The 106,926-nt window shown below is 44.0% G+C and overlaps 4 protein-coding genes across 6 annotated transcripts; 3 read left to right on the top strand and 1 right to left on the bottom strand.

The window, feature by feature from the left end:
- Positions 1 to 25,301: 25,301 nt before the first annotated feature.
- On the top strand, positions 25,302 to 36,910 carry LOC311134926 (sulfide:quinone oxidoreductase, mitochondrial-like). The gene is made up of 10 exons (XM_084168692.1): positions 25,302 to 25,397; positions 29,353 to 29,595; positions 31,159 to 31,329; positions 31,636 to 31,689; positions 33,774 to 33,974; positions 34,262 to 34,471; positions 34,850 to 35,033; positions 35,543 to 35,610; positions 35,740 to 35,918; positions 36,180 to 36,910. The coding sequence occupies exons 2-10, from the start codon at positions 29,371 to 29,373 to the stop codon at positions 36,235 to 36,237; spliced, it is 1,350 nt and encodes a 449-aa protein (XP_084024818.1). The 5' UTR covers positions 25,302 to 25,397; positions 29,353 to 29,370; the 3' UTR covers positions 36,238 to 36,910.
- Positions 36,911 to 40,270: 3,360 nt separating this feature from the next.
- On the top strand, positions 40,271 to 57,931 carry LOC311135163 (CTD small phosphatase-like protein 2-A). Of its 2 annotated transcripts, none has more exons than XM_084169071.1 (13): positions 40,271 to 40,468; positions 43,656 to 43,875; positions 44,926 to 45,055; positions 46,881 to 47,027; positions 47,539 to 47,730; positions 47,966 to 48,059; positions 48,310 to 48,421; positions 48,666 to 48,752; positions 49,680 to 49,742; positions 50,312 to 50,391; positions 50,601 to 50,727; positions 52,457 to 52,552; positions 56,205 to 57,931. In XM_084169071.1, exons 1-13 carry the CDS (start codon positions 40,359 to 40,361, stop codon positions 56,268 to 56,270), a joined length of 1,524 nt encoding a protein of 507 aa, XP_084025197.1. In that variant the 5' UTR covers positions 40,271 to 40,358; the 3' UTR covers positions 56,271 to 57,931. The 2 variants fall into 2 exon arrangements, with proteins under 2 accessions (XP_084025197.1, XP_084025198.1); XM_084169072.1 differs by having other exon boundaries at positions 40,276 to 40,468; positions 43,637 to 43,875.
- Positions 57,932 to 61,561: 3,630 nt separating this feature from the next.
- LOC311135454 (eukaryotic translation initiation factor 3 subunit J-A-like) lies at positions 61,562 to 71,634 on the top strand. Its single transcript, XM_084169417.1, has 8 exons — positions 61,562 to 61,614; positions 61,730 to 61,827; positions 67,133 to 67,187; positions 67,287 to 67,381; positions 67,705 to 67,816; positions 69,399 to 69,560; positions 69,684 to 69,757; positions 70,007 to 71,634. Exons 1-8 carry the CDS (start codon positions 61,572 to 61,574, stop codon positions 70,139 to 70,141), a joined length of 774 nt encoding a protein of 257 aa, XP_084025543.1. The 5' UTR covers positions 61,562 to 61,571; the 3' UTR covers positions 70,142 to 71,634.
- Positions 71,635 to 77,722: 6,088 nt separating this feature from the next.
- LOC311134654 (protein mono-ADP-ribosyltransferase PARP16-like) lies at positions 77,723 to 87,324 on the bottom strand. Of its 2 annotated transcripts, none has more exons than XM_084168399.1 (7): positions 87,199 to 87,324; positions 86,322 to 86,521; positions 85,825 to 85,962; positions 85,167 to 85,373; positions 84,747 to 84,918; positions 84,442 to 84,586; positions 77,723 to 80,213 (listed from the first exon to the last, which is right to left on the bottom strand). In XM_084168399.1, the coding sequence occupies exons 2-7, from the start codon at positions 86,511 to 86,513 to the stop codon at positions 80,177 to 80,179; spliced, it is 891 nt and encodes a 296-aa protein (XP_084024525.1). In that variant the 5' UTR covers positions 86,514 to 86,521; positions 87,199 to 87,324; the 3' UTR covers positions 77,723 to 80,176. The 2 variants fall into 2 exon arrangements, with proteins under 2 accessions (XP_084024525.1, XP_084024524.1); XM_084168398.1 differs by lacking the exon at positions 77,723 to 80,213 and adding an exon at positions 80,593 to 83,090.
- Positions 87,325 to 106,926: the final 19,602 nt, after the last annotated feature.

The following is a 106,926-nucleotide window of genomic DNA, read 5'->3' on the forward strand; positions in this document are numbered from 1 at the left end:
GACCAGTTGGTGGACATTTCCATCCGTCTAGACACCCTGCTGGCTACCCGCGGACGTCCCGAGTGGGGGTCGTCCATTCCACCCTCCAGCACCTCCGAGCCGATTCCCATGGAGCTCGGGGGTGCTGGCGCTAGAGAGAGGAGGAGAGGGAACCCAAGGGGGGCCATCCCCTGCACCACCTGTGGTCGTGGAGGACACACCGCGGCCAGGTGCTGGGGAGGGTCTCCTGGGAGAGGTGACAACAGGCCACGCACTGGGGAGTCATTTCAGGTGAGTAGGCGCCCCACTTACCCAGAGCTTTCTGTTGGTCACATGAGTATTCCTGTGAGGTTTCCACAGGTGGCACCTCATTCCCAGCATAAGGCGCTAGTAGATTCAGGCGCAGCTGGGAACTTTATTGATCGGGCATTTTGTTGTAGGTTAGGAATTCCCCTTCGGCCGGTAGAAGCTCCATTTCCTGTCCACGCATTAGACAGCCGGCCGTTGGGGTCGGGCCTGATCAAGGAGGTCACAGCACCACTGACGATGACGACGCAGGGGGGTCATGAGGAGATCATTCAGTTTTATCTGATTGACTCTCCTGTGTACCCCGTGGTGTTGGGCCTTCCCTGGTTAAGCACCCATGATCCTACCATAGCGTGGCAACAGAGGGCTCTTATGGAGTGGTCTGCCCAGTGTGTAGGGAGATGTCTAGGTGTTTCCGTAGGGGTGACCTCGGTAGAGAGTCCGAACCAAGTGCCCGCACTGCGCATTCCCCCTGAGTATGAGGATTTAGCACTCGTGTTCAGCAAATCGAGGGCTACACGGCTACCTCCTCATAGACAGGGGGACTGTGCGATAAATCTCCAAACAGGAGCGGCTCTTCCACGGAGTCGTGTGTATCCCCTGTCTCAAGAGGAAACAGCGGCTATGGAGACTTACATAGCCGAGTCCTTGGCACAGGGATACATACGGTCCTCCACTTCCCCGGTCTCCTCGAGTTTCTTCTTTGTGAAGAAGAAGGACGGGGGATTGCGCCCGTGTATTGATTACCGTAGTCTCAATCAGATCACAGTGAAATACAGTTACCCACTTCCACTGATTGCGACGATGACGGAATCATTACGCGGAGCGCGGTTCTTCACAAGGTTGGATCTCAGGAGCGCGTACAATCTGGTGCGCATTAGGGAGGGGGATGAATGGAAAACAGCATTTAGCACCACCTCGGGTCATTACGAGTATCTCGTCATGCCATACGGGTTAATGAATGCTCCTTCAGTCTTCCAATCCTTTGTTGACGAGATTTTCCAGGACATGCATGGGCAGGGTGTAGTAGTTTACATCGACGACATCCTAGTGTATTCTTCTACACGAGCCGAGCATGTAGCCCAGGTGCGCCGAGTGTTGAGAAGACTGTTGGAGCATGACTTGTATGTCAAGGCAGAGAAATGCCTGTTCTTCCAGGAGTCCGTCTCCTTTTTGGGTTATCGGTTGTCCGCGTCTGGTGTGGAGATAGAGGTAGACCGGGTATCGGCCGTGCGTAATTGGCAAACTCCAACCACTGTAAAAGAGGTGCAGCAGTTCTTGGGTTTTGCTAATTACTACCAGAGGTTTATTCGGGGTTTTGGACAGGTTGCAGCTCCCATTACGTCCCTGCTAAAGGGGGGTCCGGTTCGTTTGCAGTGGTCGGCTGAGGCGGACAGGGCATTTGTCAAACTAAAGAACCTGTTCACCTCGGCTCCTGTGCTGGCGCATCCGGATCCCTCTTTACCATTCCAAGTAGAGGTAGACGCGTCCGAGACCGGTATTGGGGCAGTTCTGTCACAACGGTCCGGCACGCCACCTAAACTCCGCCCCTGTGCGTTCTACTCCAACAAGCTCAGCTCGGCGGAGCGCAACTATGACGTTGGGGACAGGGAGCTGTTAGCCGTAGTCCAGGCCCTAAAGGTGTGGAGGCATTGGCTTGAGGGGGCTCAACACCCTTTCCTCATTCTGACTGATCACCGTAACCTGGAGTACATCCGGGCAGCTAGGAGATTGAACCCTCGTCAGGCTAGGTGGAACATGTTCCTAACCCGGTTTGTTTTTAAGATCACATACATCCCAGGGTCCCAGAACGGTAAGGCAGACGCCCTGTCCCGGCGGTATGACACAGAGGAGAGGTCCAACGAGCCTACTTTCATATTGCCAGAGTCTTGTTTGGTGGCTCCGGTGGTATGGGAGGTCGATGCGGAAATCGAGCGGGCACTGCGTACCGACCCTACTCCCCCCGAGTGTCCTGTGGGGCGGACGTACGTTCCACTCGAGATTCGTGATCGTCTTATTTATTGGGCTCATACATCACCCTCCTCTGGACATCCAGGTATTGGCCGGACCGTGCACTGTCTTAGCATGAAATACTGGTGGCCAACGTTAGCTAGGGATGTGAGGGTTTATGTCTCCTCCTGCTCGGTGTGTGCCCAGTGTAAGGCGCCTAGACATTTGCCCAGGGGTAAGCTACATCCCCTGCCCGTTCCACAACGACCATGGTCCCACCTATCGGTGGATTTCGTAACCGACCTACCCCCCCTCCCAGGGGAATAACACCATTTTGGTCGTTGTGGATCGGTTTTCCAAGGCCTGTCGTCTCCTTCCCATGCCGGGTCTCCCTACTGCCCTACAAACCGCTGAGGCCCTATTTACCCATGTGTTCCGGCACTATGGGGTCCCCAAGGATATAGTGTCTGACCGAGGTCCCCAGTTCACCTCCAGAGTTTGGGGGGCGTTCATGGAACGGTTGGGGGTCTCGGTAAGCCTTACCTCGGGGTACCACCCAGAGAGCAATGGGCAGGTGGAACGTGTCAACCAGGATGTGGGTAGGTTTTTGAGGTCCTATTGCCGGGACCGGCCGGAGGAGTGGTCTAGGTTCATCCCCTGGGCAGAGATGGCCCAGAACTCTCTCCGCCACTCCTCCACCAATTTAACACCTTTCCAGTGTGTTTTAGGTTATCAGCCGGTCCTGGCACCATGGCACGAGAGCCAGATCGAGGCCCCTGCGGTGGACGAGTGGATTCGGCGCTCGGAGGAGACGTGGGACGCTGCCCATGTCCATCTGCAGCGTGCCATCCGTCAACAAAAGGCGAGCGCCGATCGCCACCGCAGTGAGGGACCGGTGTACGCACCGGGAGATCGAGTCTGGCTCTCGACTCGAAACCTGCCCCTCCGCCTGCCCTGCCGGAAGCTGGGTCGGCGGTTTGTGGGGCCCTTCAAAGTCCTGAGAAGATTGAACGAGGTGTGTTACAGGTTACAACTGCCTATAGAGTATAAAAATATTAACCCCTCGTTCCATGTGTCTCTTCTCAGGCCGGTGGTAGCTGGCCCACTCCAAGAAGATGAGATAGGAGAGACCCCTCCGCCCCCTTTGGACATCGAGGGGGCCCCGGCGTACAGGGTCCGGACCATCTTGGACTCGAGGCGCCGGATGAGTGGTCTCCAGTATCTCGTGGAGTGGGAGGGGTACGGTCCGGAGGAACGGTGCTGGGTGCCCAGGAGGGACATACTCGATCCATCCCTCCTGACTGAGTTTCACCGTGGGCATCCCACGCGCCCGGGTCCGCGTCCTCCTGGCCATCCCCGAGGCCGGGGTCGGCGCACGGCTGGAGCCGCGCGTCAAGGGGGGGGTACTGTCACGGTTTCGGCCGAGGCTGCTCCTCCTCCTGGTTCGGGCAGGCTTCGGCGTTCGCCGTCCCCGGAGTACTAGCTGCCACCGCTCTATGTTTCGTTATTTGATTGCTTTTGTCTGTCTGTTACACCTGTGTCCATTTGTGTGTTGATTACGTGTCTTATAAGTTCCTTGTTTTGCACTAGAATGATTGTGTGTTGTTATGACTGCCACTGTGTCGGAGCTACGTGTTTGCACCCTGTTTGTTTTGTGTTTAGTGTTTACGCGTGTGCGTACTTTTCCCTCGCCTCTTGGTATATTTCGAGGGGTTTTTCTCTTATTCATTAGACTATTAAAGTCTGTTGGACTTCACGTCTGTGTCCTGCGCCTGACTCCTCCACCACATCCACATCGGTTCAAGTGACAGAACAACACACCACCATGGAGTCAGCAGGAACGGCAGCGGCACCCGAATCCCTGGAAGACCGGATCAACTACCAGGACACCATGATCCGGCAACTCGGGGCCGCCATGGACGAGGTGTCCAACACTCTGCGCCGATTGGTGAATCGGTATTTTGCTAATGGGGTTGTCACGGTTTCGGCCGAGGCTGCTACGTGTTTGCACCCTGTTTGTTTTGTGTTTAGTGTTTACGCGTGTGCGTACTTTTCCCTCGCCTCTTGGTATATTTCGAGGTCGGGGTTTTTCTCTTATTCATTAGACTATTAAAGTCTGTTGGACTTCACGTCTGTGTCCTGCGCCTGACTCCTCCACCACATCCACATCGGTTCAAGTGACAGGGGTATTGATGAGGAACATTTTTTATTTAATAAAAAAGATTAAAAGTGAAGGGGTCTGAATACTTTCCGAATGCACTGTATGTAGATGCTCAAATACTGACTGTCTCCTGTTTCTCAAAGACTGAGGCTACATCCCAAATGGCACCCTATTCCTTTTATAGTGCACTACTTTAGACTAGAGCCCTATGGGTACTGGTCAAAAGTAGTGCACTAAATAGGGCACCATTTTGGATGCAACCTGATTAAATATATGAAGCTGTTTCTCATTTGGAGCTTCATCTCTTTTCTACACAAGACACAACGGAACTAAACCGCCTCCCAATGTCTCTCAGGTATCAGTGTCACTAGTCTATCCATAAAGGTCTAAGGCACTGCATCGCAGTGCTAGCTGTGCCACTAGAGATCCTGGTTCGAATCCAGGCTCTGTCGTAGCCGGCCGCGACCGGGAGACCCATGGGGCAGCGCACAATTGGCCCAGCATCGTCCAGGGTAGGGGAGGGAATGCCCGGCAGGGATGTAGCTCAGTTGGTAGAGCATGGCATTTGCAACGCCAGGGTTGTGGGTTTGATTCCCACAGGGGGCCAGTATGAAAAATTCAAAAAATTATGTATGCACTCACTAACTATAAGTCGCTCTGCATAAGAGCGTCTGCTAAATGACTAAAATGTGAAAATATTTCCTGTATGATAACTTCAATGAAATCCTATTCAGGGAGATTGGTCCTTTGCGATAACTGTATTTTCTAACACAATAAAGAGGTCTAAAAAAATAAAGACTAACAGAAACATGCAGGTGTTCTTACCGATGTAAATATCTCTGTTAGAACATGATGCCAAGGGTTTTCCTGGAAAACATGGAGCAAAAGACCTCGTTACATCCTGTATGGTCCTGGTCCTGGTCCACCCCACGTAAAGCTTACCTCTTTATATTCCTGTATCTCCTTTCCTCAATTGAAATACAGTGACCAATCAATCACCAATCACAGATGAATTACCAAAAAATCTTCTCAATAAGTGACAGAGAACAGAATTAATACTGAGGACAATGTGTCTTGTGAGTAACTACTGTGTCATGCTGAAATCTAAACACAGTAAATAACAGATATAGGATCTTAATTTGATCCGTATTGTCGCGGCAAAATAATTCTGCAGCAACAGGATTTTAACGTTTAGTCCATAATGTTGCTTGATCAGTGGTTAGGCTATTAACTGGCCAAAATTAGACTACATGAAAAGTGCAATACTGTTAATATAACCGTGTGTTAGTGCGGGTTTTCAGTGAATTTATGTAAATCATGAAGCTCATCTGCATTTCCAGGAAAATTCTCAGCAACAAACGAGTGATCAAATTAAGATCCTACATCTGTATAGGAGGAGGCAATACTGTATTGTTATAGAATATTACTGGGTATTCAATCGGTGTTGTGAAGAAAAAAATAAATACAGAGAATTGGACATTCTTGTTATAAATAATAACACAGGCAGCAAAAAGGGGTTGGTAAATCATGTATTGTGTGATACTGAGAAAGACCTGGGCATTGTTAGTATACTGCTCACCAGGCAGTTTCCTTCAGAGCTGCTCACGGAAACCTAATAGGCTTTCTTCGGCACAGTATACAGTTCTCTGCTGGGAATACTGCTAAGACAAAGGGCTTGGTCTGCTGGTAAACCAGGTAAAACAGGTAAACACACCGCTGGCTCTTATGTAGCATTACCTCGTTGTGTTCCTCTCTCAGGGATGAACCCACAGAATTAGAACTGTTCATTGAGTAATTTAATAGGACGTCTGTGTCTGACAAATCACCCCCCCATGATATTATACTGTGATGTAGCCTACTGAAGGAAAAACAGTAATGGAAAAAGTTGTAATTTATATATTTTTCCAAAATTGAAACAACAACTGATCAATAACTTATGAACATACTTTAACCATATTCATTGTGTATCACTTCCAAAACGAATACCATGGAGACCCGACCAAGGTGGGTGAAATGGGCAAAAGGTGGGATAGCTTCTTTGAGGATTCCATTTTGCGGATGCTTTTTGAACTTGTTCACCGGTGTAGGCTACAGTCAGTAACTCACTGTGCAAATCGTTATTACAGTAGGCCTACATTCGAGACTTGTATAGTGATTTGTAACGTTGACTGAGTGATCGTAACATCAGCGATACATTCAGGCATTCCTAACCGTGCATATTTACGCACATGCCATGGCAGCTATGAAGGATTTCAACCTGACCATGATCGATACCGTTATTCACTAATCATGAATACAATTGTCTTTACTCACCGACTGCATCGTCCATTCAGCTGGAGACAGTGTAATCATCGGTAAGGCGAAGGAGGAAAATGTAGGCTCGTCTGCATCTCTGGACAATCTGTGCGCTTCTCTCGCTCTCTCTCTCTCCGCTTCTCTCGCTCTCTATCGGCTTCTCTCGCTCTCTCTCTCTCTCTCTCTCTCTCTCTCTCTCTCTCTCTCTCTCTCTCTCTCTCTCTCTCTCTCTCTCTCCGCTTCTCTCGCTCTCGCTCTCTCTCTCTTCGCTTCTCTCGCTCTCTCTCTCTCCGCTTCTCTCGCTCTCTCTCGGCTTTTCTCTCTCTCTCTCTCTCTCTCTCTCTCTCTCTCTCTCTCTCTCTCTCTCTCTCTCTCTCTCTCGCTCTCTCTTTCTACCATTCTCTCTCTCTCTCTGTCTGTCTCCCTCTCTCTCTCTCTGTCTGTCTGTCTGTCTGTCTCTCTCTCTCTCTCTCTCTCTCTCTCTCTCTCTCTCTCTCTCTCTCTCTCTCTCTCTCTCTCTCTCTCTCTCTCTCTCTCTCTCTCTCTCACTCTCTCTATTGTCTGTCTGTCTCCCTCTCTCTCTCTCTCACTCTCTCTCTCTGTCTGTCTCCCTCTCTGTCTCCCTCTCTCTCTCGCTATCTCACTCTACTCAGTGTCGCACGCAATCCTTATGGTATGAAGCAGAACCAATGATCGACTAACGGATTGTCTTTCTCAAATGTGAGAACTTCTCTTACAAACAATAACTAACATAATAACAGTAATGTATTTAGTAGAGTAATAGATTAAATAGAATAGAGTCAAATAAAATGGAGCAGCAGATAAAACAAATCTTATTGTAGTCTGATGTGCAGTCCCCCATAAAACACACACACACACACACACACAGAACCAACGGTTGTCTTGACAATTTTGACATCATGTGGGCATCAAAGGTACTACAGTATGGTCACAGGTCAATGGAACCTTTTGAGAGTTTAGTTGAAGTGAAATTAGCTGGAACTTTAGACATTTCTGACATCCCAAATGGTTATGATTTCCTTTATTTAAAAAAAGAGGTGTGACAATCATGTAAGCATTTTACAATGTAGTAACACAGCAGGTTGGTTGTATTTGTAAAGCCCCTTTTCATCAACAGTTGTCATCGCAGAGTGCTTTACAGTAAAAAAATATATAATTGGCAGTGTTTTGAATGCAGTCTTGAAAAAGTGCAAGTGAATTACTGATTTCATCCCAAGATGCACGATTTTCCTGTTTTCCTGGTCCACCCTCACAACCCCCCTGTATAGTCCTGGTCCACCCTCACAACCCCCTGTATAGTCCTGGTCCACCTCACAACCCCCTGTATAGTCCTGGTCCACCTCACAACCCCCTGTATGGTTCTGGTCCACCCCACAACCCCCTGTATAGTCCTGGTCCACCCCACAACCCCCTGTATAGTTCTGGTCCACCCCACAACCCCCTGTATAGTCCTGGTCCACCCCACAACCCCCTGTATGGTTCTGGTCCACCCCACAACCCCCTGTATAGTCCTGGTCCACCCCACAATCCCCTGTATAGTCCTGTTCCACCCTCACAACCCCCCTGTATAGTCCTGGTCCACCCTCACAACCCCCTGTATAGTCCTGATCCACCCTCACAACCCCCCTGTATAGTCCTGGTCCACCCCACAACCCCCTGTATGGTTCTGGTCCACCCCACAACCCCCTGTATAGTCCTGGTCCACCCTCACAACCCCCTGTATAGTCCTGGTCCACCCCACAACCCCCTGTATGGTTCTGGTCCACCCCACAACCCCCTGTATAGTCCTGATCCACCCTCACAACCCCCCTGTATAGTCCTGGTCCACCCCACAACCCCCTGTATGGTTCTGGTCCACCCCACAACCCCCTGTATAGTCCTGGTCCACCCTCACAACCCCCTGTATAGTCCTGGTCCACCCCACAACCCCCTGGTCCACCCTCACAACCCCCCTGTATAGTCCTGGTCCACCCTCACAACCCCCTGTATAGTCCTGATCCACCCTCACAACCCCCCTGTATAGTCCTGGTCCACCCCACAACCCCCTGTATGGTTCTGGTCCACCCCACAACCCCCTGTATGGTTCTGGTCCACCCCACAACACCCTGTATAGTCCTGTTCCACCCCACAACCCCCTGTATAGTCCTGGTCCACCCCACAACCCCCTGTATGGTTCTGGTCCACCCCACAACCCCCTGTATGGTCCTGGTCCACCCCACAACCCCCTGTATGGTTCTGGTCCACCCCACAACCCCCTGTATAGTCCTGGTCCACCTCACAACCCCCTGTATAGTCCTGGTCCACCCCACAACCCCCTGTATGGTCCTGGTCCACCCCACAACCCCCTGTATGGTCCTGGTCCACCCCACAACCCCCTGTATGGTTCTGGTCCACCCCACAACCCCCTGTATAGTCCTGGTCCACCTCACAACCCCCTGTATAGTCCTGGTCCACCCCACAACCCCCTGTATAGTCCTGGTCCACCCCACAACCCCCTGTATGGTCCTGGTCCACCCCACAACCCCCTGTATGGTTCTGGTCCACCCCACAACCCCCTGTATAGTCCTGGTCCACCCCACAACCCCCTGTATAGTCCTGGTCCACCCCACAACCCCCTGCTGTGGGATTATTTAAGATACTATTTGAAGAGGTAGAGTTTCAGATGTTTTTGGAAGATGGGCCAGGACTCTGCTGTCCTAACTTCAGAGGGAAGCTGGTTCCACCATTGGGGTGCCAGGACAGAGAAGAGCTTGGACTGGGCTGAGCGGGGGCTTCCCTCCTGTAGGGGTCGGAGGGCCAAGAGACCAGAGGTGACAGAACAGAGTGCTCGGGTTGGGGTGTAGGGTTTGAGCATAGCCTGAAGGTAGGGAGTGGCAGTTCCTCTTGCTGCTCCGTAGGCAAGCACAGAGCAGAAAGCTTAGCTCCAACTTGAAAAACCTCAGGCAAAAAGTCTGTCAACTTAAAATGATGCATTTGCTCATGTTGTCTCATATGTTCATTCAACTAGAAAGTTTTAACTAAAAAAGGCTGTGCAACTGGTTACACACACAGTGCTTTCAACATACAATGTTTTCAACTTACATATTTGACACACGTTAACACCCATGATTACATTGTGCATGTTCTTTTATACAGTCATTATTATTTCTCACCTGGGATTTGAACTAACAACCTCTTGGTCCACAGTATACCGATCTTCCTGCCACACCACCATGTCTGTGTCAATGACTTCAAAGTAAATCTCAGCTCTGTTAAAAGTACACTCAAGAAAAACTATTTTATTTATCATAGTGATTAAGGAGTTACATTAAAACAGAGTAATATGCCAACATTAGACAAAAACATCTTGTGAAGGCCTAATTACATATGACGAACTATGGTTGGCGATTGATTATTTTCAGATGGGGGAAACCCCTGGTCTCAATGGCATTCCAATTTTCATGAACTACTGAAAGGTCCATTACTATCATGTTTTAATGACTCATATATAAATGACAAACTGTCGGACACACAAAAAGAGGGACTGATCTCTCTCCTACTGAGGCAGGAGCCGGGGGGGGGGGGCAATACAAAGACCCATTCTCTTTATTGGAGGCCCTCAACCTTCAATGTTGTGACACAAAACAAAAATATTGGCTAAATGTATTGCTCGTAGAATAAAAAAGGTCCTACCAGACATTATTCATCACGATCAGACGGGATTCTTAAAAGGAAGATATATATTGGAGACAACATTCGACAACTACTAGAAATAATGGAAAACTATGAGAATGCAGAGAAACCAGGTATAATCTTTATAGCAGATTTTGAGAAAGCATTTGATACAGTAAGTCTCTAGAATCTGTTGCCTGGATTATTTAAACTTTGGAGAATCTCTCATAAAATGGGTGAAAGACATTACGTTATGTAAAATAATAAATAACGGTTACTTCTCTGAGAACTTTGAATTGTCAAGTGATGTAAAACAGGGTTGCCCTCTGTCACCATACCTATTTATTATGGCCATTGAATTGTTACCTATAAAAATATGTTCTAATGATAACATTAAGGGGCTAAAAATGTATGGATTAGAGACAAAAGTATCGATGTACGACAATGATTCCAGTTCTCTCTTGACTCCTCAATCTTCAACCTTGAACGGCCTAATTGAGGACCTGGATAATTTCTCCAGTTTCTCTGGACTAAAACACAACTATGAGAAGTGTACTATATTACTGATAGGGTCTCTAAAAGAAACAAACTTTAAATTGACATTTGGTCTCCAAATTAAACATCCATTTACAGGAAGATTACCCTGATTCATTCTCTAGTGATATCGCAGTTTACGTATTTATTAATTGCCCTACTGACTCCAGGAGAATCCTTTTTCAAATAATGTGAGAAATAAACATTTCACTTTATTTGGAATGGCAAACCGGACAAAGTTAAACAAGCATATTTACATAATGAACATGAGTTTGGAGGGTCAAAACTATTACATATTAAGGCCTTAAACCTCTCTCTTAAAGCCTCCATTGTACCGAAATTGTATCTAAATCCAAATTGGTTTTCTAGCAAGCTACTAAGTAAGGCCCATCCTATGTTTAAGAGTGGGCTCTTTGCCTTTTTACAGATTAAAACCTTCATTCTTGGTGGATTGACAATGGATCCCTGTTTAAAGTATTCTCCTTTTTAAATGAAGTCATACAGAGTTGGCTACAATATTACAGCAAATAATATGGCCAAACTCCAATATACTGATAGAGAAAAACATTATTTTTTTGGGAAATAAATGTACAAGAAGGGTATAATATTTATGAAGGACATTGTGTAGTGTCTGAAGGTCTATTGATTTTGCTGATGTTTGCAAATGGTGTAATAGATGAACTTTACTCTGCTTTGCTGAAGCATTTGGAAAAGCATTGCTACATAGGCTTCTTGGAATAGAGGACATTTGGAGATACAGTGGGGGAAAAAAGTATTTAGTCAGCCACCAATTGTGCAAGTTCTCCCACTTAAAAAGATGAGAGAGGCCTGTAATTTTCATCATAGGTACACGTCAACTATGACAGACAAAATGAGAAATAAAAATCCAGAAAATCTCATTGTAGGATTTTCTATGAATTTATTTGCAAATGATGGTGGAAAATAAGTATTTGGTCAATAACAAAAGTTTCTCAATACTTTGTTATATACCCTTTGTTGGCAAGGACACAGGTCAAACGTTTTGACGGGGAGAAACAACATATTAACAGATTGGGCCGTTGTTCTCCAGATATCTGCAGATGTCTGTAAATTGATACTGTGATCTTTGATGCAATAAACCTTTGTAATCAAAGTACAGTGTAAGCGGGCTTCTTATCATCACAGCATAATTAGCAACATATTTTGAGACACCACAATTGTAAACAAGAACGGTAACATTATGTCACACAAGCAACTAACAACAGTGTATGGAGGTGTATGCTCAATACAATGTATTTATTATTTTTGTAAGATTGTATTTATTTTATTTACAAAAAAAAATCCACATACAAACGACAACATACAGACGCACACAAACATCCACAACATCACCCCTGCCCAGACCCACCTGCTCACACCCCCATCTCCAGCACCTGTATCACTCCCCGCCACATGGCATCAAACTGCACCATTTTGTTTCTCTCCATCGACCCACGAACTTTCAACATTTAGATAATAAAGCATTTGAACTTTCCATTGTGTTAACGATTTCCAGTTTTTAAGAATACGTTTTTTCCAAGATGATAGATGAGAAAAGTATGGTCCAACCCATCGGGTATCTCTGCATCCTCATATGCCATGTCTTGAAATAAAATGCAGACAGACGGCTTACATTTACATTTTAGTCATTTAGCAGACGCTCTTATCCAGAGCGACTTACAGGAGCAATTAGGGTTAAGTGCCTTGCTTAAGGGCACATCGACAGATTTTTCACCTAGTCGGCTGGGGGATTAGAACCAGCGACCTTTCGGTTACTGGCACAACGCTCTTACCCACTAAACTACCTGCCGCCCGGCTTAAAAGTAGAGTTTACATTGTAATACTTCTGACAGCCAACCTTTGGACTTTATATCAATCCCAGAAGAAGGATTATTGAGTCATTATTCGTTTTACACTTTAAGACATGACGTTGTGCTGTAGAATTTGTGAATGTTGATTCTTGTATAATAAATGATATACATTAGTTTATACTGGATTAAGTGTACATTTTCGTTAACTGTATTTTGTTAGTTATGTTTCAACACTCCTCCATCTTGTGCCAACCTCAGTTCTTTTTAAGTCTTGGTTCCAATAGTTGATATTTTTCTGAGAGATTGTCAGTTGGATCGTCTTTCTGCAAGGTTTTGTATATTTTACCTATCATATGAATAATTTTTTTTCTGACTCAAATAGGGTACCCTCAAGATCAGTCTGATGGCCAAAATATTTCAAATCGAAATTTCTTGATATGTCACTTTTAAGTTGCATGTATTTGAAAATATCTACATTGGTCAGTACAAAATTGCTTTTTAATTCTGTCATGGAAATGCATTTATTTCCTGTTACCAAGTCATTTACGGTTTCTATGCCTTTAGGTTTCCATGGGGACCAATTTATTGGTGAATTCTGAAAAGCTATTTTTAGATTGTTCCATAAGGTTGTGTTTTTAGGGAGTGATATTGGTTCTTGTATAATACATTTCATTTTCTTGCATATTGTTATAGTGTTCTTAACTATGAAGTTGTTAATGTTCTTAGCTTTATCCTTAGAAAATAGACACATAAAAAGACTCTGGGGATGAGCATGCACATCTTCAATATGTACCCGTTGTTCTTCTTTAGTGCTTTTGCAGTGCCTTCAGCAAGTATTCAAGCATTCACCCCTTGACTTATTCCACATTTTGTTGTGTTACAGCCTGAATTCAAAATGGATTAAATATTTTAAAAAATCTCACCCATCTACACTTAACACCCAATAACAACAAAGTGAAAACATATTTTTAGAAATTTAATCAAATGTATTGAAAATTCAATACAGAAATATCTAATTGACATAATGATTCACACCCCTTAATCAATACTTTGTAGAAGCACCTTTAGCAGCGATTACAGCTTTATATAATATTATTGCACACAGAGTGAGTCCATGCAATGTATTATGTGACTTGTTAAGCAAAGTTCTACTCCTGAACTTATTTAGGCTTGCCATAGCAAAGGGGTTGAATACTTATTGCCTCAAGACATTTCAGGTTTTCATTTTTAATTATATTGTAAAAATTGCGGAAAAACACAATTCCACTTTGACATTCAATTTAATTGATTTTAAATTCATTGATATGTAACAAGTCTGGTAAGACTTTTGCCATTTTATTGCTATGAGCTTTGTTATTTCGTCACAATTTATTAAATTTATGGGTCTGTAATCAGCAGGGGACTCTCCAGCTTTTCCTGGTTTTAATATAACAGAAATAACTGTTTAATACATGGAACTAGGAAATTGAGTGATGTGTGTTGTCATGTGTGTAAATAGGGGCGATACTTTGTCCCAAAATGTTAAATAGAATTCTATGGAATCTCTGTTTTTAGTTGGTGTCGTCAGGGGTCGGTCTCATCTCCAGGGACTGACAGGTAGGAAACTAAAGAACCCATAGAACACCTGAATATTAAAGACCTTCACTACTTCCTCCTGGCACTCACTGTATGCTACCTGTGAGACTTCTCCTTTACCACCAGGGTCCGCATCACCGTCCTCTGTAAGAGGCTGGTTGAAATGGTGGTCCTTAGGAAAAATGCCAGGGGGGGGGGGGTGAATACTTTCGCAAGCCACTTCACAGTCCCCGCTGTTCCATAAGGTGTATTTTTATCTGTTTTTTTAAATCTGATTTTACTGCTTGCATCAGTTACCTGATGTGGAATAGAGTTCCATGTAGTCATGGCTCTATGTAGTGCTGTGCGCCTCCCATAGTCTGTTCTGGATTTGGGGATTGTGAAGAGACCTCTGGTGGCATGTCTTGTGGGGTATGCATGGGTGTCCGTGCTGTGTGCTAGTAGTTTAAACAGATTGATCGGTGCATTCAGCATGTCAATACTTCTTACAAAAACACGTAGTGATGAAGTCAATCTCTCCTCTACTTTGAGCCATGAGAGATTGACATGCATATTATTAATGTTAGATGCGCTCTGTTCATTCTCCATATTCTGTCGCTAAGTGTATTTTCTGTTGGTGTAATTAAGCATGTTACCGGAGAATTTTTCAGAGCATTTTTGGAAATAAAAATGTACTAAATTCTTGAATAGCTTTTCTTACTTTGAGAAAAAAAGGAGTAGTCTTTTGTAGTTGGGAATAGTAATCTCCAAGTGTCCTGTAAATTATTTGTAGAGATGAAAATGTTCAGCCTCTTTGGAGTTTCAAAAAAATTGGAAGAGACAATTACTTAAAGAAGAAATTAAAGAAATCCTCTGTCTGCCACTCATTAAAAAACATAACTGGCTTAAATGATTAGTATAAATTGAAAAATGTATCAGTTTCACTTAAAGTCAAAAGGTTTGACAGCAATACCATATAAAGTTCAAGTCAGTTGGGAACAGGTTGTTGATGTCCCAATACCTTGGCATCGGGTCTATAAACTGACATATAAAACAACAATTGACACATCAATCCGTTCATTTCAATTTAAGATATTATATAACATACTTGCTACAAAAAGAATGCTCAATATATGGAGCATTGAACAGTCAGCCTTGTGCAGACTCTGCAACGAGGAAACAGAATCAATAGAACATATTTTCTGGCAACTGTCCATCGGTGGCTCGCTTTTGGAGTCAGGTCCAGGAATGTTATGTCATAATGTCAGGGTTCAGGTCGATCTGCAAACTGTTTTGTTAGGGGATCTGAAAAACTACGATCAGTCAATGGGAGATATCATTATACTCTTGGGTAAAGTATTACTTTTTAGAGCAATATCAGTAGAAGTGTTACAAACGCGGAGGTTCAGGACCCTCGTAAGACATCACAGTAGAATGGAGGGATGTATTGGAAAAGGAAATAGCAAAATGGTATTATACTGGGAAAGATGGGTTAATCTGTGGACATGGGAGGGTTGGAGTTCAGATCAGAATGAATGGTGGATCGGTCGCTGTGTGTGAAAATCCAGCACTTAAAGAGGAAATTAGGAATATATGTATAATTATTTAACTACAGGTACTGTAGATGTGAGCAAAATTAGGATTAGAAATGATGCAAACAATTACATTGATAGAACCCACAATTTATCTGCAATATTAAAGACACACTCTCTGCTTTTTGTGTCTTGATGTGCCTTTTCAACGTTGTCTGATGTGTTGACACACCATCAACACAGATACTGAGACGGTTGCAGCAGACCCTGAGGCCTGCGTCTGCTCCTTTTCTTAACTTGAAGAGGAAGAGGAAGAGGAAGACACATGGCAGTTCCAGCTCTGATCCTCCCACTCAATCCATCCAGACATGGACATGTTCTGCTGTCACACGGTCCAGGATTCCTTACTGAGATCTGACAGCCGCTTCACGAACTACAGAGGGATTCTCAACTGGATCATTATCCTTCTGATCCTGACCCATGCTCACCTGTTCCTGGATAACGTTATACAACATGGCTTCTTAATTGACTTGAGGAAAGTCTTGGAGCACCTTATGGAGGACAATTATAACCAGACATCTGTTAACCTGTTACTGGCTGCCAATATGTTTGCTATTGCTGCTCTGCAACTTGAGAGGTGTCTGGATAAGGGAACACTGTCCCCCAGCGCAGGGCACTGTTTATACCTGGGATTACTAAACACTGTTTACACCTGGGATTACTAAACACTGTTTACACCTGGGATTACTAAACACTGTTTACACCTGGGATTACTAAACACTGTTTACACCTGGGATTACTAAACACTGTTTACACCTGGGATTACTAAACACTGTTTACACCTGGGATTACTAAACACTGTTTACACCTGGGATTACTAAACACTTTTTACAGCTGTCGCCATTCTACATATATGTATTTTTTTGTTTGTTTTTTTGTCATTTAGCAGACGCTCTTATCCAGAGCGACTTACAGGAGCAATTAGGGTTAAGTGCCTTGCTTAAGGGCACATCGACAGATTTTTCACCTAGTCAGCTCGGGGATTAGAACCAGCGACCTTTCGGTTACTGGCACAACGCTGGACCTACACTGTTCTTGGGCTCAAGCTTTATTCTTACCAAGAAACCAACAGTTGGTGTCGTCAGGGGTCGGTCTCATCTCCAGGGACTGACAGGTACGAAACTAAAGAACCCATAGAACACCTGAATATTAAAGACCTTCACTACTTCCTCCTGGCACTCACTGTATGCTACCTGTGAGACTTCTCCTTTACCACCAGGGTCCGCATCACCGTCCTCTGTAAGAGGCTGGTTAAAATGGTGGTCCTTAGGAAAAATGCCAGGGGGGGGGGTGAATACTTTCGCAAGCCACTTCACAGTCCCCGCAGTTCCATAAAGTGTATTTTTATCTGTTTTTTTAAAATCTGATTTTACTGCTTGCATCAGTTACCTGATGTGGAATAGAGTTCCATGTAGTCATGGCTCTGTGTAGTGCTGTGCGCCTCCCATAGTCTGTTCTGGACTTGGGGATTATGAAGAGAACTCTGGTGGCATGTCTTGTGGGGTATGCATGGGTGTCCGAGCTGTGTGCTAGTAGTTTAAACAGATTGCTCGGTGCATTCAGCATGTCAATACTTCTTACAAAAACACGTAGTGATGAAGTCAATCTCTCCTCTACTTTGAGCCATGAGAGATTGACATGCATATTATTAATGTTAGCTCTCCGTGTACATTTAAGGGCCAGCCGTGCAGCCCTCTTATGAGACAATTGTAATATTCTTAAATCCCTCTTTGTGGCACCTGACCACACGACTGAACAGTAGTCCAGGTGCGATAAAACTAGGGCCTGTAGGACCTGCCTTGTTGATAGTGCTGTTAAGAAGGTAGAGCAGCGCTTTATTATAGACATACTTCTCCCCATTTTAGCCACTGTTGTATCAATATGTTTTGACCATGACAGTTTACAATCCAGGGTTACTCCAAGCAGATTAGTTTCCTCAACTTGTTCAATCTCCACATTATTTATTACAGGATTTAGTTGAGGTTTAGGGTTTAGTGAATGATTTGTCCCAAATACAATGGTGTTAGTTTTTTAAATACAGTATTTAGGACCAACTTATTTCTTGCAGTAATTTCACTCGCTGTAGTAGTCATCCACATACATAGTAAAGATTGAAAAAGTAAGGGGCCTACACAGCTGCCCTGGGGAATTCCTGATTCTACCTGGATTATGTTGGAGAGACTTCCATTAAATAACACCCTCTGTGTTCTGTTAGACAGGTAACTCTTTATCCACAATATAGCAGGGGGTGTAAAGCCATAACGCATACGTTTTTCCAGCAGCAGACTATGATCGATAATGTCAAAAGCCGCACTGAAGTCTAACAAAACAGCCCCCACAATCTTTTTATCATCAGTTTCTCTCAGCCAATCATCAGTCATTTGTGCCGTGCATGTTGAATGTCCTTTCCTATAAGCGTGCTGAAAGTCTGTTGTCAATTTGTTTACTGTGAAATAGCATTTTATCTGGTCAAACACAATTATTTCCAAAAGTTTATTAAGTGTTGGTTATCAGGCTGATTGGTCGGCTATTTGAGCCAGTAAAGGGGGCTTTACTATTCTTGGGTAGCGGAATGACTCCTGCTTCCCTCCAGGCCTGAGGGCACACACTTTTTTGTAGGCTTCGTTTGAAAATATTGCAAATAGGAGTGGAAATATCGTCCGCTATTATCCTCAGTAATTTTCCATCCAAGTTGTCAGACCCAGGTGGCTTGTCATTGTTGATAGACAACAATACTTTTTTCACCTCTTCCACACTCACTTTTCAGAATTCAAAATTACAATGCTTCTCTTTCATAATTTGGTCAGATATACTTGGATGTGTAGTGTCCGCGTCTGTTGCTGGCATGTCATGCCTAAATCTGCTAATCTTGCAGATGAATAAAAAATATAAAAGTAGTTGGCAATATCAGTGGGTTTTGTGATGAATGAGCAATCTGATTGAATGAATGGTGGAGCTGAGTTTGCTTTCTTGCCCAAAATTTCATTGAAGGCGCACCAAAGCTTTTACCTTTCCCTACGGCCATGCAGACCGTGGAGGCTTTCTTCTCTCACGTCTTCCGGCACTACGGGATCCCGGAGGACATCGTGTCTGACCGTGGTCCTCAGTTCACCTCCCGTGTCTGGTAGGCCTTCATGGAATGACTAGGGGTCACGGTCAGCCTCACCTCCGGGTACCGTCCCCAATCAAATGGGCAGGTGGAAAGGGTAAATCAGGATCTGGGAAGCTACCTTCGTAGTTACTGTCAGGACTGGCCGAGGGAGTGGGCTGCGTTTCTGCCTTGGGCAGAATACGCACAAAAATCCCTCCGTCACTCCTCCACTAACCTCACACACTTTCAGTGTATTCTAGGCTATCAGCCGGCCCTGGCAACCTGGCACCGGAGTCAGATCGAGGCTCCTGCGGTGGACGATTGGTTCCGGCGCGCCGAAGAGGTATGGAACACAGCGCACACCCGTCTCCAACACGTCGTCCTCCGGCAGAAGGCGCAGGCCGATCGCCACCGCAGTGTGGCCCCGGTCTTTCACCCCGGTGACAGGGTCTGGCTTTCTACGAAGGACCTGCCCCTCCTCCTGCCCTGCCGGAAGCTGAGCCTGCGGTTTGTGGGGCCGTTCAAAGTCCTGAGGAGAATCAATGAGGTGACATACAGATTACAGCTCCACGTCAATTACCATATCTCACCCTCATTTCATGTATCTCTCCTCAGGCCGGTGGCAGCTGGTCCCTTGGCTAGTGCTGGACCCCACGACGCACCTCCCCCTCCCTTGGATGTCGAGGGAGCCCCGGCCTACTCCGTCCACAGCCTGTTGGACTTAAGGCGTTGTGGGGGGTCTCTCCAGTACCTGGTCGACTGGGAGGGGTACGGTCCCGAAGAGCGGCGCTGGGTTCCGGCGCGGGAACGTCCTCGACCGTTCTCTCATTCAGGATTTCCACAGGCGTCGTCCTGACCGACCCGCACTGCGTCTCCGGGGTCTAGATGCTGCCGAACCTGCTGCTGGCAAAACGCCCTTCACTCATCAACCCCGGACTTGTCTCGTCATCATAACACACACCTGGTTTCAATCCCCACCCTATCACTGTATATATAATCCCTCTGTCATTTGTCTTTGTCGGTCATTGTATATATTGCTTGTTTTCCTGAGAGGAATCTCTCCTACTATTTCCTGAGTACTTTATATTTTGCACTGTGTGTTTCGTCCCGCTTTAAGCTATGGTGCTTTAATAAATTCAGTAGTTCTAAACCTGAGACTGCCTCCTGCCTGTCCTCTCTACACTTGTGACGGAGGAAATGTACTTTTAAATAAACATGCATTGTTATCTTTCAAAATTAAAATAAATTATGAGAGAAGTCAGATTAACTGATAATTGACACAAATGTGGCAGCGTAGCAGGAAAATCGGAATGCCATGATCCAAGAGGTTGTGCGTTCTAATCCCAGGTGAGGACATGTTGAATAATAATGAGTGTTGAAAACATTGTATGTTAAAAGCACTGTGTGTGTGTGTAACCAGTTGCACAGCCTTTTTTTGTTAAGAATTTCTAGTTGAATGAACATGTGAGACAACTTGAGTAAACACGTCATTTTAAGTCGACAGAATTTTTGCACACGTCTTAAATTGTAGCTAAGTTTGCGACAACTAAAAATGTTCAGTTCAGGTAACACTTTGACCAAAAAGTCGAGTAAACCAAAAAAAAGGCTGTGGAACCCAGTTACTTAGTAATAATTAGTTGAAAAAACTAGATTTTTTTTTTTTACATTGTGTATGACTCACTGTCTTATCTTTCTTCAATATTTGTGTAGTAATCGTTCTGTCCAGAACAGAAGACTGGGCGGCTGAAAATTGTAAAAAAAAAAGTGAAGTACTGTAGCTATGTTTTCATCTATGTGCAGATGTTTTGTGTATGTCTATATGTGTTTACCAGGGGCGGTTCCAGTTTAAATTGTGCTTTGTTGTGGCAGCAAAAAGATCTGTCTTAATAATATGTTTTGGGTGAAAAAATAAGATAACAATATCTACCAAATGTATTTAATTGACGGTTAATAAAGTAGTTTAAACCCTTTATAAAGATGAAGTGTTACTTATAATAATACATCTGTGCTCACCTAGCCTGGGTCCCAATTGGTTTCTGCCATCTAGCCAACTCCTTGTCACTCATTGTCACACCCTGTTTGGCATGACAATTCCATAAGGAGTTGGCAAGAGAGCAGAAACAGACCGGCATTCAGGCTAATGCTCATCGCTCACCCATTGGCAAGAGAGCAGAAACAGACTGGCATTCAGGCTAATGCTCATCGCTCACCCACAGCAGCAGTTCTAGCAGTGGGCCCCTAAACCTTATTCTAAACTTAGCCCAATTCTCCTAACCTTCTACGTAAATTATCCTAACCTTTGTCGTTAGTTCTCCTAACCTTCTATGTAAATTATCCTAACCTTTGTCGTTAGTTCTCCTAACCTTCTACGTAAATTATCCTAAACTTTGTCGTTATTTCTCCTAAACTTCTACGTAAATTATTCTAACCTTTGTTGTTAGTTCTCCTAACCTTCTACGTAAATTATCCTAACCTTTGTCGTTAGTTCTCCTAACCACCAACGTAAATTATCCTTTGTTGTTATGATGCAACAAGCAACCTGGTCTCAGAGAAAGACGTATAATACTATACATCCTACAAGACGTAGGATAACTTACATCGTCCAATTCGTATGATATTGTATGACCGCTATTCCATTCATGTAACGTAACATATCATACTAAATGGAGTGTCACAGATTTATATGAATTGCCCTGACACCACGTTTGATGGCCACCTTCTCCTTGCGGGGATGACAGTAGGCTGCATGCACCACCGCCGTGGCCCCACGAAGGTAACGTTTGGGAACAACCAGTGGACCATGTTCAGCAGGACCTGGGAAGGGGGAAATACACACAGGCAGGTGCACACACACACACACACACACACACATAACAAAGGAAATATATATATAGAGAGAGAGAGAGAGAGAGAGAGAGAGAGAGAGGGAGAGAGAGAGAGAGAGAGAGAGAGAGAGAGAGAGAGAGAGAGAGAGAGAGAGAGAGAGAGAGAGAGAGAGAGAGAGAGAAGAGAGAGAGAGAGAGGGAGAGAGAGAGAGAGAGAGAGAGAAGAGAGAGAGAGAGAGAGAGAGAGAGAGAGAGAGAGAGAGAGAGAGAGAAAGGGAGAGAGAGAGAGGTATATTATTGACAGCCGACCAGTAATTTAATAATATCCAAGAAGCTACGCTTAATCCTCGCCCTCCTCAGCTTCGGCTAATGAACCAAAGTACGAGAAGCACTGGCTGGACGCAGTGTCCCTACCCTTGTTGATGGCTCGAGTCTCCAGATTCAAAGCCGGAACAGATCAATTAAGGTGAGATAATCCTGTGTGATGTAAGCACCTCTGAGGCCAAACACCTCAGCTGTTGGTTGTGCAAGCATCATTTAGGCTGCAGGTTGCATAGCAGCAGTATATGGATGCAGTGACCTTTGACAGCAGTGACCCATTGCCAGGGATTTATTTTGACGATGTTGCCATCCTGTGCATTACCCAGCTGATGGCCGTTGTTGTGGTCAACAGGTTGATGAGCCTGCACTTTTCTTTTCTGTTACAACAACTAATGTTTCTGCACAGCTGGGTCATTACACCAAACCGGTACGATTTGAACTTTTACATTTTTAGATTTTTTACCAAAATGAATCATTTTTCTGAATCACATGAAGGATATATTTAACCTCCAAGAAAACATATTTTCTATTATTATCGGCCATTTTGTTCTGATATGGACACCATTAGACTTCAACCCCGTTATGGACACTATGGAAGTTGTCTGAATATGATTATAAAAAATACTTGTAATAAAATCAATATTTCCCTATTAATCATATGTCCCTCAAACTAATTCAGTAATTGCAAATATAACATTTATATAAAATCTCACACTTTGTGTGGCAGCGGCCTCATCATTTTTTATAAAAAAGTATGGTATCACTTCAGAATTTGAACTAAAATCTATATACTCATGATTGCTCTAAATATTTCAGACTAAGCTCAACAAACATTAAATTCATATTTCACAAACTTTCCAAAATTGTATCACAGAAATTGTCATGAAACAGGGTCGAAAATGGTAACGGGGTTTGAAGATGGTAACAGGGTTGAAAATGATAACGGGGTTGAAAATGGTAACATGGTTGAAAATGGCAACGAGGTTGAAGATGGTAAACAGGGTTGAAAATGATAACGGGGTTGAAGATGGCAACGGGGTTGAAGATGGTAACAGGGTTGAAGATGGTAACGGGGTTGAAAATGGTAAACAGGGTTGAAGATGATAACGGGGTTGAAAATGTTAACATGGTTGAAAATGGTAACGGGGTTAAAGATGGTAAACAGGGTTGAAGATGGTAACGGGGTTGAAGATGGCAACGGGGTTGAAAATGGTAACATGGTTGAAGATGTTAACGGGGTTGAAAATGGAAACATGGTTGAAGATGACAATGGGGTTGAAAATGGTAACAGGGTTTAAGATGATAGCAGGGTTGAAGATGTAACGGGTTTGAAGTTGTAACGGGGTTGAAAATGGTAACATGGTTGAAGATGGTAACGAGGTTGAAAATAGCAACGGGGTTGAAGATGATAACGGGGTTGAAAATGGTAACGGGGTTGAAGATGGTAACGGGGTTGAAAATGATAACAGGTTTGAAAATGATAACAGGGTTGAAAATGGTAACAGGGTTAAAGATGGTAACGGGGTTGAAGAGGCAAATTCGGCTTGGTTTATTCAAATTGGTTTAGTTTATTCTCAAATTCACTCCAAGATTTTCTTTAAACATAGATTTTATTTCATAGATATAACCATGTAATGAGGACAATTTATATCAATTTGAATTAAACTGTATTAACCCAACTGCAGTAAGACACTAAACAAACAAAAACATAGCAGACATTAGCAACATTGAACAGGTCATCAGAACAGGTCAACAGGTCAACAGGTCATCTTACTGAACAGGTCATCAGAACAGGTCAACAGGTCAACAGGTCATCTTACTGAACAGGTCATCAGAACAGGTCAACAGGTCAACAGGTCATCTTACTGAACAGGTCATCAGAACAGGTCAACAGGTCAGAACAGGTCATCTTACGGAACAGGTCATCAGAACAGGTCAACAGGTCAGAACAGATCATCTTACGGAACAGGTCATCAGAATCATGTAGGCTGAGAGCATGTAGGCTCTCAGTTACTACAGAACTGTCATCGCGACCATCCTCTCGACTCCTCAACAGCTACTGGACATATGGAAAGACTTGAAGAGACCTGAGCCTGCCTTTTGAAATATCGCAGGCTGGGTTCCCACTGGATGCACTTCATATTGGCAGGCTGAGGCTTTGGGGTATGTTACAGTCTCAAAATCATGACCACAGAACACAATTAATTAATTGATTATTATTATTATTATTATTACTTGCTTGTCTTTGCACCATATTGTTCAGAAGACTTGTATGATGTCACTTCCAGTTGATGATGTCATGTTACAACCTGGTCTCAGAGACACTCCATTTAGTATGATGTTATATTTGGTATGGAGACCAGGTTGCATATAAGGATAAATTCTCTATTTTTATGGGGGAGATTGGTTGGCTTAACAGGGTTGAGGGTAGACTGAGGTACGCAACTAAATATTGCCATTTTAATCAATAATCATGCATTTATTTGGAAAAAAAAGATATCCTCAACAAAACAGCACAAATAGATGTTTACATCAATAGCTAAATCTATGGATTATCTGCAAATTGTATTAGTCATATCCTAAGTACAAATTCAGTGAAGGCCACAGAGGACATTACAAAATGATTTGTGTCAGTTAAAAACAAGATATTACATTAATTTCATATTTAATATAAGAAAATGTTTCTTACACTTCATTACAGGGGACATTTCAGTTTATATAAAAAAGCTTTTTAAATTAGATTTTGGTGACCCAATACTTAAAATAGAATTAAAAAGGTCAGAGGGAATCAAATTATACCGGTTTAATGGAAATACCCAGCTACCTTTTGAACTAGTTTGAGTCTGGGTTTTGTGAAACGAGGCCAATTTGTATTTACTGCAGCCTTAATCTCGTCCCCAGACATTTCCGCCCACTTCCAATGTGCGCCATAGCCTTGGGGCGAGGTTCCTGTAGCCAAGACTAGCCTATTTGGCTCTGCAGCGAAAAGTGGTGCGTTTGAAAACTTTTTATTTTCAATGTTACTTTACCTTGAACTTTTTTGAAACCGACAAGATAAAGTGGTATGAAAAGTAATCAGGGGTAAAGGTGGAAGGTGGAAGAATTCGTGTGCAGTACGTTTTAAAACGGTGTGCCATACTGAACGCGACCCAGGTCATTCTGAATAGGCTGCTGCTGTATTACGCAATCGTTGACACTCTCGAGATCCGTTTTTAATAGAAGTCTGTGGGTAGATCGCCAGCCTGCAAGGATCATATCCCGTTTTCGCAACTTTCTTCTTTAAATGAGGTAGGTTTCTATCTTCACAGAATTGTTGGTGTTTTCAAGACAACTCGGAACATTTTACTACGTTTTTTTGCGGTGAGCTTTCTTTTAGTTGAGTTTATCTTTCTACAACAAGTTTCCAAGTCCAAGTCGGAAATGTCCTTGAAAGCGGCAATATGAATAGGGCTTCTCTGCATAAATTATAACTTCTGAAAATAGGCTATTGTTGACTTCAAATCACTTTTCTCTACACTATTATTTTTCAACAAAACACATAGATGTAGCCTACTATGACGATCGGCAATGAACTAGGTTGAATAAGTCAAATTGGTCGTGAGACAGCTACGCAGTATGCGACAAGACAAATTCACCAGCCTTGATTTCAACGTCCACGGACATAGATTTTCAGTCCGGTTTTGGCCGAAATGTATAAATCTATGTTTGGTTCAGATTTGGTCCGGACCGGACCAAATCTGATTGGGGACCGGACCAAATCTGAACCAACCATAGAGTACGTTTACATGTACGCTAATAATTCGATATTAAACTGATTATGGCATTAGTCATGTAAACATGCACCTTACTCTGCTTATCTTGATTTCAGATGTGTCCATGTAAACATCATTATTAGGGAAATAGTTATTCTTGCAAAGCATGTAAACGTTTTTAACCTGACTAAATGTAAATGTATCCACAATAATTGCATTATTGTATGCATGTAACCGTGCTCAAAGACATGTATGTTTCACAAGTTTGGACAGCACAGTACAGGACAGTACAGGACAGGACAGGACAGGACAGGGGCCAGTTGCACTAGTTGGGCATAAAAAAAAGTTGGTTTTAAATGTTAGGTCGGCGTAGATACGTCCGACTTTGGGATCAGAGTTTACACCTGTTGCGCCAAACAAAAATAAGACTAGTCGTAGCTAAATCCGGCATAAGCAATGGGCTTTCATGAGATTTGATGCTTCATAAGGATGGTTGCTATGCATCGCAGCCTCCGTTACTAGGCTGTTACCATCCTCATGGCAGTTCTAAACTTTGCGAGGCATGTCCCATCACTTCGCAAAGCCCACCACTATGCATGCACGTTTCCTTAACCACAACTGGATGGATCAATCAATAATTACTGTGGGAATAAATATCACCTGAATGATGAATATATTGGAATAAAGAAGTCTAACGCCATTGACACACCCGTCGCTATGGGCGGGCCATAGGGGGCCGGGCCCGCCCCCAAAAATGCTTGTGCCCCCCCTCCCCCACTTGAGGGAATGTATTATTAAATATACGTACTGTAGGCTAATAATAATTGTGCCCTGCCCTCCCATGCATTTCATATGCCCCCCTTAAGACTGAGGTCTGGCGACGGGTCTGGCCATTGAAGGCATTTATCAGCGTTATCGCGCTCCTTTGAGACAAGCATGGGGACTTGTCTTGATTATCAATCACTGTCCGATTTCCGTTTGGATATTTGGTTACAATTAGACTGGGAAAATGTTAGCCATTTATTAGTTTTCTAATATCTGATCAGATACATTTATAACGCTTTAATGTAGCACAAATCAAGTGTATTCTTTTGCTATTGACTCGCGCATAGGCACCTAGAAAAGCCAGCGGAGGTTGTGAAATATGAACAGGAGACTCACATCCTTTTGAAAATATAGATTGCTATTATTTTCTGCTGTGCATATCATGAAACAAGATAGTCCTAACTTACCATAGGCCTGCTCCCTACTAGGTGTAGACTCCATGCCCAGACGTAGCTCATAGAGGAAAGAGTACATTACATTACAATACAATAGGGATGTGGCTCAGTTGGTAGAGCATGGCGTTTGCAACGCCAGGGTTGTGGGTTCGATTCCCACGGGGGGCCAGTATGGGAGGAAAAAAAAAAATATGCACTCACTAACTGTAAGTAGCTCTGGATAAGAGCGTCTGCTAAATGACTAAAATCTAAAATCTAGTAGAGTACAGTACAATGCAGTAGAGCATAGTAGAGTAAAGTATAGTTCAGTACAGAAGAGTACAGCACAGTAGAGTATAATGGACTCTACTTTACTCTAATGTACTGTGCTCTACTGAACTAAATTGCACTATACTCTACTGAATTAATCTCTACTGTACTATACTCTACTGAATTAATCTCTACTGTACTGTACTCTACTGAATTAATCTCTACTGTACTCTACTGAATTAATCTCTACTGTACTCTACTTAATTAATCTCTACTGTACTCTACCGAATTAATCTCTACTGTACTATACTCTACTGAATTAATCTCTACTGTACTATACTCTACTGAATTAAACACGACTCTACTGTACTCTACTGTACTGTGCTGTTCAAACTTATGATACATACCCTAGACGTCTATGATTCTGGTTCGGACCGACCAAATGTATACTTGTTTGGGGCCGGAGCTCATTTGAATAATACCCATGCTTTGCAAGTGTTTGTTTTTATACTGAACAAAAATATAAACGCAACATGCCACAATTTCAACGATTTTACTGCGTTACAGTTCATATAAGGAAATCAGTCAATTGAAATAAATTCATTAGGCCATAATCTATGGATGTCACATGACTGGGCAGTGGCACAGCCATGGGTGGGCCTGGGAGGGCATAGGCCCACCCACTGGGGAGCCAATCAGAATGAGTTTTTCCCCACAAAAGGGCTTTATTACAGACTAAATACTCCTTAGTTTCATTAGCTGTCCTGGTGGCTGGCCTCAGACGATCCCGCAGGTGAAGAAGCCAGATATGGAGGTCCTGGGCTGGCGTGGTTACACGTGGTCTGTGGTTGTGAGGCCGGTTGGACGTACTGCCAAATTCTCTAAAACGACTTTGGAGTCAGCTAATGGTAGAGAAATTAACATTCAATTCTCTGGCAACAGCTCTGGTGGACATTCCTGCAGTCAGCATGCCAATTGCACGCTCCCTCAAAACTTGAGACATCTGTGGCATTGTGTTGTGTGACAGAACTCCCCTTTTTAGAGTGGACTTTTATTGTCCCCAGCACAAGGTGCACCTGTGTAATGATCATGCCATTTAATCAGGCTTCTTGATATGCCACACCTGTCAGGTGGATGGATTATCTTGGCAAAAATGAAATGCTCACTAACAGGGATGTAAACAAATTTGTGCACAACATTTGAGAGAAATAAGCTTTTTGTGTGTATGGAATATTTCGGGGATCTTTTATTTCAGCTCATGAAACATGGGACCAACACTTTACATGTTGCGTTTATATTTTTGTTCAGTGTACATTTACATTTTGGTCATTCAGCAGACATTCTTATACAGAGCGACTTCCAGTCAATGTTATTGTAGTTGAACTGGTCTGTTGGTTTGTGCTGAACATCATCGTTGCCAGTTTTAAAGCTTTTGAAGAAGCATAAGATGTGACAGATGGAATAATAATAAATATTCTATGTTGCAATCTTCATTTGGCTCGTCTTTCCTATATTAAATGTACAGTATGTGCAGTTGGGATTTGGCCAATGTCTCTAATGAGCTCTTTTTAACTTTTATTCAGAACCGAAAATTAACCTGTTTTTTTAACGTCCGGAAAAATACGCATTTTCAACATCCAGAAAATGTAACTGATTTCAACGTCCAGAAAAGTATTTTCAACGTAATTTTGCTTACTAGGAATAGCCTACTATCAAATCAAATCAAATCAAATTTTATTTGTCACATGCGCCAAATACAACATGTGTAGACCTTACTGTGAAATGCTTACTTACAAGCCCTTAACCAACAATGTAGTTTTAAGAAAATAGAGTTAAGAAAATATTTACTAAATAAACTCAAGTAAAAAAAAATATATATATAGATATAAAGGTGCTTGTTGTTACGTTTGCACACATGCGCCTTCTGCTGTACTGTCCTTTGACTACACTGCCTGTCAATAATCTGTCACTATCGGCCTATGCTGTCATTGTAACTGAATTCTGACTTTGAATCCATTATAGAGATACATAAGGGAATACATGGCTACAGTGACAGTGGTGCATCGGCAGCCAGCCCTGTGGAGGCAGTGCCATAGGACTGCTGGTATTGGCGTCTGTCATCTCCACACCAGCAGCAGTCGCACCTCCTCCAAAGAGCACTACAAGGTCCTGGTGCTGGGAGGAGGAAGTGGTGGCATCACCATGAGCGCTCGGATGAAGAGGAAGCTAGGGGCGGAACATGTGGCCATAGTGGAACCCAGTGAGGTATTAAAGACAGTTGTTCATTCCCAATAGCGGCGATGCTGGAGGAGCCTACAGTCAATCCAAAGTGCCTTCAGGAAGTATTCATACCCCTTGACATATTCCACATTTTGTTGTGTTACAGCCTGAATTCAAAATGGATTAAATAAACCCTAACCCTAAACACAACATCCCATAATTGCTCATTTATTGAGAAGGAAATATAGAAACATCTCATTTACATACAGTACCAGTCAAAAGTTTGGACACACCTACTCATTCCAGGGTTTTTCTTAATTTTTTTACTATTTTCTACATTGTAGAATAATAGTGAAGACATCAAAACTATGAAATAACAGATATGGAATCATGTAGTAACCCCAAAAAGTGTTAAAGTCTTTCTGGGTAAGTCTCCAAGAACTTTCCACACCTGGATTGGGCAACATTTGCCAATTATTTATTTTCAAAATTCTTCAAGCTCTGCCAAATTGGTTATTGATCATTGCTAGACAACCATTTTCAGGTCTTGCCACAGATTTTCAAGTAGATTTAAGTCAAAACTGTAACTCGGCCACTCAGGAACATTCACTGTCTTCTTGGCAAGCAACTCCAGTGTAGATTTGGACTTGTGTTTTAGGTTATTGTCCTGCTGAAAGGTGAATTCATCTCCCAGTGTCTGGTGGAAAGCAGACTGAACCAGGTTTTGCTCTAGGTTTTTTGCCTGTGCTTAGCTCCATTCCGTTTGTTTTATGTCTTGAAAAACTCCCCAGTCCTTAACGATTACAAGCATACCCATAACATGATGCAGCCACCACTATGCTTGAAAATATGGAGAAGGGTACTCAGTAATGTGTTGTATTGGATTTGCCCCAAACATAACAATTTAAAGTCAGTTGCTTTGCCACATTTTTTGCAGTTTTACTTTAGTGCCTTGTTGCAAACAGGATGCATGTTTTGGAATATTTGGATTCTGTACAGGCTTCCTTCTTTTCACTCTGTCATTTAGGTTAGTATTGTGGAGTAACTACAATGTTGTTGATCCATCCTCAGTTTTCTCCTATCACAGCCATTAAACTCTGTAACTGTTTTAAAGTCACCATTAGCCTCATGGTGAAATCCCTGAGCGGTTTCCTTCCTCTCCGGCAACTGAGTTAGGAATGACGCCTGTATCTTCGTAGTGACTGGGTGTATTGATACACCATCCAAAGTGTAATTAATAACTTCACCATGCTCAAAGGGATATTACCGTAACGAAGGGGTTGAATACTTATTGACTCATGACATTTCAGCTTGTCATTTGTAATGAATTAGTAAAAAAAAAAACACTTTGACATTATTATGTGACACAAAAAAAATCTCTATTTAAACAATTTTAAATGAAGGCTGTAACACAACAAAATGTGGAAAAAGTGAATGGTGTGAATAATTTCTGTAGTCCACTACTTGACCAGGGCCCATAGTGCATTCTTATAGGGAATAGGGTTGCCATTTGGGACGTCCCCAGGCTATTGGGGATGAACCTGTAGCCCCGTGTCTGGTGCATTGGGACTACATATTGAGCAGAATTCTTCCTCTGTGGTTTTATAGATGCACTATTATCAGCCCATCTGGACATTGGTTGGTGCTGGGGCCAAAGGCTTGGCCTCTTCCGGTCGCCCTACTGCCAGCGTCTTGCCGTCTGGAGTCAAGTGGGTTAGATCCAGGGTTCAGGAGGTCAACCCAGACACAAACACTGTGCGCACAGACAACGGCATGGAGGTAGGTAGGGCTTTTTTTTTTTTTTAAACGTTCCTATCGTTTATTTCATTTAATACGTGTTGATTGTATTGATCAAACGTAATTATTGGGCTTGGTATCAACGCGAGCAAGGCAAAGGTCTATAATCTAATCTATTTTGCCCACCTTTCCTGGCAACATCAGATGCTATAGAGATCCTCTTGATATGAAACGGGTCTTGATATGCAACTATCCAAATGTCAATTAAATCAATTCAGCTTTACATGTCCCATGCAAGGAAGTAGGCGTACAATAATTGACTGAAACGTATTGTCTTCCCTGTAACAGATCTCCTACGAATATCTGATAGTGGCACTAGGTCTACAGCTACACTATGAGAAGGTAATGATGCAATAGAATGTTTCTTTCACTTCCTAAATATTGTTTCAACATAAGATTTACCGTATATAGTGTAGCGACCCGCTTGGACAGTTACAGTTGAAGTCGGAAGTTTACATACACTCAGGTTGGAGTCATTAAAACTTTTTTTTCAACCACTCCACAAATTTCTTGTTAACAAACTATAATTTTGGCAAGTCGGTTAGGACATCTACTTTGTGCATGACACAAGTAATTTTTCCAACAATTGTTTACAGACAGATTATTTCACTTATAATTCACTGTATCACAATTCCAGCGGGTCAGAAGTTTACATACACTAAGTTGACTGTGCCTTTAAACAGCTTGGAAAATTCCAGAAAATGATGTAATGGCTTTAGAAGCTTCTGATAGGCTAATTGACATCATTTGAGGACCATGCAGGACATTCTGTCTCCTAGAGATGAACGTACTTTGGTGCGAAAAGTGCAAATAAATCCCAGAACAACAGCAAAGGACCTTGTGAAGATGCTGGAGGAAACAGGTACAAAAGTATCTATATCCACAGTAAAATGAGTCCTATATCGACATAACCTGAAAGGCCGCTCAGCAAGGAAGAAGCCACTGCTCCAAAACCGCCATAAAAAAGCCAGACTACGGTTTTCAACTGCACATGGAGACAAAGATCGTACTTTTTGGAGAAATGTCCTCTGGTCTGATGAAACAAAAATATAACTGTTTGGCCATAATGACCATTGCTATGTTTGGAGGAAAAAGGGGGTACTTGCAAGCCGAAGAACACCATCCCAACTGTGAAGCACAGGGGTGGCAGCATCATGCTGTGGGGGTGCTTTGCTGCAGGAGGGACTGGTGCACTTCACAAAATAGATGGCATCATGAGGAAGGAAAATTATGTGGATATATTGAAGCAACATCTCAAGACATCAGTCAGGAAGTTAAAGCTTGGTCACAAATGGGTCTTCCAAATGGACAATGACCCCAAGCATACTTCCAAAGTTGTGGCAAAATGGCTTAAGGACAACAAAGTCAAGGTATTGGAGTGGCCATCACAAAGCCCTGACCTCAATCCTGTAGAACATTTGTGGGCAGAACTGAAAAAGCGTGTGCGAGCAAGGAGGCCTACAATCCTGACTCAGTTACACCAGCTCTGTCAGGAGGAATGGGTCAAAATTCACCAAACTTATTGTGGGAAGCTTGTGGAAGGCTACCTGAAACGTTTGACCCAAGTTAAACAATTTAAAGGCAATGCTACCAAATACTAATTGAGTGTATGTAAACTTCTGACCCACTGGGAATGTGATAAAATAAATAAAAGCTGAAATAAATCATTCTCTCTACTATTATTCTTGTCACGCCCTGACTCTGGGGACTCTTATTTGTTGAGTCAGGGTGTGTATTTTCTATGTGGTGTAGGTCTATGTTATAAGTCTAGTATGTATAGATCTATGTTGGCCGGTGTGGTTCCCAATCAGAGGCAGCTGTCGCTCGTTGTCTCTGATTGGGGACCATACTTAGGCAGCCTATTGGCACTAGTGGGTTGTGGGATCTTGTTCTGTATAAGGTTTGTTGTGTTACCTTAGGACTTCACGTGTCGTTAGTTTATTGTTTTGTTGTGTGTTTATTTGTGTAAATAAACATGTTTGCATATCACGCTGCGCCTTGGTCTGACCCGTCCGTCAACGATCGTGACAATTCTGACATTTCACATTCTTAAAATAAAGTGGTGATCCTAACTGACCTAAGACAGGGAATTTTTACTAGGATTAAATGTCAGAAATTGTGAAAAACTGAGTTTAAAGTATTTGGCTAAGGTGTATGTAAACATCCGACTTCAACTGTACGTGTTCTGATGTTCTGATGTTGTGTGGTTATCAGCTACGTTTATCAGTTAGTTATTATCAGTTCGTTATTTGGACTACGGCCAAACAGCAGCCTATGTGATTTCTGGTTAATAAACCGTTCAATTAGAGAATTAGTTCCTCTGTTGCAGACGTTCTTTTATTTATGGTATATCGAGGTTGTTACAATTGTATGCGTCAGTCTCTGCCACTGATACCATCTTTTGGTCTCTCACAATGACTTTCTAGATCAAGGGCCTGCCTGAGATTAAAGATTGGGTGAAATTTAAGATTGGCTCAAACTACTCTGTGAAAACCGTGGAGAAGACTTGGAGTGCACTGCAGAACTTCAAGGAGGGAAATGCTATATTCTCTTTCCCCAACACTCCGGTGAAGTGTGCAGGAGCACCACAGAAGATCATGTACCTGACCGATGCTTATCTCAGAAAGGTATTATAATACTAATGATCCAAAATGCATCAGATAAAACTTTATAAACAGGTATTATGATGAATCTCCATTTTGTCGAAAGTATTCTCTGGGTCATGTTCATTAGTGCACACTTTAGCAAAACATTTTGCAACGGAAGTGTTTCTTATTGGACATGTTCAGATAATATCGTCCTGTTCAAAGTGTTTTCTTCCATTTCGTACCTACTGAACACGACCCAGCTTTCATCTGTGTGATATCCGTTCTCAAAAACATAATGGGTTATTCTGATCTGATCCCTCTCGAAGACAGGAAAAAGGGCTACTGCCAACGTCATGTACAACACATCACTGCCAGTGCTGTTTGGGATCAAGAAATATGCAGATGCATTGTGGGAGATAGTGAAGAATCGCGACATCCAGGTGAATCTCAGACACAACCTCATCGAGGTCCGGGCCGACAGGCAGGAGGCCGTGTTTGAAAACCTCGACAATCCCGGAGAAATCGAAGTGTTTGAGGTAAGTTCCAGGTAGCCTGGTCCCAGATCTGTTTGTGCTGTGTTGCCAACTCCAATGCCTATGGTCATTATAATGTATCACAACGACCGTGGGAGTTAGCAAGACAACACAGACATATCTGGGACCAGGCTAAGTTCCAGGCAGCTATGATGTAGAAATGGAGAACACAGAATGGTAGTTCAGAGGGGTTCGTTTACACTTCTGCAACAGATTATCTAAGATGACGTAGAAGCCTGATGCTAAGAAACAAACATTCCAGAATTATTCATAGCTATCAGAGCATTCACTGGGAAACAACAACATGGTCGTAGTTGTATGATTTCATTTGTTTGTGCTCATTTTCAGTCAATGAATCAAGCTCGTCTTTCTTTCCGTCAGTATGAGATGCTTCATGTCACTCCTCCAATGGGACCCAACCCGGTGGTTAAAGGATCCTCATTGGCTGATGAAGGTGGCTGGCTGGACGTCGACAAAGACACCCTTCAACATAACAGGTATCCCAATGTGTTTGGGATCGGAGACTGCACCAACCTGCCGACAGCCAAAACAGCTGCTGCGGTGGGTAAGTAGTTTCAGTTCTTCTATTTTTCCACTACAAAAAATAACAGTGCTACCACAACAAAACACCATGTTAGGGGAAACGACTCTTGCAAAACTTTTGTTATGGTATTTGCCTGCCCACTTGCAAGGTTGAAAACCTGTACCTACAGTCAGGTCCATAATGATTGGCACCCTTGATAAAGATGACCAAAAAAGACTGTATAAAATAGATAATACAAATACTGAGCGATATTGTATGCTAAAAAATAATTGGGGAATTATATTATTTGTTTGTACTACTTGTTAAACAAAATCTATTTCTCTGAGCAAGTGTATTGGTATAAAATAATTTAATTTCAATATTTTTTAGCATACAATATAGCTCACTATTCGAATTATTTATTTTATACAGTTGTTTTTGCTCATCTCTATCAAGGGTGCTAATAATTATGGACCTGACTACATGTAGTATATTTTCTATTGAGCGTGGGGAAGAGCATAAGAACGTGACATGGTGTATTTTATTTCCAGCTGCCCAGTCTAGTATTCTGGACAGAACAATTTCAAAAGTCTTAAAGAATGAAAAGCCGGATAGGAAGGTATGTTACCTAACCTAACACTAATTCAACTAAACCTAACCTCTTTTTAAACAATTACAAATACGTTGCGTATTTAGTTTTTTTCATAATCTACAAGATAATACGTTGCTGCAATACTTGTGTTTACAGTATGACGGCTACACGTCCTGCCCTTTGGTGACGAGCTACAGTACAGTCATTCTGGCTGAGTTTGACTATAATGGGCAGCCATTGGAGACGTTCCCCATTGACCAAAGCAAGGAGAGAAGGACCATGTACCACATGAAAGCTGACGTGATGCCTCATCTGTACTGGCATGGTCTCCTCAAGTAAGTACCTGTCAAAGAGAATTCCTGGGTTGTGTTCATTAGGCACCAAAATGGGAAAAACTGACTGAAACAGGGAGCGATTAACCAATAAGATACCCTTATTTTCATTTTCTGTTGCAAAACGTTTTCAATTGTTTTCTGTTGTGTGCCCTAATAAACACAACCCTTTTATGTAGACTAAAGTGGCAGGAAGTAAACATTAAATTGATCTTTTTGGTGGGTAATAATAGTCTTAAATGTAAATCTGATCTTTTTCCAAAGGGGATTCTGGGGTGGACCAGGACCATACAGGAAAATCATGCACCTTGGGATGAAATAAACGTTATAACCAATTCAGATGTGCTGTTCCAGACTGCTACAATGTAATCATTACAATAACCATGATCATTTCATAATACAATTAAGCAAGTCATTGACAATCAATTGAAATCTCAAAATACATCCATGACAGAAGTAATATTGCAACATTCCATGACGTACTATATTGTTCAAAGTGCCACCAGGCAGGATTTGTTTCACATACAGGCGATAGGCCTATATTAAAAAATGTCAAAATCTGATAATGGAATGTGTATATTGAATGTCTTATAAATGGGATTTACAGAGATTCTCACAACACATAAGGATAATAAGGGGAGAATGTACCAGCTTTATATTTCAATGCATTGAAATACTAATTTCCCAAAGCAATCATTAGATCTCTACAGCAGCTAATGGAACAATCAGCATCACATCAATAGGCTTCTAATGGGAAAAATCTGCATCACATCAATAGGCTTCTAATGGGAAAAATCAGCATCACATCAATAAGCTTCTAATGGGAAAAATCAGCATCACATCAATAAGCTTCTAATGGAACAATCAGCATCGCATCAATAAGCTTCTATTACACATGATTGTCCTGCTGTCATTTCTGAAAGAAATCATAAAGAATATGTGCTATATTATAAAGTTGTGTAATTTCAATAAATAACAAATATGTCATATTTTGACCTTGCGTTTCTTCCAGTGTTCTATTTTGCTGATAACCTACTCTTTAGGGCTGCTCCTACGCCTCTTGTTGTTGGACAAATACTGTAGTATGACATCCTCCTCTGATTACATTTACAATACTATACAAGGCATCCACACCTACCAGTACTCTGCTTAGTAGACTCATTTATTTTTTATTTTTTTATTTTTTCACCTTTATTTAAACAGGTAAGCCAGTTGAGAACAAGTTCTCATTTACAACTGCGACCTGGCCAAGATAAAGCAAAGCAGTGCGATTAAAAACAACAACACAGAGTTACATATGGGGTAAAACAAAACATAAAGTCAAAAATACAACAGAAAATAGAAAATATATATACAGTGTGTGCAAATGTAGCAAGTTATGGAGGTAAGGCAATAAATAGGCCATAGTGCAAAATAATTACAATTAGTATTAACACTGGAATGATAGATGTGCAAGAGATGATGTGCAAATAGAGATACTGGGGTGCAAATGAGCAAAATAAATAACAATATGGGGATGAGGTAGTTGGGTGGGCTAATTTCAGATGGGCTGTGTACAGGTGCAGTGATAGGTAAGGTGCTCTGACAACTGATGCTTAAAGTTAGTGAGGGAGATAAGAGTCTCCAGCAATTCGTTCCAGTCATTGGCAGCAGAGAACTGGAAGGAATGGCGGTCAAAGGAGGTGTTGGCTTTGGGGATGACCAGTGAGATATACCTGCTGGAGCGCATACTACGGGTGGGTGTTGCTATGGTGACCTATGAGCTAAGATAAGGCAGGGATTTGCCTAGCAGTGATTTATAGTTGGCCTGGAGCCAGTGGGTTTGGCGACGAATATGTAGTGAGGACCAGCCAACAAGAGCGTACAGGTCACAGTGGTGGGTAGTATATGGGGCTTTGGTGACAAAACGGATGGCACTGTGATAGACTACATCCAATTTGCTGAGTAGAGTGTTGGAGACTATTTTGTAAATGACATCGCCGAAGTCAAGGATCGGTAGGATAGTCAGTTTTACGAGGGCATGTTTGGCAGCATGAGTGGCGCAGTGGTCTAAGGCACTGCATCGCAGTGCTAGCTGTGCCACTAGAGATCCTGGTTCGAATCCGCGACCGGGAGACCCATGGGGCGGCGCACAAGGGGAGGGACTGGCCAGCAGGGATGTAGCTCAGTTAGTAGAGTATGGTGTTTGCAACGCCAGGGTTGTGGGTTCGATTCCCACGGGGGGCCAGTATAAAAAATGATGTATGCACTCACTAAATGTAAGTCGCTCTGGATAAGAGCGTCTGCTAAATGACCAAAAAAAAAAAGAGTGAAGGAGGCGTTTTTTTGCGAAATAGGAAGCCAATTCTGGATTTAACTTTGGATTGGAGATGCTTAATGTGAGTCTGGAAGGAGAGTTTACAGTCTAACCAGACACCTAGGTATTTGTAGTTGTCGACATACTCTAGGTCAGTCGGGTGGGCGAGTGCCAGCAGCGTTCGATTGAAGAGCATTCATTTAGTTTTACTTGTGTTTAAGAGCAGTTGGAGGCTACGGAAGGAGTGTTGTATGGCGTTGAAGCTCGTTTGGAGGTTTGTTAACACAGTGTCCAATGAAGGGCCAGATGTATAGAGGTGGATCTGAGAATCACCAGCAGCAAGAGCGACATCATTGATATACACTGAGAATAGAGTCGGCCCAAGAAATGAACCCGATGGCACCCCCATAGAGACTGCCATAGGTCCAGACAACAGGCCCTCCGATTTGACACATTGAACTCTATCTGAGAAGTAGTTGGTGAACCAGGCGAGGCAGTCATTGGAGAAACCAAGGCTTGGTTTCCTAACCAAGTGGGAATTTACCACATAGAACTGGGAAGAATCCACATGAACGGCCCTCCAACTGGAAGTGGGAAACTCCTCTATCATCCTGAGTTCCCACTACTCCCACATGCTGACCTCTGACCTCACCTACTAAGGAAATGACCTATATAACAGCAATGCAACAACAAAACATTATTTCTAAAAAGCAATCTATTGTTTTTTTTTAACACTGTCATTTATTTACAAGCATGATAGCTGAAGTTTTAGTTTATGGTTCACGCAGCTTGTTGGCCATTAGCCAATCTGCGTTCTTCAACGAGTTCAAAGCACATGAATGCATCCAACTGGTATTTACAGCTTCACAACTGGTAAATCCCCACCTCCTACTACTTGGTTATGAAAGAAGTATATGGCTGCATTGACACAGGCAGCCAAAGTCTGATATTCTTTCCACGAATTAGTATTTTGACCATTCACATCAGATTTTTCACATGAGATCATTTTTCAGAGCTGATTGGTCAAAATACCAATTGAGTGAAAAAAAATATCAGAATTGGGCCGCCTGTGTTGACACAGCCAATGACTAAGGAAAAATGTGATCAGATTTTGCTTTCCAAAATCATTTTTTGAAAACTGCTGGACTGTTTTGGAGACACCTTTCCTACCAGTATAATTCTGGCTACCTTAGGTGCGCCTGCACAGGTCAAATGTATGAATTATCCAAGGTTTCTGACAAGGTAGGTTTCTTCTTACAGTGGGTGCACTCGCTTTACTCCAGTGCAGCCACATGTGCTCTGTATCGAAACAGATATGAGAAAAAATAATATATTTCTTACCAACTGATTTACTGCATACCTATGATGTTATTCAGTGGTTGCTTTCAGCTGTTTTTGCAATGGTGGGCATGGTGGTACACTGTAAATTCATTGCATATACTGTAATCCACTTGCCAGAAGATACTTATCCTACAATTACGCTTGTTTACACTAAGCTGCACTGGGGTACTAATCATTACATTAAGACACCATTGAGCTGGAGCGAGATATGGGTCGGAAAACATACCTCAATGTAGGGATGGGATATGCCACTGTACTTAATGTTACCTTTATCCACACTGCTCCATTGAGAATATTTGAAATACTGCTTGTTTTTCTGGAAAAACTACCCTTCCTGGCAGTAGCCACAGCAGCCATTATGGAATGGCATGACACATTGAACAACAAAGGAGCTGATTGGCTGACACTGCCATTACAAAGTGGCTGCAGTGGCTACTGCTAGCAAGCGTGAGGTGGAAAAGAGAAGTTTTACGGGAAAACTATAAGTATTTCAATCTTCTCGATGTATCAGTGTGGATAAAGGTCAAATTTAGATTACAGTGGCATATCCCATCCCTGTATTGAGGCATGTTTTCTGATATCTCAGTGCTGGCTCCATGGTGTCTTAATATAACCCTGATTGCGTTCCGACCCCAGTGCAGTTCAGTGTAAGCAAGGGTAATAGTAGTGTCGGAATCCACTGGCAATGTAATCCACATTCCTAGACATCACGCTAGTAGCGCTAGATCCAGTGTAGTTAAATCTAGTGCATCCACTGTGTTTGTGATGAGGCGGGAAATGGCGTCCACAGAGCCCGTCGGTGGTATATGGTCCTAAACACAGCTGACAGCCAGACCTCTCTCTCGGTGGCCGCACCGTTGCGGCTACCAGTGGACAGGCCAGCCGCGAGTTTCGTTACGAGTTTCTTGGACCATCGGTAAGTAACGTCAATTGGTTATGGCTGTGTCAAGCTAGCTAGCTAGCTAGATGGCCAACTTGGTGTAGCCAATGCTAGTTAACTGGTTATGAAAGGGGCTAGGTATCTAAATATCTAGCGACATGTTTTGCAATAATAGTTGCTAGCCATTTGTTTTATTTCATAGCTTGACCGTCTCTTTCCATGTTCGTTGTTTGGTTGGCAATCGTGAAATCAACATGGCTAGCTAGCTAACTCGCTAATGTTAGCTGGCTAACTTGAGCTAACTAGTTCTATAACGTAGCTAGCTAACGTCAGTTCGATAGCCAGACAGCTGTTCTCTGTTACTTTTGTTATTGTTATCTAGTTCATATTTCTTTGACTAACTATGTACTACCTAACTATGTCGTGAATAGTTAACTAGATCGTTTATAACGGCCGTAATCAAATAATTAGTTAGCGGTTATATAACAACTAGCTAGCTAATGCAAGGCTCATGCTTCTGTGCTGTTTACTGTCTTGCACTTGATCTTACTAGCAAATGCTAGATAGCTAGCCAATTAGACATATCATATTTGGTTTAACGTTACAACAAAAAAAAAAGACTTCTGGCGTGTGTCAGGGAATTATCTTTGTTTTCTTACTAAGTTAGCTAGCTAGTTAGGCCTCTCCCCACCAGTAGCAGCTAGTTAGCCAACAACTTCAGGTACCTAACCAAGTTAGCAGAACGAACACCGCCCACTTTCCCCAGTTGGTACTGGTCATGAAATGGATCATAACTCCAAAGGTACTGTAGCATATTAGATCCCACTCTGTGTAGTTTTTTTTTTTGTGTGTGCAAGATGAGTATTTATCTATGTCAATTAATGAGCTGAATTTTTTATCTGAATTTTGAAATGATCATATATAGCTATTCATATTTTTTTCAGGATCCACATAATCCAGGGGTGTGAAACTCATTCCACAGAGGGCCGAGTGTCTGCGGGTTTTTTGTTTTTCCTTTCAATTAAACACTAGACAACCAAGTGAGGGAAGTTCCTTGCTAATTAGTGACCTTAATTCATCAATCAAGTACAAGGGAGGAGCGAAAACCCGCCGACACTCGGCCCTCCGTGGAATGAGTTAGACACGTGTGACATAAGGGAAGTTGTTCTACACACCGGTTTTCTCTAGATACCACAGCCACAAAGTCAATTGACTATATAGAGATAATTTTTTTATATATATAAGCAAAAATGTGCTTTTGTCTTAATTTAAGGTTAGGCATAAAGTTAGATAAACCCGTGTGTTTAAAGTTAGGTTTAAAATCAGTTTTTAAGATGATAAATTGTAGAAGTAGGCTGTGGTAATTAGTGACGACCGACTTGTCCCTCTAGTCAAAGCGCCTTCACACAGAGGGCGACAGCCGCCAGAGACGTAGCCCAAAGGCCGGCAGATGGCGATATTGAGTCGTATCATCTTACTGTCCAAACTCTTTGTATGAAGCCTGCGATACATTCATATCCCCTCATGGACCGCTTCGTACCAAAAACATTCTCCATCAGCCTGCATAGGTTTCGATTTCCTCCTTAACTTTATATAATGGCGAGAAGGTGGGAATAAACGGAAAATAATGCTTACTTTCCTTATGAAACACAATTTTCCACCACCATGCTAGTGGCTAAATGCTAATCTCGGATGTTGTGTATCGCTTTCAGCCAATCAGGATGAAACAGCACCGCTCAGTACTCTTTTGTAGATATAATACTTTTTGGGATATAAATGTCAAGTATTGTTAGGGCTCTAGATTTTTTTAGATATTTATGTGGGGAAAAATCAATTGTGGCTGTGAAGCTACATGGCATCTCACTGGTTTCCTTTGTTGAGGCTCTGATATACACTACATGGCCAAAAGTTAATATGGAGTTGGTCCCCCCTTTGCTGCTATAACAGCCTCCACTCTTCTGGAAATGCTTTCCACTAGATGTTGGAACATTGCTGCGGGGACTTGCTTCTATTCAGCCACAAGAGCATTAGTGAGGTCGGGCACTGATGTTGGGCGATTAGGCCTGGCTCGCAGTCAGCGTTCCAATTCATCCCAAAGGTGTTTGATGGGGTTGAGGTCAGGGCTCTGTGCAGGGCAGTCAAGTCCTTCCACACCGATCTCGACAAACCATTTCTGTATGGACCTCGCTTTGTGCACGTGGGCATTGTCATGCTGAAACAGGAAAGGGCCTTCCCCAAACTGTTTCCACAAATTTGGAAGGACAGAATCGTCTAGAATGTCATTGTATGCTGTAGCGGTAATATTTCCCTTCACTGGAACTAAGGGGTCTAGCCCGAACCATGAAAAACAGCCCCAGACTATTATTCCTCCTCCACCAAACTTTACAGTTGGCACTATGCATTCGGGCAGGTAGCGTTCTGCTGGCATCTGCCAAATCCAGATTCGTCAGTCGGACTGCCAGATGGTGAAGCGTGATTCATCTCTCCAGAGAACGCGTTTCCACTGCTCCAGAGTCCAGTGGCGGCGAGCTTTACACCACTCCAGCCGACGCTTGGCGTTGCGCATGGTGATCTTAGGCTTGTGTGCGGCTGCTCAGCCACGGAAACCCATTTCATGAATCTCCCGATGAACAGTTATTATGCGCACATGACTGTAAGTCGCTTTGGATAAAACCGTCTGCTAAAATGGCTTATTATTATTGTGCCGACGTTGCTTCCAGAGTCAGTTTGGAACTCTGTAGTGAGTGTTGCAACCGAGGACAGACTATTTTTCCGCGCTTCAGCGCTCAGTGGTCCCGTTCTGTGAGCTTGTGTGGCCTACCACGCCGCGGCTGAGCCGTTGTTGCTCCTAGACGTTTCCACTTCACAATAACAGCGCTTACAGTTGACCGGGGCAGCTCTAGCAGGGCAGAAAGTTGACCAACGGACTTGTTTGAAAGGTGGCATCCTATGACGGTGCCACGTTGAAAGTCACTGCGCTCTTCAGTAAGTCCATTCAATGTTTGTCTATGGAGATTGCATGGCTGTGTGCTCGATTTTATACACCTGTGGCTGAAATGGCCGATTCCACAATTTAACAGGGTGTCCACATACTTTTGTATATATAGTGTAGCTACATGGCACCTCACTGGTTTCCTGTGTTCTCTCTTTGTGTTGTACCTGTAATATATATTGCCCTGCCTGCTTGCCGTGCTGCCACACCAGTCTTCCATGTAACGTGTAGGATGATGAGGCTGAGAGTGCGGAAGGCTTCTCAGCAGCCCAAATCCAAACCTGGTCCCAAACCCAGCCCCGGCCGTCCAGCCTCAGACCCCCGCCCAGCCCAGGCCAAGAGGAAACACTGCGAGGTGGAGCCTCCGGCCAGGAGAGGCCTCAGGATGCAAAAGAATGAGACCGGCCTGTTCTCCACCATCAAGAAGTTCATCAGGGGAAATGCTGTCAAGGTGGGTGAACCATTTTCATATAGGAAGACAAGTTGAACTAATTAACAACAATAGCAATGCAGCAAATGTGAATCAGCTTTCAGATAGTTCACCTAAAGTTGTTTTTGTTAGGATCTTCGTTGCATGGCGTCTTGTCCACAGAAGGCCGGTGTGGGAGCATGAAAAAAAAGTGTTACTTTTTAACCCCCTTTTCATGATATCCAATTGGTAGTTAGTCTTGTCCCATCGCTGCAACTCCCGTACGGACTCAGGAGAGGCAAAGGTCAAGAGCCATGCGTCCTCTGAAACACGACACTGCCAAGCCGCACTGCTTCTTGACACACTGCTCGCTTAACACGGAAGCCAGCCGCACCAATGGGTTGGAGGAAACACCGTCAAGCTGGTGACCGTGTCAGCGTGCATGCGCCCGGCCCGCCACAGGAGTCGCTAGAGCGCGATGGGACAAGGACATCCCGGCCAGCCAGACCCTCTCCTAACCCGAACGACGCTGGGCCAATTGTGCGTCGCCTCATGGGTCTCCCGGTCGCGGCCAGCTGCGACACAGCCCAGGATCAAACCCGGATCTGTAGTGACGTCTCAACCACTGCAGTGACTTAGACCACTCGGGAGGCCCACGGGAGCATGTTTTTGTCCTAACCAAGCAGTAACACTGATTCAACTAATCATGTCTTTTATTGAAGTATTGATTAGGTGAATCATGCGTGTACTAGTCCACATTGATCTCTGTGGATGTGATTGGACACTCCTCAGTTATGAGTCTTACTTCCGTGATGAATAGTAATGATACGTTGATTTTTAACTTTAGGGGAGAAATTATAATTTAAGTTTACATAAAATATGTCAGATTGTAGATTTTCAACATTAGGAAATTCATGTATATTTTATTATGTAAGTGGTGGGCTTATTTGGAACACCCCCATGGGTTTAAAGGGTACATTCGGTACCCATTAAGACCACTAGAGACTTTTCACATATTTTAACATTTATAAAACATTTTAAATCATAAAATGTCACATGAGATGAATCTCTACTCTTCTTCCTCCCTCCCAGGTAGAGCAGGACATCCCAGCTAAGAGACGACGTATTGATTGTAAAGTGGACAGCAGCAACCTGATCACGTCTTCTCCTCACCCTCCCATCAAAGCACCCAGGGTCTGCGGGGGAGGAGCTAACAAACCTGGTGAGTTAGAGTCAAGACACTCCACAGGGTCATCTGGAACCTACAGTACCAGTCAAAAGTTTGGACACACCTACTCATTCAAGGGTTTTTCTTTATTTTTCAAATATTTTCTACATTGTAGAATAATAGTGAAGACATCAAAACTATGAAATAACACATGTGGAATCATGTAGTAACCAAAAAAGTGTTAAATAAAAAATATTTTATATTTGAGATTCTTCAAATAGCCACCCATTGCCTTGATGACAGCTTTGAACACTCTTGGCATTCTCTCAACCAGCTTCACCTGGAATGCATTTCCAACAGTCTTGAAGGAGTTCCCACATATGCTGAGCACTTGTTGGCTGCTTTTCCTTCACTCTGCGGTCCGACTCATCCCAAACCTTCTCAATTTGGTTGAGGTTGGGGGATTGTGGAGGCCAGGTTATCTGATGCAGCACTCCATCACTCTCCCTGGTAAAATAGCCCTTACACTGTCTGTAGGTGTGTTGGATCATTGTCCTGTTGAAAAACAAATGATAGTCCCACTAAGCCCAAACCAGATGGGATGGCGTATCGCTGCAGAATGCTGTGGTAGCTATGCTGGTTAAGTGTGCCTTGAATTATAAATAAATCACAGACTGTGTCACCAGCAAAACACCATAACACCTCCTCCTCCATGCTTTACGGTCGGAAATACACAGGCGGTGATCATCCGTTCACCCACACCGCGCCTCACAAAGACACAGCGGTTGGAACCAAAAATCTCCAATTTGGACTACAGACCAAAGGACACATTTCCACCGGTCTAATGTCCATTGCTCGTGTTTCTTGGCCCAAGCAAGTCTCTTCTTATTATTGGTGTCCTTTAGTAGTGGTTTCTTTGCAGCAATTCGACCATGAAGGCCTGATTCACAGTCCCCTCTGAACAGTTGATGTTAAGATGTGTCTCTTACTTGAACTCTGTGAAGCATTTATTTGGGCTGCAATTTCTGAGGCTGGTAACTCTAATGAACTTATCCTTTGCAGCAGAGGTAACTCTGGGTCTTCCATTCCTGGGGCGGTCCTCATGAGAGTCAGTTTCATCATAGCGCTTGATGGTTTTTGCGACTGCACTTGAAGAAACTTTCAAAGTTTCTCTTAGCTTATTTGATCTGTTCTTGCCATAATATGGACTTGGTCTTTTACCAAATAGGGCTATCTTCTGTATACCCTCCTTACCTTGTCACAACACAACTGATTGGCTCAAACGCATTAAGAAGGAAATAAATTCCATAAATTAACTTTTAAGAAGGCACACCTGTTAATTGAAATGCATTCCAGGTGACTACCTCATGAAGCTGGTTGAGAGAATGCCAAGAGTGTTCAAAGCTGTCATCAAGGCAAAGGGTGGCTACTTGAAGAATCTCAAATATAAAATATATTTTGATTTGTTTAACACTTTTGGTTACTACATGATTCCATATGTGTTATTTCATAGTTTTGATGTCTTCACTATTATTCTACAATGTAAAAAATAAAGAAAGAAAAACCCTTGAATGAGTAGGTGTGTCCAAACTTTTGACTGGTACTGTACATTATAATAATGTTAGTGTGGAGACGAAGGGCTCCATTCATAGTTCTGCTGTATGACGTCACACTGTAGCCACACCCTCTTTGTGCACATCTGCTTATTGGAAACTTTGCAACAAGTCAATTATCAATATCGAATTAAGAAATCTGAATGTCTTGTTTTACAATAGATGTCTCTAGTGCTCATTTCAAATGATAACAATCGTGTCCGTGTAAGTAGTGAAGTTCAGTGAACTACAACAACAACAACAGCTGAATAACTCCTTTCTCTCAGATCCAATGACGTTGAACAGTAAGCCCCTGAAGCCCAACGGTAAGCTGGAGGTCCCAGTGGAGGTCCCCAGTAGCCCACCTCGCACCACTCTCCTGGGGACCATCTTCTCTCCCGTCTTCAACTTCTTCTCGCCTGCTACCAAGACCGGTAACAGAATCTGCCTCGTGTGTTTTTTTTTTTTTATCATTGTCTTTTAACTATCTTAAAGAAAATCGGTTATTTAACCTTATTCTCCGTGGTTGAATCTCAAATGTGTTTTCCTTGATTTTTGTCACGTCCTCTTCTCGCCTCACTCTCAAGACGTCAGAGGGAAGCGAGGAGAGCATTGGACAGAAGATCTTCTCTTCCCTCTGACATTTTGAGAAGGAGAGAAGAGATTGCCACACATTTTTTACATTTTTAGTCATTTTAGCAGAACGCTCTTATCCAGAGCGACTTACAGTTAGTGAGTGCATACATATTTCATACTGGCCCTCCCCCCCCGTGGGAATCGAACCCACAACCCTGGCGTTGCAAGCGCCATGCTCTACCAACTGAGCTACAGGGGGGGACGAATGGAGGGTAAACCTTGGAGATTCACCCATGGCAAAATAATACTCAAGGAGGATTACTTTTGAGATTCACTGAGTTTCTCTCCTGTGTTCCCTTCTGTGTCTAGCTGCTCCTGATTCTGGGTCCCCCGGGCAGGAGGAGGAGACCCCCACCTGTAACCCCACATCTGCAGAGGGCGTCGTGCTGTCCCCTGTTGCCCCAGTAGCACTACCGTCGCCACAGGCTCCTCTGGCCATCCCAGAACCGCCGGTCCAAGAAGGGGAGATGGTTACGGAAACTGATATGCCCCCTCTAACAGGTAACCGTGACGATATGCCCCCTCTTAACAGGTAACCGTGACGATATGCCCCCCTCTTAACAGGTAAACGTGATGTTGGTTGATCTTAGGTTATGCTATACGGGTGTGGGTCAATTTAGAACTGTGTGAGACTTGAAGATCCTGTGATTTTTTAAAAAAATTTTTACGTGATATGGAATATTCTGTGAAAAGATGATATCCTAAATGTCTGAATGTGCCGTTGTCCCCCAATTAGCTCCGGGGTGCACCTCAGTCAGCTGTTACCCCCACGCCCCTCACACGGCCCCCGCAGAGGGCAGCTACGAGGAAGACTGGGAAGTTTTTGATCCGTGAGTACTGCTTTAGTTTATTTATCGAACTCACCAACCAAACACAGTTTAAGTGCCTCTCTTTTAAATAACAGGCAGTAGAAAGAGGTCTGCATTTTGGGGATTTTAAGTTTAAAAAGGGAATGTTTTTTTATTCCATTTGAAACAGAAGCCCCATCTGTCTTGTCACACCATCTAACCTTCTTAGTAATAGTGTGCAAAGATCAACTACTTGGACCTCCTAAGATATCTGTGCCTGCTCTGTTTTCAGGTACTTCTTCATCAAGCACGTGCCTCCGCTGACCGAGGAGCAGATAGCCCGCAAACCAGCACTGCCTCTTAAAACGCGCAGCACACCAGAGTTCTCCCTGGTCCTAGATCTGGTGAGCTTGCAGCCCCGACTGTTCCTGAACAACCGAGTGCCATCAACACATTTCTCTGTTGTTTTGGGGTTGCCTGTAGTCGTCTTGAATGTCCAGACCCAAGATGCATTCTGAGTCTGAGATCTACAGAATGTTCTGAAATCTGTTAACTTATTTGTTCTAAACACTCTCATCCAGATCAGTGCAGTCCAACTAAATTGGGTAAAACAACCAATAATCAGAAACTGTTTTGTGTATTCATCAGGACGAGACGTTGGTTCACTGTAGTCTGAATGAGCTGGACGACGCAGCCCTGACCTTCCCTGTGTTGTTCCAAGACGTCATATACCAGGTGGGTACTAGAGGCTGTGACGGCACAGAAATCCTAAGGTTTTTTAAAATGATTGTCAAGGGCTCTTTCTCAATAAGTATTTCCTTGTGTCCTCTCTTTCTTCTCAAACCTCATTGGAAGAGAATATCCAGTCTTTTCCCCATGGATTTCTTCTTCTGTGCGTTTTGAGAAGGAGGTGAGGAGAATGGACATGAGGACTCGAGGAAAGACATTTAGAAAAAGCCATAGGTTTTATGTGATTGTCATGGAAAACGTCTCTTTCAGTGAGGTATGTTTACATGCACGGGAATAATTCGATATTAAATTGATTTATGACAGTAGGCAGATAATGCAACAGTCATGTAAACCCCTTACTCTGTTTATCTTAATCGGCATAAGGTCAAAATAGAAGTAAGCATACGAGGATTAAAACATCTGGTTGTCTGAGTAATCTTTTGAATGATTAGGACATGTAAACACCTTAATCGGTGTTCCAGCGGTGTATTTAATCTGCTCATGGGCCAGCACCAGCCCAGCGAGCCTCCCTCTTTAGCGCCAGTGAAGTGAGTTTGGAACAACTGAATGAATGCGTCTTAGAAGTAGTTTTCACATAACTTTTTTTTTTTTTTTATATGTCCGAACTTGGAAATCAAATATGCTTCCCAAAAATAACATGGTCGCTGTGGTAGAACGTTTATTTTGACTTGCAATTTTCAGCATTTATCAGAGTCCCATCGGGTAGCCTGAATTTCAGATGTGTCCATGTAAACCAGATTATTAGGGAAAACCGTTCTTTTTGCAAAGAATGTAAACGTTTTAACCAAACTATTATATGAATCTTAACTATCCACAATAATCGCATTATTGTGTGCATGTAACTGTAGTCGGTGAACAGGGAGCGGCCTTGACTTGGATATATTGTCAGTCATGTTATTTTCCTCTCTGCAGGTGTATGTGCGGTTGAGGCCGTTCTTCAGAGAGTTCCTGGAGCGCATGTCTCAGATTTACGAGGTGAGGTTCTAATATATATCTGATGAAGGTGACGCCACACCAGATCACATTTCCATTTTAGTCATTTAGCAGACGTTCTTATCCAGAGCAACTTACAGTTAGTGAGTGAGTGCATACTTTTTTCGTACTGGTCCCCCCGTGGGAAATGAACCCACAACCCTGGCGTTGCAAGCATCAAATCAAATTGTATTGGCCACATGCGCTGAATACAACAGGTGCAGACATTACAGTGAAATGCTTACTTACAAGCCCTTAACCAACAGTGCATTTATTTTTTTATAAAAAAATTAAAATAAAACAACAACAAAAAAGTGTTGAGAAAAAAAGAGCAGAAGTAAAATAAAATAACAGTAGGGAGGCTATATATACAGGGGGGGTACCGGTGCAGAGTCAATGTGCGGGGGAACCGGCTAGTTGAGGTAATATGTACATGTGGGTAGAGTTAAAGTGACTATGCATAAATAATTAACACATGGGACCACAGATCTCTGTAGACTTCGCTGGGACAGACAATCGGAAATCCCATTTTAGATATAAAACTGTTAACCGTTTTCATTTCCGTTCCACAGATCATTCTGTTCACTGCCTCTAAGAAGGTGTACGCGGATAAGCTGCTGAACATCCTGGACCCAAAGAAACAGTTGGTCAGGTCGGTGAAAGAACAGCCCATTTTGCTTTTGAATGATTACAACCGACCATTGCTAAGTTGCACCATGGATTGCGTCCCAAATGGCCCCGCACAGGGCTCTGGTCAACAGTAGTGCACTATGTAGGGAATGGGGTGCCATATGGGACAGAGTGTATTTCCAACAGCCACTACGCTAGACTAATCATCGGTTGTTTTCTCCTCTCCTACAGGCATCGGTTGTTCCGGGAGCACTGTGTATGTGTTCAAGGAAACTACATCAAGGACCTGAACATTCTTGGAAGGGATCTTTCAAAGACTATAATAATCGACAATTCACCTCAAGCCTTCGCCTATCAGGTAAGCCTTCATCAATCAATCAAATTGTATTTATAAAGCCCTTTTTACATCAGCAGATGTCACAAAGTGCTATACAGAAACCCAGCCTAAAACCCCACACAGCAAGCAATGCAGATGTAGAAGCACGGTGGCTAGGAAAAACTCCCTAGAAAGGCAGAAACCTAGAGAGGAACCAGGCTCTGAGGGGTGGCCAGTCCTCTTCTGGCTGTGCTGGGTGGAGATTATAACAGTACATGGCCATTAAGGACAGATTTGTCTCCAAGATGTTCAAACGTTTATAGATGACCAGCAGGGTCAAATAATAAGCACAGTGGTTTGCAGCATAGCTACTGGAGGCTGAGACGGGGGGGTCGGTGGACACTGTGGCCCCGTCCGACGATTCCCCCGGACAGGGTCAACCAGGCAGGATATAACCCCACCCACTTTGCCAAAGCACATCCCCCACACCACTAGAGGGATATCAACAGACCACCAACCTACTACCCTGAGACAAGGCTGAGTATAGCCCACAAAGATCTCCTCCACCGCACGACCCTGAGGTGGTGCAAAGCCGGACAGGAAGATCACGTCAGTGACTCAGCCCACTCAAGTAACGCACCCCTCCTAGGGACGGCATGGAAAGTACCAGTAAGCCAGTGACTCAGCCCCCGTAATAGTGTCAGAGGCAGAGAATCCCAGTGGAGAGAGGGGAACCGGCCAGGCAGAGACAGCAAGGGCAGTTCGTCACTCCAGTGCCTTGCCGTTCACCTTCACACCCCTGGGCCAGACTATACAATCATAGGACCTACTGAAGAGACGAGTCTTCAGTAAAGACTTAAAGGTCGAGACCGAGTCTGCGTCTCTCACATGGAAAGGCAGACCATTCCATAAAAATGTAGCTCTATAGGAGAAGGCCCTGCCTCCAGCTGTTTCTAGTCAAGATTCTAGCAGCCGTGTTTAGCACTAACTGAAGTTGATTTAGTGCTTTATCCGGGTAGCTGGAGAGTAGAGCATTGCAGTAGTCTAATCTAGAAGTGGCAAAAGCATAGATTAGCTTTTCTGCATAATTTTTGGACATTTACATTTACATTTACGTCATTTAGCAGACGCTCTTATCCAGAGCGACTTACAAATTGGACAAAATGTTTCTGATTTTTACAATGTTACGAAGATGGGGGAAAAAGCAGTCCTTTAAATATTCTTGATATGTTTGTCAAAAGAGAGATCAGGGTCCAGAGTAACACCCAGGTCCTTCCGTTTTTTTTTGAGACGACTGTACAACCCCGTGTAGCTCAGTTGGTAGAGCATGACGCTTGCAACGTCAGGGTTGTGGGTTTGTTTCCCACGGGGGGCCAGTATGAAAATATATGCACTCACTAACTGTAAGTCGCTCTGGATAAGAGCGTCTGCTAAAATGACTAAAATGTACAACCATCAAGATTAATTGTCAGATCCAACAGAAGATCTTTGTTTCTTGGGACCTAGAACTAGCATCTCTGTTTTGTCCGAGTTTAAAAGTTTTAAAAAATATTGCCGCCATCCACTTCCTTATGTCTGAAACACAGGCTTCCAGGGTCGGCCATTTTGGGGCCTCACCATGTTTCATCGAATTGTACAGCTACTTACTATATCCCAGAGGAATCCCATACAAAAAATATATACAGGAAGTCGTTGGATAAAAGTGTCTGTAAAGTCTCATAATGATATAGTATGATATCGCAATTCAAAACGTCTTTGTTCTCAATCGTAGCTTTCCAATGGGATTCCCATCGAGAGCTGGTTCATGGACAGGAATGATAACGAGCTCCTCAAGCTGGTTCCTTTCCTGGAGAAGCTGGTGGAGATGGTATGTTCTCATTCTGAAAAGAAAACCTTGCCTTTGGGTGTCCAACTCACTCTAAAACATTTGCCCTTGCACCTGTAAGATATGTCTCTATAGCGCCTGTAGGATATGTCTCTATAGCGCCTGTAGGATATGTCTCTATAGCGCCTGTAGGATATGTCTCTATAGCGCCTGTAGGATATGTCTCTATAGCACCTGTAAGATATGTCTCTATAGCGCCTGTAGGATATGTCTCTATAGCGCCTGTAGGATATGTCTCTGTCTCTATAGCGCCTGTAGGATATGTCTCTATAGCGCCTGTAGGATATGTCTCTGTCTCTATAGCGCCTGTAGGATATGTCTCTATAGCGCCTGTAGGATATGTCTCTATAGCGCCTGTAGGATATGTCTCTATAGCGCCTGTAGGATATGTCTCTATAGCGCCTGTAGGATATGTCTCTATAGCGCCTGTAGGATATGTCTCTATAGCGCCTGTAGGATATGTCTCTATAGCGCCTGTAGGATATGTCTCTGTCTCTATAGCGCCTGTAGGATATGTCTCTGTCTCTATAGCGCCTGTAGGATATGTCTCTATAGCGCCTGTAGGATATGTCTCTATAGCGCCTGTAGGATATGTCTCTATAGCGCCTGTAGGATATGTCTCTATAGCGCCTGTAGGATATGTCTCTATAGCGCCTGTAGGATATGTCTCTATAGCGCCTGTAGGATATGTCTCTATAGCGCCTGTAAGATATGTCTCTATAGCGCCTGTAGGATATGTATCTATAGCGCCTGTAGGATATGTCTCTGTCTCTATAGCGCCTGTAGGATATGTCTCTGTCTCTATAGCGCCTGTAGGATATGTCTCTGTCTCTATAGCGCCTGTAGGATATGTCTCTATAGCGCCTGTAGGATATGTCTCTATAGCGCCTGTAGGATATGTCTCTATAGCGCCTGTAGGATATGTCTCTATAGCGCCTGTAGGATATGTCTCTATAGCGCCTGTAGGATATGTATCTATAGCGCCTGTAGGATATGTCTCTATAGCGCTTGTAAGATATGTCTCTATAGCGCCTGTAGGATATGTCTCTGTCTCTATAGCGCCTGTAGGATATGTCTCTATAGCACCTGTAGGATATGTCTCTATAGCGCCTGTAGGATATGTCTCTGTCTCTATAGCGCCTGTAGGATATGTCTCTGTCTCTATAGCGCCTGTAGGATATGTCTCTATAGCACCTGTAGGATATGTCTTTATAGCGCCTGTAGGATATGTCTCTGTCTCTATAGCGCCTGTAGGATATGTCTCTATAGCACCTGTAGGATATGTCTCTATAGCGCTTGTAAGATATGTCTCTATAGCGCCTGTAGGATATGTCTCTATAGCGCCTGTAGGATATGTCTCTATAGCGCCTGTAGGATATGTCTCTATAGCGCCTGTAGGATATGTCTCTATAGCGCCTGTAGGATATGTCTCTATAGCGCCTGTAGGATATGTCTCTATAGCGCCTGTAGGATATGTCTCTATAGCGCCTGTAGGATATGTCTCTATAGCGCCTGTAGGATATGTCTCTGTCTCTATAGCGCCTGTAGGATATGTCTCTATAGCGCCTGTAGGATATGTCTCTATAGCGCCTGTAGGATATGTCTCTATAGCGCCTGTAGGATATGTCTCTATAGCGCCTGTAGGATATGTCTCTATAGCGCCTGTAGGATATGTCTCTATAGCGCCTGTAGGATATATCTCTGTCTCTATAGCGCCTGTAAGATATGTCTCTATAGCGCCTGTAGGATATGTCTCTATAGCGCCTGTAGGATATGTCTCTATAGCGCCTGTAAGATATGTCTCTATAGCGCCTGTAGGATATGTCTCTATAGCGCCTGTAGGATACAGTTGAAGTCGGAAGTTTACATACACTTAGGTTGGAGTCATTAAAACTTGTTTTTCAACCACTCCACACATTTCTTGTCAACAAACTATAGTTTTGGCAAGTTGGTTACGACATCTACTTTGTGCATGACACAAGTAATATTTCCAACAATTGTGTACAGACAGATTATTTCACTTATAATTCACTGTATCACAATTCCAGTGGGTCAGAAGTTTACATACACTAAGTTGACTGTGCCTTTAAACAGCTTGGAAAAGTCCAGAAAATGATGTCATGGCTTTAGAAGCTTCTGATAGGCTAATTGACATCATTTGAATCAATTGGAGGTGTACCTGTGGATGTATTTCAAGGCCTACCTTCAAACTCAGTGCCTCTTTGCTTGACATCATGGGAAAATCTAAAGAAATCAGCCAAGACCTCAGAAAATAAATTGTAGACCTCCACAAGTCTGGTTCATCCTTGGGAGCAATTTCCAAATGCCTGAAGGTACCACGTTCATCTGTACAAACAATGGTACGCAAGTATAAACACCATGGGACCACGCAGCCGTCATACCGCAAGGAGACACGTTCTGTCTCCTAGAGATTAACGTACTTTGGTGTGAAAAGTGCAAATCAATCCCAGAACAACAGCAAAGGACCTTGTGAAAATGCTGGAGGAAACAGGTACAAAAGTATCTACTGTATATCCACAGTAAAACGAGTCCTATATCGACATAACCTGAAAGGCCGCTCAGCAAGGAAGAAGCCACTGCTCCAAAACCGCCATTTAAAAAAAGCCAGACTACGGTTTGCAACTGCACATAGGGACAAAAATCGTACTTTTTGGAGAAATGTCCTCTGGTCTGATGAAACAAAAATAGAACTGTTTGACCATAATGACCATCGTTATGTTTGGAGGAAAAAGGGGGTGGAACACCATCCCAACCGTGAAGCACGGGGGTGGCAGCATCATGCTGTGGGGTGCTTTGCTGCAGGAGGGACTGGTGTATTTCACAAAATAGATGGCATCATGAGGAAGGAAAATGTGGATATATTGAAGCAACATCTCAAGACATCAGTCAGGAAGTTAAAGCTTGGTCGCAAATTGGTCTTCCAAATGGACAATGACCCCAAGCATACTTCCAAAGTTGTGGCAAAATGGCTTAAGGACAACAAAGTCAAGGTATTGGAGTGGTCATCACAAAGCCATGACCTCAATCCTGTAGAACATTTGTGGGCAGAACTGAAAAAGCGTGTGCGAGCAAGGAGGCCTACAAACCTGACTCCGTTATACCAGCTCTGTCAGGAGGAATGGGCCAAAATTCACCCAACTTATTGTGGGAAGCTTGTGGAAGGCTACCCGAAACGTTTGACCCAAGTTAAACAATTTCAAGGCAATGCTACCAAATACTAATTGAGTGTATGTAAATTTCTGACCCACTGGGAATGTGATGAAAGAAATAAAAGCTGAAATAAATCATTCTCTCCACTATTATTCTGACATTTCACATTCTTAAAATAAAGTGGTGATCCTAACTGACCTAAGACGGGGAATTTTTACTAGGATTAAATGTCAGGAATTGTGAAAAACTGAGTTTAAATGTATTTGGCTAAGGTGTATGTAAACTTCCGACTTCACCTATATGTGTCTCTCTCTAGCACCTGTAGAATGTCTCTATAGCGCCTGTAGGATATGTCTCTATAGCGATAAACAGTCTTCTGCTTTTTCCCCAAAAAAAATCTGTTTAGTCTTCAAGTCACGTCAGTCATTTGTCTTGGTTTACTGTTCTCTCTCCCTCTCCACAGAATGAGGACGTAAGGCCTTACGTCAGAGAGCAGTTTCGTCTTCATGACCTCCTTCCTCCAGACTGATTATGTGATTGGCTGACCCAGCAGGGTGACCCATAGAAATGGAATGTATATTATATGAGAATATTAGTTCTAATTCTACGGGCTAACCCTCCAGTACGTGGAGAGGATGCCTTCCGTTCAACACGGTGGAGATGAGGAGAATCAAAGTTCAACTGACTGAGGATGTTGTTCGTGTGGATCTGTCTACAACTACAGCGTTGCCACTACCAATGAAAATGTGTACAAAAAAACCAACAACAAAATACCATTACAGAGGGACATTTGTACTAAACAACTACAAAACATATTTTGAAGCTATGTATACGTTTTGTATACTCAAACTAAACTGTACCCCCAGAGTAGAGCAGTCCCCTTGTATTATAAAAGACTTCTGTCTGGAAGGACCTCTTATCTACTCTTGAAAGCAGGGTTGTGTTCATTAGGGCTCGAACGTTACAAAACATTTAGCAACGGGAATGAAAATGTGCGTTTCTCATTGGACAACTCCAGGTAGAATGGTCTCCATTTCAGGAACGTTTTCTTCGTTTTGGTGCCTAATGAACACGATCCTGGCAACTTTCTGTGAGATATTTTCTCATCTGCAGCTACAGTTATGGACTGACGGAACTGAATGTCATGCAGTATTTGATGTGTGAGAGGACCTGACTGCTCCCGACTAATTTTAACAGGAACGGGCAGTCAAACCTGTATAATATACACACTTAATTACATGTATATATGACATGTATATATATATATTTTTTTCTTCGTGTTTTTTTTAATTTAATTTTAGTTATTCTTTTAGCTGACTGCTTCTTTTACTCTTTTTATTAAAACATTTTTTTTTTAAACCTTCAAAAAAAGTATTTGTTTTGAAGTTGATGCTACCGAGCTGCTGTTCTGTTGTCTGCCTGCAAATTTTTGCATCCCAAATGGCACCCTTTTCCCTACTGTATATAGTGCATTCCTTTTGACCAGAGCCCTATGGGTCAAAAATAGTGCACTGTAAAGGGAATCGGACGCATACTTGTTTTCTAGTCTTGCTTTTTATGCTCCATTAACTGCTGTTATGTGGTCTCTGTAACAAGGTTCAGTTAAAAAATATATATTTGGCAGGACATTTTTTATGAAATCATGATGTTTTTAAGGTTATGTAATGTAGTATAGTGTTTAACTTGAAGACCCTTCAACAAGCCGTAACGATGGCCTGGAATATTAATTTAGATCATGTATATTTGAGATTTCACCCCTTAAAAATGTTGAAAAGACCCTTCTGTTTTGGGGGGGGGGGGGGTGATGAGGGTTTAGGGGGGGAAAGGAAGGAAGGAGTGCTTCAGAGCTTAAATGACTTTACATCCAGCCCTATGTAAAGTAAATGTAAAATCCTGTCAATTTTGTACAGAAGTTATAACCCCTAAATTGTTATACCCGTACAATTTTGAAATCATAGCACCAGCAAAATGGCCAACATTGTTTTATCTTTAAATCTTGTTTTCAATGCTGTTCTTAGTCTTGTGTGTGAAATCTCTTTTTTTATGTAGGAGTCACTCAGTATGGCTGACTTTTTAAAAAAAAAACTAAAAAAGACTCCATGTTGTCATTGACCGTCTTGGACGGTCACTCCTGTTGTACTCCGTGTTACTCCATGGTTTCCTTGATCATAAACACATTTTTATACAATTAACGAAAATGTGTGATTTGGGTTTTTACTGAACTGCATAAGCCGATACACATTAATGCATGTAACAAATGCCGGGAGTCAGGAAGCCGGTGCAGAAGGTGAGTTTAATAATGACACGATATGAATAAACAGACATGAGAAGCGTACTGAACGTGAATGAAAACAATACTACCTAATGACTGAGGCTACTGAGGGCTAGTCCAGGTGTGTGTGATGTGGTTTGTAGACGGCGATGTCGAGCGCCGGAGGGAGTAGGCGTGACGGCATACATTCATTTATCAAGATGCTCTTATCCAGAGCAGCTTCCGTCACACACACCATTTAAATTAACTTGGCATGTCATCCGGTAATGCGTAGCCTACTGCTATTCCAAATACTGACCTGAACCCAAACTACAAAGCATACTTACTTGTGACACCTATATTCAATGGTAAAAAAAAAAATACAATTTGAATGGGTGTTTTACACTTTTTGACCATTGAATGGATGATACAAGATACACTGAACAAAAATATAAACGCAACATGCAACAATTTCAAAGATTTTACTGAGTTACAGTTCATATAAGGAAATCAGTCAATTTAAATAAATTCATTAGGTCCTAATCTATGGATTTCACATGGCTGGGAATACAAATATGCATCTGTTGGTTACAGATACCTTATAAAAAAGGTAGGGCCGTGGATCAGAAAACCAGTCAGTATCTGGTGCGACCACCATTTGCCTCATGCAGCGCGACACATCTCCTTCGCATAGAGTTGATCAGGCTGTTGATTGTGGCCTGTGGAATGTTGTCCCACTCCTCTTCAATGGCTGTGCGAAGTTCCTGGATATTGGCGGGAACACGCTGTCATACACGTTGATCCAGAGCATCCCAAACATGCTCAATGGGTGACATGTCTGGTGAGTATGCAGGCCATGGAAGAACTGGGACATTTTCAGCTTCCAGGAATTGTGTACAGATCCTTGCGACATGGGGCCGTGCATTATTATGCTGAAACATGAAGTGAAGGCGGCGGATGAATGGAACGACAATGGGCCCCACACTGCAGTCAGGTCAAGACCCTAGTGAGGACGACGAGCACGCAGATGAGCTTCCCTGAGACGGATTCTGACCGTTTGTGCAGAAATTATTCGGTTGTGTAAACCCACAGTTTCCTCAGCTGTCCCGCAGGTGAAGAAGCTGGATGTGGAGGTCCTGGGCTGCTGTGGTTACATGTGATCTGCGGTTGTGAGGCCGGTTGGACGTACTGCCAAATTCTCTAAAATGAAGTTGGAGGTGGCTTATGGTAGAGAAATGAACATTAAATTCTCTGGCAACAGCTCTGGTGGACATTCCTGCAGTCAGCATGCCAATTGCACACTCCCTCAAAACTTGAGACATCTATGTCATTGTGTTGTGTGACAAAACTGCACATTTTAGAGTGGCCATTTATTGTCCCCAGCACATGGTGCACCTGTGCAATGATCATGCTGTTTAATTAGTTTCTTGATATGCCACACCTGTCAGGTGAATGGATTATCTTGGCAAAGGAGAAATGCTCACTAAAAGGGATGTAAACAAAGTTGAGAGAAATAAGCTTTTTGTGCGTATGGAACATTTCTGGGATCTTTTATTTCAGCTCATGAAACATGGGACCAACACCTTACATGTTGCATTCATATTTTTGTTCAGTGTAGATCGGGTACACCAATATAATTAATTGACTGCTGAGACCACCCCACAATAGTCTATTGTAGTGACCAGTCACTAAAAGAACAATTAATGACATCACCTTATAGAACATATTAATGACATCACCTTATAATCAGTGAAATGAAGTAAGATATTTGTTTTTATTTTTCATAATTTTAGATATTCTGTACTTGTATAACTAACACTATTTTTTTGGCCTTGATCTAATGCTACAGTGGGGGAAAAAAGTATTTAGTCAGCCACCAATTGTGCAAGTTCTCCCACTTAAAAAGATGAGAGAGGCCTGTAATTTTCATCATAGGTACACCTCAACTATGACAGACAAATTGAGGAAAAAAAATCCAGAAAATCACATTGTAGGATTTTTAATGAATTTATTTGCAAATTATGGTGGAAAATAAGTATTTGGTCACCTACAATCAAGCAAGATTTCTGGCTCTCACAGACCTGTAACTTCTTCTTTAAGAGGCTCCTCTGTCCTCCACTCGTTACCTGTATTAATGGCACCTGTTTGAACTTGTTATCAGTATAAAATACACCTGTCCACAACCTCAAACAGTCACACTCCAAACCCCACTATGGCCAAGACCAAAGAGCTGTCAAAGGACACCAGAAACAAAATTGTAGACCTGCACCAGGCTGGGAAGACTGAATCTGCAATAGGTAAGCAGCTTGCTTTGAAGAAATCAACTGTGGGAGCAATTATTAGGAAATGGAAGACATACAAGACCACTGATAATCTCCCTCGATCTGGGGCTCCATGCAAGATCTCACCCCGTGGGGTCAAATGATCACAAGAACGGTGAGCAAAAAACCCAGAACCACACAGGGGGGACCTAGTGAATGACCTGCAGAGAGCTGGGACCAAAGTAACAAAGCCTACCATCCGTAACACACTACGCCGCCAGGGACTCAAATCCTGCAGTGCAAGACGTGTCCCCCTGCTTAAGCCAGTACATGTCCAGGCCCGTCTGAAGTTTGCTAGAGTGCATTTGGATGATCCAGAAGAGGATTGGGAGAATGTCATATGGTCAGATGAAACCAAAATATAACTTTTTGGTAAAAACTCAACTCGTCGTGTTTGGAGGACAAAGAATGCTGAGTTGCATCCAAAGAACACCATACCTACTGTGAAGCATGGGGGTGGAAACATCATGCTTTGGGGCTGTTTTTCTGCAAAGGGACCAGGACGACTGATCCGTGTAAAGGAAAGAATGAATGGGCCATGTATCGTGAGATTTTGAGTGAAAACCTCCTTCCATCAGCAAGGGCATTGAAGATGAAATGTGGCTGGGTCTTTCAGCATGACAATGATCCCAAACACACCGCCCGGGCAACGAAGGAGTGGCTTTGTAAGAAGCATTTCAAGGTCCTGGAGTGGCCTAGCCAGTCTCCAGATCTCAACCCCATAGAAAATCTTTGGAGGGAGTTGAAAGTCTGTGTTGCCCAGCGACAGCCCCAAAACATCACTGCTCTAGAGGAGATCTGCATGGAGGAATGGGCCAAAATACCAGCAACAGTGTGTGAAAACCTTGTGAAGACTTACAGAAAACGTTTGACCTGTGTCATTGCCAACAAAGGGTATATAACAAAGTATTGAGTAACTTTTGTTATTGACCAAATACTTATTTTCCACCATAATTTGCAAATAAATTCATTAAAAATCCTACAATGTGATTTTCTGCATTTTTTTCCCCCTCATTTTGTCTGTCATAGTTGACGTGTACCTATGATGAAAATTACAGGCCTCTCTCATCTTTAAGTGGGAGAACTTGCACAATTGGTGGCTGACTAAATACTTTTTTTCCCCACTGTATGTTGTCCCTAAATAGGGAGCAGCAATGACTGGACAGAGAATAACACATGACGGCGCACACCGATATGTACGTCATTCTCTCTCGGAACCAAAGAGCCAGTTACCGATTGTACACACACGGAATTCATTATGATCAGACACACAGGCAAGATGGCGGAGGGAGATTCATGGGGTAAGAATCCACCTGTGTGGGAATGCCGAATTCTTCAAGTTATACCTAAACATTGACAATTAAAAATAACAGAGATTATAGTTTACATTTGTAAAATGTGTGTATTTGGTCTTAGATGCTGACACCTTCGATGCGGACGAGCCGGCTATCGGGACCAAGAACGCGGTTGTGGCGGACAAATGGGAAGGCGAGGACGAGGATGACGATATCAAGGTAGCCAGCTAACTTTAATTAGCTAGCTAACAGTTGACTAGGTGACAACCACATCAACGCTAGCTAATTTATCGAGAACGTGTATTTTCCTCTGAATATGACCTTAACCCTAATTGATTTCGAGAGCATCTCTTCGCATCTTAGTTAGCTAGATCATCCAGAATCCAGCTGATGTCACAGTGTTAACTAGTTAGCTAGCTAAAGTTAGCCGAGTGGTTTCCCAGCGTAGCGGTGACGAGTCAGGACTAACGGTGATGTTTAGCTAGCGGTCACACAGCGTTAGCGAGCCACTCTAAGATGACAGTTGTTAGCTTCATATATACAGCCATTGGGCTTTAGCTAAGTAGAGATGTCTATAGAGATGGGGGGTGGAGGCCACCAAAAAAATGATGAAATCATGAGGCTTCGCGGCGCTGCGTACCCACATGCATACCCACACATGCAGTCAGAGCCGGTCCTGTATGCGGCGTTCATGTGCTAGTCGGAACTAGGAAACTCTGACATATCCGACTTACTAACTGGTTGTAGATATACAAGTGCCGCGTTCAACGAATAAGCAAGTCGGACATTTCAGAGTTTCCCAGCATGTGAAAGCGGCCTAAAGCGTCAAATTCGGTAGATATGCTCTTTGGGATGTATTACTTGATATTAGGTGTAGACAAAAATTGGGGCATGGCACCTCTATGTTTTTGTAACATAATCCAATATGGCCGCCTATACTGAATCAGATTTTGGAAAGGTGATATTACCAAAGACAGTACAGTATGAAGAAAGGCTAAAACTGCTTCTCCAATAGAAATCCCTTAACACATTTGTAGGCCATATGTCATGGAGACGTTGGCTAGCTAAATTCATGCGTAGAAACATGAAATCGGGTCTAACGGTCATCTCGCACCAAACTGCGCATGTGCAGGTTGTCAAAAATCAAAGGCACTCCTTTGATATAAAGTTGTTTTTGGAAAAAAATGACACCATGTCAGTTTGTCACTTCCACGAGGTTGGAGTAATAACAGTTAAACTACTTTAAGACATTGGCTTGAGTCTAGGCTGTGCCTTTTTAGATTTCAATCAAATTAACAACATAATGAATCATTTATCTTCTCTCTTTGACTTCTCAAACCCCGGCATGGTCTGTTTCGCAAGCGTTCTCGGGGAGTCTTGCGTTGCTGGGTTTAGAAACTGTGATATTACTGTTGAATTGTTGTTGCCATATATAATGCAAATCTTCGTATTTGTGTGTAGTGGACCAGTCAATATGCCATTATTTCATAAGCAACCTGCCTGTCAGGCAGAAACGGCCTGAAAACACCAGAAATCTACACCAATTTAGTTAATCATGAATCACGTTAACAGATGTCTTGTAAAAGGTTAAAAACATGTTAAGCTTTAAAAAGGAATAATGCCTACATGCTAGGAGTTACATTATGTAGCTAATTAATTGAGAACATGGTCATTTAATGAATTTAAACTGGAGATGGTCGTTCCAACAGGCTTTTACATTACAACTTACACTACACTACGACTTCTCCAGTTCCGGAACATTGTTCTTGAATTTGAGACTGATGGTTTTTGTCCATGCACAAAGAACTAGAGATGTTGGTCTTTTATGTTGACACATTAGAGGCCTTGGCACTGTAAATCCTTAACCTGCCGTTGCCAACCCCAAAAATCGGATCTTCTAGGCCTGATCGCTGTAGATTCCTACTCGCCTGTGCACATGCGCAGATACTGTGAGAGCGAAGTGTTGCATCTCGCTAATCTGAATATCCTAGCCTATTCATTGATAATGAGCCCTGCTTTACTGAAGTTGCGAGACATTGCAAGCCAAGAAATTGCGAGATACAGCTATTGATTGCCTATAGATAGACCTAGTGCACGGTTCTGGTTCTGGTGGCCTACCAGCCTATACTGGGCCCCTTCCCTTTCTCTCTTGCATGTCAGCAATCAAGTCTTCATGACAATTTTTTGGGGAATTTAGAATTTAACACTTTCTTATGCAGTCAGTCTCTCCTCAACTCGTAGCCAAGAGAGACTGGCATGCATAGTATTTATATCAGCCCTCTGATTACAATGAAGAGCAACACGTGCCGCTCTGTTTTGGGCCAGCTGCAGCTTAACTAGGTCTTTCCTTGCAGCACTGGACCACACGACTGGACAATAATCAAGATTAGACTAAACTAGAGCCTGCAGAACTTGCTTTGTGGAGTGTGGTGTCAGATATCTAACTTTCAAAATACATAAGTACAGCCGGTATGATGCATTTTGCTTTTGGGTGGAGTTTCCTTTAAAGAGTTGGAAAATGGCAGAGATACTCTGAGAAGTTAAATGAGAAGGAAACGCAGACTTTGTGAGGTGGAATTGAGGTACAATAATGGTAGTACGGGTGCAATGCTTAACCATCTGAAAGGGAGGCACCGTGAGACCCTAACCATCTGAAAGGGAGGCACCGTGAGACCCAAACCGTTGGTTCATCACTTGGAATTTTATGAGCTGTTCTTATAATTCTAACGGAAAACTTTTTTTAAATATATATATATATATATTTTTTGGGAGTTTAAATGTTTTCCATTTGTCCCAACCCTAGTGCACATACCATTATCATTTGAACAGTGGAGACCGACGTCATTGTCCTCCATGCTGGGATGTTCTTCCATCTTACCAAGGATTATCCAACCATAAAGCTGTGGTTTCGTTTTGGTATGGGTCAAACCTACCAGGAGATTTGCATCAACACCATCTGCGAAAAATAGTGTCAAACTAAGCAGTGTACCAAACAAGAGTTTGGCTAACAAGTCTGAAAACCATCCAATTGGCACCTTCACCAGAAAGATTGAGGGACAGTTGATTCCTGGACATCTTTGGGGACACTCTTACCGACGGCTGCCAAAGCTTGCAGAGAACTCCTAAAGGTTACTGCAAGCTTCACTCCATTGATCTACGTGGGTGGAGTGTTATCGTTGGAGTAGCGGACACCTTTTGGTAACGCGATAACCTCGCCGGTCCCACTCCCATTCACATGCGATGGCAAAGTTTATTATAACAGTTTTTTTTTTGTCTTTTCATTTTGTGGAAGTAAGGAAGAGTCATCTTTACTTGCTAGTAGTAGTAGCTAGCTGGCTTGATCCTGTCTAGCTGGCTTGATCCTGTCTAGCTAGCCTTTTTAGCTTCCCACATCTCTATGTGAAAAAATATGCCCTTGCAAACGTTCTTATACTTGCCGGTGTAACCTAAAACATTATCCCAGTTTGATATGCTGCTTGTGTATCCATATCAGCTAAAAATAGAACGTCGTCATGTTTTGGTCATGGAGATAAAACAGCCCATGGCTAGCTGGTTGGCTACAGCAGGTTCTACCCTTTCACAATAGCCTGGAATCACTGGTGATTACTTATAAACAAAATACCTTTATGAGTGGGTTCTTGTTGTTTGGGTTACTGTTTGAACAGTCGCTGAGATTATATTTGGTTATCAATGCAAAATAGGCTACTTTGATGAATAGCCCATATAACCTATAGATCAGATCAAGGAACCAAGCGACAGCACTGCCCCCACGGCTTCGGCAGGATTGATACGGCGGGTCTCAGTTTTCAGGTAAACACTTGAATCTTGTGGAGCGTATTAAAACAACATTGCAACACTCTGAATCTCTCTTGTAGTAAGCTATAGGTGTGGCTGCCAAAGTGAGCCCCTCTGTTCTCGAAGGGTCGATGCCACGATGCTGGATTATCATGCACTGCATAATGCCGTTGTGCTGGCAGGGCCCTAAGTATTTTTTTCCACTAATCAACACTTAAAGGGGCAATCAGCAGTTGCTATATCAATTGTTGTACTTATAAATTAATGATCTGTACCCATTGATTCTTGAAGAATATTAATTATAAATGCCTAGTGCTTAGTTCAACTGTCGTTCCCCATCAGAACCCAAAATACAAGCTTGTATTACTCCAATGTTTGTAAACAAAGTCAAAGTTAACAAGCACTATACAGCCTCAACATTTAACTATCATTTTTATTTCAGGATTGGTCAGTCCTTGCATCCATAGCTCTGTCTATGAATTTAAGTGATTAATTTCTCCGGCCCCATCCCACTTTTTACCGAAACAAGGGCGGGGAGGACGCTTTATTGTTTCAACTGATGATTTCCGCTTTAAGGAAAACATTTGTATTGTTACTTAATTGAATGTTTTTATGAAAATTTAACTTAAGCTATTTTAAACATGACTACGGATTCATTACCATCTACATCGGCGGCCATTTTGAATTGCGCTTCCAAGTTAAGTTTGAAATGAGCACCCCTTCTAGGATGTTTTCATATCATCTGAGGAATGTTTGTAACAAATGTCATGCTTTTATCTGTTGCATAATTTTTTTTATTTTTTATGATCAAACACCAGCAATTATGGCAGCCATTTTGAATTTTTTGCGATAACTCACTTCCTGGTTAAGTTAGAAATGGGCACCCCTTCTGGGATGTTTTCATATCATCTGAGGAATGTTTGTACCAAATTTCATGCTTGTATCCACCTTTGCAGCAAAACATTGAAGGCCTCAGACTACTAGCCCCATTAGGTTGCTAGGTTAGATAGCTATTCTAGCTACTTACTGTAGCTAAGGCTTGCCTGGGATAAGCACCATATCATATGGGATGCTTATTAGTCACGTTGACTTTGACTAGTGATCACATCATTAGTATACAAATAACATCATCAAACAAATATCATCATAAAACAAATAACATCCAGTGATAGCATCAGTATTTGTCCCAAATGGGACTTGAAGACGGGCATGCCAATGGTGGCGATTAGATAATGCCAGCGGTCATATCAGACTGGCCTAGCTAGTGGAATTCAACAATGGACAAATAAATAGTCTCCCGAGTGGCGCAGTGGTCTAAGGCTGTGCCACTAGAGATCCTGGTTCGAATCCTGTCGTAGCCGGCCGCGACCGGGAGACCCATGGGGCGGCGCACAATTGGCCCAGCGTAGGGGAGGGAATGGCCGGCAGGGATGTAGCTCGGTTGGTAGAGCATGGCGTTTGCAACGGCGGGCTTGTGGGCTTGTGGGTTCGATTCCCACGGGGGGCCAGTATGAAAAAAAAAGTAAAAATAAGTAATGTATGCACTCACTAACTGTAAGTCGCTCTGGATAAGACCGTCTGCTAAAATGACTAAAATGTCAAATGTCAATAATATAGTGTGTGATATGGCCCTAGTGGTAACTAGTGAACTAAATACATGACTGGATGCAACATTCTGAAGCTTACATCCATTTGTCCCTAACCGTGTTTTTTTTTCTCTTGTTTGTAGGATAACTGGGATGATGAAGAGGAGGAATTAAAGAAAGCAGAAGAGAAAAAAGCAGGTATTTTAAACCAGTTATGAATTGAACCAGTGAGATCCTACTAATATTCATTTTAATACAAGCTCAATAATATATATATTTTTCCATTTGTCTTTGTAGCAGAGACAAAACTTTCGGAAAAGAAGAAATTAGCTGAAAAAATCAAAGAAAAGGAGAGTTTACAAAGGAAAAAACAAGAAGAGTTGAGAAAGAGGGTTAGTGTGTTTTTGCATGCAGGGGTTTTTGCTTGTCGGTGCTGTGGAGGTGACCATGACCAACCAACCTACTGCAACTAGTTTGCTTCTCAAAATTCAGCGGAAACTTGACTTTTGCTTTATCAAATCAAAGTTTATTTCAAATCACTAGAAGAGCCTATCATTTGGCTTGGGTCCATATTAGGAAACTAACTAACTGTATTGCATCCGGTTTTCCAGACCCAGATTAAGCCTCTAAAATCAGCCCCTAACGGTTTCACACAGCGTCCATGAATGACAAGTCATTGTCTGCCGGATCTGAAATTATATTTCTTGTTTGTTAGTTAGAGGAATCCCAGGAAACAGAACTCTCACCGGAGGATGAGCTAGCAGAGAAACTCAGAGTGAAGAAGCTACAGGAGGAGGCTGATCTGCTATTGGCTCAGGAGGCTTTCGGTAAGAGACCTGTATTACAGGAGGAAGTGTAAGTCTCTGAATAAGAGCGTCTGCTAAATGGCTCAATGTACAGGAAAAGGAAAACCTGTTTGTCATGAGCTGGTCAGTAAGCAAATAATGCTAATGCATAGAGCCATATATATATATATATATATATATATATATATATATATATATATATATATATACACACACACACAAAAGTATGTGGACAACCCTTCTAAGTAGTGGATATGGCTGACAGGTGTATAAAATCAAGCACACAGCCATGCAATCTCCATAGACAAACATTGGCAGTAGAATGGCCCGTACTGAAGAGCTCAGTGACTTTCAACGTGGCACCGTCATAGGATGCCACCTTTCCAACAAGTTATTTCGTCAAATTTCTGCCCAGCTAGAGCTGCCCCGGTCAACTGTAAGTACTGTTATTGTGAAGTGGAAACGTCTAGGAGCAACAACGGCTCAGCCGCAAAGTGGTCGGCCACACAAGATCACAGAACGGGGCTGCTGAAACACGTAGCGTGTAAAAATTGTCTGTCCTCGGTTGCAACACTCACTACCGAGTTCCAAACTGCCTCTGGAAGCAACGTCAGCACAATAACTGTTCGTCGGGAGCTTCATGAAATGGGTTTCCATGGCGAGCAGCCACACACAAGCCTAAGATCACCATGCGCAATGCCAAGCGTCGGCTGGAGTGGTGTAAAGCTCGCCGCCATTGGACTCTGGTGAAGTGGAAACACGTTCTCTGGAGTGATGAATCACACTTCAACATCTGGCAGTCTGACGAACGAATCTGGGTTTGGCGGATGCCAGGAGAACGCTACCTGCCCGAATGCATAATGCCAACTGTACAGTTTGGTGGAGGAGGAATAATGGTCTGGGGCTGTTTTTCATGGTTCGGGCTAGGCCCCTTAGTTCCAGTGAAGTGAAATCTTAACGCTACAGCATACAATGACATTCTAGACGATTCTGTCCTTCCAAATTTGTGGCAACAGTTTTGGGAAGGCCCTTTCCTGTTTCAGCATGACAATGCCCCCGTGCACAAAGCGAGGTCCATACAGAAATGGTTTGTCGAGATCGGTGTGGAAGGACTTGACTGCCCTGCACAGAGCCCTGACCCCAACCCCATCGAACACCTTTGGGATGAATTGGAACGCCGACTGCGAGCCAGGCCTAATCGCCCAACATCAGTGCTCGACCTCACTAATGCTCTTGTGGCTGAATGGAAGCAAGTCCCCACAGCAATGTTACAACATCTAGTGGAAAGCCTTTCCAGAAGAGTGGAGGCTGTTATAGCAGCAAAGGGGGGACCAACTCCATATTAATGCCCATGACTTTGGAATGAGATGTTCGACGAGCAGGTGTCCACATACTTTTGGTCATGTAGTGTGTGTATATATGCATGATCAATATTTAAGGTTGACAGTCTACACATTGCAGATTCATAGAAAGCTTTACAGAGAATCTGTGATATAGCAGACATTTTTCTATAAGTATCAAGAGGTTTAGACATTGTCAACACAAGTTGTCAGTGGAACGCTTCATATCATAGTGATCAAATCATTTTCCCTTCCCAAATCAGGTGTCGTCAACAACGTAAAAGGAATTGATGCAATAAGCCCTTCTTCTAAAGATGACTTCACAGAGTTTGAAAAGTTGTTAAAAGATAAGATATCCCCTTTTGAGAGTTCCATACACTACGCCGGTTTCCTAGAGACCTTGTTTCGAGACCTCTCTCTCTCATGTGAGTATTGATTTTAATAATATACATTTCAAAATTAACCAGTGTTGTTGGTCATGCATATCAACTGTCAGTAGTGCTGTGTATATATGAAATCATCTTTGGACTGTGTGCCTCATGTTACAGTGGAAGTGGAGGACTTAAAAAAAGTCAGCACCTCCCTCACAGTCTTACTAAGTGAGAAACAGAAACAGGAAAAGGTACTTTTTTCTTTTCTTATTTTCTTCAAATGACAGACAAGACATTTATCACCAGTGTACATGGTCTACTTTGACTGGTATTCAGTCTTATCCGGGGTCATGTTCATTAGGCATCAAACGGAAGAAAACTGACTGCAACAGTGAGGTACTACCTGGAGTTGCGTGCCCTAATGTAAATGACCCTAATGAAATGTGAATTCCTGTGATTTATAAAGTCCGTACTAATCATCCCTCCTTTATTTCCAACAGCAGCTGAATAAAGGGAAGAAGAAGAAGAAAGGAGTGCTTCCTGCCGGAGGGATGAAGGTCAAGATGAAGGATGACCTGGCAGACTACGGCGAGTTCCAGGGAGGTTACGCACAAGACTATGAGGACTTCATGTGATGTGACGCCAACCGACTGCCGAGTCCCAAATGGCTCCCTATGTAGAGCACTGTATAGGGTGCCGTTTAGGAGTCTTCCACGGTCTGTCCCATTCCCTCTCCGCTCTGCTCTGCTCGATCCAGCCACCTCAGAACATGACCTATGACCTATTCTACTGCCCAAAGCCATCCAATGAAAACCACCCTTGTGTCGCCAGCCGCACACAAAGTTGATTTCTGAAAGAAGTGTTGAGTGGTTTGACGAAGAACAGGAACGTCTGATCTCAACATGGTTGTTTTTCCTCCTCCTTTAGAAATGACTTCCCAATAAGACTGTTCTGGATACCAAAAATGTTTCACCTCCCATGTTGAGGTGCAAAAACACAGCAGCATACTCGTGTTTTTCCCAATCCTAGAATGAATTCAATTTGATCTTTTAATAGAAATGGTCTGTCAACAAAAAATGAATTGTTACTGTTTGACGAAGGAAAATACATTTTGTGTTCCATTATTTTTCTCAAGTATTATTAAAGAAATGTGTTTTACTCGAAGGATGGCTGTTGGCATTCCAAAATATAACCTGCGTTGTTTTGTAAAGAATGTCATTTTGGTGCTCATATATTCCATATATGGGAATATATTTATCCTTGACATCACATAGTATTTGCAGGAGAAAATGTCCTAAAAAGACGAGGAGCTTAGGACCACTTGAGAAAAGCCACGTTGCGATGAACATGTTGGGTACATTTAGGAATATGTTTGCATGGTTACATAGTCTTGAAATATTTTTTTTGTAAATACCTAAATTCCTTGTTTTATAGGATGGTTAAAGATTGATTACTTCTAGTTGTAAGGGGGGATAATATTGCCTTGAATTTCTTCCCCCCTACATTATTTTAATTTTCTAGGAAAATAATTAAAATGTTACTATGAAGAAATCTAAGGTTAGGAAGTATTGAAGCCACAAGACAACGTGTGAACATAGGCCCATATACTGCTGAAGTGAATATGATGTAACTATAGTCTTAAGAAATGATGGCGCTGGAAAATAATCTGTGATGTAGCATTTCAATAAATAGCCATAGGGTACCTCCATGTCAATTAGAAAACACGGCGTTGGAACGTTTCATCCTGGGCATAGATTCACAAAGCGTCTCGGAGTAGATATGCTGATATAGGTTCAGGTGCCCCCCTCGTATTCATTATGATCAGGAAGGCTAAACTGATCCCAGAGCAGCACTGCTACTCTGAGAACCCAGTGTATTGTATAATCACTTCCACTGAGTTGAAGCAACAATCATTCTAGGTCTCCTTGGCATAACTTTGCACGGCTTGTATCAAGTAAGGTGAGAAACAGCTCTTAAGAATGGACCAAAATGTATTAGGAAAGAAGGTTGTACTGTGATAATTAGTTTATTTTTTATTTTTCACAACACATTTTCAGGATTGGCAATGGAAATAGGAACATTATATTAAAAGACTGCACCTAATTTAATAAAATCATTGTTAAACTGATCTGTTCCTCATTTTTTTGAATTTCTGAATGCGTTTTAGAATTTGGATAATTTTGGCTGATCAAATATGATGTATTTTAATGTTGTTTATAGGTTACTCTGCTAACTGCACAGAGCATAACGGGAAGTCTGGTGAACGAGTTAATAACTACCTTACATCAATAGAAATAACTACCTTACATCAAACAGTCTCCATTGGGGGAGTTAATAATCTCATTCATCAGACGGGTTGAATCAACGTTGTTTCACCGTCATTTGTCCGCGTATTGTGACATGGGAATCTATGGAAAAGTCTTAACTTGGTTTTGAGGGTGAAATTTCAACCACAGTATTATGTAATGGTAACCAAATCTCAACATAGACAAACCTTGAGAAAAAAGAAGAAACCCGCACGCTTCTCTTGCTAGTATCACTGCTATTTATTGAGCTTTACGTATCGGCCTCAAGGCAGAAAAAAAAAAAACTGACGAAGGCCTTGAGGCCGATACGTTACCATGCACCTGCAACAAAGATAGCTCAGATGTGCGAGTGCCTTTTGCATTTTGAACATAGACAAACCTTGCAATGCAAGTTGAACGTGTACCTTTGAAACAATGTCAGATCTTCAACGTTATATCCACTATCGGAAGAAAAGGTAAACAAACAGGGCTGGGCACTACCTTCTACTGGATAATTAATCTATCTACACCTACACTTTGGTCTCCCTTCCAGGGTTTTAACCAAAGCTAGCCTTGCTTAGCTATGATATATGTCACTGACTATTACCAATGTGCCATCATGAGTGAGTGTTGAGGGCTCCACTTAAAAACTAAATAGATTGACTGTTGCTATCGATCCATAGGACTGTTCTCTCTGCTTCCGCACGGCAAGCGGTACCAGTGCATCAAGTCTGACACCAACAGGCTCCTGAACAGCTTCTATCCCCCAAGCCTTAAGACTGCTAAATAGCTAACAAAATGGCTACACAGACTGAGTTGACCCTTGTATTTAATTGTATTTTTGACTGTCTCTATGCACACTCACACTCCAACACACACACAAACACTATAATTTGCTCGCACACACATAATATGCACATACATTTCTACTGACTCTACACACACGCACACCCACAAGCTGCTGCTACTCTGTTTATTTACATTTGTACATTTTAATCATTTAGCAGACGCACTTATTCGTGAGGGCATACTTTTTTTTCTCCATTTATTTTTTATTTTTTATACTGGTCCCCCCGTGGGAAACAAACCCACAACCCTGGCGTTGCAAAAGCCATGCTCTACCAACTGAGCTACACGGGACTTGATTGGAGTCCACCATTATCATAGATCCTGATGCCTAGTCACCTTACCCCTATACATATCTACCTCCATCACTCCAGTATCCCTGCACATTGTTAATATGATACTGGAACTGACTGACCCTGTATATAGAATGTTTACTTACTTTCTCCTGTTCTTTTTGTTCTACCTTCTTCTTTTTTTGTAATACATTGTTATTGATTACTGCATTGTTGGGTTTAGAGCTAGCAAGAAAGGCATTTCACTGTACTTGTGCATGTGACATTAAAACGTGAAACTTTAATAGCTAAAGCACAGGGGATAACACATTAATCTTCTGTATAAATTAACAAAATATCCCATTTAAACTTTTCTGTGCTTTTAAAATGGAAAGCGCAGTGATAAACATTTGGTTGACAACTATACCAAAAATCTTACATTGTTTTTCCAATGGATTTTGGATGTGCTTTTAGATGGTTGAAAGCATGGTGATAACACATTCGAAATTCAGCTAACTTTTGCCTTTCCTTTTGTGATTTCGGAAAGTGTTCAGACTCCTTCACTTTTTTCCTCATTTTGTTATGTTACAGCCTTATTCTAAAAATTGATTAAATAAAACATCGTCCTCATCAATCTACACACAATACCCCATAATGACAAACAAAAACACATTTTTAGAAAAATTTGCAAATGTATTAAAAATAAAAAACAGAAATACCTTATTTACATAAGTACTCAGACCCTTTGCTATGAGACTCGAAGTTGAGCTCAGGTTCATCCTGTTTCCATTGATCATCCTTGAGATGTTTCTACAACTTGATTGGAGTCCACCTGTGGTAAATTCAATTGATTGGACATGATTTGTAAAGGCACACACCTGTCTATATAAGGTCCCACAGTTGACAGTGCATGTCAGAGCAAAAACCAAGCCATGAGGTCGAAGGAATTGTCCGTAGAGCTCCGAAACAGGATTGTGTCAAGGCACAGATCTGGGGAAGGGTACCCAAACATTTCTACAGGATTGAAGGTCCCCAAGAACACAGTGGCCTCCATCATTCTTAAATGGAAGAAGTTTGGAACCACCAAGACTCTTCCTAGAGCTGGCCGCCCGGCCAAACTAAGCAATCGGGGGAGAAGGACCTTGGTCAGGGAGTTGATGGTCACTCTGACAGAGCTCCAGTGTTCCTCTGTGGAGATGGGAGAACCTTCCAGAAGGACAACCATCTCTGCAGCACTCCACTAATCAGGCCTTTATGGTAGAGTGGCCAGACGGAAGCCTCTCCTCAGTAAAAGGCACGTGACAGCCCGCTTGGAGTTTGTCAAAAGGCACCTAAAGGACTTTTAGACCATGAGAAACAAGATTCTCTGGTCTGATGAAACCAAGATTGAACTCTTTGGCCTGAATGCCAAGCGTCACATCTGGAGGAAACCTGGCACCATCCCTACGGTGAAGCATGGTGGTGGCAACATCATGCTGTGGGGATGTTTTTCAGCGGCAGGGACTGGGAGACTAATCAGGATCGGAGGAAAGATGAACGGAGCAAAGTACAGAGAGATCCTTGATAAAAACCTGCTCAGGACCTCAGACTGGGGCAAAGGTTCACCTTCCAAAAGGACAACGACCCTAACCACACAGCCAAGACAACGCAGGAGTGGCTTCGGGACAAGTCTATGAATGCCCTTGAGTGGCCCAGCCAGAGCCTGGACTTGAACCCAATCGAACATCTCTGGAGAGACCTGAAAATAGCTGTGCAACGACTCTCCCCATCCAACCTGACAGTGCTTGAGAGGATCTGCAGAGAAGAATGGGAGAAACTCCCCAAATACAGATGTGCCAAGCTTGTAGCGTCATACCCAAGAAGACTCGATGCCAAAGGTGCTTCAACAAAGTACTGAGTAAAGGGTCTGAATACTTACGTAAATGTCATATTTCCGTTTTTTATTTTTTATAAATTTGCAAACCTGTTTTTGTTTTGTCATTATGGGGTATTGTGTGTAGATTGATGAGGGGAAAAAAAGATTTAATCCATTTTAGAATAATGATGTAACGTAACAAAATGTGGAAAAAGTAAAGGGGTCTGAATACTTTCCGAATGCACTGTATGTGGCATTGTATTGTGTGACAAAACTGCACATTTTAGAGTAATGATCATGACTGTTTAATCAACTTCTTGATATGCCACACCTGTCAAGTGGCTGGATTATCTTGGCAAAGTAGAAATGCTCACTAACAGGGATGTAAACACATTTGTGGACAACATTTGAGAGAAATAAGCTTTTTGTGCGTATGGAAAATGTCTGGGATCTTTTATTTCAGCTCATGAAACATGGGACGAACACTTTACATGTTGCGTTTAATATTTTTGTTCAGTGTAAGTCAAAAGTGTAATTCACCCACTCAGGAACATTCACTGTCTTCTTGGTAAGCAACTCCAGTGTAGATTTGGCCTTGTGTTTTAGGTTATTGTCCTGCTGAAAGGTGAATTCACCACCCTGTGTCAGGTGTAAAGCAGACTGAACCAGGTTATCCTCTAGGATTTTGCCTGTTCTTAGCTCCATTCAGTTTCTTTTGTATTCTGAAAAACTTCCCAGTCCTTAACGTTTACAAGCATACCCATAACATGATGCAGCCACCACTATGCTTGAAAATATGAAAATATGGAGAATGGTACTCAGTAATGTGTTACATTGGATTTGCCCCAACCATACCCCTTTGTATTCAGGACAAAAAGTTAATTGCTTTGCCACATTTTTTGTAGTATTACTTTAGTGCCTTGTTGCAAACAGGATGAATGTTTTGAAATATTTTGTATTCTTCTTTTCACTTAGTCAATTAGGTTAGTATTGTGGAGTAACTACAATGTTGTTGATCCATCCTCAGTTTTCTCCTATCACAGCCATTAAACTCTGTAACTGTTTTAAAGTCACCATTGACCTCACGGTGGAATCCCTGAACGGTTTCCTTCCTCTCCGGCAACTGAGTTAGGAAGGACACCTGTATCTTTGTAGTGACTGGGTGCATTGATACACCATCCAAAGTGTAATGAATAACTTCACCATGATCAAAGGGATATTCAATGTCTGCTTTTTTTTCTTCATCTACCAATAGGTGCCCTTCTTTGCGAGCCAATGGAAAACCTCCCTGGTCTTTGTGGTTGAATCTGTGTTTGAAATTCACTGTTCGACTGAGGAACTTTACAGATAATTGTATGTTTAGTGTTAAACACTATTATTGCACACAGAGTGAGTCAATGCAACTTATGTGACTTGTTAAGGACATTTCTACTCCTGACCTTTAGGTTTGCCATAAGAAAGGGGTTGAATACTTATTGACTCAAGACATTTCAGCTTTTCATTTGTAGAATTTTTAAAAAACATAATTCCACTTTGACATTATGGGGTATTGTGTGTAGGCCTGTGACCAAAAAATCTCAATTTAATAAAACTTTTTATTCAGGCTGTAGCACAACAAAATATGGAAAAAGTCAAATGGTATGAATACTTTCTGAAAGCACTGTGCAGTTTAAAGTATGGATGGATGCTCAAAGTGGTCCAATTCATTGTTTAACGTAGTGCTACTAATTTTACACAGTACTACTAGTAGTAGTTTTACAAGTTTGACATGAATAGTAATGTATGGTTTAGGTTGTTAACCGTTCTTTTGTCTCATAAGCGGTGTGTTTTACGGCTGGAGACCCTGGATTTGGATTCCTGTTGCCAAGAATGCACTAGGGAGTACTGTTAGGCCAACCCTAATGAGATGTGCTCTGTCAGGTGGGTGGATATGCGTATCTGGACCGGGACGTCTCAGTCCAAACCCACAGTCCGTTCTCTCTGTCCCTCCCCTCAGATTATATGATGTTCTTTCTGTTTTTCTTGACCTGGAAACACTCTTAGAATAACTTTCTTAAGAGTTGGGGGTCGATTTAAAATTTGAAGCAGTCAGAACAATTTCCTTGCTGAAATTAAGTGAAATTAACCCCCTGGCTCCAACTCTACCCCTCAGTTTCCCCCCCCCCCAAAAAATGAATTTTCTCCCATGTTCTACCATTTTCCTGTACTTTAAAAGCTCTATGAATGATCACTCCCTCCCTGCTGCAGGTCAGTGTCCCAGGAGAAGCAGGGGTGTCATGGTACCTGCCATGTATCTGGTCCTGAGATCCCCGTCCTCAAGCCTCCTGTCCCCAGACCTGTGCCCCCCCCGCAGACCCGACCTGCCTACTCCGCTTTGGGAGGTGTGTCCACAACCTCCTGGCTGACCCCACCACCACCACCACCACCCCGTCTGCCACTACAACCTACAGGTGAATGAGCTACAGGTGGTGGTCCTCCTCTCTTTGTTTCTATCATGTGTCATGCCATACAGGCTAGATGCCAAGACACAACTTCAAAATGATTGAATAATAAAACATATATTTTTTGTCAATAGTTTCAGAAGTTGACGGACTAACACATTTTCCCTTCCTTCACCAGTTTAAATCTTCTTTCTCTTTCCTCAACAGAGCAATACAGAGGGGCATGTTGTGTGCCTGGTGCCTGGCTGTCCAAATGCGGTGAACTGATGTCTGCTAAATGGCATATTATTATTATTTTTTTTTTATTTTATTATTATTATATTATATGTTTTGCCTCTAGAACCCCTTCCCCTCACCTCAGATACTGAACGGCAGCTACTTTCAAATACACCATTTGAATAACTTGACAATAATTAAAAAAATTTGTTATACACCTCGCCTGTGTACAGTGTGATATGAATCTTTAATTTTGTGAATAAACAAATGGTATTTTGTATATTATAAAAAGTGTCTGATGTTCCATGCAGTGGAACAAATGACTGCTGTATGCTACATTGCTACTCCATTAACCTCAAGCTAATGACAGTACATGTGTAAAGTGGATGACACTGTAATTATACATCTCAATTGTATCTTTTTGCTACACTGCTCAAACAAGTTTGATCTTTTTGAGTAGGACTAATGGCATACATCCTTCTGAGCACTTGCTTCATTGTAATTGATGATTGACCAATAAGGCTGAGGGTAGGGGTGAACAGGTGAAGACAGGGCAATCCTCAAATCTCCTCCAGATCAAGCAGAGACAGTCTGCTACACCTGCAAAGCGGTTACTGAATAACAAGAGTCTTCAAGAGCTCACCATAACAGACCCAGTAGAAAGTGAGAATACAGCCAACAATGGCCTGGTTGTTCTCTGAAAGTCCTTCTGATGTTCTGGTTTATATTAACATTTCTTTAGTGAAGAAATAGTAAAAAAAAAAAAAAAAAAAAAAACATTATTCACAAGCACTGGTGGTAATCTTTGTGCAGTAAGACAATGGCTGTCTTTGTTGAGCAGCCAAGTTATTGGTCAATCCACAGACATCTTGAATATCTCAGTTACAAATCACATGCTTCTGAGACTTCACACAAGATAAATCTAAGGTGATAAGGCTGCTTCTCCGTACAATTAGAATTCAAAAAGTTATTAGAAACACCACGCAGAAAAAAGCAGTTTTGCAGGAAACAGCCTTCCCTGCACTGTCTGAATGCATAACAATATACAGTATATTATCCACCTTTATGTTTGGATGTTCAGGGGCAAATTTAAACTTTGCAGCTGTTATTTTCCAGAGGGAATACAAGAGAAATGATACTTAAAGGTTGAGAAGATATACATGTTTTAAAATCTAAATTGGCAGATAAGTGATTTGGCATTGTTGTTTTGGCAGCTATTAACTTTCTTCTGGAACCAACTCTGTTCTAATGCAAACGTTTTAATGAATCTGGTTCAAGAGGGATATTTATTGATTAAAATATCCGCTGAGCACTAGAATTGTTTAAATGTCATAAAATGCAAAACTAGAAATTGCATTTTGAAAACTGACCCGTTGCAAAATGTTTTCAGCTTGTAAGTAGAATATTGATAGAGGGTTGCACTACAGATTTCCATACACTATGACTCAAAAAGCATGTTAATTTACGTAATTCCATCCTTACTGACTAAACTAGTTTTTTTCTTCAATCCAATACCTTCTATTTCCAAGAACATTGTCAGGGACAGAGCCATCTTTTATCTGGACAGGGACTGACCAGACACTTTTTTGTTGTTGTTTTATTTTACTTTTTTTTATTAACAAATAAATGCATTGTTGGTTAAGGGCTGTAAGTAAGCATTTCACTGTAATGTCTGCACCTGTTGTATTCGGCGCATGTGGCCAATAAATTTTGATTTGATTTACATTGACTAGTTTGTGTATGGCAGACTCCTCAGTGAACAAAGCTCATATATCGCTCCTGTTGTTTTTCACTGATAATAAACACAGATCAGAATGGACCTTCAGGGTATCAGGTGTCATTAAGCATTCCCACTGACAGACAGGATGATAAAGTTACAATATGGAGGGAAGAGGAGTAACACAGACCAATAAGATTCCAGACGGGAAGTTACACCCCCTGTGGATGTATCTGGAAGTTACACCCCCTGTGGATGTATCTGGAAGTTACACCCCCTGTGGATGTATCTGGAAGTTACACCCCCTGTGGATGTATCTGGAAGTTACACCCCCTGTGGATGTATCTGGAAGTTACACCCCCTGTGGATGTATCTGGAAGGATGTATCTGGAAGTTACACCCCCTGTGGATGTATCTGGAAGGATGTATCTGGAAGTTACACCCCCTGTGGATGTATCTGGAAGTTACACCCCCTATGGATGTATCTGGAAGGATGTATCTGGAAGTTACACCCCCTATGGATGTATCTGGAAGGATGTATCTGGAAGTTACACCCCCTATGGATGTATCTGGAAGGATGTATCTGGAAGTTACACCCCCTATGGATGTATCTGGAAGGATGTATCTGGAAGTTACACCCCCTATGGATGTATCTGGAAGTTACACCCCCTGTGGATGTATCTGGAAGTTACACCCCCTATGGATGTATCTGGAAGGATGTATCTGGAAATTACACCCCCTATGGATGTATCTGGAAGGATGTATCTGGAAATTACACCCCCTATGGATGTATCTGGAAGTTACACCCCCTATGGATGTATCTGGAAGGATGTATCTGGAAGTTACACCCCCTATGGATGTATCTGGAAGTTACACCCCCTGTGGATGTATCTGGAAGTTACACCCCCTGTGGATGTATCTGGAAGTTACACCCCCTGTGGATGTATCTGGAAGTTACACCCCCTGTGGATGTATCTGGAAGGATGTATCTGGAAATTACACCCCCTGTGGATGTATCTGGAAGGATGTATCTGGAAGTTACACCCCCTGTGGATGTATCTGGAAGTTACACCCCCTGTGGATTTATTTGGACAGTGAAGCTGAAACTTTTAATTTGAGTCTATACTCCATCATTTTGGATTTGAGATCAAATGTTTTGTATGAGGCGACAGTACAGAATGTCACCTATTTTAGGGTATTTTCATACATATCTGTTTTACCGTTTAGAAATGAAAGCACTTTTTATCTAGTCCCCCCATTTGAAGGTTTCATAAGTATTTGGACAAATTCACTTAAAGTACATTACATTTTGTTAAATGTTTAGTATTTGGTCCCATATTCCTAACACGAAATGACTACATTAAGCATGTGACTCTACAGGCTGGTTGGATGCAGTTTGTTTTGGTTGTGTTTCAGATTATGTTGTGCCCAATAGAAATGAATGGTAAATAATGTATCGTGTCATTTTGGAGTCACTTTTATTGTAAATAAGAATAGAAGTTTCTGAACACTTCTACATTAATGTGGATGCTACCATGGTTACGGATAATCATGAATGAATCACTAATATTGGTAATGGTGGAGACGTTAGCATGTTTTAGGGGCGTGATCTTTGTGCATCTGTAACTTTCTCAATCATTGATATTTGGAGTTTCAGTTTACTTCCTGAATTGACTGGAATTGAAATGGAATTTACGCCAAACCTGTTTGTTAGAGACATTAAGTCTCTGTTTGGTAGAAAGGAGAGTGCTGTTTGTCTATAGGTTTGTCATTGCATGTCACATTGTTGTACAACCACATTGCACAGGGACTTTGGGGGTTATAACCATAGCAGTTGTAATAACCATGTGGAAACAGCCTTAGGGGGTTATAACCATAGCAGTTGTAATAACCATGTGGAAACAGCCTTAGGGGGTTATAACCATAGCAGCGGTAATAACCATGTGGAAACAGCCTTAGGGGGTTATAACCATAGCAGTGGTAATAACCATGTGGAAACAGCCTTAGGGGGTTATAACCATAGCAGCGGTAATAACCATGTGGAAACAGCCTTAGGGGGTTATAACCATAGCAGCGGTAATAACCATGTGGAAACAGCCTTAGGGGGTTATAACCATAGCAGTGGTAATAACCATGTGGAAACAGCCTTAGGGGGTTATAACCATAGCAGTTGTAATAACCATGTGGAAACAGCCTTAGGGTGTTATAACCATAGCAGTTGTAATAACCATGTGGAAACAGCCTTTGGGGGTTATAACCATAGCAGTGGTAATAACCATGTGGAAACAGCCTTAGGGGGTTATAACCATAGCAGTGGTAATAACCATGTGGAAACAGCCTTAGGGGGTTATAACCATAGCAGCGGTAATAACCATGTGGAAACAGCCTTAGTGGGTTATAACCATAGCAGCGGTAATAACCATGTGGAAACAGCCTTAGGGGGTTATAACCATAGCAGTGGTAATAACCATGTGGAAACAGCCTTAGGGGGTTATAACCATAGCAGTTGTAATAACCATGTGGAAACAGCCTTAGGGCGTTATAACCATAGCAGTGGTAATAACCATGTGGAAACAGCCTTAGGGGGTTATAACCATAGCAGTTGTAATAACCATGTGGAAATAGCCTAAGGGGGTTATAACCATAGCAGCGGTAATAACCATGTGGAAACAGCCTTAGGGGGTTATAACCATAGCAGTGGTAATAACCATGTGGAAACAGCCTTAGGGTGTTATAACCATAGCAGTTGTAATAACCATATGGAAACAGCCTTAGGGGGTTATAACCATAGCAGTGGTAATAACCATGTGGAAACAGCCTTTGGGGGTTATAACCATAGCAGTTGTAATAACCATGTGGAAACAGCCTTAGGGGGTTATAACCATAGCAGTTGTAATAACCATGTGGAAACAGCCTTAGGGCGTTATAACCATAGCAGTTGTAATAACCATGTGGAAACAGCCTTAGGGGGTTATAACCATAGCAGTTGTAATAACCATGTATACTGCACATACAAAGTGGAAGACAAAGATGAAAGGGAAATAGTGTTAAGTGCATAGTATGTATGTCCTATTTGCCCATGTCTCCTGTCTGTATGTCTGTCTGATTGTCTCTGTTAGGGAAGGCACTATGAATGAGAAGAATGGTTCATGTATATATGAACTATTCCTTCTCATAAGAAACTGTTTGAATATTCAGATGTTGAACTTGACACACTGCTCTTCCCAAGTCCTTAGTGTCATCCCTAGGGATGGAAGGGAAACCAGGGTTTAAGCCCACAGAAAGCCTCAGGCTGGGCCGACCGGGGCTGCAGTGGAAAAGTGCCATGACTCGTGTGATATCAACGGAAGAGCATGTCCTGTGATTAGTGTGGTCCAGTGATTTGATTGTGACGTCACCAGAAGAGTGTGGTCCTGTGATTGTGATGTCACCAGACGAGACCGTCTTGTGATTGTGATGTCACCAGATGAGACCGTCTTGTGATTGTGATGTCACCAGATGAGACCGTCTTGTGATTGTGACGTCACCAGAAGAGTGTGGTCCTGTGATTGTGATGTCACCAGATGAGACCGTCTTGTGATTGTGACGTCACCAGAAGAGTGTGGTCCTGTGATTGTGATGTCACCAGAAGAGTGTGGTCCTGTGATTGTGATGTCACCAGATGAGACCGTCTTGTGATTGTGACGTCACCAGAAGAGTGTGGTCCTGTGATTGTGATGTCACCAGATGAGACCGTCTTGTGATTGTGACGTCACCAGAAGAGTGTGGTCCTGTGATTGTGATGTCACCAGATGAGACCGTCTTGTGATTGTGATGTCACCGGAACAGCCGGTTCCAGAAGGAGAGGAATGTGGTAGAGTTGAAGGCACCGATGAAGATGAGTAGCAGCAGGTACAGACTCATCATGATGGCAAAGTGATGTCTGACCGGCCACGACCTGCCCCGGGAATGTCTGGAAACACGTCACAAAATCACATTACAATCACGTCACACAAGTGATGACATCTAAGATCTAAAATAATATGACACAAGTCAAATGATCCTATCTGAGAGAAAATCTGAAGCAGTTACAGAACTGTCATCCTGTTGAAATGTTCATCAGTTCTACTAAATGTACTGGCAACCCACCACGACACCACTAGAGGGCAGCGAAGATAACACAACTATCACAATTACCATACTGTTTATATGGGGAGTAGAGGCCTTCACGGGTCAGTCCCCGAAATGGACCTGGGGCTTTCCCATCCGGATCCGATGTGATTACATTTATTTAAAAAAAATATAGAAACCAGTTCCGAATGGACCCGAGGACAACTAGACCCTTTCCGTATAAACCTGGTTGGATCCAGACCCGGTCCGATCCGAGTGAGGGATGCTGCAGAAAAAGTACATGTTTAACCTGCTTTATTAACCGGAGTTGATAAAGCGCAAAGGAGAGGAGAGGTGGCTCTCTAGCAGGAACCGTGCTGCGTGTGGAGACTACTGGGACTGTCATGGGAAACAGGGAGGAGAGAGAGAGAGACGAGAGTCCGCAACCAACCAAGCCGACTCGCGCTACAGGAGACTAATAGCTGCCATAGTTATGTTATTTATGATGTAATGTGATTACGTAGTACCCGTCTGGAATGCATCAAACCGGGAGAAGCTAGTTAAGCTAGCTAACGTTAGCTAGCTAGGCTAAATGAGGCGGCATTGGCTTTCCCGTCCTACACAGTTACATACAACAACTCAATTAAAAAATAGCAGCCTACCTGTTCGTGGTCGTTGTAGCCCATCCTGCTCCTTTAACTTTTAATTCTCTCTCTCTCTCGACTCGTGACAATCATATCATATCTGACCCTTGACATTATTTACAATTCTGGATCGGGTACAGGTGGATCCCTGAAGACCTCTATCACAGAGGTGTCACCCTCTGATATAAGTGTGTACCACTCCATACAGGCTGTCTTCTCTGAGAGTACACTAGCAGGTACTGAACTCCCGAGTGGCGCAGTGGTCTAAGGCGCCGCATCGTAGTGCTAACTGTGCCACTAGAGATCCTGGTTCGAATCCAGGCTCTGTCGCAGCCGGCCGCGACCGGGAGACTCATGGGCGGCGCACAATTGGCCCAGCGTCGTCCAGGGTAGGGGAGGGAATGGCCGGCAGGGATGTAGCTCAGTTGATAGAGCATGGCGTTTGCAACGCCAGGGTTGTGGGTTCGATTCCCACGGGGGGCCAGTATAAAAATGTAAAAAATATTCACTAACTGTAAGTCGCTCTGGATAAGAGCGTCTGCTAAATGACTAAAATGTAAATGTACTAACCTGGACAGGTGTCTTCTCTGAGAGTACACTAGCAGGTACTTGACTCTGAGGAGCTGATTGTTGGTGACCACAAAGTACTTCTGAGGAACCTCTCCTCCTTCACTGTTCCTGGCTCTGGAGCGCTGGCGATCAATGGTCTCTGAGTCTGAAACAGGTTTAGGGAAATTATTACTGGCTTTGAGAGGCAGCCGTTGTGCAAGAGGCAAACACTAAGAGAACTGACATGGGGTAGGACGAGCTAGAGAATATTCAGGGTGCCTAATTAAATAAGAGTGTTGTGTAAATGTTCTGGACAAAGCTCTGACCTTTTCTCTTCACCTGGCACTTAACGTCCGGGTGGTCGATGACCTCACACATGGCGACACAGCTTAGCAACGGTCCCAGGAGACTGTCACGCCAACCGTTGCCATGGGGACTGTAGAGGACCGCCATGCCGAGGTCACTGGTGAGGTAGGTGCCCTCACCGAACAACGACGTCTGTAGAGAAATCACCAAAAACAAGTCTGTCAAAAACGCAACTTCATCAATGCAAGTCCATTCCTTTTGTAGCTAATACTGGCTTTTGTCTAAACATAAAAATTATCTGTGAAAATCAATCAATCAACCAACCAATAAATCATCAATCTGAAAATCTATACTGAAGCAGGGCTACTGGGAACAAAATAAATATAAGGATCATCATCACAGGACTGGTGAAGCTGCAATCTTCCTGTAACTCCACTGACCTTGTTGAGGTGGCAGTGTAGTCCGTTGTGGATGATAGAATGAAAGTTCTCCAGTCGGCTGCCGTGGAATGCATACAAGAGGTCGCGTCCCGCCCGTGTCTTCTCAAACTTAGCGTTCATCTGGTCGCAGTACTCCAGCTCAAACAGGAAGTCTGGGACAGGCGTGGAGATCCCCTCACTCTCAGTCAGGTTACACAGCTTGGCATACTATTGTAGAGCAGCGGAGAGGGCAGCGGAGAGGGCAGCGGAGAGGGCAGTGGAGAGGGCAGCGGAGAGGGCAGCGGAGAGGGCAGTGGAGAGGGCAGTGGAGAGGGCAGTGGAGAGGAGAGGGCAGCGGAGAGGGCAGCGGAGAGGGCAGCGGAGAGGGCAGCGGAGAGGGCAGTGGAGAGGGCAGCGGAGAGGGCAGTGGAGAGGGCAGCGGAGAGGAGGGAACAAGCATGTCAAATGTAATATACTAATGGAGAGTCACGTGAGAGCAGGCAGGGACATCGCTCAAAGAATAATCTCTCTGAGAACATAGACTAAGGTGATATCTGAAGATACTTGTTGCAGGAGCATGGGAAATGTTCAACCATAACTTAAAAGAAAAGAAGATCCCAAAGAAGTGCAGTGTGTATCCTGAACACTTATTTTCCTTAAGAGATATTATTGCCTTTACCTCGTCTTTCTGTAGTGTCTTCACAGCGAAGCTCTTGGAGGAGAGAACCCAGTGTGTGAGGGCCAGATGATGGTCTGCTTCACCAGGTCTCAGTCTCACCAGCTCCCTCACACCAGGCAAACTGCTCACATCTGACAGCTGGAAAGAATACAAGAGCAGCGTCATGTTCATTAGGCACCAAACGGAAGAAAACTGACTGAAACAGAGAGGAACTAACTGGACTTAAGAAATAAGAAATGCTCCATTTCATTTTCCACTGCAAAAGGTTCTAAAAACCTTTTCTGTTGTGTGCCATGAACACGACCCAGACTATAACCAGTAGACCCAGCTATTACCCAGTACAGCTGTAGGACAGGACAGGTGTGGTGTACAGTGATGGTGAATAACATGCTTGACTTTTAGGCAGAGAGCCTGTATCTGAAGGTTTGAATTATAAGTCAAGCATTCTCTTTGATATGGAAAATATCAAGAGTTTTCTGTCCTGTCCGATTCCTCACCAGCTCATCAAAGTCCTTGGTGTCTGTGTCTCTGATGTATCTGGGGGGGTAGGGTCTGAGCACTGAGTCCCTCTTGTAGTTCTGAGCAGCGGCCACAAACAGGCTGCATCTCAGGTCAGCGGCTACTGGGTCCCTGTGAAGACAGGAACACACCAGCTCTCTGACTGCATCCAGTGGGAGTGGTGGCTGCATTCCCAACACTGTAGACACAGGAGATAAGAGACATGTGTTTCAGGTCTTAGGCGTGGGACACAACATCATAGACAGATAATAGTGTACCTGAATAAACAGGATATTGATTCTGAGAACAGTCCTACTTACTGTGTGAAACCATTCAAAATGTGTCTGGATCCTTCTAATCAGAATTGATTCAGAAAAGCATTATTGACCTAGTTGACTTGTTAACTTAATATCATATAATATAGCCTTTGGAGGTTGAGTGCAAATAGCATTATAACTTGCTCGCCAGCCACAGGCCATAGCTAGATAGTTAGTGATGTTTACATAGTTGTGCCCACATATGTCAACAAAAGCTGTTAGTTCATTATGGCAATGTTAAACAATCAATACGCTTCGTTTGAAGAGACAAAATTCTACTTTACAAACGTAGCTTAGGCTTTACCTTAAAAACCCTTGGGTCAGTCATAAACTAATTAATAAACAGTGAAGATGAAAGAGTTAGCTAGCTAGCTAACTAGATGAAGCTGGGTAGCTAGCTGGATAGCTAACGTTAGCTTAGCATAAGCTAATTAGCATATCCGACGGACAGCAAGAAATGTGTCTCACAAACAATACCAAACCATATTTATGTACTTGTCAACTAGTAATTACGAGACTTTCGAGGAAATATAAAAAACGGAGTACTTGAAAAACATACCTGACTGAGACACAAGTAGCCAAGTTAGTTAGGTTATGACTAGCCGTACCAGAGATCCTTTTGAGGAGATGGGAAACTCCATTGACTATCGTATGAACACCCACTGTACTTTGCCCGTACATTGTCAATGGGTCACGCGGTGCATTCTGGGTAAACTCCGACAAGAAAATCTCTCCTTAAAGGAGTGAATTGGGCGCTGGCACAAAAACCCAACAAGAGCACGAATTACGTGAACATTAAGCTAAATATTACAAAACAAATCCAGCATTTAAGATAACTAACTTGTTCTCTGTAATATATTTTAACTTTGAAATCGTCACATTACGTACTTTCGAAGAAAATAGGCAGGTTTCTCGACTCATACCCTGATCTTTAGAATGGGAATGCTTAGCAACCGCCCGACGCAACATGACAACGTGGACGCGATTGGTCGAAAGTCTGCTGGGCGGAGCGTTATAAGTTGCTCCATTCAATTCCTGCTGGAAATCTTAACTCCTCCTTTTCTATTATCTCTGGATGTACTCCCTCTAGTCAGAACCAGTGGCAGTAGCTAACCAATTCCAATAGTGTTCAACTGCAGGCCGCATTTCAGGGCGTTCCTGCACTCTTTTGAATGCGGGTCAAAAGGGAAATAAAAGTATTAAAACAGTGCCCCGACAGGCGGTCGCCCCAGCCTCCCGTTAACACAGCAGACGGGAGTGACACCATGTGCTTGCTTGCTAGTTAGCTACTAGCACACGGTGTCGCCCCCACCTGCTGTGTACTGGAGTCCTCCTTAGGACTAGCTGGCTAAGCTAGCGCAGTGTCCTTCGTTCCCGCCTGCCCTCGACATCGTTAACAGAAGTGCGGGAAAACAGTGCCCGACAGGCGAGGGCGAAGGACACTACTGGTTGTACACAAGCTATAGCTAGCTACCGTTGTTGACCCGGCCTCTTCTGCGGGGTTTATCGGCGGTTGGCATCCAACGTTATGGTGCATTACCGCCATTGACTGTACTGGAGCCCCCTGCCGCCCGCTTATGTACTGGAGTCAACTCCCTTCCAGTGTTGCCAACTTGGCGACTTTGTCGCTATATTTAGCGAGTATTCAGAACCCTCTAGCCACACATTTTCAAAAAATCGACTAGTGACTTTTTCTGGTGTTATTGGAAACATTTGGAGACTCTGACGTGAAAACACGTCTCTTTCTTACTCTTCTCAATGAGCAGCGGGTGCTGCCGTGGGCCCCGGGCCCCACCCCCAGGGACCCCCATCCCAAAGCACTCACAGGCGGCCCAGTCCTCGCGTAGCAGTCCCTCCCAGCTGCAGGCAGACTGCAAATGAATCGTGCATGCGGGAAGCCGCCGCTGGCTGATCCCGCCCTGGCTTACATTCAGGAGGGGATGTAAATGTAAAATGTTCTTTGTCTGAAATAAATCACTGCACAAAAATAAATCACTGCATTTGACTCACACAGCCTCAGTCACTTACTCACCTCGTCCACTGTGTGTGTGCCTCTCTGTGGACATAAGCTAAACATCTAGCTGGCTAGCTCATCATGTCTCAGTCTAAACTGTACACAAACATGTTTATTTATTTTATTTCACCTTTATTTAACCAGGTAAGCCAGTTGAGAACAAGTTCTCATTTACAACTGCGACCTGGCCAAGATAAAGCAAAGCAGTGCGATAAAAACAACAACAACACAGAGTTACATATGGAATAAACAAAACGTACAGTCAAAAACACAATAGAAAATCTATATACAGTGTGTGCAAATGTAGTAAGTTATAGAGGTAAGGCAATAAATAGTCCATAGTGCAAAATAATTACAATTTAGTATTAACACTGGAGTGATAGATGTGCAAGAGATGATGTGCAAATAGAGATACTGGGGTGAAAATTAGCAAAATAAATAACAATATGGGGATGAGGTAATTGGGTGGGCTGATTACAGATGGGCTGTATACAGGTGCAGTGATCGGTAACCTGCTCTGACAACTGATGCTTAAAGTTAGTGAGGGAGATAAGAGTCTCCAGCTTCGGAGATTTTTGCAGTTCGTTCCAGTCATTAGCAGCAGAGAACTGGAAGGAATGGCGGCCAAAGGAGGTGTTGGCTTTGGGGATGACCAGTGAGATATACCTGCTGGAGCGCATACTACGGGTGGGTGTTGCTATGGTGACCAATGAGCTAAGATAAGGCGGGGATTTGCCTAGCAGTGATTTATAGATGACCTGGAGCCAGTGGGTTTGGCTCAATTGGTAGAGCATGGCGCTTGTAACGCCAGGGTAGTGGGTTCGATCCCCGGGACCACGCATACGTAAAAATGTATGCACGCATGACTGTAGGTCGCTTTGGATAAAAGCGTCTGCTAAATGGCATATTATAATATGTAGTGAGGGCCAGCCAACGAGAGCGTACAGGTCACAATGGTGGGTAGTACACTGCTCAAAAAAATAAAGGGAACACTAAAATAACACATCCTAGATCTGAATGAATGAAATCATCTTATTAAATACTTTTTTCTTTACATAGTTGAATGTGCTGACAACAAAATCACACAGAAATTATCAATGGAAATCAAATGTATCAACCCATGGAGGTCTGGATTTGGAGTCACCCTCAAAATTAAAGTGGAAAACCACACTACAGGCTGATCCAACTTTGATGTAATGTCCTTAAAACAAGTTAAAATGAGGCTCAGTAGTGTGTGTGGCCTCCACGTGCCTGTATGACCTCCCTACAACGCCTGGGCATGCTCCTGATGAGGTGGCGGATGGTCTCCTGAGGGATCTCCTCCCAGACCTGGACTAAAGCATCCGCCAACTCCTGGACAGTCTGTGGTGCAACGTGGCGTTGGTGGATGGAGCGAGACATGATGTCCCAGATGTGCTCAATTGGATTCAGGTCTGGGGAACGGGCGGGCCAGTCCATAGCATCAATGCCTTCCTCTTGCAGGAACTGCTGACACACTCCAGCCACATGAGGTCTAGCATTGTCTTGCATTAGGAGGAACCCAGGGCCAACCGCACCAGCATATGGTCTCTCAAGGGGTCTGAGGATCTCATCTCGGTACCTAATGGCAGTCAGGCTACCTCTGGCGAGCACATGGAGGGCTGTGCAGCCCCCCAAAGAAATGCCACCCCACACCATGACTGACCCACCGCCAAACCGGTCATGCTGGAGGATGTTGCAGGCAGCAGAACGTTCTCCACGGCGTCTCCAGACTCTGTCACGTCTGTCACGTGCTCAGTGTGAACCTGCTTTCATCTGTGAAGAGCACAGGGCGCCAGTGGCGAATTTGCCAATCTTGGGGTTCTCTGGCAAATGCCAAACGTTCTGCACGGTGTTGGGCTGTAAACACAACCCCCACCTGTGGACGTCGGGCCCTCATACCACCCTCATGGAGTTTCTGACCGTTTGAGCAGACACATGTACATTTGTGGCCTGCTGGAGGTCATTTTGCAGGGCTCTGGCAGTGCTCCTCCTGCTCCTCCTTGCACAAAGGCGGAGGTAGCAGTCCTGCTGCTGGGTTGTTGCCCTCCTACGGCCTCCTCCACGTCTCCTGATGTACTGGCCTGTCTCCTGGTAGCGCCTCCATGCTCTGGACACTACGCTGACAGACACAGCAAACCTTCTTGCCACACGGGCGCTACCAGGGCCGGACCGGGCTGACGACGCGCACCACTGGCTTGGTGCGGGGAGCAGGAACAGGCCGGACCGGGCTGACGACGCGCACCACTGGCTTGGTGCGGGGAGCAGGAACGGGCCGGACCGGGCTGACGACGCGCACCACCGGCTTGGTGCGGGGAGCAGGCACGGGCCGGGCCGGACTGGGAACACGCACCACTGGCTTAGTGCGGGGATCAGGAACGGGCCAGACCGGACTGGTGACACACACCACTTGCTTGGTGCGAGGAGCGGGACTGGGTTTCCTTATAAACCTCCGCTCCTTCTGCTGCCTAACCAGTTCCTCTCGCCGTGCCTCTACACTCTCCCTCTCCCTTAACGCCTCTTGTAGCTCCTCCCTCCGACCAATTAACTCCTGCTCCTTCTGGACCAATAGCCCTCCGTAACCTGGTGGCCTCCTCTCCTAGTCTGCAGATTCGCCCTGTAGCTACCTCCTGCTGCCCCGTCGTCCACGGCGTGTGCCCCCCCCAAAAAAATTATTGGGGTTGCCTCTCGCGTGTCCGTCGTCGGCACGGTTGGCGCCGTTTCTCCTCTCCTGCCTGGGCATTTACCTTTGCCCATGGCCCTTTCCCCGCGAATACCTCCTCCCATGACCACCATTTGCCCACCTGAGACATCGCTATCTTCTCCTCCTGGGCACGCTGCTTGGTCCTCTTTTGGTGGGATCTTCTGTCACGACCGTTAACGGAAGATACGGACCAAGGCGCAGCGTGATAAGCGTACATTTTATTAAGTACTTAACATGACACAAAACAACAAACAAACGATACGTGAAGTCCTAGGTTACACAAAACAAACCTTTACGGAACAAGATCCCACACCGACTAGTGCCAAACAGGCTGCCTAAGTATGGTCCCCAATCAGAGACAACGAGATACAGCTGCCTCTGATTGGGAACCACCCTGGCCAACATAGATCTAAACGATCTAGAACATCAACATAGAAAATATAACACAGAAACTACACACCCTGGCTCAACATTTCAGAGTCCCCAGAGCCAGGGCGTGACAATAGCATCCCTCTGTTTGAGCCGGGTGTTTGAGTAACTAAACTACCCAGCTGCATTTGCTAGCTAAGTAAGTGAAACTGAAAGTGAAAAAAAATGACAAAGTCTCTCTCTCTCTCTCTCTCTCTCTCACTCTCTCTCGCTTTGTTGAAAACTGTTCAACTATTGTCTTTCTCTCTCTTTGAGTCAACTACTCACCACATTGTATGCACTGCAGTGCTAGCTAGCTGTAGCTTATGCTTTCAGTACTAGATTAATTATCTGATCCTTTGATTGGGTGGACAACATGTCAGTTCATGCTGCAAGAGCTCTGATAGGTTGGAGGACGTCCTCCGGAAGTTGTCATAATTACTGTGTAAGTCTATGGAAGGGGTTGAGAGCCAAGAGCCTCATAGGTTTTGTATTGAAGTCAATGTACCAAGAGGAGGATGGAAGCTAGCTGTCCTCTGGCTACACCATGGTGCCACCCTACAGAGTGCTGTAGACCTTCATTGCAAAACAGTGTGTTTTAATCAATTATTTGGTGACATGTTTTATCAAAAAGGCTAACTTTTTCAATGTTTTACCATTTTTATATTTATGAAATTCACTGAGGAGGATTGTCCTCCCCTTCCTCCTCTGAGGAGCCTCCACTGCTCAGAAAATTTATTATTCTGCTGGAGGTGTAAAACACAAAAGGGGACATATTTGCATATGTTATGGTCTTGTGAAGGCTGGCTGAATTCTGGCAAAGAGTATGTTATTTTATCTCAGCATGTCTACAGATTCTCCCTTCTCCCTGTTTTTGTTTGCTTGGAAATGTTGATACTGGAGACTGTTATCAGAAGAAACTGTGTAACCTAGCATTTATAGCGGCTAAGAAATGGAGTGCCATTAATTGGAAGGTTGGTTATCCTCCCACAATGGATGGAAGAAATGTCAAGTTATGTATCACTAGATTTGATTTATTACAAGATTAAGCGTATACTGTGCAACTTTCGTAAGAATACTTATATAGAATACTGTACGACAAAAGCAGTCTGTATTAAAAACATGTCCACGTCAGGGGATACCTATTTAGGCAATCCTCTGCTCAGTCCTGGCTCTGGGGGTCTGCCGTACTGTTGGTTGTCACTCTGGCCTTGGCCTAACACACCTGAAACCAATACCGAAGGTTTCACTAAGATCCTAAAGCTGAGTGGGATGTGTTGGGTTGGGGTGCTGCAGGGCCGTGGACCCCTAGGGGCAGGACGGGGTGCGCCCCTGATTGATTGATCTGGGATTTATTTATGCCCGTTTCTGGAATTTTGAATAAACTTGTGTAGTGTTTAAACAATTTATGACTTTGCTAATGGTTGCAAATGGTTTTAGAGGATGTTGACTAAGCTTAAGGGAGCATCTGGAGAGTAGTTCTATAGGGGCACCCTAAAGCAGAGGAAGTCTATTAGGTGGAGTCCTGGGATTGGTCTGTAGGGGAAAACACCCATATTATGTTACATAGGGCATAGGATATAAATACCACGGTTAAAACAAAGGAGGACAGAACAACATATTATTTTGAGTCCGTTGTTCTCCAGATGCCTGCAGATGTCTGTCAATTTACGCTGAAATCTTGTGATATAAATAAACCTTTATAATCAAAGTAAAGTGTAAGCGGACTCCTTGGTCTCACAGCATAATTAGCATCACATTATTTAGATACAACAGAATGGCGACGAGGAACGTTTGGGGCGTGATGCGTCTCTCCAGTGTTCCATTCATGAGCTGCGAAGTGACTCCCGCTCAAGACGCCGGCTCATAAGGTGAGATTTCTCACAATTTTTGTGCGTTGGTCGGTTCGCTTGCTTATGGGTGTGTGCGCTGGAGAAATGTACCATTTAAAAGACTTATGTGTGCAATTTTTGCTGTTATTTGCTGTGGGATAGGAGTCCGTTCTAAATTTCTAAATGTGTTTGCGCTGGTAACAACGCAAACAGGGGGGAGTGTCTATAACTATTGAAGAATAGAATGAAGGAATAAGGCCAAGGAAAAATGTATACAAATTAGGACATTGCGAATCTATGGAAGCCCTCTAACGAGGCGATCATTAGGATGGGCCGAAAATCCTAAAAGCACATTAGGTGAATTTAGGTAAGTCCCGGGGACTTGGGGTTGTGGTATATATATTCAGTTGCAATTTACCGCTCAACTTATGGTTGACAAATTATATGTTTGATGTAACCGCTCATCGGATGTCCGCAAACTCGTGGTAGCATAAATTTAGGAACAAGGAAAAATACGGTGCAATGGAGGTAGAATACTGCCTTAGGGGTCCATAGGAATGGAAGAAGCCTTTTAAACTGTGTGTGTATGTGTGTGTGTGGGAGAGAGAAAAATAATAAAATAAAAACGTCTCTGTTGTGTTTAAACTGTGTGTCGACTCATATTAGGATAAGATTTATGTTAGAGATATATACATATATATGTTTTGGTTGAGGATAGGGTTTTTTGTTTTTATAAGGAAATATGTAAGTTAAGGTTAAAAAATCTTATGAGTCTCCGTTGGTGAGAACGTTAATAGTTGTTAACTATATATGAGCCCCCTGGAAGGACGTTAAGGTTAAAAAACGTATGAGTCTCTATAAAAAGAGAACGTTTACTAACTATTAGAATATCATGAGCCTACAGGGAGGAGTTTTAACAGTGTATAGAGATGTTTTGTAATGGATAACAAAATCACTATAAATCTGCAGATTAGGATAAGTGACGTTAAGAAACTTCAAAGTAGGATTTATGTTCCATGTTTTATGTTGGTTTGTGAGTTCTGTTAAGTGTTACTGTTTGTCTATGAGGGGAAAGAGAGGAAGTACAGCGGGACTGTGTCACGGCCGTCTACGGAAGGAGTGGACCAAAGCGCAGCGCGTTGAGCGAACATGACTTTATTATATTAAAGTACTGCACACCAAAACAACAAACAATGACGATACGTGAAGTCCACAGTGACAAAGACTGAATACGGAACAAAAACCCACAACCCTAAGGTGAATACTGACAGTTTAAATATGGCTCCCAATCAGAGATAACGAGCCGACAGCTGACACTCGTTACCTCCGATTGGGAGTCACATGACGAAACAAGACACTACAACCAAAACCAAACACAACCAAATGAACACACCCTATACCCAACACAACCAAATGAATACACCCTGGCTCAAACAACACAGTCCCGGAGCCAGAGCGTGACAGTACCCCCCCCTAAAGGCGCGGACTCCGACCGCGCCTACACCCCAAAATAGGGGAGGGCTGGGTGGGTGTTGCTCCTCGGAGGCGGCTCCGGCTCCGGGCTTGACCACCACCCCACTTCACTCCCCCCGTAGTGCCCCCGGTCCGATCTAACCCAGCTTGCTGGATCAGGACCTCCGACGCGCACCCCTGGCTTGGCGCGTGAGGTAGGAATGGACCGGAACTGGAAGACGATACGCACCCTTTGCCTAGTGCGTGGAGCCGGAACAGGCCTCACCAGGCTGAAGACTCGCATCCCTGGCTTGGTGCGAGTAGCAGGAATGGGCCGGATCAGGCTGACGGCTCGCACCCTTGGCTTGGTGCGAGTAGCAGGGACGAGCTGAACCAGGCTGACGACTCGCACCCTTGGCTTGGTGCGAGTAGCAGGAACGGGCTGGACCAGGCTGACGACTCGCACCCTTGGCTTGGTGCGAGTAGCAGGAACGGGCTGAACCAGGCTGACGACTCGCACCCTTGGCTTGGTGCGAGTAGCAGGGACGAGCTGAACCAGGCTGACGACTCGCACCCTTGGCTTGGTGCGAGTAGCAGGAACGGGCTGGACCAGGCTGACGACTCGCACCCTTGGCTTGGTGCGAGTAGCAGGAACGGGCTGGACCAGGCTGACGACTCGCACCCTTGGCTTGGTGCGAGTAGCAGGAACAGGCCGGGCCGGGCTGGCGACGCGCACCGTAGGTTTAGTGCGAGTGGCAGGGACAGGCCGGGCTGGGCTGGCGACGCACACCGTAGGCTTCATACGTGGAGCAGGAACAGGCCGGGCTGGGCTGGCGACGCACACCGTAGGCTTCGTACGTGGAGCAGGAACAGGCCGGGCTGGGCTGGCGACGCACACCGTAGGCTTCGTACGTGGAGCAGGAACAGGCCGGGCTGGGCTGGCGACGCACACCGTAGGCTTCGTACGTGGAGCAGGAACAGGCCGGGCTGGGCTGGCGACGCACACCGTAGGCTTCGTACGTGGAGCAGGAACAGGCCGGGCTGGGCTGGCGACGCACACCGTAGGCTTCGTACGTGGAGCAGGAACAGGCCGGGCTGGGCTGGCGACGCACACCGTAGGCTTCGTACGTGGAGCAGGAACAGGCCGGGCTGGGCTGGCGACGCACACCGTAGGCTTCGTACGTGGAGCAGGAACAGGCCGGGCTGGGCTGGCGACGCACACCGTAGGCTTCGTACGTGGAGCAGGAACAGGCCGGGCTGTGCTGGCGACGCACACCGTAGGCTTCGTACGTGGAGCAGGAACAGGCCAGGCTGGGCTGGCGACGCACACCGTAGGCTTCGTACGTGGAGCAGGAACAGGCCGGTCTGGGCTGGCGACGCACCCCGTAGGTTTAGTGCGAGTGGCAGGAACAGGCCGGACCGGGCTGGCGACGCGCACCGTAGGTTTGGTGCGAGTGGCAGGAACAGGCCGGGTCGGGCTGGCGACGCGCACCGTACACTTGGTGCGGGTGGCAGGAACTGGGACAGGCCTCACCGGACTGTGGAGACGGATAGGAGACCTGGAGCGAAGAGCGGCCACCACCCGTCCTGGCTGGATGCCTACCCTCACACACTCTGCGTGAGGCATCCGCACAGGACGTACAGGGCTGTGAACCCGTACCGACATGACAGCACGCGATACGGGAGCAGGATATCCGGGACCGCGGAGAGGCACTGGAGACCTCGAGCGTAGATCCGGCACACTCCGTCCTGGCTGCATCCCCCCCTTCGCACGACACGTGCGGGGTGCTTGCACAGGACGTACAGGACTGTGCAGGACCACTCGTGGCACAGTACGCTGCTCCGCATACCGCGGAACCTGCCCCGTCTCATGCTGCCATGCCTGAGTACGGGAAGTTGGTTCCGCTCTACCTCCAGGCCTCGCCAACCTGCCTTCTGCCTCCCAACACCCGGTGACCACCTCTCCAAAACGTCCTGTAGCAGCCGCCTGCTGCCCAGCCGCCCAAGCCATGTGCCCCCCCCAAAAAATTTCTTGGGGTTGCCTCTCGTCCTTCCGACGATGGCCCTGCTGACGCCGTTGCTCCTCTCTCGCCAGGGCCTTGATCCTCCCCCAAGGTCCCTTGCCCCCGAGCATGTCCTCCCAGGACCACGATTTGCCCACCTGGGCCATCGCCAGCCTCTCGATCTCCTTACCCGGCGCTTCCTCCCATGTCCAATCTCCTTGCTCCTGGACACGCTGCTTGGTCCTTCTTTGGTGGGTTTTTCTGTCACGGCCGTCTACGGAAGGAGTGGACCAAAGCGCAGCGCGTTGAGCGAACATGACTTTATTATATTAAAGTACTGCACACCAAAACAACAAACAATGACGATACGTGAAGTCCACAGTGACAAAGACTGAATACGGAACAAAAACCCACAACCCTAAGGTGAATACTGACAGTTTAAATATGGCTCCCAATCAGAGATAACGAGCCGACAGCTGACACTCGTTACCTCCGATTGGGAGTCACATGACGAAACAAGACACTACAACCAAAACCAAACACAACCAAATGAACACACCCTATACCCAACACAACCAAATGAATACACCCTGGCTCAAACAACACAGTCCCGGAGCCAGAGCGTGACAGACTGTCTACTTTCTGTTGTCTAGCTGGGAGAGAGCTGGGAGAGAGCTCCCTCCACTCTGAAATCGCACTGGTGAATGTACTACGCATGCGTGTGATTTTATGAGCTTAGAGTTACGTAGAGCAAATGTGCCACTCCCCTGCCTGCACGGAGCTGCTGGGAGACGCAGACTCAGAACAGACAGAGACAGAGGGGGAGATTTAGACACTAATAGTGTTCTGTTTGTTAAATAGGCTGTTGCTTAACGATGAAACTATTTGATTGAGATCTATTGAATCGATAAATGAGAGAGATATGTTGACGGATTAAAAAAATATATATATATAATAAAAATAATAAAAAAATAAAAATGTTATTGAGCTATTTATACTATTCCTGAGTTAAGTTGTTTACTTATTTCTTAGAGCGAATGTGAACGGAGGAATATTGAATGGTTGAAATAACCCAATGAGTGCATAAACTACTAAATTATTGTCTGTTTCTTTGTTCTTCTGTGATATGAGAGACGATAAGAAGGAGGAGACAGAGAGAGAGAGGAAGTGCTGACGAGTGCATCATGCGACAGGGTGTGCTGCAACGGATCAAGTCAAATCAAGGCTAGTACTGTTCTATTCACAAAACTTACCTTCCCATACAGGATATTTTGTGTGCCTAGCATATTTGATGTTATGACAATTTGACAAGGACTTGGCTGTCACGATCGTCTAAAGGAGCGGACCAATGCGCAGCGTTGCGAGTGAACATGTAACCAGGAAACAAAAACCCACAAAACACAAGGAGAAAAACACACAGAATATATATGGCTCCCAATCAGAGATAACGAGCCGACAGCTGACACTCGTTACCTCCGATTGGGAGTCATTAACCAATCACCAAAAACACAAACAAATGAAACTCACCCAACACCACCAAATGAAATACACCCTGGCTCTAACACACAGTCCCGGAGCCAGAGTGTGACAGTACCCCCCCCCAAAGGCGCGGACTCCGACCGCGCCTAACCCAAAAATGGGGAGGGCTGGGTGGGTGTTACTCCACGGAGGCGGCTCTGGCGCTGGTCGTGATCCCCACCCCACCATAGTCATTACCCACTTAATTAGCCTCCTACACATTACCACCCCCCAACTACACCCCACTGGGTTAAGGGGCGGCACCGGACTAAGGGGCAGCACCGGACTACGGGGCAGTACCGGACTAAGGGGCAGTACCGGACTAAGGGGCAGTACCAGGCTAAGGGACAGCACCAGGATAAGGGACAGCACCAGGATAAGGAGCAACACCGAGCTAAGGGGCAGCACCTGACTAAATGGCGGATCCTGGCTGGCTGGCTCTGGCGGATCCTGGCTGGCTGGCGGATCCTGGCTGGACGGCTCTGGCGGATCCCGGCTGGACGGCTCTGGCGGATCCCGGCTGGACGGCTCTGGCGGATCCTGGCTGGACGGCTCATGGCTGGCTGACGGATCTGGCTGCTCATGGCTGGCTGACGGATCTGGCTGCTCATGGCTGGCTGACGGATCTGGCTGCTCCTGGCTGGCTGACGGATCTGGCTGCTCATGGCTGGCTGACGGATCTGGCTGCTCATGGCTGGCTGACGGATCTGGCTGCTCATGGCTGGCTGACGGATCTGGCTGCTCATGGCTGGCTGACGGATCTGGCTGCTCATGGCTGGCTGACGGATCTGGCTGCTCATGGCCGACTGACGGATCTGGCTGATCCTGTCTGGCGGAAGGCTCTGGCTGATCCTGTCTGGCAGAAGGCTCTGGCTGATCCTGTCTGGCAGAAGGCTCTGGCTGATCCTGACTGGCAGAAGGCTCTGGCTGATCCTGTCTGGCGGAAGGCTCTGGCTGATCCTGTCTGGCGGAAGGCTCTAGCGGCTCCGGTCTGGCGGACGGCTCTGATGGCTCATGGCAGACAGGCGGCTTTGCAGGCTTTGGGCAGACGGGCAGTTCAGGCCCCGTTGGGCAGACGGCAGACTCTGGCCGTCTGAGGCGCATCGTAGGCCTGGTGCGTGGTGCCGGAACAGGAGGTACCGGGCTGAGGACACGCATCTCAGGGCTAGTGCGGGGAGAAGCAACAGGGCATGCTAGACCCTGGGGACGCACCGTAGACCTGATGCGTGGTGCCGGAACTGGAGGTACCGGGCTGAGGACACGCATCTCAGGGCTAGTGCGGGAAGCAGCAACAGGGCATGCTTGACCCTGGGGACTCCCATAACGCCTAGTGCGGGGAGCCGGAACAGGGCATGCTGGACCCTGGGGACTCACCTCACGCCTAGTGCGGAGAGCAGGAACAGGCCGGGCTGGGCTGGCGACGCGCACCGTATCCCAGGTGCGAGTGGCCGGAACAGGCCGGGCCGGGCTGGCGAAGCGCACCGTATCCCTGGTGCGTGGAGTAGGAACAGGCCGGGCTGGGCTGGCGAAGCGCACCGTATCCCTGGTGCGTGGAGTAGGAACAGGCCGGGCTGGGCTGGCGAAGCGCACCGTATCCCTGGTGCGTGGAGTAGGAACAGGCCGGGCTGAGCTGGCGACGCGCACCGCATACTTGGTGCGTATGGCAGGAACAGGCCGAACCGGGCTGGCGACGCGCACCTTACACTTAGTGCGAGGGACCGGAACAGGCCGTACCGTACGGGGAACACACACTACTGGCTGCACCTCGGGACTAGGAACGGGCCGGACCGAACTGGTTACACACCCCAGTACCTCACGCCGTGCCTCAACACCTTCCTTCCCTGCTTTACCCAGTAGCCCCCTTGACCTGGTAGCCCACTGAATCCGTCCCTTCTCTGCCTCCGTCAGCCCCCTTAACCTGGCAGCCCTCTGACTCTGCCTTGTGGCAGCCTCCTGCTGCTCCGTCGCCCAAGCCATGTGCCCCCCCCAAAAAATTTCTTGGGGTTGCCTCTCGTCCTTCCGACGTTGGCTCTGCCGACGCCGTTGCTCCTCTCTCCGTCGCCTCTCCTCTGTTTCGCTCCATGGACGGCGATCCATGCCGTCCAGGATTTCTTCCCACGTCCAGGACCCTTTACCGTCCAACAGTTCCTTCCATGTCCAGACCCTTTGCTCCTGGACGCGCTGCTTGGTCCTTTTATGGTGGGTTTTTCTGTCACGATCGTCTAAAGGAGCGGACCAATGCGCAGCGTTGCGAGTGAACATGTAACCAGGAAACAAAAACCCACAAAACACAAGGAGAAAAACACACAGAATATATATGGCTCCCAATCAGAGATAACGAGCCGACAGCTGACACTCGTTACCTCCGATTGGGAGTCATTAACCAATCACCAAAAACACAAACAAATGAAACTCACCCAACACCACCAAATGAAATACACCCTGGCTCTAACACACAGTCCCGGAGCCAGTGTGTGACATTGGCAACAGACTGATCAATTGATGTAATTAAGAATTGCATTTAGGAGTTGTTGTGCATGAGTGGGTTTGATTAGAGTTGAGGGGGAAATCGAGCATTGACATTATTCTGTAAAATTAAGGTTATTGGGTGCTTATTAGGCAATGGGTTTGTGAGTGCTGTAGTGTTGCTGGATTATAGGTCTTTCTTTTTTGGATTGCTCTGAAGTTGACTACTTTCATTTACTTTTCCTGATCGGATGTGGTAAGATTGCCACTAATCAATAATTTGGTAAAATAAAATAAAATAAAATGAATAAATAAGTAAATTGATGAATTAATTAATTAATTAACTAATTAATTTGTGGAAGAAAAAAAAAAGAGGGAACTATAGGCTATAAAGTCTAAAATAATAAAATAATTCACAATAAAGGAATATAAAAGAGTTGTTACAAGGGGGGAAAAGGACATAACAAACTATGAAAGTAATTACTCCTGTTGATGTAGTAGAAAATAGTAATCCTTTAGTTAATGGTATTGCAAGGTTATCTGGAAAAGGGAATAAACGTTGGCCTGACATTGAACAACCATAGCCAGTGGAAGGGACTCTTAACCCTGACGTCATCAACATTGTCACGTTCGTCGAACAGAGATGAGGACCAAGGCGCAGCGTTGCAGGCAAACATACTCTTTATTAGAGACACGATCAAAAACGACAAAACTAAAACGTGACAGTTCACGGTCTAACACAACAGACTAGAAACAAGATCCCACAAACTCTGTGGGGAAACAGGCTGCTAAAGTATGGTTCTCAATCAGAGACAACAAGCAACAGCTGAATCACGTTGCCTCTGATTGAGAACCACACTGGCCAACATAGACAAACAATACTAGAATGTGAAACCTAGAACAAAACACATAGACTTTACACACCCTGGCTCAACATATTAGAGTCCCCAGAGCCAGGGCGGCTCCGGGCCTGATCCCCGCTCCCTCTCCAACCCCCCAAAGTACCCCTGGTCCGGTCTGGCCCCGCTGGCCGGAGCTGGACTGCACACTGGTGGAGCGGATTGCTCTAGCTCCGGCGTGAAGCATCTGACCGGTGCCGGACCAGCCACCGGTGGAACAGGCACGGGCCGTGCCGGACTGACGACGCACACCACTGGCTTGGTGTGGGGAGCAGGAGCGGGCCGAGCCGGGCTGACGAAACGCACCACTGACTTGGTGCGGGGAGCAGGAGCGGGCCGGACCGGGCTGACGAAGCGCACCACTGACTTGGTGCGGGGAGCAGGAACGGGCCGTGCCGGGCTGACGAAGCGCACCACTGACTTGGTGCGGGGAGCAGGAACGGGCCGAGCTGGGCTGACGAAACGCACCACTGACTTGGTGCGGGGAGCAGGAATGGGCCGGACCAGGCTGACGACGCGCACCACTGACTTGGTGCGGGGAGCAGGAGCGGGCCGGACCGGGCTGACGAAGCGCACCACTGACTTGGTGCGGGGAGCAGGAACGGGCCGTGCCGGGCTGACGAAGCGCACCACTGACTTGGTGCGGGGAGCAGGAGCAGGCCGGGCCGAGCTGGCGACGCGCACCGTAGACTTGGTGCGAGTGGCAGGAACAGGCCGGACCGTACTGGGAACACACACCACTGGCCCTACGTGGAGATCAGGAACAGGCCGGACCGGACTGGCAACACACCCCAGTACCTCTCGCCGTGCCTCTACACCTTCCATCCCCTCTTCGACCAGTGGCCCCCCGTAACCTGGCGGCCTCCTCTGCCAACCCGCTGGGCCGCTCTATCGCGGCCTCCTGCTGCCCCGACGTCGTGAGCCCCCCCCTAAAAATGTTCTGGGAGTCTCTCTTCCCCGTGGGCCAGGCCTCTATGGTTCTCGCCCAACTCTCGCTCTTCTGCTTCCAATTCCCGCCATTCAGCTCCTCATTCGGCTTGACCCAGTCGAAGCTCTTCCTCCACTGTTCCCAAGTCCACCCTCTCTGCTCCTCACTAGGCTGCTTGGTCCAGTTCTGGTGGGATCTTCTGTCACGTTCGTCGAACAGAGATGAGGACCAAGGCGCAGCGTTGCAGGCAAACATACTCTTTATTAGAGACACGATCAAAAACGACAAAACGAAAACGTGACAGTTCACGGTCTAACACAACAGACTAGAAACAAGATCCCACAAACTCTGTGGGGAAACAGGCTGCTAAAGTATGGTTCTCAATCAGAGACAACAAGCAACAGCTGAATCACGTTGCCTCTGATTGAGAACCACACTGGCCAACATAGACAAACAATACTAGAATGTGAAACCTAGAACAAAACACATAGACTTTACACACCCTGGCTCAACATATTAGAGTCCCCAGAACCAGGGCGTGACAAACATGATGAAAGTGATTGAATAATAGAGAGAGGAAAAGCAGAAGCGACCATAAAGATGAATCCAAAACTCCAAAAGTAGGAAGAAAACGAGATGTCTGGAAACTAAGGGTGGAGTGAGGTTCAGGAGGATGGAACTTGAAGATGAAGATGATGATGATGATCAGAGTGATTGAGAAGAGATCATGGGTGGATATGACTGTGATCAGAAGGAAGTTGGCAAGAGAGGAAAGAAGGGGTGATGGAAGTTGAAGGAAGAAGAAGGATACTAGAGATTTGATCTCTGATGGAAGTTGAAGGAAGAAGAAGGATAGTAGAGATTCGATCTCTGATGAAAGTGAAGATGGAGAAAGTGATGAAGATTTGGAGATTAAATGTGCTTTATGTTAAAGAGGATTTTATCCTACAATGATTAGCACAGAAGAAATAGAAAGAGATATAGACTGATGCGTATCATGCCTGGATAAAGCGAATAATTTAGAAGAAGTAAGAGAACTGGAAGAACAACTCAAGAAGCTGAAGATACAGAAGAGGAGAAAAACTGCTGAGAAAAGGATGCCAAGAATTGGAGAAGAATAATATATTGAGGCCAAGGAAAGAGGGCACAAGTAAGAAGATGATGCAAGATGATATTTCGAGGACAGAACCTAGAATATAACCCTTTGAAGAATAACGATACGTCAACAACTAGAAAGAACAGGACCAAGAAACTCTCAGAAAACTAGATGAAATACAACTGGGGGAGAATAAGAAGGAGAAGAAAAGCTTTGGTTATGAAGAATCAGTGTGCACCAAATCAACAATCACTGCCACAGCATCAACTGAACAAGGTCAAATGCAATTGTGCCAGCCACAACTAGTGGTACAAGTTGTTTCATATCCATAGACAGTTTCTGGACAGACACAGAATTGGAGAGGAAGAGGACGAGAAGGCTTAGGAAGAGGAGGAAGATTTAAGCCATACTTCCAGCAATCTTGAGAAGTGTGTTATGAGTGTGGACAGGTTGGTGATTTTGCTGTGAGTGTAATGGGCCAGAAGGAAACACAAGAGGGAATTTCAGAGGAAGATACAGGAGCAAGTGAAGATCATCTGGAGGACAGGTGAACCCTTATAGGGGCAAGGAGCAAGGATTCTAGGGGTGCCTAGAAGATCCGAAAGGGGGGTGTCAGCTGGTAGCACCAGTTAGGGGAAAATATCCAACAATTGAAGTGAAAATAAACAACGGACCATTGGAAGTGATGGTGGATAGCGGAACTGCTTTTATCTGTGTTCAGCCTGAAGAGGTTACACATCTCACTATGTCCAATCAACTAATTAGGACAGGGATTTGAGGGAGTGAAACAGTTGATTCCTCTTACGGAACCAATTGAGCTCTGCTATGAAAATTAGAAAATTACAATACCCATACTGCTATCAGAACATACACCTATTGCATTGTTGGGAAGAGATGCATTGTGGAAGTTGAATTGTACAATAAGATGTACACCAGACGGCTGTCTGGTAGAAGTGCCAAAGGAAAAGGTTTACCAATTGTTGATGATGACAGAGATGGATTTGTCTACAGTATTCTGGATTGGAAATCTCAGTGAAGATTTTTAAGAGCAAGACCTCCTTGGAAGAATCAGTATCCATTGAAAGATGAAGCAATCCAAGGAACCAGGAATTGAGGGACTTTCAAAAGCAGGTGTTTTGAAGACAAGAGAAAAATCCTTAGAGTAGGAATCAATTGTTGTTTTGGGAGAAACCATGAGGGGTTGATAGTAGCACCTCTGGACCTATTAGGTCTGATGATTTAGGAAGCTAGGGGTTAGCTAATGTTGCAAGGGGGGAGATTAGGAGAAAGATCATAAAGGAGTAGGGTTTTTGGGAACCATATTTGCTTGAATAGATTGACTATGTCATAGGCAGGAGGACAACCTGTCTGAAAAATGATGTTTACAGGGGGTGACTGTTATTCTTGGTTACATTCCTACACCAAGAGGGGAATAAGATGTGAAACTAAGCTAAAAGATGCTCAATCATTTGCCAAGTTTTTGTGTAAAGAAGTCATAAGCAGGTGGGGACTTCCCGATCACATATCCTAAAATTAGTGGGAAAGGAATTTGTGGATAAATCAGTGAAATGGTCTTTGGGAAAAATTAAGAGAAAAGTCAGACTAAAAAGTTAAGAAAACTAGGGTTGAAGGAACTCTAGGACGGTCAGCTAAGCTTCAATGTTAGTAGGAAGAGAGAGAGAACAGTGGTGAAGGGAAATTTAGAGTTCAGTGGGAAGATAGATATGGTAGGAGTTTAGATCTGTTAGGAGCAGTTGCATTGAGAAAGTATGCGTTGTTGAATGATAAGAGAATAATGAAGATTGAGGGTGATTGCAGTATCTATATTTACAATTCCCAGCAGGAAGATCAAGGTGATTATAAATGTAATTTTTATAATCCACAGTTTGAAAGTGAGGGATTAGAGTTAGGACTGAGAGTTAATGTAGTGACAATAGTGGTGATAGATGGAATTACAAGTAAAGAGTTCAAAGCTTTAGGGAAAATAGATGATTCAACAACAACGACATCAACACTTCAGTCTATTATAACAACAGTGAGAAGCAATTCAACTTTTTCAACATTGACAGTTATTAAAGCTATAAATATATCACATTTGATTACAAGGGAGCCAATTGCTCCAGCACCAATTTTAGAGGAAAAGACTGTCATTAGGGTTAGGATGGGTGGTACAGCTCATCTTCCTTGTAGATGTGAGAGAAGGAATGTGTAGAGGTGAGATTCCTCTCATGTGGAGAGATAATTATGGAGAAGAAGTAGAAGCTGTTTCACCTAGTGAAAGGAAGTATATTTTGTACAACGATATGAAGTGGAAGAGGGTTATGAGTGATTGCTCACTTATTTTGCGTAATGTTACATGGAAAGATCAGGGAGAATATATGTGTACTTATTTAGTGCAAGCATTAAAGTTTGTTCCGGCTAAGAATTATTGGTTAAAAGGCTATGTAACTCGTAAGGTGACGCTTATGATGGAAGATTTGAAGTCTGTTGAAGCTTCCACAGTCACCAAAGGAGTTCAGGAGAAGTATATTACAGTAGCCACTCCAACAGTAAATAATACACAGAGGATATCTGTAACTTTCCCACTGGAAATAGTTAAGAGTGTTAATACATCAACTAACGCAACTATTTTAATAGCAACTTTGAAAGAGATTAATGGTACGACGGCAATAACAAATTTAGGAAATATGACACAGACACCAACAACAACTTTTCTGAAACTAAAGGATGTAGCAAGAGTGACTCAGGAGTTTATGATACGGATGGAGAGTGCTGTCAATGGTAGTAAGGATAGTGTTGAAATAGGAGAGCAGATGGTAGTAGAGAATGATGTAGATTCATCTGAAATAGTGCAGAATACTATCATGGAGGTACAGGATGAGTTATTTGATTTTAATGGAAGACAAGAAGATATATCTGATCAATACCGCTCGTTAGGGAAGAGAGAAA

The sequence above is a fragment of the Coregonus lavaretus genome (assembly GCF_964263955.1).
Source record: "Coregonus lavaretus genome assembly, chromosome: 9".
Taxonomy (NCBI): domain Eukaryota; kingdom Metazoa; phylum Chordata; class Actinopteri; order Salmoniformes; family Salmonidae; genus Coregonus; species Coregonus lavaretus.

What these genes read in the sequence shown, in the direction of transcription:
- LOC311135163 (XM_084169071.1), top strand. Translation starts at nt 40,359, where the DNA reads ATGGTCCTAAACACAGCTGACAGCCAGACCTCTCTCTCGGTGGCCGCA. An exon ending in GACTGGGAAGTTTTTGATCC is followed by an intron (nt 48,060 to 48,309) that starts GTGAGTACTGCT and finishes CTCTGTTTTCAG; the next exon opens with GTACTTCTTCATCAAGCACG. An exon ending in TGGAGAAGCTGGTGGAGATG is followed by an intron (nt 52,553 to 56,204) that starts GTATGTTCTCAT and finishes CCCTCTCCACAG; the next exon opens with AATGAGGACGTAAGGCCTTA.
- LOC311134654 (XM_084168398.1), bottom strand. Translation starts at nt 86,513, where the DNA reads ATGCAGCCACCACTCCCACTGGATGCAGTCAGAGAGCTGGTGTGTTCC. An exon ending in AGACACTACAGAAAGACGAG is followed by an intron (nt 85,374 to 85,824) that starts GTAAAGGCAATA and finishes GCTCTACAATAG; the next exon opens with TATGCCAAGCTGTGTAACCT. An exon ending in CAGAGAAGACACCTGTCCAG is followed by an intron (nt 83,091 to 84,441) that starts GTTAGTACATTT and finishes ACGTGTTTCCAG; the next exon opens with ACATTCCCGGGGCAGGTCGT.
- LOC311135454 (XM_084169417.1), top strand. Translation starts at nt 61,572, where the DNA reads ATGATCAGACACACAGGCAAGATGGCGGAGGGAGATTCATGGG. An exon ending in GGCGGAGGGAGATTCATGGG is followed by an intron (nt 61,615 to 61,729) that starts GTAAGAATCCAC and finishes ATTTGGTCTTAG; the next exon opens with ATGCTGACACCTTCGATGCG. An exon ending in AGCAGAAGAGAAAAAAGCAG is followed by an intron (nt 67,188 to 67,286) that starts GTATTTTAAACC and finishes TTGTCTTTGTAG; the next exon opens with CAGAGACAAAACTTTCGGAA.
- LOC311134926 (XM_084168692.1), top strand. Translation starts at nt 29,371, where the DNA reads ATGGCTACAGTGACAGTGGTGCATCGGCAGCCAGCCCTGTGGAGGCAG. An exon ending in CCGATGCTTATCTCAGAAAG is followed by an intron (nt 33,975 to 34,261) that starts GTATTATAATAC and finishes TCCCTCTCGAAG; the next exon opens with ACAGGAAAAAGGGCTACTGC. An exon ending in CAAAACAGCTGCTGCGGTGG is followed by an intron (nt 35,034 to 35,542) that starts GTAAGTAGTTTC and finishes TTTTATTTCCAG; the next exon opens with CTGCCCAGTCTAGTATTCTG.